At 57.2% G+C, this 103,917-nt stretch overlaps 6 protein-coding genes across 33 annotated transcripts; 3 read left to right on the top strand and 3 right to left on the bottom strand.

Annotated features, from left to right (window-relative positions):
* Window positions 1-4,454: 4,454 nt before the first annotated feature.
* On the top strand, window positions 4,455-26,375 carry ADGRE2 (adhesion G protein-coupled receptor E2). The gene is given in 20 exon segments (XM_051835707.3): window positions 4,455-4,561; window positions 5,161-5,211; window positions 5,355-5,474; window positions 11,886-12,041; window positions 12,611-12,757; window positions 13,068-13,214; window positions 13,330-13,376; window positions 13,479-13,556; window positions 13,834-14,011; window positions 17,775-17,882; window positions 18,049-18,272; window positions 18,452-18,622; window positions 20,199-20,396; window positions 21,270-21,508; window positions 23,200-23,266; window positions 24,202-24,299; window positions 25,305-25,473; window positions 25,568-25,650; window positions 25,652-25,872; window positions 26,203-26,375. Coding segments are annotated over 20 exon segments (2,706 nt in total). The 5' UTR covers window positions 4,455-4,530.
* Window positions 26,376-26,923: 548 nt separating this feature from the next.
* ZNF333 (zinc finger protein 333) lies at window positions 26,924-43,176 on the bottom strand. Of its 15 annotated transcripts, none has more exons than XM_051835700.3 (8): window positions 43,062-43,176; window positions 37,854-37,966; window positions 36,942-37,029; window positions 34,238-34,326; window positions 33,510-33,664; window positions 33,175-33,282; window positions 32,000-32,076; window positions 26,924-30,811 (listed from the first exon to the last, which is right to left on the bottom strand). In XM_051835700.3, exons 5-8 carry the CDS (start codon window positions 33,625-33,627, stop codon window positions 29,732-29,734), a joined length of 1,383 nt encoding a protein of 460 aa, XP_051691660.1. In that variant the 5' UTR covers window positions 33,628-33,664; window positions 34,238-34,326; window positions 36,942-37,029; window positions 37,854-37,966; window positions 43,062-43,176; the 3' UTR covers window positions 26,924-29,731. The 15 variants fall into 15 exon arrangements, with proteins under 15 accessions (XP_051691660.1, XP_089172657.1, XP_051691658.1 ...); XM_089316531.1 differs by having other exon boundaries at window positions 33,175-33,301; XM_051835698.3 differs by lacking the exon at window positions 36,942-37,029 and adding an exon at window positions 42,339-42,431.
* A 3,152-nt stretch (window positions 43,177-46,328) lies between these two features.
* Window positions 46,329-60,609, bottom strand: CLEC17A (C-type lectin domain containing 17A). Of its 4 annotated transcripts, XM_002723218.5 has the most exons (12): window positions 60,456-60,609; window positions 60,259-60,345; window positions 58,906-58,938; window positions 58,771-58,821; window positions 58,648-58,689; window positions 58,122-58,163; window positions 57,454-57,594; window positions 57,271-57,333; window positions 54,896-54,991; window positions 54,534-54,685; window positions 51,410-51,519; window positions 46,329-47,674 (listed from the first exon to the last, which is right to left on the bottom strand). In XM_002723218.5, exons 1-12 carry the CDS (start codon window positions 60,496-60,498, stop codon window positions 47,542-47,544), a joined length of 993 nt encoding a protein of 330 aa, XP_002723264.2. In that variant the 5' UTR covers window positions 60,499-60,609; the 3' UTR covers window positions 46,329-47,541. The 4 variants fall into 4 exon arrangements, with proteins under 4 accessions (XP_002723264.2, XP_089172664.1, XP_089172663.1 ...); XM_089316537.1 differs by lacking the exon at window positions 57,271-57,333 and having other exon boundaries at window positions 47,402-47,674; XM_089316539.1 differs by lacking the exon at window positions 51,410-51,519 and having other exon boundaries at window positions 47,516-47,674.
* A 5,181-nt stretch (window positions 60,610-65,790) lies between these two features.
* Window positions 65,791-67,948, top strand: NDUFB7 (NADH:ubiquinone oxidoreductase subunit B7). Of its 3 annotated transcripts, none has more exons than XM_089316543.1 (3): window positions 65,791-65,934; window positions 67,057-67,671; window positions 67,753-67,948. In XM_089316543.1, exons 2-3 carry the CDS (start codon window positions 67,505-67,507, stop codon window positions 67,883-67,885), a joined length of 300 nt encoding a protein of 99 aa, XP_089172669.1. In that variant the 5' UTR covers window positions 65,791-65,934; window positions 67,057-67,504; the 3' UTR covers window positions 67,886-67,948. The 3 variants fall into 3 exon arrangements, with proteins under 3 accessions (XP_089172669.1, XP_051691791.1, XP_089172668.1); XM_051835831.3 differs by having other exon boundaries at window positions 67,503-67,671; XM_089316542.1 differs by lacking the exon at window positions 67,753-67,948 and having other exon boundaries at window positions 67,057-67,351.
* A 101-nt stretch (window positions 67,949-68,049) lies between these two features.
* On the bottom strand, window positions 68,050-87,088 carry TECR (trans-2,3-enoyl-CoA reductase). 2 transcript variants are annotated; one of them, XM_051835826.3, is made up of 13 exons: window positions 86,964-87,088; window positions 70,220-70,270; window positions 69,821-69,872; window positions 69,635-69,679; window positions 69,445-69,548; window positions 69,248-69,363; window positions 69,058-69,163; window positions 68,908-68,980; window positions 68,782-68,825; window positions 68,643-68,700; window positions 68,470-68,558; window positions 68,317-68,362; window positions 68,050-68,235 (listed from the first exon to the last, which is right to left on the bottom strand). In XM_051835826.3, exons 1-13 carry the CDS (start codon window positions 86,976-86,978, stop codon window positions 68,108-68,110), a joined length of 927 nt encoding a protein of 308 aa, XP_051691786.1. In that variant the 5' UTR covers window positions 86,979-87,088; the 3' UTR covers window positions 68,050-68,107. The 2 variants fall into 2 exon arrangements, with proteins under 2 accessions (XP_051691786.1, XP_069914995.1); XM_070058894.2 differs by lacking the exon at window positions 86,964-87,088 and having other exon boundaries at window positions 70,220-71,026.
* DNAJB1 (DnaJ heat shock protein family (Hsp40) member B1) lies at window positions 71,517-99,050 on the top strand. 8 transcript variants are annotated; one of them, XM_070058895.2, is made up of 6 exons: window positions 71,718-71,777; window positions 72,319-72,528; window positions 75,346-75,446; window positions 89,519-89,596; window positions 97,221-97,801; window positions 97,907-99,050. In XM_070058895.2, the coding sequence occupies exons 5-6, from the start codon at window positions 97,310-97,312 to the stop codon at window positions 98,135-98,137; spliced, it is 723 nt and encodes a 240-aa protein (XP_069914996.1). In that variant the 5' UTR covers window positions 71,718-71,777; window positions 72,319-72,528; window positions 75,346-75,446; window positions 89,519-89,596; window positions 97,221-97,309; the 3' UTR covers window positions 98,138-99,050. The 8 variants fall into 8 exon arrangements, with proteins under 8 accessions (XP_069914999.1, XP_051691790.1, XP_069914997.1 ...); XM_070058896.2 differs by lacking the exon at window positions 72,319-72,528 and having other exon boundaries at window positions 71,547-71,777; XM_070058899.2 differs by lacking the exon at window positions 89,519-89,596.
* The last annotated feature ends 4,867 nt before the right edge of the window (window positions 99,051-103,917 follow it).

Genomic DNA, 103,917 nt, shown 5'->3' on the forward strand with positions numbered 1-103,917 from the left:
CTAATAGCCCTTGAGTCAAACAGAACATCAAAGCCGAACTTAAATTGATTAAAAATTAACCAAGCTCAGGACTGGCATTGTGGCATAGTGGGTTAAGCCACTGCCTGCAACACCAGCATCCAATATGGGCACTGGTTAGTGTCCTGGCTGCTCCACTTTGATCCAGTTCCCTGCTAATGGCCTGGAAAGCAGCGGAAGATGATACAAGTGCTTGGGCTCCTTCCACCTCCAGAGGAAACCTAGGTGGAACTCCTGGCTCCTGGTTCCAGGTTGGCCCTGCCTGGCCACTGAGGTCATCTGGGAAGTGACCCAGCAGATGGAAGATAGCTCTCTCTGTGTCTCTTCCTCTGTAACTCTGCCTTTCAAATAAACAAATAAATCCTTTTTAAAAAAATTTAAAAACTATATATTTGAAATGCATTAAATCTGGTTTATTTTATATAAATAAATAATAAACTTAAATTTTAAAAGAAGGGAAAAATGTTTTTAAAAGTTGTATTTATTTATTTGAAAGGCAAAACTACAGAGCCAAAGACAAAGAAATCTTCCATGTGCAGGTTCACACCCCAGACAGCTGGAACATAAGTGGAGCAATGGGGGCCAGGGTTGCGGTATAGTGGGTTAAGCTGCTGCCTGTGACACCAGCATCACATATGGCCACTGGTTCAAGTCCCAGCTGCTCCACTTCCAATCCATTTCCCCGATAACATGGCTGGGAAAATACCAGAGAATGGCCCAAGTGCTTGGGCCCTTCCACCCACATAAGAGACCTGGAAGAAGCTCCTGGCTCCTGGCTCCTGGCTCCAGATCAGATCAGCTCAGCTCAGCTCTGGCCATTGCAGCTATTTGGGGACTGAACCAGCAGATGGAAGAACTCTCTCTCTCTATCTGTCTCTTCCTCTCTCTGTCTGTAACTGTGCTTCTCAAATAAATAAATAAAATATTTAAAGAAAAAATAAATATTTCATGAAGGGAAAAATAATTTTTAAAAAACCACCTTTGAAACTAAAAGCATAAAACAACTATGTTTCAAAAAATAGAAATGATTCTTGAATTACGCTAAGGAAGTATTATGTGATGTCACATTGGACATCTAAAATTTTCCATAGAATTTATAATATAATGGTTATTTACCTTATACCCAGGTCCTAATTGACAAACTGCAAATCCCCATGCTGTGTTGAGTACTTTTCTGAACACACAACCATGATTGAGCCGATTTCAGAAGTCCTTATTTGCATCAGCAGTCTCTGAAGATCTAAGGTGTTTGCTCCCTGTTGGCACCAATTATCTTTACCCATCCTTTCACTTTCAGTCTGCATGCACCCTTGTTGGTGAGATGTCTCTCTTGTGGGCAGCAAATAGATGGGTCTTGCTTTATAATCCACTCAGCCAGTCTGTGTCTTTAAATTGGAGAATTTAGGCCATTTATATTCAAAGTGACTACTGGTAAGTGTATGCCCAGATCATTGAATCCCCAAAAAGTCACCAGAGACCCATTCTCACTGAAATGCAAAAACAAGGTTTATTCTGGAAGTACAAGCCGTGGCAGGGACCTCACCTAACCAACCGATGCAGCAGAGGTTAGAAGAAGGAGTTTTTGTTTGTTTGTTTGTTTGTTTTGTTTTGTTTTGTTTTTTTGACAGGCAGAGTGGACAGTGAGAGAGAGAGACAGAGAGAAAAGAGAGAAAGGTCTTCCTTTTGCCGTTGGTTCACCCTCCAATGGCCGTCATGGCCGGCACACTGTGGCCGGCGCACCACACTGATCCGAAGACAGGAGCCAGGTGCTTCTCCTGGTCTCCCATGGGGTGCAGGGCCCAAGGACTTGGGCAATCCTCCACTGCACTCCCTGGCCACAGCAGAGAGTTGGCCTGGAAGAGGGACAACCGGGACAGAATCCGGTGCCCCGACTGGGACTAGAACCCGGTGTGCCGGCGCCGCAAGGCAGAGGATTTGCCTACTGAGCCGCGGCGCCGGCCCGGGAGCGTTTTTAAAGGAAATAGCCACAGGGTTACTTCAGTGGGGGCTCACAGTAAGGGGACACTTGTGATTTGTTGGGGCTACTCATGGATGGCCTGGCTTCTTCTGGTTGACTCGGATCTAGAGAATTTCCTTATTTGGTCGTAATCTGTGAGCTGCCCTTTGGTAAGTTTTGGTTTCCCCAAAATGCTTGTTTTTACAGGAACTCAGACCTGCTCCAGAAAATGGAGGCTGCTTTTCAAAATGGAGGCACTTCTGCTCTTCAGTAAGTGACCAACTTGACTGTGTCATTTTTCCAGAAATATTCCTAATTTTTTTTAAAGATGTTATTTATTTATTTGAAAGTCAGAGTTACAGAGAGAGAGAGGTCTTCCATCTGCTGGTTCACTCCCCAAATGGCCACAACAGCCTGAGCTCTGCTGATCTGAAGCCAGGAGCCAGGAGCTTCTTCCAGGTCTCCCACATGGGTGCAGGAGCCCAAGGACTTGGGCCATCTTCCTCTGCTGTCCCAGGCCACAGCAGAGAGCTGGATTGGAAGTGGAGCAGTCAGGACTCAAACTGGCGCCCATATGGGATGCAGGCCAGGGCGTTAACCCACTGCGCCACAGCACCAGCCCCAAAATTCCTATTTTTAACTTTGAATTTCCTTTATAGTCTTACTAGAAGATTTTTTGCCTTCCCATTCTTTCCTGATGGTGAGTCCTGGAGCCTGTGGCATACTGAGAGGCTGAAGGAATCTCACAGTCTTCCATGGGAGCCCAGCCCCTGTCAATCCTTCCAGCCAGACTCAGAGTCAGTGAGAAACGCGAACTTTTCCCCTCTGATCAAATCCCTGGATCCCCACTCACTTCACAATCTCGCCTTCTACCAGGCACAAACAAGCGTCTCTGCAGCCGGCACTGAGATCAGAGCGGCTCCTGCTCCCTGCCTGCCGCCAGGTGCCCGTACCCCAGGGCCACTGCTGTGGCTCCTACCGCAGACAAGATGGCGTCGTCTCCCCTCCAACTGCAGACGCAGCTGCTTCTGGTTCATGTCCAAGATGGCGCCTGCCCTCTCTGGGCGCCATTGTGGCGGGGGCGGGAAGGGAGTGGACACCCTGTCGCCCTCAGGGCTCCAGGCCAGCCTCGGGCACAGCATAGCCCGCGAGGCTCCCCCTCCAGCTAGGTCACCAGTGGCAGCGGCCAGGGCAGTGTGAGTTCACCTCAGTCTGTGGAGCCAGTGCTTTCCCCAGCTCTGGGCTGCTGGGGCCGGGTGTGTCGTGCCCATACTGGTTGCTGCTCCTCTGCACCGTCCACTCAGATCCACAGCCTCCCGGCTCCTGCCTCCACGGGATCTCCATGGCAGCTCTTCCTCCGGCTCTCCCCTCAGCATGCACTTTCTCCACTTTTGGGTTTTGTTTTTTTTTTTTTACTATTTTTTTCCTAGCCTGGAGAAATCCACCCTTTCCTTAGTCCACCATCTTGGAATCCCCCTCTTTATATCTTTTTAATTTAAAATGTAAAAATCAAAAAGAGAGGTCCACTCAGATTTTCCCCCATGTCTTACCTGGATTAGTTTGCTCTTGTTGAATTCCTGGAGCTCCTTGTACACTCTGCTTATTAACCCCTCACAGATGCAGACTTTGCAAGTACTTGATCACATTCTGTTGGTTTCTCTCCACTCTGCTATTTCCTTTGCTGTGCAAAATCTTCATAGCTTGATAAAAATCCATTTCCTATTTTTGCTTTACTTCCTGTGTTTGGAGGATCTTACCCCCCAAAAAAGGTCATTGCCTATGTCAGGTATGGAGGGGTTCCCTGTGGTTTTCTCTCGTATTGTTATAGCTTCATGTTTTACATTTAGATCTTTGATCCATTTTGAGTTGATTTAGGTATAGGGTGTAAGGTAGGGATCTTGTTTCAAACTTCTGCATATGGAAACCCGATTCTCCCAACACCACTGATTGGAGAAACACATTCCTGAATTTAAAAGATTGAAGAGTCAGGGCCAGCGCCATGGCTCACTTGGTTAATCCTCCGCCTGCGGTGCTGGCATCCCATATGGGCACCGAGTTCTAGTCCCGGTTGCTCTTCTTCCAGTCCAGCTCTCTGCTGTGGCCCGGGAAGGCAGTAGAGGATGGCCCAAGTGCTTGGGCACCTTCACCCGCATGGGAGACCAGGAGGAAGCACCTGGCTCCTGGCTTCAGATCAGCGCAGCGAGCCGGCCGTAGAGGCCATTTGGGGGGTGAACCAGCGAATGGAAGACCTTTCTCTCTCTCTCTCTCTCTCTCACTGTCTAACTCTACCTGTCAAAAAATAAATAAAAATAAAAGATTGAAGAGTCCACTCCAGTTTCTCAGCACAGTTGCTAGAAATAGGAAGCAAACTCTTTCAAACGTGAGTTCCTGCAGAGTTAACCATGGGACACCTTAGGGGAAGTAGTCATCTAGACCTGCGGTTTCCCAGATCAGCTCATCTTAAACACGAGTCACATTTTAAAGAGGACGCATTTTTAACTCACACGGACCGAGACCTACAGTCCTCCTTGCCTGGGCTCCCTGACTTCCACACCATGAGAATCAGCTGTCAGAGGCTGCTGCCAGGTAAGTGAGATAGTAATAATGACAGACAAGTAAATACATCTGCAGCTGTCTCTCTAGCTGGAGAATCTTGTCAGTCCTTGGGTTTCTGGCTTAGGTCCCCGCTGTCTCTGTAAGGGAGGGAGGAAAGGTATTTTCAGAATGTTCGCTCAAAAATGAGGAAGGAAAAAGTAGTTCCTACCACTTATGCCTTCTGGGAGGACCAGAAGTTTGTCACAGAGCCCAGCACGCAGCTGGTCTTAGTGTCTTTCAGAATTATTAGGGAATACACCGTTTTTTCAGGAGTATCCCCGGTTTGACTGGAACTTGCCTTGGGGCCATAGCTCTGGGCTGTCACTCAACAAGAAAGCAACTTCTAGGCAGGCTGTACCTACCCTCTCTTTGGTCTTGCCTGACTTCCCAGGTGTCCCCGATAGGTTGGATTAGAGAGAGGGGCTTCAGTCATCCACAGGGCCAGCTAGCACCCCCTAGATTCAAAGTGATGGTCATAATTTTCCCTTGAACCAGGAAAGGACTCACCCCCCCCATGTCTCAGATGCATCCTCCTTTAGCCTCCTGTCCTTGCTCCGGGTCCCCACTGACCCCTCCCTGTCTCCCTGCAGTGCTGGGTGTCCTGCTGACTCTGTCGGGAGCTGGAACCCAGAAATCCAAGGGTGAGTCTGCTGGGAGCGGCCAGAGCCTGGGGAGGGGCTCAGGAACCCCCTCTCTGCCCCCCTCAGCCTAGGAGGGTACAGGAGAGACTCAGGGTTGTCCTGTGCTCAGCCCCTGGCTCAGCCCTGGGCTTTTTCCCCAACAGCCTGCGCCCCATGGTGCCCTGCAAGGTCCACGTGTGTCAACGGCACGGCCTGTCGCTGCGATGCAGGGTTCACGTCCACATCGGGGGAGATCTTCACGGAGCGCACGGACATGTGCGAGGGTACGGAGGCTTGGGGGCAGTGCAAAGCATGTGATACTGTGGGACATCTCCAGGTGCCAGTGGGGGACATGGTTTGGTGTCTTGTACCTGGCCTTCAGATGATCATCAAAGAGAAGAAAAGGTATGAACGTGGAGAGCTAAGAAGTGAATAAACACAGCTTCCGGGAGAGAGAGGACCTGGGTCCCTGGAAGTCTGGAATCTGGGCCTCAGTTTACCCTCAGAACTGGGGAGGGAGATGCTGAGCTTCCTGCCCATTCCCCGCCCCACCTCAGCACTGTCTGCTGTGTCCCAATCTGGGGGCTCAGCCAGAGGATCAGCTGGGCCAGAACCATCTCACATTCTCCATCTCCTGTCTGCCAGGTCTGAGGTCCCCAGAGCCATTCCTGCTCAGGACGATGGTTAAACAGGCGTACGTGTACCTGTCCCACCTGCACACAGAGGCAAGGTGATGTGACAGCCAAGGGCATACCCCAGGGCAAGCTGCCTGGGCCCCCAGTCAGCTTTGCCATTGTTAGCTGCATGATAGTTGTCGCTCCCCGTCTTCATGGGGGAACGACACAGGACCCTGCGCTGTTCTTTCGTCTGCTCGGTCCTCCCCGGGTTTGCTGCCGGTTCCTCCCGGGTTGGCTACTATCCCTTCCACCTCCGTGGAAGGGCAGTTCCCCCTGGCCACATTCCCCACTTCCGCAGGGGAGCGGCACACCGCCGGCCGGCTCTTCTCGGGGGCTGCACGGGTGTTCCCTCAGCTAGATGTTCCCCTTAGATGTTCCTGGTGTATGCCGTCTCTCTCCTCCTTTATAGTCCTCCTCCGCCAATCCCAACTTGGCTGCCCACACGCCGAGTACGCTGCTCTCCAATCAGGAGCAAGTCCTACAGTTTATTGGTTGAACTGGAGGCAGCTGTGCGGAAGCTGTTTACTTCTCTCCCAGCGCCATATTGTGGGAGAGCAGATGCATAGAATAAGTCTTAATTCCAGTAACTCAGTCTAGTCCGGTTTGCTCCCCACAGATCCCCCTTTCTTTTTATTTTTTTGGCGTTGATACGTGCCTGTCTTCGGTGTCCCGCGGCACACACTCTGCTCTACTTGCTAGAGTTGCCACAGGTTCTTAAAAGTCCTATCAATCAGGCAAACCGAATCCGGGTCCTCTCTTCGCCATGTTGTGAGGAGGTTTTTAGGCGCTGATGCGTGCCTGTGTTCGGTGACCTGCGGCTCATACTCTGGTCGAGCCGCCTGCTGGCGCTTACCGCCTTAATCAGGCAGACCGAATCCAAGCCTCCTAATTGTTGTATTGTGGGGAGGCCTTACTGATGTTAATTCGTGCCTGTCTTCGGTGACCTGCGGCGCATAAGCTGCTAGCCGCCGCAGGTGCTCATCGCCTCACTTAATCAGGCAGACCGAATCCAAGCTCTTACATTGCAGTGTTGTAGGGAGGCCTTTCTATTTCTCTATTTCTCTATCTCCGGGCATTCCCATTTCTCTCATTTTACTTCTAAACTTTTGTTTCTCTTATCCCTGCGGCTTTCCGGTGCCCGCCCCGAGGCTGCTTCTCGGCACCCGCCCCGAGGCTGCTTCCCGGCTCTGAGCCGCTTCAGCCCGTGCCTCTCTCATCTGCGCGGCTTCCCGGCTTTGCGCGGCTTGGCTTCGCGCGCTCCGCGGTCTCCACGCCCTTCGCGTCTGCACCACGGCCTCGCGCCAGCCCCGTTCCCTATCTACTTGTGCCCCGCACGCTCTCTCTGCGCACGGCAGCCTCCGCGAGTCACACAGCGTAGCTTACGTGTCCGCCACTAGCATTCAATCTAAGTTCCCCGGGCTAGCCTGGCGAATTCAACCCAGCTTACGTCTCCGCCCCACGATCTGGCTTCCCGTCCTTTGCTCCCCGGGCTAATCAGACAGATCCCAACCAGGCTTACGTTTCAGCTTCTGGTTTCAACTTTTCGCCCCCTATTCCCGGGCTAACTTGAGAATCCCAAAGTGGCTTTCGTTTCAGCCTCGGCCTGCCCCCCGCGGCTTCAATTTCCCTAACACTTTTCTCTACCCGGTATGTTTCCCTAAGTTTTCTTCCAACAATATTCCTCCCTCATTTCTCCTGGCCTCTCCCCACAGTCCGCGTCCAAGTCTGTTTGTTCTAGCTTTCACTTTCGCTTTCGACCTTAGAGATTTCTCCCAGCTTCCCCCCGTAGTCCGTATCCGAGTCTATGCCTAGGCTTTCAATAGCTTCTTCCGGCACCCTTTTCGTCCGGCTTTTCCCTAGGCTGTTTGCTAGTCTCTCTCTCCAGTATTTTCCCAGTTCTTCCCGTTTCTTCCCTCCTAAGTTTCATCTCCGTCCTAAGTTTCCTATCCGTCCTAGGTTTCCTATCCGAGTCACGGCACCATTATGTCGCTCCCCGTCTTCATGGGGGAACGACACAGGACCCTGTACTGTTCTTTTGTCTGCTCGGCCCTCCCCGGGTTTGCTGCCGGTTCCTCCCGGGTTGGCTACTATCCCTTCCACCTCCGTGGAAGGGCAGTTCCCCCTGGCCACATTCCCCACTTCCGCAGGGGAGTGGCACACCGCCGGCCGGCTCTTCTCGGGGCTGCACGGGTGTTCCCTCAGCTAGATGTTCCCCTTAGATGTTCCTGGTGTATGCCGTCTCTCTCCTCCTTTATAGTCCTCCTCCGCCAATCCCAACTCGGCTGCCCACACGCCGAGTACGCTGCTCTCCTCCAATCAGGAGCAAGTCCTACAGTTTATTGGTTGAACTGGAGGCAGCTGTGCGGAAGCTGTTTACTTCTCTCCCAGCGCCATATTGTGGGAGAGCAGATGCATAGAATAAGTCTTAATTCCAGTAACTCAGTCTAGTCCGGTTTGCTCCCCACAATAGTGGCCAAACCGCTTCCTCTTTTTGAGTCCTGTTGTCAGCTATCTTGATATCTTCTGCTCCCATACCAGCAGTACCCTAGATTTCCCTCCCTCAAAGTCTTGTGGCTGGCATGGCTGATTTCTCAGGGAATCCAGAGAGACAGAGGCAGAAAGCCCGAGCCCACAATTCCGTGTCACGTGTGGAATCTTGGTGAAGGCAGCTGCAGAGATGTAGCTCATCTCATACCCAACTGTCCCCATCAACCTTGAGGACAGATCTCCTGCCAGTGCCACCAGCTGAGAACAGAACAGGGAAGCCTGCCCAGGTTGGGGGCTGGACATGAAGCCAGCAGTGATGTGCCCCTCCCCCCTCGTGTCCTTTCATGTGCCCACACATAGAGTCCAGGTCAGGTGCAGAGAAAGGAGCTGATTTGGGGAGCGAGGACCAGGTGCCTCTCTGACTCACTGTGACCCCATGAGTCCTTTGGAGCTCAAAGAATCTTTGGTCCCCTGATGCAACTTACTGAGCCAAACATCCTGTTCTTGTGTTTTGATACATTCTTGTGTTTCTGGTTCTTACCACACTTATTTTTACTTTTTTTCCATTGGAACACAGATGATCCCATACATGCACACAATGTATCATGATTAGATCAAGGCATTCGGCATTTCCTTATCCTCAAAAATTCATCATATCTTTGTGTTGTGAATCCTTAAATTCCTTCTTTCTAGTTCTTTATACGACATATAATAAGCTGTGAACAACAGCCACCCCACTGGGATGTAGGGCACTAGAACGTTTTGGTAGCTGTTACCTAACTTCCCTCTATCTCTCCTCCTCCCTTCCTTTCCAAGCCCCCATGTCCACCATTCTACTCTCTTCTATGAAATCAACTCTTCACTTCCACAGTTGAGTGACAACCTGCCCGATTTGTCTTTCTGTGTTGCCCAGTTCCATCCCAGTGGCTGCAAGTGGCAGGGTTCTATTCCTCTTACAGTTAAATAATGTTCCATTGTGTGTCCACATCACACTTATCCATTTATCCAGTCATCTGTCGATGGACACCTTGGTAGATTCCACACCTTGGCTAATTGTGAACGGTGTGGCAATAGACACAGGAGTTCAGATAGCTCTTTGATAGACTGATATCATTTCCTTGGCTATATACCCAGCAGTCGGACTGATGGATCACAGACTATCTATTGTTAGCTTTTGGAGGAACCTCCATATTGGATGTACAGAAATGCTGTTGTTTTCGGCCCACAGTGCCCAGGCTCAGATCTGAGAGTTCCTTGGGTACCCAAAGGGGATCTTTCTTATGTGAGTCTTTGCTCTTGTATTCAGAGAACAAGGGACTCTAAGAAGCCAGGAAACACCCCCATGATTTGGCTGTGGGGCCCCTTCTCAGCACTTCCTCCTTACCTATCTTTGATCAGCCCTGGTAAGGGACAACTTCCTCCAGAGGTGGACACAACCGCCTTGAAAATGCCTGTCCATGTCCACCCCACAGTCTGGGTTTGACGTTGGGAGCGAGGAAGCCTAGCAATGGGTGTGGGTGTCCTTGAGCTACTTAAAGAAAAGGGAGGTGGGAGAGACCACAGGCAGGGGTCTGTGCACTTGACTTTTTTTTATAAAGATTTTTATTTATTTATTTATTTATTTAAGAGGTAGAGTTACAGACAGTGAGAGGTAGAGACAGAGAGAAAGGCCTTCCTTCCACTGGTTCACTCCCCCAGATGGCCGCAACAGCCGGAGCTGCACCGATCCTAAGCCAGGAGCCAGGCGCCTCCTCCTGGTCTCCCACACAGGTACAGGGGCTCAAGCACCCAGGCCATCCTCCACCACTTTCCCAGGCCACAGTAGACAGCTGGATCAGAAGAGGAGCAGCCGGGACCAGAACCAGTGCCCATACGCGATGCCGGTGCTGCAGGTGGAGGATTAACCTACTGTACCACAGCGCCAGCCCCACACCTGACTTTTGTTGTTGCTTAGTGGTAGAGGTTTTTTTCCCATGTTGCGTTGACAAAATATGCATATTACACTTTTTACCAGTTTTACGATGTTTCAGTATACTAGGCCCATAACACTAAAGACAGTCACATTTTTCCTTGTTTATTTTGGTTATGACCCCCTAATCAGATCAGTGGTTTGCAAATAGTTCTCCCATTCTGTCAGTTGTCTCTTTACTCTCTTAATTCTTATGATTTGTTAATTAGAAAGGTAGAGTGATGGGGGGCGGGGAGAGACAGAGAGAGAAATAGAAATCTTCCATCTGCTGGTTCACTCCCCAAAGCCTACCCCATAGTCTAGGATGGGCCAGGCCAAAGAAGCCCAGAGCCTGGAACTCCAGCCCAGTCTCCCCTCTGGGTGGCAAGGACCCAAGGACTTGGGCCACTGTTCACTGTCTCCCAGATGCATTAGCAGGAAGCAGAGGAGCCAGGACTCAGACCAGCACTCTGAGATGAGACATGGGTGCTGTAAGTGGTGACTTGACCTGCTGAGCCACAACGCCTACGCCCTCTTCTCTCTCTTGACAGCTGCCTTCATTATACGGAAGCTTTTGAATTTGAAGCGATCCTGTGGGTCTGTTTTTGCTTTTGTCGCCTGTGCTTTTTGGGGTCTGGTCCAAAAGGCTCCTTGTGCAGACCAGTGTCATGAGAGTTCTCCCCCTGTGGTTTCCTCTCCGTTTCACAACTTCCTGTCTTACGCATCAAGTGCATGATCCATCTCAAGTTCACCTTTGCAGATGATGACTGAGCTGTCTTGTGTCATTCTTTTGCATATGTTTATCCAGTTTCCCCACACTTGAATTTTGTATTCACTTACATATTATTTATCTGAAAGATGGGGGCGGGGAGAGGGAGGGGAGGGGAAGGGAGAGAGGGAGAGGGAGGAGAGAGAGAGGGAGAGGGAGAAAGACAGGGAGAGGGAGGAGAGAGAGAGAGAGGTCTTCCATCCACTGGTTCACTCCCCAGATGGCCGTAATGGCCAGAGATGTGCCAATCCGAAGCCAGGAGCCAGAAGCTTCTTCTGGGTCTCCCACGCAGGTGCAGGGGCCCAAGGGCTTGGGCCATCTTCTACTGCTTTCCCAGGCCATAGCTGGGAAAGAGAGCTAGATTGGAAGTGGAGCAGCTGGGACTTAAATCGGCACCCATATGGGATGCCGGCACTGCAGGCAGCAGCTTTACCTGCTACGGCACAGCTCAGGCCCCTAGCTTTGTTCTTTATCTGACCACCTAGCTTCATCACTGGGTGTTAATGACAAAGGTCACCCTGGAAAGATCCCAGCCACCACTGCTTTGGCATCAAGGGTGGTCTTCAACTCCTCTCTCTCTCCCTGAATGGAGTCCCCTCTAAAGTCCCCAACAGTGCAAAGAGCCTGGTTCTGTGCCTCCCTCGATCCCTCAAGGCCTCCGTCTTCTGGCACAGTGCTCAGTGTGGGTACTCCCAAGCCCCGTGCAGCAGCAGAGACACCAAGAGTTACCTGAGAGCCCACAATTAGGAGACAGGGAGCTCTACTTCGAGAACAACACAGTGTTGGGAACAGACCCTGCCCTGTTCTGTTGCAGACATCAACGAGTGTGCCCCGCCCCGGTCCCTGTCCTGTGGGAAATTTGCCGATTGTCAGAACATGGACGGCAGCTACTACTGCACCTGCAACCCGGGATACAGGCTCATCTCCGGGGAGAAGGTGTTCAAGGATGAGAGCCAGAACACGTGTCAAGGTAAGCCCCCATCTCCATGCCCGTGAGGTTTGGGATCACCAGATCTGTTCTTACTGCACCCAGGAGGCTGGGTCATGGTTACAGGAGTGGTGTCGAGGTCTCAGACAGAGCTTGTCTCGCCAGTGCAGAGAGGGATTGAAGGCCCCGGACAGACACAGGGACCAGCTGCCCCGGTGCAAACCTGGCTTTGTCACCACTTGGTTGCATGATACAAGCATAAATGAGCCTCGGTTTACCCATCTGTGAAATGAAGATGAGAAGAATGGTGCCAACCTCTGGGGGGCCTTCTGGGGGGACCAGGAAGTTACAAACGCTCTTAACAGAGCCTGGTGCAAGATGTGTTTTAGTATTTAAAAAAAAATAATTACTATGTGATGCACCATTTTCAGGGCTGTCTCAGAAGGGTCGGAGCCCCGAGAACCAGGGGAGGCTGCCCTATAACTCATCGCCCACCCAGGCCACAGCCACGGGCACTGCACGCCGCCACTAGGTGGCAGCACCTGCAGCCACAGGGGCTCTGATACCTGGAGGAAACAGGGTGGGGACTGAGCCCTCCTTTCTGTCCCCAGACGTGAACGAATGCACCTCGGGACAAAACCCCTGCCACAGCTCCACCCACTGCATGAACAAAGCCGGCGGCTACCAGTGCCTCTGCCGCCCCGGCTGGAGGCCGATTCCCGGAGCCCCCAATGGCCCAAACAGCACCGTCTGCGAAGGTTTCGCCTCAGGCGCGGGCAGGACTCGGGGTCCCTGAGTGCAGGGGGCGCCCTGCCGGGCCAGGCACCAAGGCCACTGAGTCTGGACCTGAAAAGACCTGGGTGGGGGTGGGGTGACAGGGTCGGAGCCGGGGGAACCAGCGGAGGCTGCCCTGTAACTCATCGCCCACCCAGGCCACAGCCACGGGCACTGCACGCCGCCACTAGGTGGCAGCACCTGCAGCCACAGGGGTTCTGATGAAGCAGGGCGGGGGCGCTGGGCAGGCGGCGGGGGCTGGGGCCCGGCCTGAGCCCTCCTTTCTGTCCCCAGACGTGGACGAGTGCAGCTCCGGGCAGCATCAGTGTCACAACTCCACCGTGTGCGTCAACACCCAGGGGTCATATAAGTGCCGCTGCCGCCAAGGCTGGAAACCGATTGCCGGATCCCTCAACGGCCGCATCAACACCATCTGCGAAGGTACCTGAGCCTAGAACCCCACCCGCGCCCCAAACACGCACACACACACACACACACAGATGCACACACACACAGCCGGACGCATGCCTGATGCCTCCTGTCCTGCTCCCTGCAGAGATCCACCTGCCCACCTGGACTCCGCCCCACGGCATCCACAGCCAGGTGAGTGTCCCCAGCCGGCACCACCAAGCAGGAAGTCCCCTGGCACTGGGGTCCCCACCCTCCACCACGGCGTGGGCTGACCCCTGCTCTCCCCTCCCCCAGACTCTCTCCGGATTCCTTGACAAAGTCCAGGCTCTGAGCAGAGACTTCAAGCCAGCCTTGGCCAATGTCACCATCCAGGTAGGGGCCAGGGCTAGGGGAGGGATCCCCAGGGTCTGAGGCCCTGCCTCACCTGGAGCTGGCACAAGAGGACACCAGGACACACCCATCAGCTATGTGTCCTCTTGCTACTGGACCACGAGTCTGTCATCGTTGCTATCTCTGGAAGGTGTAGATTTCCAGCCACGGGGACACCCAGGGAAAACCCCGCCCATACTGCATGCATCCCCCAAATAGACCAATCCCTGGGGCAGCCCCTCGGCCTATGGCCACTGGCTCAGCGCCCTTCCCCATCCAGAACCTCATGCAAAGAGTGGATGAGCTGCTGGAGTCGCCGGGGGACCTGCAGACCCTGCCTCACTCCCAGCAGCACTGTGTGGCCACTCACCTGCTGGCTGACCTGGAGCAGACCCTGCAAAGCCTGGGCAAGAATCTGCCCCAAGGGCCATTCACCTCCAGTTACCCTGCAGGCACAGGTAGGTGCCGGGTCTCTGTCCCGTCCCTGTCTCCCTCCTCCTCCTCACAGTCCCCCTGGAGCTGAGTGACCACACTTGCACCTGTGACCCTCACAGATACTACACGTGAAAAGGAAATGCCCAAGAAACTCTAATCCATGCACATTTTCATTGTCATATCAATTATCACCAGGACAATGATGGCGAACTGAAAACAACATAAACAGTTTCAAAAGAAAACTATAGAGTTTAGGAGAATGTGAATATTTAAGAGTATTGGGTTAGCCGGCGCCGGGGCTCACTAGGCTAATCCTCCGCCTTGCGGCGCTGGCACACCAGGTTCTAGTCCCGGTCGGGGCGCCGGATTCTGTCCCGGTTGCCCCTCTTCCAGGCCAGCTCTCTGCTGTGGCCCGGGAGTGCAGTGGAGGATGGCCCGAGTACTTGGGCCCTGCACCCCATGGGAGACCAGGAGAAGCAGCGCGCCGGCCGTGGCGGCCATTGGAGGGTGAACCAACAACAAAGGAAGACCTTTCTCTCTGTCTCTCTCTCACGGTCCACTCTGCCTGTAAAAAAAAAAAAAAAAGATTATTGGGTAGTTAAGTATGATTTGTTGTACGGAGGTAAAATCCACATCTCATAAAATCCGCCAGTGCAATCACAGAATTGGACAGCAATATTTCTTATATATATTTATTTATTTGTTTACTTGAAAGATGGCATTAGAGAGAGAGAGAGAGAGAGAGAGAGAGAGAGATCTCTTCCATCTGCTACTTCATCCCCAAATGCTTGCAATAGCCAGTCCTGGGCCTGGAGCCAGGAGCTCCCATTCAGGCCTCCCACATGGGTGTCAGGAGCCAAAGCCATCATCCAGTGCCTTCCCAGGCACATTAACAGGAAGCTGGATCTGCATTGGAGTAGCCAGGATTCAAACTAGCACCCCAAGATGGGATGCTGACATTGCAAATAGCCACTTAACCCACAATGCCAGCCCAGGACAATATTTCTAATATTTTCATACCCCAAAGTGAACACTTTCTCTGTGAAACAATCATGCCCTATTCCTCCCTTTCCCCAGGCTCCATACCTCAGTTTCATGCAAATGGAATCAATTAATATGTAACCACCTAAATCTAACTGCTTTCACCCCATGGCTGTCTTTAAGGTTCACCCATGTATCATTATGCTATTGCTGGATGATATTCCACTGTGTGGGCTACACTGTGTACATTTAGCCATTCATCCATTGATGGGCATTTGGGTCATTTCCACCTTTTGGCTATTGTGAACAGAGCTGCAAGGTATGCTGATGCACAAGTCTTTGAAAAGGTGCTTTCATTTATTAGGGTACAGACTTAGAAGAACTGCTGGGTAATACGGTAACTCTGTGTTCAACCACCAACTGGTTTTTCCAAAGCAGCTGCACCAACTTATGTCCCCACTGGAAATGGATAGCAGTTATAACTCCCAGGTGCTCAACAACAAAAATGTGTCACCTGCCTGTTAATGGGTTTTATGGTGGCCTTTCTAACGCATGCGAGGTGAAATCTCATTGTGGTGATGGTTTGCATTTCCCAGTACCTGATGATGTTTGACATCTTTCAATACGCTTGTCTGCTATTTGCATATATTTTTGGAGGAATGTCTATTCATGTCCTTTGCTTGTTTTGGGTGGGTTGGGCTGTCTTTTGATTGCTGAGTTGCAAGAGTATTTGTGTACAGACTGACAGATGCATCATTGAGACACAATCTCTGATTCGGGAGACTCACAGACTTTTCACTTCCATGAACAGACGTTTTGTCTTGATGAAGTCCATTTTACCTCATTTTTCTTTTGTTGCATCTGCGTTTGCTGTCCTATTAAAGAATCCACTTCCATATCCGAGGCCAGGAAGGTTGAACCCTATGTTTTCTCCTAAGTGTTCTTGTTTCACTTCTCAAGTTACGGACCAAGATCAATTTTGAGTGCATTTTGGATTCAGTGTGAGGTAAGGGTCTGACTTCCTCCTTTTGCATGTCCTGGGACCATGTGCAGAAGAAACATTAAATAATCGAGGCACCTCTCAGTGAAAACCAATGGACTGCAAGCCATATAAGTTCATTTCTGGTCTCTGAATTCTGTTCGCTTAAATGTCTGTCCTTACGCCAGTACCATAATACTTTCACTATTGCTGGTATAGAGCATGTTCTGAAGTCAGAAAGGGTGAGTCCTCCAACTTTGTTCTTATTCTCCAGGGCTGTTTGCTGTATAAATTCCAATTCTAGCTTTTCTATTTTGGCAAAATAGAGATATTGGGATACTGATAAGGACTGCACTGAATCTGTGCATCGCTGCCATCCTAACAATATACAAGTTTCCAATCCATGAACATGGGCTGTCATTCCACTTAGTTAGGTATCCAATTTCTTTCCTAATGTTCTGCAGTTTTCTCTGTACAAGTCATGGACATCCTTGAATGTATTCCTAATATTTGGTTGAAAATGTTTACATCTATGTTCATGAGATATTGATCTATAGTTTTCCTAGGATGCTTTTATCAGACACAATTTTTATCAGAGTGATGTTCGCCTTATAGAATTATTTAGGTAACCTTCTCTTCTCATACGTTTCTTGGAGGAGTTCCCAAAAGACACATATTTGTTATTCCTTCAGTGGTCGATGGACTTCATCAGTGAAGCTACCTGGACTGGGATTTGTATTCTTGGAGATTTTTATTGCTGATTCAATCTCTTTACATGTAATAGAGATGTTCACATTTTTCTGTTTATTACTTAGTCCATTATGGGAGCTTGTATCTCTAGAAATGTGTCCTTTTGTTGAGGTGATCTAAGTTGTTAGCATATAATTGCTCATACTACTCTTTTTTTAAAAGATTTATTTATTTGCTTGAAATTCAGAGTTACACAGAGAGAAGGAGAGGTGGGGGGGTCTTCTATCTGCTGGTTCACTCCCCACATGGCTGCAATGGCTGCAGCTGGTCTGATCTGAAGCCAGGAGTTTCTTCCAGGTCTCCCATGTGGGTGCAGGGGCTCAAGGACTTGGGCCATTTTCCACTGCTTTCCCAGGCCACTGCAGAGAGCGGGATCAGAAGTGGAGCAGCCGGGACTTGAATCAGTGCCCATATGGAATGCTGCCACTGCAGGCAGCGGCATTACCCGCTGTGCCACAGTGCCTCATACTACTCTTTTTTTTCCCTTTTTTTTTATTTTTTGACAGGTAGAATGGACAGTGAGAGAGAGAGAGAGAGAGAGAGAGAGAGAGAGAGAGAGAAAGGTCTTCCTTTGCCGTTGGTTCACCCTCCAATGGCCGCCGCGGCCGGCGCGCTGCGGCCGACGCACCGCACTGATCCGATGGCAGGAGCCAGGTACTTATCCTGGTCTCCCATAGGGTGCAGGGCCCAAGCACCTGGGCCATCCTCCACTGCACTCCCGGGCCACAGCAGAGAGCTGGCCTGGAAGAGGGGCAACCAGGACAGAATCCGGCGCCCCAACCAGAACTAGAACCCGGTGTGCTGGCGCTGCAGGCGGAGGATTAGCCTACTGAGCCGCGGCGCCAGCCCCCTCATACTACTCCTATAACGCTTTATAATACATATTTCAAAAGTCCATGAAAATGTCTGTTGTGCAAAAAAGTGCATGCATGTCTTTCAGGGTTTTTTTCCACAAAATAAACATCTTTCACTTCCATTTTCCATGAACTCACATGCAAGAAGTAATGATGTTTTATCCACCACAGCGGGGGCAGCTCCTAGCCTAACTGCCCTTGTGTGACTCTCACAACTCACAGAACTGTCCCTGGAGGTGCAGGAGCAAGGAGTCAGGAATGTCACCTTGAGTCAGAGCCAGGCAAAGATGCAGCTGGACTGGAAGCCTGCCTGGGAGTCTGGTGACACAGGTAATGGCTGAGATGGGGACAAAGCCACGAGGGCCTCGTGTGAGACGGGTGCCCAAGAACGCGAAGACGAAAGGGAGGTGTGGGGTCAGGGCCATGAGAGGAGGGGTTGTCCAGGGAGAAAGTACCCTTGTGTGACCCCGGGATCCAACCTGGGCTGGTCCTGCAGGCCCCTCTGTGGTGGGCCTGGTCTCCACTCCAGGGATGGCCAAGCTGATGGCTGAGGCCCCTCTGGACCTGGACCACGAGAAGGGAGCAGCTCCGTATGAGACGCACGAGGGCTTCCTGCAGGCGTGGCCCCCTGTGCTGCTCTCAGACGTCGTCTCGGCCTTTGTGAGCAGCAGAAACACCGAGAACCTTGGCTCCACCGTAGCCTTAACCTTCTCCCACCGTGTGAGTGCCAGTGGGGCGGGGCTGCGGCTGTGGATGGAGCCCGGGGGAGCCCTCCTGGCTGGAGGGACTCCCACTCACCCCACCCTCCCCCAGGAAAGTCAGCCCTTCCAAAGCCAGCTTTGGGTTAGCCTCTCTGGGCATCAGAACCAGCAGCTCACACCTGGGGCCTGTGCCTACAGCCGGTGATCCAGGAGCCACGGCTCTGTGTCTTCTGGGAGCAGAGTCACAGTGGATGCGGCCACTGGGCCAGCGCGGGCTGCCGGACAGAGAGCAGTAGAGGCGACAGCACCACCTGCCGCTGTTCCCACCTCAGCAGCTTTGCCGTCCTCATGGGATACGATGGTGCGCAGGTGAGAGCCCCGAGCCCTTTGACTTCCTTGGTGAAGTCGATCCGTATCCCAGGACAAACGGGCTGCTGTGATTCAGATCTGTTTGGGTGCTGATTTTCACCCCAGGGACTGTGTGTTAGAGGTTTTGTTCCCAGAGTCTTCTATTACTGGTACTAAGAGGGTGGGGATAAATCTGGCTGTAGTGTCTGGAGGCGGGGACTTTGAGAAGGATGGGATTGCATTGCACTGCATTGCATTGGGCCGCGAGCGTGGAGCCCCGTGGTTGGAGACAGAGACACAGATGCCTTGTGTCTTGCCTCTGTGCCACCTCAGGACATCACCAGCAAGAACACTCTCATCAGGGGCCCTGTAGGGTCACCTGATCTTGGGCTTCAACTTCCCCAACCTTGAGCTAAAAATAAGCCCTTTTCTCTTGATAAAGTTAGCTTTTCCTGGGTATCTTGCTGCAGGAACAAACACCTCACTGATACACTGCTCATCTTCCTTTTTTTAAAGATTTATTTATTTGAAAGTCAGAGATACACAGAGAGGACAGGCAGAGAGAGAAAGAGAGAGAGAGAGAGAGAGAGAGAGAGAGAGAGAGAGAGAGAGTTCTTCCATCCTCTGGTTCACTCCCCAGATGGTCGTAACGGCCAGAGCTGTGCCAATCCAAAGCCAGGAGCCAGGAGCTTCTTCCAGGTCTCCCACATGGGTGCAGGGACCCAAGAACTTGGACCATCATCCACTGCCTTCCCAGGCTCATTAGCAGGGAGCTGGATCAGAAGCGGAGCATCTAGGATTCAAACCAGCGCCCACACGGGAGATGCCCGCGAGGCAGGCAGCACCTTAGCTCACTGGGCCACAATACTGGCCCCTCTGTGTACCTCCTGGAGACCCTTCTCACAAGCATACAAGTTATGAATGACATAAAATAATAAAACTGGTCCCTAGGGAAACCAGGAAGGGGGAGGAAGCTAGAGTAATGAAGTTTAAAAATTAGAAAGTAAGAAATTTTGTTGGGACACATAGAGGACTTTCTCCCAACACAAACATAGCATTTTTCATCATCCAGTCAGTACAGTGGGAGCAGTAGTGCTCAGTGCTGGCTGGAGAATAGGTACCTGACTATGAGATTTTACATTAGAAATATCATATTGGCAGGGCCAGTGCTGTGATGTAGTGGGTAAAGCTGCCGCCTGAAGCGCCGGCATCCCATGTGGGTGCTGGTTCAAGTCCCGGCTGCTCCACTTCCAATCCAGCTCTTTGCTGTGGCCTGGGAAAGCAGTAGAAGATGGCCCAAGTCCTTGGCCCCTGCACCCACGTGGGAGACCTGGAATAAGCTCCTGGCTCCTGGCTTCGGATTGGTGCAACTCCGGCCATTGCAGCCATCTGGGGAGGAAACCAGCAGAGGGAAGAACTCTCTCTCCCTCTCTCTCTCAAATAAACATACATAAAATAACATTTGAGAATTATGAACCTAGAGCAACTTAAGCATCAACGTTGTGACTTTACCCAGCTCCTCCAATCCTGAATTTGCTAAGTAAAACAGGAAAGAAAAAAAGAAAATAACCATAAGTCTTCCCTCTCCGGGCTGCAGGCGCGGGACCCTGTGCTACGCAGCGTCACGCGTGTGGGGCTGGCCCTGTCCCTCCTCTGCCTCCTGCTGGCAGCCCTCACCTTCCTGCTGTGCAGAACCATCCAGAACACCAGCACCTCCCTGCACCTGCACCTGTCGCTCTGCCTCTTCCTGGCCCACCTCCTCTTCCTCACCGGGATCGATCAAACCCAGCCCAAGGTACTGACGGTGCCCCCACCCCCCAGGGACCCCCTGCCCTGCTTCCCAGGAGCAGTGCGGCCCCGAACACCTTGGCAAAAACGGCCTTGGCAGCAGGAGGAAGAAGCCTCCACCACACACGAGTGCAGTCCCCGGCCACCGAACACAGGGCCCGGGGTCTGAGACGTGGCTGTGAACATCAGGCCGTGCACTTCCACGGACCTAGGTGATACGGGAGCGTCGCTCTGTGTGGCCTCTTAACGCAGCCAAGACGCTAGGTAAGCATAAGACACGAGACGCTGGCGGCCGCTGCTGATGGAACATGGCAAACACTTTAGGAGTAGTACACGCCAACAGGAGGACAAAAAGTACCCTATACTGAATACATAACCAGTAGTTACCAACTGTCGTGCACTATACACGATTATACGCGCTATGCTTTCTAAAAGGGTGATTTATTATTTTATTTGAAAGAGTTATAGAGAGAGAGGAGGAGAGAGACACAGACAGTGATCTTCCACCCACTCGTTTACTCCTCAAATGGCCACCATGGCCAAGGCTGGTCTAGGTTGAACCCAGGAGCCAGGGACCTCCCCACCCAGCCCTGGGTCTCCTATGTGGGTGCAGGGGCCCAAGCTCTTGGGCCATCTTCTGCCGCTTGCCCAGTGCATTAGTGGGGAGCTGGATCAGAGCAGAGCTCCAAGACTTGAACCCCAATACGGATGCCAATGTCACAAGCCACAGCCTAACCCACTGCAATATTTTCTAACAAGTTATCTATTTTAAAAAAGGAAAAAGTCATTAGGTGGCACACACAGTGTATCAGAGTCCTCCCTGCGCCATGCCGCGCCCTGAGTGCTGAGTGGAGTGACTCCTCCCTCCTCCCCCACCCAGGTGCTGTGTGCCACCATCGCCGGGGCCCTCCACTATCTCTACCTGGCTTCGTTCACCTGGATGCTGCTGGAGGGCCTGCACCTGCTCCTCACTGCCCGGAACCTCACGGTGCTCAACTACTCCAGGGGCGGCAGCAGACTCACCAAGCAGCTCCTGCTCCCGGTGGGCTACGGAGTGCCGGCTGTCATGGTGGCCGTCTCGGCAGTGGCCAGGCCTCAGCTGTATGGAACACCTGCCCGGTACATGCAAACCCCCGCCCTCGTGGACTCCCCCAGCACAGACACGGCCATGGCCACGGCCAGAGCAGCATCGCGAGGACTGTGGCGTCCTGGGACACTGCGCTGAGCCGCTGCTTGCGGTTGCCCGCAGCTCCCAGCAGAGGGCCAGCCAAGCCCTGAGTGCTCCACTTCCAGCTGATAACGCAGCTCCCTGATAACGCGTCTGGGAGGCAGCAGGTGATGGCCCAGGCCCTTGGGCCCCTGCCACCCACGTGGGAGACCCGGATGGAGCTCCCGGCTCCTGGTTTTCACTTGGTCCAGCCCTGGTTATTGCAATCAGTTGGGGAGTGAACCAGCAGATGGAAGATCTCTCTCTCTCTGCCTCTGCCTTTCAAATTAATAAATAAATCTTTTTTTTTTTTTTTTTTTTTTTTTGGCCAGGAAGAGTTAGTGAGAGAGACAGAGAGAGAGAGTTCTAGACAGTGAGAGACAGAGGCAGAGAGAAAGGTCTTCTTCCCATTGGTTCACTCCCCTAATGGCCGCTACAACCCACGCTGTGCTGATCAGAAGCCAGGAGCCGGGTGCTTCTCATGGTCTCCCATGAGGGTGCAGGGACTCAAGCACTTGGCCCATCCTCCACTGCCTTCCCAGGCCACAGCAGAGAGCTGGACTGGAAGAGGAGCAGCCGGAACTAGTACCCGGCGCTCCAACCGAGACTAGAACCCAGGGTGCCGGCGCCACAGGCAGAGGATTAGCCTAGTGAGCCACGGGGCGCTGGCCAATAAATATTTAAAAAGAAAAAAACCCTTGGGGCATCTTTCTGGTGGAGAGTGCAGGGCAGTGCCTTCAAATCTTCACCCCGGAAGCCGCAAATGTGAAGTTAAAAGAGGGCTGCATTTTTTTAAAGATTCCTTTACTTGAAAGGGTGACAGAGAGAGAGGGAGAGACAGAGAGAAATCCCCCATCCCATCGCTGCTGCACTCCCCAGATGGCTGCAGCAGGAGGCCGCAGTCCCCTCTGGGTCCCCTCTGTGAGTGGCAAGGACCCAGCTGGTTGAGCCATCGCTGCAGCCTCCTGGAGTGTCAGCGGGCAGCACTCAGACCCAAGCACCCCCGATCCAGGCAGCGACTTAGCCCCGGCACCAACGCCCACCCCTGCTGGGCCTTTCTAACAACTCTGTGTGAAGTCAGAGAGTTCACTCCACTGAAGATGGCATTTTGACTGAAGGGTCCTGGGTGGGCAAATCCATGGAGAGAGAAAGCAAGCAGATTCCGAGGGAGTGGGGGCCAGAGCCGGGGGTGGGGAAGCGGGAAGGGGTTCAAAGCTTCTCTTGGGGGGGCGTTGGAAGGGGGGAGGGTTGCACACCTCTTTACACTGAAATGTACACCATGGCTGCGTTTCACGGGGTGTGAAATTACTCAACACAGCCCAGTAAATCCGTGGGGGGGGGGGGGATTTAATTCCAGGAGGTGAGAGTCAGAAAAAAAAAAAAAAAAGAGCGACATTGAGTGATGCAAGAGAAACCCTTCACGCCCCAGCAGAGCCCTGGGCGCTCTGGTTTCACCCCTGCTGCGGGCTGTGAACTTCAGTACCGGCCCCCTCCCCCTTCCCGTCATCTCGCGGGGAAATAGAAGGGACTTGTGGCGGCCGACTTGCACAGCTGCTCTCTATCTGCGAGAAACAGCGCCTCTCTTACCCCCCCTCTGTCTCAGCTGCTGGCTGAACTCAGAAAAGGGATTTCTGTGGGGCTTCCTTGGCCCTGTCTGTGCCTTGTTCTTGGTGAGTGACGTCGTCGGCCCAGCAGTCACTGGAGGTGCAAGATGGTGTTGGGGGTGGGGGTGCTCCCGGGTGGTCGTGGGCTGGGTTTTCTGCTCTCTCAGCTTGTATGTGTTTGCTTGTTTGTTTATTTCTATTTATTGGAAAGGCAAAGGGAGACAGAGTCAGAAAGAGAGCACCCATTCACTGGTTTGCTTCCCCAAATTCCCACAACATGTAGGTCTGGGCCAGGCCAAAGCCAGGAACCAGAAACTCCATCCGGGTCTCCCCCAAGGGCTTGGGCCACCACCAGCTACCTCCCAGGCGCATTGTCAGGAAGCTGGAGGCAGGAGCTGAGCTGGGACTCGAACCCAGGCCCTCCTATAAAGCTTGAAACTGCCTGGCTCCCAAGCGGCGCCTCAACCACGGCCCGCCTGCACCTTGTGGTGGGTTTTCTGAAAGCACTCCTAAATTCTCATATGCTAATGCTGTCAGCAATACTGAAACTACACTGTGGCACAGCGAGTAAAGCCTCCGCCTGCCGTGCCAGCCTCCCATACAGGCGCCAGTTCGAGTCCCGGCTGCTCCACTTCTGATCCAGCTCTCTGCTGTGGCCTGGGAAAACAGCGGAAGATGGCCCAAGTGCTTGGGTCCCCGCCCCCATGTGGGAGACCCGGATGGAGCTCCTGGCTCCTGGCTTCGGATTGGCCCAGCTCCTGCCGTTGCGTCCATCTGGGGAGTGAACCAGTGGATGGAAGACCTCTCTCTCTCTCTCTCTCTCTCTCTCTCTCTCTCTCTCTCTCTGCCTCTCCTTCTCTCTGTGTAACTCTGCCTTTCCAATAAATAAATAAATCTTTAAAAAAAAAAAACTACTGCAGTGGACAATGTCGGGCAGGCTGGGGAGGAACAGAGAACAGGTATAAGATTTCACTCAACAAACCTGCCGTGGTTTCTTGAAGATCAATTTAGCTTTTTTCCTGATGACCCTCTGGATTCTGCAAAGCAAGCTCTCCTCCCTCAGCAGAGACGTGTCTACCTTCCAGCACCAGAACACACGGTGAGATGGGCAAGAGGCCACAGTTCCAGGACATGGCCATGGGGGCTTCACGGAGCTGGTGGGGGCTGGCGCGGTGGCACGGGGGGGGGGGCAAGCCACCGCCGGCGACCCCAGCGTCCCGCCTGCAGCACTGTTGGAGTCCTGGCTGCTCTGTGTCTGAGCCAGCTCCCTGCTAATGCATCTGAGAAAGCAGCAGGTGATGGCTCAAGTGCTTGGGTCCCTGCACCTTCGTGGGAGACCCGGATGGAGCTCCTGGCTCCTGGCTTCAGCCTGGCCCAGCCCTAGCTGTTGTGGCCATGTGGGGAATGAACCAGCAGATGGAAGACCTCTCTCTCTGTACTCTGCCTTTCAAATAAAATAAAATAAAAACATAAGGTGATTTAGGTGAAAAAAAATTTAAATCCATGCCTAATATTTTCATAATATGTATTTTTCATGAGCTTTCTCCTGAAAAATGCAACCAAAACAAACTTATTTTAACCCCATTTTTTTAAGATTTTTATTTATTTATCTGAAAGAGTATGGAGACAGAGGGAGCAAGAGAAAAAGGGAGGGAGGGAAGAAGAGGGGGGAAGAGAGAGAGAGAGAGAAATCGTCCATCCGCTGGTTCACTCCTCAAATGGCCACAACAGTCAGGGCTGGACCAGGCCAAAAACAGGAGCTTGAACCTTCATCCAGGTCTCCCACATCGGTGCAGGGACCCAAGCCCTTGGACCATCTGCCGCTGCTCTCCCAGGCGCATTAGCAGGGATCTGGATGGGAAGTGGAGGAGCCGGGACCGGAACCAGCGCTCCTACGGGATGCTGGTGTCGCAGGTGGTAGCTTAGCCCGCTGTGCCACAGCACTGGCCCCCGGGTTGGCACACGCTCCACGCGTCCTCACTGACGGTGAACATCTAAGCGGGTCACAGCTGAGCCTGGCAATCCCCTCTGCAGGGCTACACACCACCCCCCCGGGGTGGAGATGAGAACGGTCTCGATTTTGTCACTTGCTCTGCCCACCCAGGACGCTGACATTCAAAGCCATGGCTCAGCTCGTCATCCTGGGCTGCACGTGGGGCCTGGGCTTCCTGCAGGTGGGGCCGGCGGCCCGTGTCATGGCCTATCTCTTCACCGGCATCAACACCCTGCAGGGCGTCTTCATCTTCCTGGTCTACTGCATCCTGAGCCAGCCAGTGAGCCCCACCCCGCCCCGCCCCTGCCCAGGACCCTCCACGGCCTCGCTGCCCTCAGGGAGCCCACTCGGGGCTTTGCGCTTCGCCTCTGCAGGTCCGGGAGCAGTACAGGACCTGGATGGAAAGGATGAGGGCATCCAGAGGCGAGTCTGAGACGTACGTGCTGTCCAGCCGGGGTGTCTGACACCTCCAGCCCCAGCACGGTGAGGTCACGCGTGGCTCCCGACACCTGCCATCCCACGCCCACCACACTGCACAGCCCGGGTACATGCGGAGCTTCCAAAGAGTTTGTGGGGAAAAAAATGGAATTTAATGTCATGGTGCAGTGGGTTAATCCTCCACCTGCAGTGCCGGCATCCCATGTGGGCACTGGTTCTAGTCCCGGCTGCTCCTCTTCCAGTCCAGCTCTCTGCTGTGGCCTGGGAAAGCAGTGGAGGATGGCCCAAATGTTTGGGTCCCTGCTACTCGTGGGAGACCAAAAGGAGGCACCTGGCCCCTGGCTTCGGATCAACACAGCTACAGCCATTGTGGCCATCTGGAGAGTGAACCAACAGAAAGAAGACCTGTCTCTCTCTCTCACTCTCTCTCTCTCTCTCTCTCTCACTGTGACTCTGCCTCTCAAATAAATAAATAAAATCTTAAAAAAAATGAGCTTTATTCTCAGTGCAAAAAACAGTTGTTTTTTGGAAATCCACAAGTCACTTTTCTCATAACATACATTTTCCACAGACTTTTTGCAGAAGGGCAAGTGGTGCCTTAAGAGGGTGCTCATCTGTGTCACTCTAGACTCATTAACCGTCAGCAAGGGGCTCCGTTCAACCCCCGCCCTTGCTCCGACATGGGGAGCCTTTTACCGGACGCTCACTGAGATGACCAGCGCGGTTAAGCAGGAGTCTATCTGAAGCAGGGGCGCACGGTCTACACAGAAACACCCATCCCGGGGTGGCTGCTGGGTGTGCACATGAGACACCGCATCCCATGTGCAAGTCGCTGGCTTTGACTTCAGTGCGGGCTCTGCTCCCAGCCCAGCTTCCTGCTGCTGTGCCCCCTGACCCCCATGGCTGCACACCTGCCGCCCACGGCGTGGCAAGGCCTGGACCGGGCTCCTGGCTCCTGGCTTTGGCCTCCTCCCTCTTCCTCTCCCTCTCCCCCTCTCCCCCCTCTCTCCCTCTCCCTCTCTCCCTCTCCCTCTCCCCCTCTCCCTTCCCCTCCCCCCTCTCCCTCTCTCTTCCTCTCCCTCTCCCTCTCCCTCCCTCTCGCCCCTCTTCCCCTCTCCTTCTCTCCCTCTCCCTCTCTCCCTCCCCCTCCCTCTCCCCTCTCCCGCCCCCCATCTCTCCCTCTCCCACCCCACTCTCCCCCTCCCTCTCTCTCTCCCTCTCTCTCCTTCTCTCTCCCTCCCTTTCCCTCTCTCTCCTTCTTTCTCTCCTCTCTCTCTCCCCCTCTCTCCCCATTCCTCTCTCTATTACCTCTGTCCCTATCTTGACTCGCCTCCTCCCCATTGCCCTCACAGAGACCACGCTGATCATACTGAGACCCACACAGGAGGGAGACTGCTAACAGAACCGTATCTGCGAAGCCTCCTCTTCTACGTAAGGTGGCACGGCCACAGGCTCCAGGTGACAGTCTGAACCTCTTCGGAGAGAAGCCGTTCTGTCCACCGTGCCTGCTGGGTATGGATTTGACTTCCCTATCGTAGAACTGCCAAAATCTGCCTTATATGGGCGATATTCAGGTAAATGCTGACCACCTCCCCTCCAGGCCGCCGCCACTGCCCTCCCCCCCCCCCCCAGTCTGCATTAGCAGGAAGCTGGAGTCAGGAGCCGGAGCTGGGTTCTGAACCCAAGCCCTCAGGTGCAGAAACGCCTGCTCCCAAGACACCTTTATTGCTGTAGGCTTAGCTGCTCTTGTCCTCTGTAACTTGGAGGTGAGCACACACAGGCAGATGGATCTCGGGAGAAATACACCATCTAGAGAAATGAAGTCTTGGGGCCAGCACTGTGGCACAGCGGGTAAAAGCCCTGGCCTGAAGCGCCAGCATCCCATATCAGCACCGGTTCCAGTCCGGCTGCTCCTCTTCCGATCCAGCTGCTTTGGCCTGGGAAAGCAATAGAAGATGGCCCGGAGTGTCTACAACAGCCAGGGCTGGGCTGGGGCCAGGCCCAGGATCCAAGAAGCCGATCCAGGACTCCTGGCTGAGTGGCAGGAACCCAGCCCCCCGAGCTATCATCACCGCTTTCCAGGAGCTGGAGCAAGCTGGGCGTCAAACGGCGGCACTCCAACGTGGGACGTGCACGTGTTAACCTCCAGTCCACTCATCCCCTACGCCCTTCTTTTCAGTGGAACTTGGAAGGAATCTTTCTACCGTCTAATATATCATTCGTTACAAAATTATCAGGGCAGGCATTGTGAACCATAGGCTAAGCGGCGCCTGCAATGCCTGCATCCCACAGCAGAGAGCTTGTTCAACCCCTGGTTACTCTGCTTCCAATCCAGCTGCCTGCCAATGAGCCTGAGAAGGCAGCAGGTGCTGGCCCAAGTCCTTGGGCCCCTGCACCCATGTGGGGGACCCGGATGGATCTCCAGGCTCCTGCCTTCGGCCTGGCCCAAACCCGGCTGCTATTGCAGCCACCTGGGCACTGAACCAGCAGATGAAGATGGTTCGTTCTCCCCCTCCCTCTCATCTCTCCCTCTCCCTCTCTCTCTCTCTCTCTCCCTAAATAAATAATTCTCATTCCAGGTGAATTAGACAAGTCTTATGACCTATCTTCTCTTTGCTCACGAGAATCCCACACAACGATTCTTTAAGCCTAGAATTGGGATTTAGAAAGAAATCCAATGTGTCAACACTGTGCAGGAAGACAGCAGGGGGCTTGCTTGTCACCCCATTCCCTGCAGGACCCGGGGTTTCCTTGCCCGCCCAGGGTACACAGCAAACTCGAAGCCTGTGGTCCAGCTAGCTCCCCACCCAGACCCCGTTCACCAGCCTCTCCTCCCAGTGAAGCCCCTTCCAGACGCTGAGACTCCTGGAGCAGGAAAACCCACGTCAAAGGACTTTCTTACCCACGCGGTCTGAAAGGCCTGGGATGTATGTACATTTACATGTATTGTTTCTATGTACATTTACATGTATTGTTTCTATACACTCACATATATTACACACACATGTGATACAAACAAGTGCAAGCTTCCATGGAAGTTTTGTGATCTGGACAAAGACAAGGCATGACGACTCCTGGTGCTGACATCGTGAGGCACCAGGTTACGCTGTAGCTTGCCACACAGGCTTCCCGTATTGGAGCTCTGGTTCGAGTCCCAGCTGCTCCACTTCCAATCCAGCTCCTAGCTAACATGTCTGGGAAGGTAGCAGAAGATGACCCACGTGGTTTTTTTGTTTTGTTTTGTTTTGTTTTTTGTTTGTTTGTTTTTTTGACAGGCAGAGTGGACAGTGAGAGAAAGAGAGACAGAGAGAAAGGTCTTCCTTTTGCCGTTGGTTCACCCTCCAATGGCCTCCGCGGCCGGCGCGCTGCGGCCGGCGCACCGCGCTGATCCGATGGCAGGAGCCAGGAGCCAGGTGCTTTTCCTGGTCTCCCATGGGGTGCAGGGCCCAAGCACCTGGGCCATCCTCCACTGCACTCCCTGGCCACAGCAGAGGGCTGGCCTGGAAGAGGAGCAACCGGGACAGAATCCGGCGCCCCGACCGGGACTAGAACCCGGTGTGCCGGCGCCGCTAGGCAGAGGATTAGCCTGGTGAGCCGCGGCGCCGGCCAGTAAGTATATTCTTACGAACACCTATCCATGTACTAGGATCGAAAGTCTAATCCCAATAACTCATGTGCCAAAAGTAAGTCATGATGGAAGACCATGGCTACAAATGAACCAAAATGCCGTACCTTGGTGTCCACAGGGATTGTGTTCCAAGACACACACATAAAATACCAAAATCTGCAGATGCCCCAGTCCTGGATATAAAATGGGACAGCATTTGCATGGAACTAGCACACATCTCCCTCCCACATACGGACCATCATCTCTGGGCTGCTTACCACACCTAGTACAGCAGGAATGTTCTGTGCATAGTTGCTAGGTGGCGTTTTTTTTAGGGAACAATGATAAAAAGCCTGTGCACATCCATGGAAAAGGCCGTGGTTGGCTAAACCTGCAGGTGGTGCAAGGACCAACTGCATAACGACACGCACGCAGCTAAGCAAGGACTGGGAGGATGAGCGACAGCCCCAGTGTCGCCTCTCACACCCAGAAGCTAACTAGCAAGGGGCCCGCTGCAGGGACCAGGCACAGGCAGAGGTGGCCTGCTGCTCCCCGCGCTCTCTCGCCCACCGTGGACCCTCTTGTGCACGGTGAGGGACGAGCTGTGCCGGAAGGCCTTCTCACACTGATCACACGGGTAGGGTCTCCCCGCGGCGTGGGTTCGCACGTGCACGAGCAGGTGTGAGGACTGACCGAAGGCCCGCCCGCACTCCCGGCATGCGTAGGGCTTCTTGCCGGTGTGAGTCCTGGCGTGCTTCCAGAGTGACGAGGGCTCGCGGAAGGCCCGCCCGCACTCCTGGCACGCGTAGGGCTTCTCTCCCGTGTGGGTCCGCATGTGGCTCTTCAGGGTCGAGAGGCGACTCAGGACCTGGCCGCAGGTGCCGCACGGGTACGGCTTCTCCCCGGTGTGGACCCGCCTGTGCACGCGCAGGTGCGTGCTCGTGCGGAAGGGCTTGCCGCACTGGTCGCACGCATAGGGCTTCTCCCTCGTGTGGGTCCGCAGGTGAGTCTTCAGCGAGGAGTGTTCCCGGAAGGCCTTCCCGCACTGGCCGCACGCGAAGGGCCTCTCCCCGGTGTGCGTCCTCGCGTGGCTCCGGAGGGACGAGGGCTGCTGGAAGGCCTTCCCGCACTCCTGGCACGCGTAGGGCTTCTCGCCCGTGTGGTTCCGCCGGTGCAGGGCCAGGTTGAAGTTCCTCGTGAAGGTCTTGCCGCACTGGCCGCACGCGAAGGGCTTCTGGCCGCCGTGCGTCCTCAGGTGCCGCCGCAGGTTGGAGGAGTACTTGAAGGCCTGGCGGCACTGGCGGCACTCGAAGCACTTCTCGGCCGTGTGGGTCTTCTCGTGCCTCGTGAGGTCGGAGCTGTACCGGAAGCACTTCCCGCACGTGCCGCACGCGAAGGGCTTCTCCCCACGGGGGCGCTTCTCGGGCTCGAGCAGGCGGGCGCGCGGGAAGAAGGACTTCCCGCCCCTGGGACGCGCGCAGGGGGCTTCTCCAGGACAAGGCTGCCGATGCTGGAGGAGTGGCTTCCCGAGCGCGGCATAGCCACAGAGCCCTCCTCCGGGCTGAGGGGGTTCCTGTGGACGAGGGAGGACGTGGGCACTGCACACCACAGCCACGGGGTGTGGCTCAGCGGCAGAGCATCCGACTGCACAGGACCACAGACACTGCCCCCGTGGGAGCGGAACTGCGAGAGCAAGACTCCCCTTCCTGAAGGTTTTCCCACCTCATTCCCACCCACAATGCCCTGCAGTGCAGCAGGACGGGACGCTCCGGCACCAGGAGCCAGGTTTCCATCGCGGTCAGGGGCTTCTTCGATGCGGCGTTTTTCTGAACTGTTTAAGGCTAAATGGGGTTTGAAATGCTCGCTATATCTGTCCTGTTGATTAGAAATGGCCATGGCGGGCTTAGGGATTAGCTTGGATGAGTGGCCCCAGAGGCTCATCCACGTGTTAGCCCCAAACCCCTCTGCTAACGGTGCTAGGAAGGAGGCAGTGTAATCCAGTTCAGGGTGTCCGGAGGCAAGGCCTCTAAGACACGACTGGACTGGACGCGTCCACGAGGGCAGAACCCCCGACTAAATCCCGAGGGCTTCAGAGAGGGACACGGGGCCGCGTGCTGCCTACCTCTCACCCTGAGATGCCCCGAGCGGCCTCGGCCCTCTGCCAGCGAGAACCCCACCACCCAGGCAGAACCAGCAGGACCTGCCCGACTCCGACTGGGATCCAGGACCACACGGGACAAGACAAACCCCTTCTCTTCAGACACTTGGTTGTCCCGGGTAGTTCCTTAGAGCAGTGAGCAGCTCACGCACACGGCTGTGAGGACACGTCTGGACCTCTGTACGCGTCCTCTGTGCATCCCTGCAACCCCAGCCTCCACAGTCCCTCCTCCCCAGGATGAGCACCACCCCAGCCTCCACAGTCCCTCCTCCCCAGGATGAGCACCACCCCAGCCTCCACAGTCCCTCCTCCCAGGGATGAGCACCACCCCAGCCTCCACAGTCCCTCCTCCCCGGGATGAGCACCCTCCTCCCCGGGATGAGCACCACCCCAGCCTCCACAGTCCCTCCTCCCCGGGATGAGCACCACCCCAGCCTCCACAGTCCCTCCTCCCCGGGATGAGCACCACCCCAGCCTCCAGTCCCTCCTCCCCGGGATGAGCACCACCCCAGCCTCTTGCTGCTTTGGGGCTGCGTTCCAACCCACGGCCACCAGACTCCTCCCCCTACAAAGGACGGACAAAGTGTCCCCGGGGAACCTCACCTTTTTCATGCCAATGCAGGGAATCCCCCCAAAAGTATCTTGGCTAGGAATGGACCCTTGGGGTTGACGTTGAGGTTCTGAAACACATTGGGAGGAGGACAGAAATCATTAAGGGGACAAAGGAAGAAATTGTGTGTTCAAACCAAAAAAGTAAGCAAGAAAGTTGTGATATTTTTTTTCTAAACAGGGATCCCAAACATGGGATGAAATCATCAAGAGGAGGAAAAGCACCAAAGAGTAGAGGGGAATTCTAAGGCGTGCGGCTGCGTGAGAAGTAGGGAATGGCAGGACGAGGGACACAGCAGCAGACACTCGACACCTGCGGGAGAGGCGCCGAGGCCTGTGCAGCAAGCAAGGACGGCGGGGACACAGCAGATGACACCCACACGGCAGTATCAAACATGAAGAGAAGGCAGGACACGTCTTGCTGTGGAATCAGAGTCAACATGAAGCCAGGGCAGCCAGACAGCACTCCCTCTCGAGGGCACCACAGTTGATTTACTTCTCGGTATTCCCAAGGCCAACGCGCCCCTTAGTGCCCAGAGCTGACCTGCCTGAGCCCACCTGCAGAGGCTCCTGGGCAGACAGTCGGGGTGGTCCACAGCCCCTCCTGCCCCAAGTGGGACACCGCCCTGGGTTTTCACAGCTGCTCTCCTGCTCGTGGGAAAAATGCCCAGTGTGGGAAGACGGGGCCCTCCCGTGGGACCCTGATAGTCTGAAGCCCCCTCTCTGGGGGCTCAGGCGGGGGGGCGTGGCAAATACACATGGCTGAATTCCAACGCACAGCAAGGCTCTCACTAAGGCAGTGAACATGTGCGCAGTGTAAGAGGCTCCAGGAAACACGGAGTTGAGAGATAAGTCTTAATTTGGCATTAAAAAAAAAAAAAAAAAAAAAAAAAAAAAAAAAAAACACCTGCAAAATCGTGCATGGCTTTTCAGAATATGCATTCTCTGGGAGCCACTGAAGAACCCCACGCGAGTCTCATCCTGTCCCAGAGGAGGCGGGGCTCTCCAGTCCCCAGGATCCACAGCCTGCGTCCGAGACAGCCCCGAGTGTCTCCGAGTCAGGGAGCAGGGCGAGGGGACCACCAGGCCGAAAGCGCCGTGCAGGCTGGACCTGCCTGTTTGCGCGCTGTTTGACCTCCCAGAGCCCCGGCCGCAGTTCCTGGCCTTACCCACGGCGGACAGGTTCCTGTAGTTCTCCAGCATCACGTCCCGGTACAGGCGCCTCTGAGCAGAGTCCAGGAACAGCCACTCCTCGGGGGTGAACACCACGGCCACATCTGCAAAGGTGACTGCTTCCTAAAACACACAGCGCCCTGGGCTGCGTCCCAGCTGAGACACGACCACCCTGCTTCAGCCGGGGCCGCCCCCGCTGCTGGGGCCCAGTGGGGGTGGGGAAGTGAGACCCCACGCAAGGACTTTTTTTTTTTTTTTTTTTTTTTTGACAGGCAGAGTTAGTGAGAGAGAGAGAGACAGAGAGAAAGGTCTTCCTTTGCCGTTGGCTCACCCTCCAATGGCCGCCGCAACCGGTGCACTGCGGCCGGCGCACCGCGCTGATCCGAAGGCAGGAGCCAGGTACTTCTCCTGGTCTCCCATGGGGTGCAGGGTCCAGGCACTTGGGCCATCCTCCACTGCACTCCCGGGCCACAGCAGAGAGCTGGACTGCAAGAGGGGCAACCGGGACAGAATCCAGCACCCCGACTAGGACTAGAACCCGGTGTACTGGCGCCACAGGCAGAGGATTAGCCTAGTGAGCTGCGGCGCCGGCCGCAAGGACTTTCAGACAGGGTTCTGAGGGCTCCCCGAGCCTCCTCTCCAGTCTCTTGGCAGCCAGAAGTGTGCCATCAGAAGACCTCCACATCAAGGAAGGCTTTCACCTGTAGACAGCAAACCACCGGACCCATACGGATTTACACCCCCTCCTGCCCCAGCGCAAAGCAGGCCTGAGCACACTGTGGCCAAGAGAGAACATTCGAGTAAATGTCTGCCCTCTTTGCTCAGCAGGACAGGACGACCACGGGACAGGACGGCTCACGCTCTTGCTCTGTGCCCAGCAGTCTTGGGAGGGTCTAAATGATGGGCTGGGACCCATGGGCTGTGCCCCCCTCACTCCACTGCAAGAGGCCCAGCTCCCGCAGCCTGGAGACCAGCTCTGTGGGGTCGTGATGGTCCAGGAAGCTCAGAGGACGGGGGCCAGTGTGGGGCACAGCCAGGCTGTTAGAACATCTTACTTACCTGGGAACAGGTAGACGGCCACCCTGGAGCCAGGGCTTCCTCCTCTCTGCTGCCCTCCTGCCCCCAGGGTGGGTCCTGAGCAGGCAGAGCTGGGGAGGAGAGAGCAGGCGTAAGGGGCACAGCCTGGCCCAGCAGGCACACTCGCTGGCCCTGGGCCACTCGCCCTAACCACGATGACACATGTGTGTGCATACACACACACAGGCACGCCCCCACAGGAACATACGTGCAAAGGCTCCTCCAGCCTCCCGGGTCCATCTGAAATCACCCCCACACTTCCCTGCTGTGCAGGGGGAGCCAATACACACGCCTGGCCACTGTCCCCAGCAGGGCCCGCTCAGCACGCTGGCCACTGGCTGGTGTCTGGGGACCTGGGTTGCAGGGGTGCCCGCGGCCCTTACGGACAAGAGGTGAGGGTGTGGGTGAGGCTCCGGGGGTCTGGAACTGCCCACGTGGCCAGCTCCTGGAGACAACTGTGGGTGCCAAGAGTCCATGGAGTTTGCCCACACGCTCTCACAGCTGGGTGCGGCTGCCCTGGGAGAGGATGCTGGGAGCTTGAGTCTGGCTTCCTCAGCCTTCCCCACGAGCCTTTTCAAAGCCACGCTGAGTCTGCTCCCTCCGCTTCAGTGCACCAGAACCACGAGGGCAGCCAAGACCCAAGATGTTCGGTCCTGCCAGCAAAGCACCAGCCTGAGAGGAACGCAGTGCACCTGCCCCCCACGCCTCTGCCTCCAGACTCCGCCCGGCCTGAGGACACCGCCTTCTCTCCGCATTGTCACGCGGAGCATAGCACTGGAGCCTCGTGCACGGCACAGGCCCACGGGCCCGGGGCCCCACCCTGAGAGCCACACCAAGCCTGTGTCAGCTGCCCAAAGGCCCCACCTCCAGCATGGGGAGCTGGGGCTCCGGCATGGGAATCTTGGGGGACAGAATTCAGAACGGCACACCCCGAGCTCAGCAGCGAAGGGCCCAGACCCGGCATGACTGCTGTCCTTCTAGGAAGACGAGGTGGAGAAGGAGTGAGAAGATGGACGTCCCTAGGCCCCGGAGGAGCCCTGGGAGGAACCAGCCCTGTGCACGCCCTGGGCTCGGGCTCTGTTGTTCATGCTGACAGCCCGTGGTAATGGTGGCAGCAGGCCTAGCAGACCTACCCAGGGAAGACGGCCCAGTGCCTGGCGAGCTCAGCGCACGGCACAGCCCCCTCTTGGCTGTGCTTAGCTCTACTGGTGCCGGTGCTGCGAGAAGCCCCCTTTCCCAAGACCCTTCCCCAGCCGCCCCCCAGCACCCCATCCCACTGCATTCTAGACTTCACGGAAAACTCTGACCCCCAGCCACACTGGGAGCCCCGGGAGAAAGGGGGTCGGCATTTTCCAGGCAGCTGTTTAACAGCCCCGTTCCCACCGCAGGCCGGCACGCATCCCCGCCTGAAGAGCAGACACGAGCATCCCGCACAGCGGTCACGACACCACTTCAGGTGCCCACAGCCCATATCCGAGAGCCTGGGTTCAAGTCCCGGCTGCGCTTCCAACTCCAGCTCCCTGCTCATGCACACCCTGGGAAGACAGCAGGCAATGGCCCAAGTCCTTGGGCCCTGCCACCCACCTGGGAGACCAGGATGGAGCTCCTGGCTCCTGGTCCTGGCCTGGTCCAGCCCCTGATGTTGCAGGCATGCGGGGAGTGAGCCAGCAGACGGAAGACCTCTATCTATCTCTATCTACCTGTCTCTCTGCCTTTCAAATAAGTAAATAAACTTTGTAAAACCAAACAAGATACAGCCTGGCCCAGAAGGCTGACCAGAAATGCACTAAAGAGCAACCCATAACCTCAACCTGAGAATCAGACCCTTCCAGTAATACAACACAGACTCCAAGTTCAAGAGCGGACGGTAAGCTTAGGAAACAAGCTTTTCTTACTGGAAGGCAGAATGAAAGGAAACAGAAACCTTGCCATTAGAACAAAAATGCTGTGTGTCCTCCAGAATTAATTTTTTCCTAGCTTCTCAGGAGACTTTTAACTCGTTTAAAAAAAAAAAAAAAACAACTCAGTTAAAACACAGGCCATGTCTAGTCAATTCTAACGGTCAAGACGGACATCACTGTGGACTCGGGAGTGAGACCCTGGGCAGACGCTGGGCCGGGCAGTGGAGATGCTGGCCGGGCGGCCCACATCCCCATCCCAGGCACTCGGTTTGAGTCCTGGCTCCGGCACCCTGCCAATCCCCACCTTGCGACACAGAGCTCATGGGTCAGCAGTTGGACCTGTGTCACCCACGCTGGAGACCCAGACTGAGTTTCGGGTTCCCAGGCATTTGGGGAGAAAACCAACTGGGTGGGAGCTGTCTCTCTCCTTCTCATTCTCTCTCTCTTTGCCTCAAATAAACTTAAATCAATAAAAGAACGCGACATTGCCCAGAGAGAGCTAGCCAGTGGACATGTCTCAGCTACAGGTGCATACGCTGGTGTCGCAGTGCGGGTGTCACAGTACGCACAGGGCGGCAGGGACAATCACACAGGCCTGGCCTCACCCCCTTGTGTTCTTAACAGAAAGGCCTGCACCCAGGACCGCAGTTCCGTGTGCTTGGGGGGAGCCGTGGCAGTCAGAGGGAAGGAAGGCAGGATGGGATGGGATGGGCACTCGGGGGCAAGACGCAGGGCGGCAGGGCGGCAGGGCGCACTGGCCGCGTGGCCCACGGGACCGCACTCACCACAAACCCCGGCCAGCTGCGGGTCAGGGAGGTCCAGCGTGGGCACCGGCGTCCCTGCCCTCTCAGGCTGCATGGTCACCTTCAGTCCCTGGACAGTGACGGGGGTCGCGGGTTAGAGCGCACGGCCCCGGGACCCACTCACAACACCCACTCAGTCTAACTGAATGCGCAAGACTGGCCCTGCTCCAGGCAGTGTACAGAGGAGCCCCCCGCCGGGACAGGGGCCCAAGAGCGAGCTCATGTGACCGCGCTGACACTGGCATCCCACACTGCGGTGTCCAGATCTGAGTGCCAGCTCTGCTTCCGATCCAGCTCCCTGGCAACCACCCCCGGGAGGAGTGGGTGACGGCTGAGGAGTTAGGTCCCCGCCGCCCCCAGGAGACACTCAGACTGAGACCCCAGGCCCAGGCACCTGGGGAATAAACCAGTGGGTGGGAGGTCTCTCTGTCCCTCCCTCTCCCTCTCTCCCCCTCTTTCTCTCACCTAAAAATAATCATTAGAATGTTTTAAAACATCTACAACGAAGCCGGCGCCGTGGCTCAATAGGCTAATCCTCCACCTTGCGGCGCCGGCACACCGGGTTCTAGTCCCGGTCGGGGCGCCGGATTCTGTCCCGGTTGCCCCTCTTCCAGGCCAGCTCTCTGCTATGGCCAGGGAGTGCAGTGGAGGATGGCCCAGGTGCTTGGGCCCTGCACCCCATGGGAGACCAGGAAAAGCACCTGGATCCTGGCTCCTGCCATCGGATCAGCACGGTGCGCCGGCTGCAGCGGCGGCCATTGGAGGGTGAACCAACGGCAAAGGAAGACCTTTCTCTCTCTGTCTCTCTCTCTCACTGTCCACTCTGCCTGTCAAAAATAAAAAAAAAAATAAAATAAAATAAAAAAAAAACATCTACAACGAAAGCAGTCTTACCATTTGCCTGTCACTGGACTGATGTGTCTTCCAAAATATCCCACGCACACGTCAGGCCTGCGGGGTCAAGTCTCGATTCCCAGGCCAAAATGAATTGAAAGAAGAGTCACCTCCTGTCAGAAAGGACGGTGGGATTTAACTGAAAATACAAATATTCACACACTCGTGGAGGGGAGGGAGCCTTCGTAACCAGGACTTTAAACTTGGGGACGCGGCGGCAGCAAAGCCGGCGTCCCTGTGACAGCAGTGGCAGGGCAGAGGCGGGAGGAGAGGTGACTTCCTAGAGAGGAGCGACCGGCCCGTGCAGAGAGTGCAGAGCGAGGAGGAGGTGGGCCACGAACACACGCGGAAACGCAGCCAGCAGAGCCCCCAGAGGGTGATCTCCAGACCTGGAACTGACCCTTTGAGATGTGGCGACTTTGAAAAGTCCTGTCTTGACTGTTGAGGAACAGCTGGGTTTTTGTTTTTTTTTTTTTTCACACTATCTGTTCAACTCTTTACTCAGTGTAAGGTTAATCGTATGTGTATGAAGTTCACTGCAAATAGATCTTAGTGAAAAATTAGAATGGGAATAAGAGAGGGAGGAGGAAGAGGGGTGGGAGTGTGGGTGGGAGAGAGGGGAGGGGAGGAAGAATCACTGTGTTCCTAACGTTGTATTTATGAAATGCATGAAGTTTGTATACCTTAAATAAAGGTTTCTGGGTTTTTAAAAAATAAATAAATAAAGATAAAAATTGTTAAAAACCACAAAAAAAAGGCAGAACTGGACCAAAAGAACCATCATCTCCTGCTGGAAGGAACGCCAAACAGGGCCCCGGTATTGTCCAACAGTCCCAGGGCACCCCAGAGTTACACACACCCACATTACCACACACCAGAGTTACACACACCCACGACAATAAAAAAAAAAAAAAAAAACCCACGATGTGCACGGGAAATCCCACACCAGGGCTCAGAGCAGCGTGACAACATCCAGGAGGGAAAACAAGCCGAGCGCCCGTCGGCTGGTGAACGGTGAGCTGAAGCTTCCCAGCCGCACAGGAAAGGTGACTTGGCTGCCCCTGGGCCCGGACTGTGGGACGGAGCCACACAGTGGGTGGCAGAGTCGCTCGCACACCCAGAGGGGCCCTTCCAGAAGACCCTGCTAGGCTCACACACGCTGCGCTGTGGCCCCCAAAACTCCACGTGCTGGAGGCCTGGCGTTGCGAGGTGGGGGGACATTTAAGAGGTGGGGCCTGATGGAAGGCATTTAGCGCACCAGGGGCCCTGCCCACATATAGCTCTTAAGGGACCTCTGCAGTGCTGGCATCCCATGGGGGCAGTGGTTCGAGTCCCGGTTGCTCCATTTCCAATCCAGCTCCCAGATAAAGCGCCTGAGGAAGCAGCAAAAGATGGGCCCAAGTCCATGGGCTCCTGCCACCCACGTGGGAGACCTGGAAGAAGCTCCTGGCTCCCAGCTTTGGCCTGGCCCGGTCAGGCCATTGCAGCCATGTGCAGAACAACCAAAAGATGGAGGTAGTCTCCATCTCTCCTTCTCTCCTTCTCTCGCCCTCTCGCTCCCTAACGCTGCCTTTCAAATAGATAAATAAATCTTTACCAAAAATAAAGAGGACAGGCAAGGCCCCGGAACCTCTCTGCGTCCTGCCTAGTCACGTGATCTCTCCCTCCGGCACAAGGCCCACCCCTGAAAGCTACACGGCCTTGAAGTTTCAGCCTCCAGATCAACCCTGAGCTACACGCACCTGTCTGGCTAATGACCAACAGAAAATGGGCTCCCATCAACCCACAGCGCGAACGCTCTGGGAGGAGGCTCCAGGAGACCCACTCAGGCCGTCACGGGGCAGACGACAGACCCAATCATGGGATGGACAGGAGTAATGCGGTGGAGGCCGGCAGGTGCCCGGGCAGGCCACGATGACGCCAGCCTTACCCCTGGAGGCCGGGGTCCTGCACTTGCCAGGATCGCGCACCTGCGCCCACCACGCCGACACAATGACTCCCTCCCTCTGGCTGACTCTGCTGACCCCTGACTGTACAGCCCGGCAGCTCAGAGCCACGTATCCAGCTCGGGCCCTGGGATTTTTGTGAAGTCCCTAGGGTCCCTCCGAGTCTTAGAGGCAGGAGTCATCCCGATCCACAGGGAGTAAGTTCCCAGGTGGGGCTGGGGTTGCAGCGTGAGTTAAGCGGTGGCCTACGCCGCCGGCATCCTACAGGAGAGCTCCAGTTTGAGTCCCGGCTGCCCCACTTCCGGTCCAGCTCCCTGGTCATGCACCTGGGAAAGCGGCAGAAGGTGGCCCAAGTGCTTGGGCCCCTGCCACCCGTGTGGGAGACCTGGAGGAAGCTCCTGATGCCTGGCTTTGGCCTGGCCCAGCCCTGGCCGTTTGTGGAGTGAACCAGTGGATGGAAGACCCCTATCTCTCTCTATATATATAACTCCGTCTGCACTTCAAATAAATCAATAAATCTTAAATAGAAAAAAAAAAAAAAAAAAAAGGATTTCCATCCACCTAAGAAACTCGATGGCCTTCTAGTTTCCGAATTCCGTCCCCAGCAGTGCAGTCCGTGAGAGCCCTCTGAGGATGGAACAGCCCGCACCTGCCGGCCGCCCAGCCCGGGAGAAAGGCGGCGGGGTAGCTTCTATGTAAGTGGACCCAGCCTGTGTGTGTTTCCAGGTGGTCTCGCGGGGAGGGGACAGCAGGGGTGGCGCTGAGGGAAGCCCCACAGCACAGGAGACTCAGGTCTCGAACACAGAGCCCTTGTGATGTCTCGGGGCAGGAAGAATGCTCCCCATCCCTGCGCCCCACCCCACCCCACCCGCCAACTGCTTCCTCAGCTGAGGCGGGAGAGGGAGAAAGGACAGGGCCCAGGGCACGTCCTTCTCCACCGCCACCCATCCACGTCCCCCCAGGCTCCTCGCCATGACGCCAGCACCAGGGCTCCAGGCCTCAGCCACCGTCTTCCTGCGATGAAAGGGAGACGCAGGTAAGGGCCGGCAGGAGGGAAGCAGCAGGTGCCGGCTCAAGGACTCGAGTTCCGACCACTGGTGCTGGAGCTCCTGGTTCCTGGCCTCCAACTGGCCCAGCCCGGAGTGGTGCAGACATCTGCAAAGTGAACCAGCAGATGGAAGACATCTCACTCACTCCCTCCCTCCCTCTCTCTAATAAATGTATCTTAAAAAAAAAATCCAATTTTTCTGATCCCGAGCCTCAACTACCATCACCCAAGTCCTAAACTTATCCGAGCTCCCACACGAACTCTAAATTCCTTCTTGCCCTGCTGACTCCACACTCAACCCAGGCGCTAGAGTTTTGTTCAGATCACAATCACAGGCCTGCTACCCCCTGCTCAACACTCTGACCCAATGGCTTCCCAGTGGCCTCGGAACACAACAGCGGCCCAACTTTCCCCAAGCTTTCCCCACAGCCTGCCTTCCACGCCACCCTGGCGAATCCGCTCCGTATCTTGCTGACTTTTCTTGGCTCCAGGAACACACCAGGTTTCTGCACTGCCTGAGGGACTGTGCCTCTGGAATGTTCTCTGAAGTCTCCTCCCCCAAACCTCCTCCACAGCCAGACTTCTTGTTCATCCCCATACCACTCATCTGGTGGGTTCCAACACTGGTCGCTTGTGAGATGTTCGGCCCCACCTCCTCCCTAAGTTAGACTGCTCTGTAGGCCCGTGTCACCCTTGTCACTATTATTATTTTTTTAAGGTTTATTTACTTATTTGAAAGTCAGAGTTATGGGGGGGGGGGGGGTCTTCCATCTGCTGGTTCACGGCCCAGATGGGAGTGAACCAGCAGATTGAAGATCTATTTCCCTATGTCCCTTTCTCCCTCTCTGTGTCACTATGCCTTTCAAATAAATAATTTTTTTAAATTCTTGGCCGGCGCCGTGGCTCAATAGGCTAATCCTCCACCTTGCGGCGCCGGCACACCGGGTTCTAGTCCCGGTCGGGGCGCCGGACTCTGTCCCGGTTGCCCCTCTTCCAGGCCAGCTCTCTGCTATGGCCAGGGAGTGCAGTGGAGGATGGCCCAGGTGCTTGGGCCCTGCACCCCATGGGAGACCAGGAAAAGCACCTGGATCCTGGCTCCTGCCATCGGATCAGCGCGGTGCGCCGGCTGCAGCAGCGGCCATTGGAGGGTGAACCAACGGCAAAGGAAGACCTTTCTCTCTCTGTCTCTCTCTCTCACTGTCCACTCTGCCTGTCAAAAAAATAAATAAATAAAAATAAATAAATAAATAAAAAATTCTTTAAATAAATTTTTAAAAGAATGACATCAAAGCAGCCCAAGAAGCCACCTGCACACATGAACTCGCACACAAACAAGACACCACAAAAATCAAACACAGTCATGACGTAAATTGTCTTTCATCATACAACACAAATCTCAACACCAGATTCCAGGTGTCTCTGAAAAAACAATGCTAATTCATTCTTTAAAAAAAAAAAAAAAAAAAGGTGGTGGCCAGCACCATGGCATACCAGGTTAAGCCACTGCCTGGGACGCTGGTTTGCCACATGAGTGCTGGTTCGAGTCCCGGCTGCTCCACTTTTGCTCCAGCTCTCTGCTGTGGCCTGGGAAAGCAGTGGAAGATGGCCCAAGTCCTTGAGCCCCTGCACCTGCATGGGAGACCCGGATGGAGCTCCTGGCTCCTGGCTTCAGCCTGGCCCAGTCCTAACCATTACAGCCATCTGGGGAGTGAATGCAAGATCTCTCTCTCTCTCTCTCTCTCTCCCCACACCCCTCTTGTCACCTAATTCTTTTCTCGATTTTTCAAATACACTCGACAGATCGTCAAGCCGATCTGCGCACGGGCACCCAACCCTAACACTCCAGTTGCAAAGCTAAAAAGCTTCACGGTGTCGGGCCTCCACTATGAACCGGGGAGAACCAGGCAGGGCATCCCCGGCCCGCGAGACCCGGATTTACAACGTGATCGCCCTGTCGCCACAATGACAGTCCTGAGGCCCGGCCCCGGCCCGGAGCGGGGGTCCCTGAAGACCCCGACGGGGACTCCCCCCGAGCGCAAAGGCGTGAACGTGAGGCTCCAGATACGACGCCACCGGCAAGCGGGCCTCACCACGGCCGGGCCACAGCTGCAGGGAAGCAGCTCCGCCCCGGCCTCCGACCCCGGCCCCTCGGCCCCTCCCCGGCCAGCCGAGCCCTGCCCGCCCTCCCCGCCCCACCGAGGGGCCGGGAGGCACCTGCAGATCCGCCGGAGACACTCCCACCTCGGCGCGCCGCGCGCGGCCGCAAGACCGCCATCCGCGCCTGCGCGGACTTCCGCTTCCGGTCGCGTGGGGCGTCGGGAGCGGAAGTGGCTGGAATGGGGCCTGCCGGCGCTGAGTGGTGATAGGCGCTGGCGGGAGGGGTGATTCTTTCATCCGGCATTGGCAAAAAAAAAAGCATTCTAGTGTCTAACTCGGGTGGTGAGGTTAGGCTCTAGCGTGGTCACACACGGGCGCCCACGGAGGGTGGGGTTGGGGCGGGGCTCCGGTCCCCCGGGCCCGTGGGGGCGTGGCTTAAGAGCGATGGGCCTGCGGGGCGGGGCCTGAGATGAGGGGTGGGGCTTCGTTGGGGGGCGGGTATAGGGGCGGGGGTCTCTGCTTTGCCTCGATTTTTTTCCCAGGTTGACTTAATCCAGTGCCCTGCAAAAGCATACATACACCATTGGGGGTTTTTGGGGGGGAGGGGCTTCCCCAATTGATACTAAAAATAGGAGAGTGTATTTTTAAAAGGTTTATTTATTTATTTGAAAAGCAGAGCTACTGAGAGGCACGGGGGGTGGGGGGGGTTGTCTTCCATCTGCTGGTTAACTCCCAAATTGGCTGCAACGGCCAGGGCTGGGCCAGGCAGAGGCCAGCAGAAGTCAGGAGCCAGGAGCTTCTTCCGGGTCTCCCACGCGGGTGCAGGGGCCCACAGACTTGGGCCGTCTTCCACTGCCTTCCCAAGCCATAGCAAAGCGCTAGATTGAAAGAGGAGCAGCCGGGACTCGAACCGACGCCCAAATGGGATGCAGGCACTCAGGTGATGGCTGTACCCACTAGGCCACTTAGTATAAATCTATTCCATTTAGTATAGGTACACTTACTATTTCCAGATTTTGAAGTAAAAGAAAAAAACAATGAGCTGGATTTAATCATTATACTTCCTACAGGGGCACTTCAGAAAGTCTGTGGGAAGATAGAATTAAAAGACAAGTTTATTTTCAGTGAAAAAAAAAAAAATTCTGAAATCAGGGTCCGGCTCTGTGGCGCAGTGGATTAAAGCCCAGGCCTGCAGTGCTGGCATCCCATAGGGGCGCCGGTTCGAGTCCCAGCTGCTCCACTTCCAACCCAGCTCCCTGCTAATGCACCTGGAAAACGCAGCGGAAGACGGCACCCAAGTCCTCTGGCCCCTGCACCTGCAAGGGAGACCCGGATGGAGCTCCTGGCTCCCAACTTCAACCTGGCCCAGCCCCGACTGTTGCAATTTGGGGAGTGAATCAGCAATGGAAGATGGATGGATGGATGGAGAGATCTTTCTCTCTTCTCTCCCCCTTTCAAATAAATATATCTTAAGAAGTTCCTCAGACTTCAGTAGCTCTCGTCTGCATCAACACGACAGCTCTAAGGGAGCCACACATATTATTAACAACAGACCCCTGAACTCAATCCCCGGTCTCCACTCAGCCTGAGATGTCCGTTCCGACCACAGCAGCCGCAAGGTCAGAGGATCCTCGGGGATGATTCAAGTTCATAGACCATGAGAGCCAGACCAACCAGTGGAGGCTCAGACAGACTGCCAACCCCAGCTGTGCCACTGACCGACCCACTCACTCACGAGACCCCTCCCCCTCCGCACAATAGGGCCCGGGAACCATTCCAACCATCGAGATCAGCCACCGCATGTGTTTCGCACCCAATACACGCCCGATGAACCATGGCGGCTGCTACGCTCATCCACACAGAGTAGAGCCCGGGACCTTTGCCCCCGCCCCGAACCCAAAGGGCTAAAAGAGAAGTCTCCTTCACATCCCCCCTCCTTCCCGTCTGCTATTAGACAACTGTGAGAGGAAACCGGACGTGGGCAGCTCCACCGGGGGCATCCCTGGGGTGACCCGCAGACGCGGCCACATGCCCTGCTTCCGCTTTTCTCGAGGCTCAGGCGTTGGAAGAGGCTCAAGTTTCCTCTTCTGTGGCCAGAGAACTTCCTCCTGCTGCAGACAGACAGTCTCTCGGGTCGATGAGCGCCTGGTGTGGACACTGGGAGGGGACGCTGGTTTGGGCCGTGATGGGCAGGTGCAGGGGCAGAGGTGGGAGGAGGGGAGGATGGGGGATAAAGGTAGGTGACAGCAACTCACCGCACATTTCAACATAGTTGGTGGGGGGAGCAGACATTTGCTGGAGCAGTGAAGGCACCACTTGGGAAACCCAACACTGCATCACCCGGGTTCAAGTCATGGCTCCGCTCCCAATGCCAGCTCCCTGCGCATGCGCACACCCTGGGAGGCAGCAGGTGTTGGCTCAAGGGCTCTGATCCCTGCCACCCATGTGAGTGACCTGGATTGAAGTTCAGGCTCCTGGTTTCCACAGTAACTCAGCCTTGGTCGTTGTAGGTATTTGAGGAGTGAACCAGTGGATGGGAATGTTTCCATCTCTCTCTCTCTCTCTCTCTCTCTCTCTCTCTCTCTCTCTTTTTCTCTCTCTCTCCCCTTCCCTCACTCCCTCTCTCTCTCGAACAAATAAATGTTGAAGGCTTAAGACACATCCCCCCCCCAGGGCCAGCACCGTGGCATAGCAGGTAAAGCTGCCACCTGCAGTGCTGGCATCCCATATGGGCGCCAGTTCAAGTCCCAGCTGCTCCACTTCTGATCCAGCTCTCCGCTATGGCCTGGGAAAACAGTGGAAGATGGCCCAAGCGCTTGGATCCCTGCCACCCACGTGGGAGAACCAGATGGAGTGTTCCTGGTGCCTGGCTTCCGCCTCAACTAGTCCTGGCTTTTGCAGGCATTTGGAGAGTGAACCAGAGGATGGAAGACCTCTTTCTCTTTCTCTTTCTCTTTTTCTTTCTCTCTCTCTCCCCTCCCACCGTAACTCTTTCAAATAAATCAATCCATCTTGAAAAAAGAAGAGAGGCTGGCATATTTCACTAAGCCTAATGGTTTCCAGCTGTATCTATTTTGTTGCAAAAGAAAGGATGTCATTTTTTGATGGCTGAGTAATATTCCATAGTGTATTTATTCCAGCGTATATATTCCTGTGAAACTGCGGGCTTCCTATTTCTCACTTGCTGAATCAGATGGTTAGTGCTGAATTCAGCCTGGGATTAGCGAGTGGATTGAAATGTGGTCTTTGCAAAAATGAAAGAAAGGAGGGAAGGAGGCAGACTGAGGAAGGGGGGGAGGGATGGTTATCTTAGAACTGTGCCTATGAAATACATGAAATCTGTTCTCTTTATATTAATAAAAAAAGTTACAGAGGAACTGTGCCTATGAAACATGAAATCTGTTCTCTTTATATTAATAAAAAAAAGTTACAGAGGAACACAGGACACACACATGCACAGAGGGACAACCACATGAGGACACAGAGAGGGGCAGGTGCTCAGCCACCAGCCAGGGAGCAGGGCTGTGGAAACAAATCCACCAGAGCTGACATCCTGGTCTCCAACTTCCAGCCTCCAGAATGTGGAGAAAACCTACCTCTGTGGCTTAAGCCGCCCAATCAACGAGGCTCGATTAGGGGAGCCCCAGAAACTGGCGTTCAGGGAGGTGCTGACATTTGCAGGAGCTCACGGCCCCGGGGGAAACACACACAGAGAAAAGGCGACCTCTGTCCATCACCTGGGGCCCCGCAGGTCTCACCAGGCTTGGCCTCCTGGGCTGGGCTTCAGGGGCTCTCGTCTCCCAGCGGGTCTGCCTTCCCAGATGTGCCACAGACTGGGTCTTGGCAGGCACCCGCCTCCCCCGCCTGACCTGGACACAGCTCACCCCACACAGGGAGAAAATGGCTTGGCAAGGATCACTCGGCCACGTGCACTTCTCAGGTGGACGGTCCCATCTCAACGTGGTTCTGAGGATACAGTGTCAGACCTGGACACACACCCCCGCCAGGGCCAACATCACTTCTTCTTGAGAGCCCACAGGCAGGGAACGGTATCATGGCACCAGCATCCCATAATGGAGCGCTGGTTCGAGTCTCGGCTGCTCCACTTCCAACTCAGCTCTCTGCTATGGGCTGGGACAGCAGTGGAAGATGGCCCAGGTCCTTGGGCCCCTGCACCCATGTGGGAGACCTGGAAGAAGCTCCTGGCTTCTAGCTTTGGCTTGGCCCAGCCTCAGCCATTGTGGCTATTTGGGGAGTGAACCAGTGGATGGAAGACCTCTACCTCTCCCTCTGTGGCTCTGCCTTTCAAATAAATAAATCTTTTTTATATATTAAAAAAAGAGGCTGTGATCAGGACTCAGGTGCATTTTGCCCACACTCCACACAGGGAGACCACCCACAACCACGCCCTGGCATTTCCCTCCCACTGGAGGTGGATAACCTGATTGCACCCCCAAAAAACTTGCTACATCCAGGATGCCTGATGCCTTTGGGGGCCACCTCTGGGTCTGCCCATGAAGAGGCAGGACCTCCCAGGAAGGCAGCAGGAGGTTCCGGGGCTCCAGGAGTTGGGGGGGGGGGCCACCTGCTGTCAGGTTCAACAACAATGTTTCCGCTCACAAATCCAGTACGAGGTTTTGTAGCAAGGGAGGTCGTTCCAGGTACCATCCTTGTTCATGCTGGCACAGTCCTCCTCAAAGCTATTGTTGGGCTCATCCACATCCCAGAAGCTGCAGGAAGGGGAACAGGAAAGGCATGAACAGGTGCACCTGACACGGACCACAGACACCAAGCCCAGGGAAGTGTGAACTCTACCGCAAGACTGCAGATCAGCGCCTCCATCAAAACAAGAGGAAACCCCACCATCGGCCACAGCGCAGCTGAACCCGGAGGGTGTTGTACCAAGAGAAAGAAGCCAGGCGTAGAAAGGCAAATGCCCTCTGTCCTGCCTCGTGAGTGGAATCCAGAGAAAGGTTGCGGGGGGGGGGGGGGGGAGGCGGGCAGTGGCATTTGGCCCGGGGAGCTGAGATGTCCCCATCCCACATCAGAGAGGCTGGGTCTGGGTTTCTCCTCTCTGCTTCTGATGCCAGCTCCCTGCACATGCGCACCCTGGGAGGCAGCAGAGGATGGCTCAAGGACTTGGTCCCTGCCACCCACGTGGGAGATGCAGATGGAGCTCCAGGTTCCTGCCTTTAACCTGGTCCAGCTCTGACTGTTATGGGCATTGGGGAAGGGACCAGAAGATGGAAGATATCTCTATGTGTGTGTCTGTCTGAATGTCTCACAACTAAATAGCTTTCTTAATTTAAAAAGTTTTTTTTAATTTATTCCCATAGAAATTGAAAGGAGAACTGTGGTTATGAGGAGCAGGTGGTGTGGCAGAGCAGGTTAAACCGCCTCTTGGGATGCCAGCATCCCATATGGGAGCACCGGTTCAAGTCCCGGATGCCCCACTGCCAAACGAGCACCCTGCAAATGTGCGTGGGAAAGCAGTGGAAGATGGCCCAAGTACTTGGGCCCCTGCACCCACATGGGAGGCCCAGATGAAGGTCCTGGCTCTTGGCTTCAGCCTGGCCCAGCACCATCCCAGGCATTTGGGGAGAGAACCAGGGGGAGGAAGATCTATAACCTCTGTCTGTATCTATCCATCTCTCTGTCTCAGGGTCCCCAGGTCACTTCTGTGCCAGGCACAAACCTTTCTGTTGCTGAGAGCTAGGCAGGACCACAGAGGATCAGTAGGACCATCAGGGGGCAAAGGGAAGAGAAATGTGCCAACCATGACAGAAGAAGATTCTCTCTTTAATGCCAGTATCATTGGGGCCGGCGCTGTGGCATAGAAGGTTAAGCTACTGCCTGCAGTGCCAGCATCCCATATGGGCACCAGTTCAAGTCCCAGCTTCTTCTCCACTTCAATCCAGCTCCCTGCTAATGCACCTGGGAAAGCAGCGGGAGATGGCCCAAGTGCTTGGGGCCCTGCATCTACGTGAGAGACCCAGATGGAGCTCCTGGCTCCTGGCTTCCGATGGGCTCAGCTCCAGCCATTGTGGCCATTTGGGAGTGAACCAGCGAATGGAAGACCTCTCTCTCTCTCTCTCTCTCTCTCTCTCTCTCACCTCCCACCTCCTCCTCCTCTCTCTGTATCTCTGCCTTTAAAATAAATAAATCATTTTTTTTAATCAGTACTGTTGTACCAGGAAAGGCAGCGCTTGACATTACACAACCATAAAAACATGAATGAAATCCTTTAACTTGCAGTGTGCTCCATGCTTGGAGCTGGAACACACTGTGATACACAAAAGAAGCCAGATGCAGAAATACAGGGACCTTGCATTCCCCCTTACATGGGGAAGCTACAAAAACACTGATCTCAAAGAAGCAGAGAGGCACTGGTGCTGTGGCATAGTGGGCTAAGCCCCCATCTGCAGCACCAGCATCCCATAGGGGCACTGGTTCAAGTCCCAGCTGCTCCACTTCCAATCCAGCTCTCTGCTATGACCTGGGAAAGCAGTAGAAGATGGCTCTAATGCTTGGGCCCTGCATCTGTGTGGGAGACCTGGAAGAAGCTCCTGGCTCCTGGCTTCAGATTGGCCCAGCTCCAGCCATTGCAGCCATTTGGGGACTGAACCAGCAGATGGAAGACACCTCTCTCTCTATCTCTCTCTCTCTCTCTCTCTCTCTCTCTCTAACTCTGCCCCTCAAATAAGTAAATAAATCTAAAAAAAAAAAAAAAGCAGAGAGCAGATGATGGGGACCAGGCCCTGCGAAGGGAGGGGCAGAGGGGATGGAAGGGATGGTTAGCAGGTGCAGGGGTGTGGGTGGATGGGCAGAATCACTTCTGATGCTCTGTAGCACACTACAAGCACAAATTCACTGTGTATTTCAAAACAGCTACAGATAGGATTTTGAAAGTCCCCAGCACAAACAAATGATAAACATTTGAAGTGATGGGTTTGCCAGTTACCCTGCCCTGGTCCCCATGTTAGACAGAGAGATGATAGAATAGATGAGTAGATGAATAGAGAGATAGATTCACAGTTGAGTGGGTAGATACATAGATATCAATGATATTAGATATGGATGAAAAAGTGGATAGAAAGATAAAAAGAGGCTATAAAAGAACAGAAAGATGTAGATGGGGAGGTGGGTGAGTGGGTGGATGGATGGATTGACAAACAGGTAGAGACAGACAGACTGGCTCATTGACAGGTGGGTGGACAGACAGATAAAGATAATAATAGGTGGAAAGGGATGAGAGATTGATACATAGTATAATAGATGGATAGATAGATATGGACTGAGGGGCCGGCGCTGTGGCATAGTGGGTAAAGCCGCCGCCTGCAGTGCTGGCATCCCATATGGGCACTGGTTCGAGTCCTGGCTGCTCCACTTCCAATCCAGCTCTCTGCTGTGGCCTGGGAAAGCAGTAGAAGATGTCCCAAGTTCTTGGGCCCCTGCATCCATGTGGGAAACCCAGAAGAAGCTCCTGGCTCTTGGCTTTGGATTGGTGCAGCTCCGGCCATTGCGGCCATCTGGGGAGTGAACCAGCAGATAGAAGACCGACCGACCTCTCTCTCTATCTGTCTCTCTCTCTATCTCTCTGCCTCTGCCTCTCTGTAACTCTGCCTTTCAAATAAATAAATAAATCTTTTTTAAAAAAAAGAAGATAGAAGGCTGGCGCCGTGGCTCAATAGGCTAATCCTCCACCTTGCGGCGCCGGCACACCGGGTTCTAGTCCCGGTTGGGGCGCCGGATTCTGTCCCGGTTGCCCCTCTTCCAGGCCAGCTCTCTGCTATGGCCAGGGAGTGCAGTGGAGGATGACCCAGGTGCTTGGGCCCTGCACCCCATGGGAGACCAGGAAAAGCACCTGGATCCTGGCTCCTGCCATCGGATCAGCGCGGTGCGCCGGCTGCAGCGGCGGCCATTGGAGGGTGAACCAACGGCAAAGGAAGACCTTTCTCTCTCTGTCTCTCTCTCTCACTGTCCACTCTGCCTGTCAAAAAAACAAAAAAAAACAAACAAAAAAAAAAAGAAGAAGATAGATGTGGACTGTTTTATTGACAGATAGGTGGGTGGATACATAGTTATAGATGGATAAACGGATAGACAAGTAGGTGGTGAGTGGGTAGGTGAGTGGGTGGATGGATGGACAGATAGAATTGGATTTATTAGCTAGTTGATTGATAGGCATATGGTTAGATGTTGATGATCTATGGATGGATAGATGATAGATATGGATTGATTGATTGATAGGTGGGTTGATGGATAGAACAATAGAGAAAGATACATAGACTGACTGATCAGTGGGTTGATAGGTAGATGTATTGAATTATCTTGCTGCCCATTTGCATCGTTATTTTTTTTAAGTTAAAGAAGCAACAGCTCCCAGCTGGTTCACCCAGACCCCCCCTTGCTGTCTCCTCTGCCCACAGAGGAGGCAGAGAGACCCGGTGCACCTGGACACTTGCCTTAACGAGACGGCAGAGCCATCCAGCCACCTCCAGTCCCCTTCCTGTTTCCTGTCACTCAGCCCCAGCCAGTACACCCGCGGAGAGCCGTGAGCCTTGGACACAAAATCCTGCAAGACAAACTCCATTCAACCCTCAGGTCCTCTTTTTGCACGGTGCTCCCCCTTACTCTGCCCTATACATTCAGGACTTGTGAACGCTGTCCCCTCATGGCCACCGCCCCCTTGAGTCCCCATAGGATGCACAGCACGGTCGGCACCTCCCCACCCACTGCAGCACGTGAAGCAAGCAGATTCATGTAACTTCATGTAACCTGTGCACCCTCTGTATGCGGTTGGCCACTCCCACACACGCACGCACACACACACACACACACACACAAGCCCATGTGCTCATCCCCAGTGTGAGACGATGGTGGGAACTTCCAGGGACATGACCTAACGGGAAGGGGGCTCAGCCATTTGGGGGCATCCGCTGGTGTCTTGGAGGGAGTCGCTTCCCATGCAAACAGATTGGTATAAAAGCCAAAGCAAAGCTTGGGGCAGACATGGTGGGGTTAAGCATCCACTTGCAATACCAGCACCCCATATCAGAGTGCTAGTTGAGTCCCAGCTTCTGATCCAGCTCCCTGCTAATGCATCTGAGAAAGCAGTGGAGGATAGCCCAAGGGCTTGGGCTCCTGCACCTGTGTGGGGGACCTGGTGGAGCTCCTGGCTCCTAGATTCAGCCTGGTCCAGCCCTGGCTTGTTACAGATATTTGGGGAGTGAACCAGCAGACGGAAAGATGGAAGATTCCCTCTCTCTCTCTCTCTCTCATCCTGTCTTTCGAATAAATGAAACTGTAAAAAAAAAATGAGTGAAGTGGGGAGAAACACGGAGAGAAAGAGGCTTCCTGGCTTGGGTCTTTTGAAAGCAGAGGCTTTTGAGAGAAGAGAAAGGACTTAGATGACAAACAAATGATGGGGAGGAAAATGTGGTCGAAGCATGAAAACCAAACCCCTGTGCGAGACAAATTAACCTGTGGGGAGGGAAATGCGGTCATGGGGACAGGTGGAGAAGAGAAAGCGGATGTGAGAGAGCATTCAGCAGCCGTGGAAATGCGACAAATCGCGGTTGGGTTGGCGCTGATACAGGTGCGTGGGTCCGTCAGCGCTCACAGAACATTCACACTCCACCCACGCAACTCAGCACCGGCCCAAGTTTTATGAACAGGTGGAGAGGAGAGGGTCTCCATAGCAATGGAAGCCAGGCCCACGAAGACCAGGTGAGAGGCTGGGAGACAGAGAGAGAGAGAGAGAGAGAGAGAGAGAGAGAGGAACTTGTAGCTCATCCATGGGATTCCCCAGGTGATGGCAAAAACCCCAGATGGGCTGGGGGACTGCCTTTATTTATTTTTCATTGTTTTTAAGATTTATTTTATTTGAAAAGCAGAGTTACAGAGACAGAGATCTTCCATCTGCTGATTCACACCCCACACGAACGCACTGACCAGGGCTGGGCCAGGTCCATTCCAAGAGACAGGAGCTCCATCCAGGTCTCCCACACGGGTGCAGAAACCCAAGCTCTTGGGCCATCCTCCACTGCTTTCCCAGGCCACAGCAGTGGAGCAGCCGGAATTCAAACTGGTGCCCATAGGATCCCATAGGATGCTGGTGTTACAGGCAGGGGCTTAACCCGTATACCACACACCAGCCCCTATATTTTAATTTTTTCTTACAAATTTATTTACTTAATTGAAAGACAGAGTTAGAGAGAGAGAGAGAGAGAGAGAGAGATCTTTCATCTGCTGGTTCACTCCCCAAATGCCCACAACAACCAGGGCTGGGCCAAGCTAAAGCCAGGAGCCAGGAGCTTCTTCCAGGTCTCCCATGTGGGTGGCAGGGACCCAAGAACTTGGGCCATCTTCCACTGCTTTCCCAGGTGCATTAGCAGAGAGCTGGATTGGAAGTGGAATAGCCGGTACTTGAACCAGTGTTCTGATACAATGCCAACATCACAAGCAACAGCTTAACCCACTGTACCACAATGTCCATATCTATATTTCTATCACCTATCCATGATCTCTGTATCATCTAATTATCTACCTACCATCCAATTCTCTGTCATCTATCCATTCACCCATCTACTCATCTGCCTGTCTCATCATCTCTCTATTCCTATCTCTCTTAGCCTTGTGTCAATTACATGGAGCCACAGAGGGCCTCAGGGTCACTTATTCCCCAGAGTAGGACAGAGTGGGGAGAAATAGCCTTGTGTACATGAAGAGCAGGGAAGAGGCACAGAGACCACCAGACCCCTCCCACAATCCAGCTCTTGCTCACTGGAACGTGGAACTCAGGATGACTGACAGCTCCAGAAAACCAGAAGGAACATCCCTTGCTACCTGCCACACCACCACTGGATCCGAGTCCAAGACAGTAGACCTACCTCCAAGCCAATTGGGAATTATATTAAACATAAATGGTCTAAAAACACTAATTAAAAGACAAAGACCTAATTAAATACTGTCTACTATAAATGTGCTTTTAAAATAAGGGCATAGAAAGGTTAAAAATATAAGGGGCACTGGTGTCTAGGTGAGTGGTTAAAATGCTGCTGGGGTAGCGGGTTGAGCCAATGCTTCTGACACTGCAGAGCACCAGTTCAAGTCCTAGCTGTTCCACTTCCAACCCAACTTCCTGCTAATGTGCCTGGGAAGGCAACCAGAGATGGTCCAGGTGCTCAGGGCCCTGCCACCCACACAGGAGACCCAGATGAAGTTCTCAGCTCCTGGCTTGGCCTGGCCCAGCCCCCAGTGACATCAGCATGCAGGGAATAAACCAGCAAATGAGACCTCTTGCTCTCTCTCCCCCCACCCCGCCATCTTACTTCCCTTTAAAATAATTTTTTAATTATTTTTAAAAACTGAGACTGGTAGCAGCTAAATCAACACAATCAGGATCTGAACTCATAGCATCCTCTTAACCTCTGCCTGAGCCTCTCTCAGTATGAGCTTGCTTTTAAGCTTGAGTAGCTCAAAATTAATCCCAATTTCTCTCCATCCAAGGATGGGAAGGGTGTGTGAACCCCAGAGATTGGCAGCCTGGCCCTGCTGGCTCTCAAAGACTCCCTGGGGACTACTCACCTGCTCAGCAAAGCTATTGATGATGACCAAGTGGGAGAAATTCTCCTGGCAGAAAACCAGGGCTCCATCCCACGACTTGGTGCTCTGGGAGAAGTAGTAACATTTGCCCTCAAAGGGGACCCAGCCTTCTGGGCAGATGCCTCTGGTGCAGTCTGGGGACAGAACACAGCACTGTCAGAGCAGTTCCAGAGCCAGAGCGACATGCATGGTGCACCATGTGCAGTGGTACATGCTGTGCACTGCTCAACTCCAGGGCAGCATCATTCACACAGACTGCACTGACAATCACTCTCGCGGGGTTGTGCACTGTGCCACCCCTGCCACAATCTCCATTTCTGGGCAGCTCCCCAAGTTCCACTCACCTAATAAACCCCGAAGTTCCACCAAGGACTGGTTGGTGTCCAATCTTATTTTGTCCAGGTCTTTCTTCAGGCCTGCCAGCCCTGCCATGCCAGTCACTGTCAGAGGGGGCGGACTTGAGTGCTGGAGACCCAGAACCCCAGCTGTCTGCCCGCCCACCCACCCACTGCCGACAGAAGGTGCACCCAAGAGAAGCAGGAGCTGTATCCGTGTTCCAGCAGGTCATGGTGAACGCCAAGTGAAAGGTTTCGCACTGGGCTCCGGACGATGGGTTTTTAAGCAGAAGAGGAGCTTGGTATGAGGCTTGTGGTGGGCATGGGGAGACCAGCCCAGTCCAGAGGTTCTTCTACAGCTAATGTGTCCATCCTCACTACCCAGCCCCCTCAGACTCTGACTTCATCCAACAATCCCTCGCTCATGGGATGCCCCATACATCATAGGAAACAGAAATATAAGGTAGACATGGATATAGAGATAGCTGAGGGTGATAGAGAGATATAGATTGTGTGCAATATATAGATACAGAGTGGATACAGCTAACACACACAGAGAGACACAGGTGACACACAGATGGAAATGATACAGATAGAGTAGACACAGGTAAAGATAATATAGAGATAGAGAGAAATCAGATATGGATAATTCTCTATACATATAAATACAGTTATAGATTCTTTGTAGATATAAAGATGTAAATATAGATACGATATAGATACAAGAACAGATGGATAGAGATTACATAGATAGCGACATAACAGTGGATATAGATTCTATATAACATAGATACCGATTCTGTGTAGACATCAGTGTAGCTCTACGGTAGCTGATGATGTATCAACACAGCCATACAGAGACAGACGTATAGATGTAGATACATTCCTTCATGCCCCTCCCCCAAGCTCACTATTCCCAATCCAGCCCCAAGACCGCTAAATTTGTTTTGAAAGGCAGAGAGGTAGAGAGAGAGAGACAGGCAGAAGTGACAGAGAGCTTCCATCCCCCAGTTCCCACCCACCTACCCACATGCCTGCACCAGCCAGGGCTGGACCAGGCTGAAGCCAGGAGCCAGGAGCTCCATCCCTAGCTCCCCTATGGGTGGTAGGGACCTATGCATTAGCAGGAAATTGGAATAGGGAATCCAGCCAGAACTTGAACCCAGGCTTTCCAGTGTGGGGTGCAGGTGTCTCAGTGTCTAAGCCACTACACCAAATGCCCACCCTTGTCCTGCCCATTTTGCACCCTAAATCTCTCTATGCCACAACCATAATCTGCCTGTCCACCCCATTCTCCTCCCTTGTATTCAGACTGTTGTCTGCCACCACAGGGCCTTTGCACATGTTTGAAACACTCAGCCCCTCACCTGGTTAACCCTTCTTTCCCTTCAATCAGTGACTGCACCATTCCCCTAGGCAAGCCCTGTACGACTCCCACCCACAAGACACAGGTCAAGGCCCCTGTTGACATTTCCATGGAAACACCTCCCTCTTCATCTGCCCTATGCGGCAGAATTTAGAATTTCATACTCAGGTGGTCCATTTGATGGGCAGCTGTCTACACCTGTGCCATCCAATAAGAATATACTGTGGGGGCTGGTGTTGTGGTACAGCAGGTGGTGTCACCCCCTGTGATGCCCACATCCCATATGGATGCCAGTTTGAGTCCTGGTTGCTCCACTTCCAATCCAGCTCCCTGCTCATGCACCTGAGAAAGCAGCAGAAGATGGCCGAAGTCCCTGGGCCCCTGCCCCCACGTGGAAGATTCAGAAGTTCTTGGCTCTTGGCTTCAGCCTGGCCCAGCCCTGGCTGTTGAGGACAACTGGGGAGTGAACCAGTGGATGGAAGACCTCTCTCTCATTCTCTCGCTGACTCTCTCTCTCTCTCTCTCTCTCTGTAACTCTGCCTTTCAAATAAGCAAAATAAATGTTTCTTAAAAAAGAAATATAATGCAAACCAATAGCACACTTTTAGAGTTTCTAATAGCCAGAGTTAAAAAAAAAAAACAAGTAGCATGCATTAGATTGACATTCTGAATGTGTTCCCATACATCCCCAATACCATCCTCTCGATAGCTGATCAATACTGCACAATGATTAGCGAGCAATGTCTCAGTCTTGTCTTGGAGGACGGCTTTGAGATGGGTGTGTATTTTACAGTGAGGGCGCATGTCAGTTCAGACCCACCACGTCCAAAGGGGCTCAGCAGCCACCCCATAGGTCTTGGCCGCCATATTGGATTGCAGACACAACACACAGGGACACGGGTTGTGTCTGTGTTTGACGCGTCCCTCACTCTACGACTTCCTGTCACCCAGCTGGCAGGGATGGTGATGGCTGGTCTTGGAGTTGGGCGTGAGCACCTGTGGGCTCACAACCACTCACCATTCGCTTGCCACGCCACCTGCTGCAGGGTCAATTTTCTCAATTTGTCCGCCATCTCCTGGTCTGTGAGCAAGAGGCCAGTTTCAGCTCAGGTCTCTTCCCAGACACACACACACACACACACACACACACACACGTACCCCACCCCCAGTTTCCCACTGTGCCCCACCCAGCCCTACTCACACTTAATCAGAGTCACGGCCAGGCCAACACAGCTCAGCAGCAAAGACGTGGCCACCAGCACACACACATGCACCAACAGTCTCTTTTCCTGGCAGCACCCGGGGCTCCCAGACCGCAGATTCAGCCAGGGCACCGGCGTTGCTGGGGAGGGAGGGAGAGAGGGGGTCGCAGAGGCAGACAGGGACAGACAGACAGACACTGGTGCTCCAGAAAGCAAGGAAGGGACCAACAGCAGAGCAAGACAGAGCTTTGTGGGTCCTGACAATACCCCCACCTTCCAGCTGACGGCACCAGGGAGAAGGAACCCAGATGAGGCTCCGAGTGTTTATGCAGCACCTACTGCATGCTTAAGCATCATGTTCTAGCCTCCTTGTCTTACAGGATCTGCAGCTTGTGACGTTGGCACCCATCGCCTTTGGCAAATAAATCAGCAGAGACTCGGGGAGGTCACACATGACCTGAACCCGGGTCTGTCCTTCCTGGCTACGAGCCTTGGTTTTCTACTCCCTCAGAACTTCCCGCCAGGGATCCTTGGAGACAGCCTGGTCTCCTCTGAAAGCAGAGGTCTCACTGCTCAGGGTCTCGCCAAAGAGTTGTAGGTCAGAGTCAGGTGCCCCAGCCACCATGAAGCGGGAGACAGAGGGTGTGCAGAGGCCATGAGAACTTACTGGCGACAGATGGTTGGGATGGAGATGGCTCCCGATGCATGTCTGGGATAAAGGGGGACAGAGAGTTATTCGGGGGCTGCTGATCTGTCTTCCCACATCAAAGACTCCTGCGTTGTTCTCTGCTCAGAGCTGAGCTGCTGCCTAGAATGCCTGCATCCCATATTGGAGTTCTGGTTCAAGTCCTGGCTGCTCCACTTCCGATCCAGCTCCCTACTAATGCGCCTGGGAAAAGCAGCAGAAGGTGGCCCAAGTGCTTGGGCTCTGCTGCCCAGGTGAGAGACCCGGATGGAGTTTTTTGCTCCTGGCTTTCAGCCTGGATCAGCCCCAGCCATTGTGGCCATCTGGGGAGTGAGCCAGTGGATGGAAGATTCTCTCTCTCTCTCTCTCTCTCTCTCTCTCTCTCTCTCCCCCTGCCTTTCAAATAAATAAATCTTAAAAATAATTGGGGGGGCTGGATAGAAACTCCCAGGTGTTCCCCCCAACACCTTGCAGGCTTCATAAAAGGGTCCCCACGCCCACAGCTCACCCAGCTGGAGAGATGAGCAGGTGGCAGGGCTGATGCCAAGGCCTGGAAAGAATCAGAAAGACAAATGGTGACACGGAGCTGGGCAGAAACCAGCAGGAGGATGGGGGGGGGGGCGACGCTCACCTGTCATCTGAGAGGATTTGTGCGGGAGGAACAGGATCTCTGTGTTGTTTCCTGGGGAGGGAGGGAGGGTTGCTCAGCCCCAGGCAGAACAGGGCAAAGCCGGCCCTGGGTCTCCTCACCCGAGCCCCAGCTCACCTGCTCGGGGAGGCCTCGGCGGAGCAAACGAACCTGGAGGAGAGAAGCGCAGTTGGGAAATTCTGAGGATGGGAACGAGATGGAGGGAAGAGGGAAGAGGGGCCAGCACTGTGGCAGAGAAGGTTAAGCCTCCACCTGTGACCCCAGCATCCCACAAGGGCACAGGTTCAAGTCCCGGTTGTTCCACTTCCGATCCAGCTCTCTGCTAATGCGCCTGGGGAAGCAGCAGAAGATGGCCCAAGTGCTTGGGTACCTACTCACTTGGGAGACATAGAAGAAGCTCCTGGCTTCAGCCTGGCCCAGCCCTGACCATTGAGGCCATCTGGGGAACGAACCAACAGATTGAAGATGTGTGTGTGTGTGTGTGTCTCCCTCTCTGTAACTCTTCCTTTCAAATAAATCAATACATCTTAAACACACACACACACACACACACACACAGTAAAAACTCCACAACCCAGAGGCCACTTTGGGCCTGAGCAAATGGGGACAACTGGTCAACCAAAGTGGGCCACAATGGGGGGACCAGATGGAGTTGAGGATGGGCCTGGGATTCAGGTTGAACTAGGTGTGTAGGTGGGGTGGTGATGGGTAGGGGGGAAGGGTTGTCACCCAGTAGGCTGGGGGGGTGAGGATGATGTTGAGACTGAGTTGTGGTTGGGGTCAGGTGCTATTGGTGCTAGATTTCGAGACAAAGAAAGATCTTTGTTGGGGAGAAGGGACAGCCTTGGGAAAGAGAATGGGATTGGGTTAGGCTGGTGTTGGCCTTGGAGGTGGGACTGTCAATCAAACAGCACACAGCCCAGCCCCCACCCCTGCATCTATGGGCCTCCCAGGAGGGCCTCATTCTGAGATGAGGGGTGTAGAGCCCCAGCCCCCCATGGAATGGCCCCATCCCAGACACCAGGGCCACCCATTACTGTAAGATCTGTCACAGCTAGGCCTGGGCTCTTGGGGCCTAAAGAAAACCCCTGGGGCCTTTGGAGGTATAAATGTGGGGAGCGTGGGGAGCCGGTAGCTACTCCCAGTTCCTCAAACACCCACTTCACACCCCTTGTACCTGCACCAGCTTTCTCCCGGGCTTGGCTTCCCAACACAGCCGCACTCATCCCCCAATGCCCCCCGCCTCTCCCTCTCCCACCATGGTAGGCACCACATCTCGCCATTGTCCTCAAGATCCCTCCCCACTGCCCCCCACCCCCAGCCAAGGCCCTGGCCCAGAACTGCCTTCCCCATAAGACTGGCAGAGCTGGGTCCCAGGGGCTCCTGTCCGCGGGGCACAGCAGGCACTGACTGTGTCCCCAGGAGCCAATGTTCTCTCCCATTCCCACATCACCCATCCCGGCCTCTTACTTGGCTTGGGGGGCAGGTCCTTGTAGGGTGGCGCTTCATTCTCGTAGTCATCTTCCTCATCCTCCTCCTCTTCCTCCTGCCTGGTCCCTTTCAGAGGTGACTCAAGTCAGAGACCAGCCCCCTCCCCAGAGACCCTGTATGCAGCCCAGGTCCAGATCACACCTGGCCGCCCAACCCCAGCCTCGCTAGGGGCCTACCTGTGTGGTACATGCTCCCAGCATTGGTGTACAGGCTGTGCATGGCCCCACGGCACACCAGGACTCTGACAACCAAGAGCAACAGCTGGCCAGCTCCCACCCCTTGTCCTCTCCGCAGGTTCTGATGCCTATCTCAGTTCCTTTTTTCCTTAAATTCAACCACATGCAAATCCACCTTGAGGGGCAAGGCCACAGACGAGACCCCACCCATGCTCTGGGTGCAGGCGCCGCAGGAACCTATGACGGCGGTGGAGCTGCCGCAGAGCAAAGCGAGATGTCCTTCCCGCGTAGCATCCCTCCCCCCGACACAGATGCTGCTCCCTGCAGAGGAACATATCCGAACGCCAAGGGCAGGGGCTCTGCATTTTATTTCTGATAGCAACTGAAGATTCCTCTAAAACGTAGGGGACCCGGAGACACAGCACAGAGGGTTGAGCCACTGCCTGTGATGCAGACATCACAAATGGGCACCGGTTCGAGTCCCAGCTGCTCCACTTCCCATCCAGCTCTCTGCTATGGCCTGGGAAAGCAGTGGAAGATGGCCCAAGTGCTTGGGCCTCTGCTCCTGCATGGGAGACCTGCAAGAAGCTCCTGGCTCCTGGCTTTCTGCCTGGCCCAGCCCCAGCTGCTATGTCCATTTGGGGACTGAACCCACAAATGGAAGACCTCTCTATCTCAAATAAATAAATACATAAATAAATGTTTTTGAAATAAGAAGTTGGGCTACCATAACAGCTTCAGAACAAGAGCGGATTAAACAAAACAGAATTGATTTCTACCTAGCAGTTTCACTACCAGCCACCTGGAGTGCCCACCAATGGAAAATCTTTCTCAGCAGGTGGGGAGGGGGCAGCCCCACCTCTGGTGGTGGCGGTGCGGGGGGAGGGTGGGGAGAGCAGCAGCTCAGCCTGATTTTCTGCACCAAAAGCTCAGGCCTAGGTGGGGGCTGGGGGCGGACTTCCCCCTTGTGATGCCATGGAAGTTCCCCTGAGCCGCATTGGGGCAGGTGATGGCACAGGGGTTGTAGGATGGCGCTTGTTCTAGAAGTGGGGAAATGGAGACGAGTCTGGAAAGAGTGCCAGATCGGGTCCTGGCTGCTCCCCTTCTGGTCCAGCTTCCTGCTAATGCAACTGGGAAGGTGAGAGCGTAATAACTCGGATCCCTGCCACACACATGGGAGACCTGGATGGAGTTCTGGGCTCCTGGCTTCAGCCTAGCCCAGCCCTGGCTGTTGTAACCATTTAGGGAGTGACCAAGCAGATGGAAGGTCTCTCTCTCTCTCTCTCTCCCCATCACTCTGCATTTCTAATAAATATGATACATTTTTTTTCTTTTTATTTATTTGAAAGATGGAATTACAGAGAGAGGTATATACAGAAAAAGAGAGAGGTCTTCCATCCACTGGTTCACTCCCCAAATGGAAGTTCACTTCATGATGGAAGGAGAAGAGCTGATCTGAAACCAGGAGCCAGAGCTTTTTCTGGGTCTCCCACGCAGGTGCAGGGACCCAAGGACTTGGGCCATCTTCTACTGCTTTCCCAGGCTATAGCAGAGAGCTGGATTGGAAGAGGAGCAGCTGGGACTCGAACCAGTGCCCATATGGAATGCTGGTGCTTCACGCCATGGCATGGACCTGCTGCACCATAGCGTCAGCCCCTGATAAATATTTTTTTACAAAAGAAAGAAAGCAAGCATTCCCACAGCATGAACAACAGAGGAAGCCAGCCGCTGAGCCTTGAAGCATAGTGTATCACAGAGCGTTAAACAGTGTCCAGAAAACACCCTTTGGCTACAATCAGTGAGGGCAACATGGCATCCTGCAGTCTGCTGCCTTGCTTTTAAATCACAGGAAGAAGCACCTGCTGGGATTCCACGTCACCCGGTCCCAGGGTCCCAGGGTGCAGATGCACATGGCATGCTCCCCTCATGACCCTGACACCTACCTGGGCTGCCTGTGGAAAGTTTGTGCGTCCCATGAGCCAAAGCAGGGTCTCCCCCAGGGCTTTCTGATGAGGCCTCACTGACATAGTTTTTTCTTTGTTTCCTAGCCCATAATGATCCAGAACCTCTGATCTCCAACCCAGCAGATCATGACAGGGTGAAGGCAGCCCCTGCCTGGGCAGGAGGAGAGGGCCAGGGAGGGAGGAAGGAGGCACCTGGAGGTGATGGGTGGGGCCACAGGGAGGAATCCACGTGTGATGATCAGCGACCAGCAAACAGGAAAAGCGTGGATCAGGAATGACTAGGGCCTGGCCACCTCCTGCCCCGCTGCACCTGCTACCTAAAATAACCCATGAAGAGAATCTCCACTTGGAAAACATGTTTGCTCCATTGAGGCACTACACTAGGACTGTGACATCACCCAGCCCTGCTCCCCGCCTCCCAGTGAGGACAGAACAGGCTGCAGCATCTGAGTCCTAGAGCGTCAGAGTGGAAGGAGGTGTGTGCCCCTCCTCCACCCCATTCCCAGGGAGGTGGGATCTGCCCTGGCCAGGCCTCCTTCCAACCCTGACTGAATGAATGAATGAGCATTTACCTGCTACAGTATGACCCAGATACAAGGGCATCAGCCCCGCCCTTTTTGTAGTTTTGCTTTCTGGGGTTCCAGTCATCTGCCAAGTCATTGGAAAGTTCCAGAAATAGTCAACTGCTACATTTTAAAATGCATGCTTGGGTGGGGATGGGGGGACAGTGTTGTGGTACAGTGAGTTAAGCCGCTGCTTGCGACGCCAGCATCTCATACTGCAACAAGAGTTCGAGACCCAGCTGCTCCATTTCCCATCCAGCTTCCTGCCAAAGCACCTGGGAGGCAGCAGGTGGTGACGGCTCAAGGACTTGGGGTCCTGCCACTCATGTAGGAGACCCAAATGGCACTGTTGGCTCTCCGGGCTTTGGCCTGGCCCAGCCCTGGCTGCTGTGAGCATTTTGGGGAGTGACCCAGCAGATGGAAGACCTCTCTCTGTCTCTGTCTCTCTCTCTCTCTCTCTCTCTCATGCTCTGCCTTCCAGATAAATAAATCTTTTTAAACATTGTTAATCAAAATTCAGTGGTCCATTGTGTCTTCTCTGTCAGTGTCAAATCTTCTAGAAGAAGGAAGCCTGTCTGGGAATTTAGGATCCAGCCAAGCCGCCTGGGAGGAAATCAAGATCCTTAATTTAATGAATCTGCAAAGAGATTTTTCCCAAATAAGTGCATAATTACAGGTTCCAGAAGTCAGGACTCAGCCACACTGCTCTTGGGATTTGGGGTGGGGGGAGGGGATTTAAAACAAGTGGGATTTAAAACCCCATGTTGGGGGTGGGCGTTTGACCAAGAAGTTAAGACACCACTGGGGACACCTGCATCTCACACCACAGTGCCTGGGTTCGACTCCCAGCTGGGGCTCCTGACCCCAACTTCCTGTTAATGCACCATGGGAGGCAGCAGGTGGTGGCCCAGGTGCTTGGGTCCCTGCCACTGACCTGGGAGACCAGGATGGAGCTCCTGGCTCCTGGGTAACACAGGAGCACAGCATTGGAGTTGCCCCCGCTTTGAAACAATGTGTCACACTCTTTTTTTTTTTTTTTTTTTTTTGACAGGCAGAGTGGATAGTGAGAGAGAGAGACAGAGAGAAAGGTCTTCCTTTTGCAGTTGGTTCACCCTCCAATGGCCGCCACGGCTGGCGCGCTGCGGCCCGCGCACCATGCTGATCCGAAGGCAGGAGCCAGGTGCTTCTCCTGGTCTCCCATGGGGTGCAGGGCCCAAGCACTTGGGCCATCCTCTACTGCACTCCCGGGCCACAGCAGAGAGCTGGCCTGGAAGAGGAGCAACCGGGACAGAATCCAGCACCCCAACCGGGACTAGAACCCGGGGTGCTGGCGCTGCAAGGCAGAGGATTAGCCTATTGAGCCACAGCGCCGGCCAACAATGTGTCACACTCTTAAATTCGCATATAAGGGAGCTTTAACCTCAACAGCTTGTGAAAGGCAAGGCAAATTCTTTCTTTTTTAGAAATATTTTAAAAGATTTATTTATATATTGAAAGGCAGAATTAGAGAGAGAGAGAGAGAGAATCTTCCACCTGCTGATTCACTCCCCAAATGGCCGCCACAGCCAGGACTTGAATCATTGTCTGCTGCATTCCCAGGCTGTCTGCGGGGAGCTGGATCGAAAGTGGAGCAAACCGGGACTCCAGCTGGGGCCCATAGTGGATGCCAGCGTCACAGGTCACACTGCCAGCCCCAGTGCCACTCTTTACAATAGCAATCAACAGAATTGCAACTTATCTTATTTTTGCAAAAAACTTTCAATAGGATTTATTTAAAATTCCAGCTATATAGAGCTTTTCTTATAAATATTTGCATAAATTTCATTGATTAAAAGACTTTAATTTTATTTATTATTTTGATACTTTATGTACAAGAGTATTTCAGCATGTGAGGGGCAAAATGGAATTAAAAGAGGAATTTACTTTGGTGCAAACATTTTTCCTTTTTTAAGATTTATTTATTTAGAGGAAGAGAGAGAGAGAGTGATCGGCCATCGCTGGTTCTTTCCCCAGCAGCCAGGGCTGGGCCAGGCTGAAGCCAGGAGCCAGGAGCTGCATCCGGGTCTCCCATGTGGAGTGGCAGGGGCCCAGGAACCTGAGCCATCACCTGCTGCCTCCCAGGTGCACATTGGCAGGGAGCGGGAAGTGTGGAGTTGCCAGGACTGGAAATTGCACTCAGGTAAGGGATACTAACGTGTCCAAGTGTGGCTTACCCGGCTGTGGCACTTCCGGTGCAAAAAAAAAAAAAAAAAAAGTCCATCCATACTGGAAGTCTTCAAAAAGTTCACAGGAAATGACTGTTGAATTCCCCGCGGCTTTTCCACGACACTCATTCAAATTCGGCGTGGATTTCTGTCCTCATTTCCATGAACTTTTTTGAAGATACTTCCAAATATTTTGCACCAAAACAAAGCTATCTAATTTTATTTTTCCCCGAAACCTTTGGAAATATCCTCATAACATGATACTGTGATTTTGTTGTTGTTGTTGAAAAATGATATAGAAAATAATTTTCATTTGTGCTCTGGCCTCGGGATACCAGCGGCGCCCCAGAAAGGGTGGGGCTGGGGAGGCGCTAGGCCCACACGACCCCACTTCCGGCGCAGATGGATTTTCAGACTAAAACCCCACATCCCACACTAGCTCCGGGGAGGAAACAATGTCTGTCGTTCCCCCATCCGACCGCCAGATGGCGCCCAAAACGGGAGGCCCGATGGCTCATCTCTATGATCCCCCACTGCAGCCTGAGCGACCCGGAAGTCGCGGCTGACAAGAGGCAGTACTTCCGGGCAGGAGCGAGGTGACCCCGGCTGCTGCGGGGACCTGCGGCGACAGCAGCCATGGGGGCTCACCTGGCCCGGCGCTACGTGGGGGACTCGTCCTCGGAGCCCGACCCCCTGCGGATGCCCACCTTCTCGCCGGACTACGGCTTCCCCGAGCGCAAGGAGCGCGGTGAGGCCCAGTGCGCAGGCGCGGGCGGCGGGTGCCCCACCACCACCAGACCCGCGGCCCCGGGGTGGGCGGGAGTTTCTGCGTCTCTGTCCGGCTCCCCTCTGGTGGGTTCCGAGGACGCGCGGCGCCCCGTCCTCCATGCGTGCGGCTGGGGCCGGAGCTTGGGGGCGTTCGCCGCGGAAGGGACGCGGCCGCCGTGCCCGCGTTTGGAGATGCAGGAGAGAGTACAAGGGGGCTGCCCGGTGCGCCCAGTGGGGAGCGCCCTGGACCCAGGCGCGTCCTGGGATGGGGGGTGGGGGGGATATCAAGGCAGGCTTCCTGGAGGTAGCGGCTGGACGGGAGGGAGGCGGAGTCGGCGTTGTTCAGACCGGAGAGGGCAAAGCCTGAGCTTCCGAGCCAGGGAGGGAAAGAGCACCGCGGGGCCTCCCGCCTGCCGGCCCCTCGCCTCACCTGGCCAAGGGCGGCTCCCTTCTACAGCCCAACCGCGTGCCAGTACGCCGCTGTTTCTGCCCTGGTTGAAGCCCCTGTGGGCCCGCCCCCGTCGCATCGCTGACCCCCGTGGCCTGTCCTCCGCGCTCACGCAGCGCAGCCTGGGGCAGCCGGCATGGCCGTCAGTCTATTTATTTGTTTATTTTATTTTTAAAGATTTATTTATTTGAAAGGCAGAGTTAGAGAGATCGATCCTTCACCCATTGGCTCACTCCCCAGATGGCTGCAATGGCCAGAGCTGGGCCGATCCGAAGCCAGGAGCCAGGAGCTCCATCCGGGTCTCCCACACGGGTGCAGGGGCACAAGCACTTGGGCCATCTTCCACTGCTTTCCCAGGCCACAGCAGAGAGCTGGATCGGAAGTGGAGCAATCGGGACTCGAACTGGCGAGGGCGGCAGCTTTATCCGCTGTGCCACAGCGCCGGCCCAAGCCCACCAGTTATAACTCGCCTCCCCTTCTGGGTTCCCAAAGCTCGAATCTTCCCTCTTGTGCGCACCACTGCCCGGCCAGGGGTTGTTTTGTGTGTGTGTTTGTAGGGGAGGTGGGATCTCCTGGCTTCAGGTGCCTTCTGCACGCGGGTGCACCTGAACTTGTGCCTCATGTCCTGGCCTTGACCCTGAACTTGACTTCCAGATCCCCGACCACTGGGCACCTCCACACCGGCATTAATGGACCTCTCAGAGACGGCCAGCAGCCCTAGGACACTCTCACTCCTGTCCCCACCCCTCACCTGTCGCTGTGTGGCAGCGCGCATGCGCGTGCTCTTCCTGGGCACCTGCCACAGCTCCGCATCCCCCGCCCGCCCCCCGGGCCCTGCGGCTGGCCGGCGCTGAGTTAGGGACCAGAGCGGGCGGGCGGAGGAGAACGAGGAAGAGGCCTGATGTCCCGGTGCTGCGCGGGGCTGGGGTCTCCCAGCACCCCCCGCCCCCCATCCTTCAGAGGGTTGCTTTGGTCCGGGCTCGGGTTTTGCCTGGCAGCGCTGGGCCGGGCACGGGGCAGGGGCTGGGCTGGGGCGTGGCGGGCGGCGGATGGGGGGTGGGGAGTGTGGCCTTGCCCCCGCTGAGCCCCCTGCCCCGCAGAGATGGTGGCCACGCAGCAGCAGATGAACGAGGCGCAGCTGACGCTGCAGCAGCGGGACTACTGCGCGCACCACCTCATCCGGCTGCTCAAGTGCAAGCGCGACCACTTCCCCAACTTCCTGGCCTGCGAGCACGAGCGGCACGCCTGGGACCACTGCGAGCACCTCGAGTGAGCGCCGCCCCGCGGGGAGGCCGGGCGGGCTGGCCGCGACCCCCCACCCCTGACCCTCCGCCTCTGTCCCCTCCCCAGCTACGTGAAGCGCATGAAGGAGTTCGAACGCGAGCGGCGGCTGCTCCAGCGGAGGAAGCGGCGCGCGCAGCGGGAGGCGGCGGCGGCCTCCGGCCAGGGCTCAGGGGAGCTGGGCCCCGAGGTGGCCCTGTAGCTGGGCGCCCGCAGCCCGCAGCCCCGCGGGCCGGCACAGGAATAAAGGCGTGCAGGCCCCGTCGCCCGAGCCCTCTTACTGCGCCGGGGGTGGTGGGGAGGGCTGGCGGTCCCCAGGCCCCTGCGGGAGGACGGACGGACGGAGGGACACACACAGAGCACGAGTCCCGTGGCGGCCAGCAGATTTTATTGCGGGGGCGCGCCGCGGCGGGCGGGGGCGCGCTCAGAGCAGGAAGGGAATGATGGGCATGCGCAGAGGCGGGTAGTCGCGGAACTCCTTCAGGTAGCTGCGGTGCTTGCCCTTGGCCCAGATGGTCATCTGGGTGAAGCCCACCAGGGAGAAGAGGGCCACTGTGGGGCAGAGCGGGCTGTCAGGGGCCGCCCGGCCGTGGGGGGGGGGGGCTCCCCGCCGGGCGCCGGCCGAGGCCTCACCTGGGAGACACTGGGTCATGATGGCGAAGCCGATCCAGGAGCCGACCTGCGCAGAGATGGCGGCTGAGGGCGGGCCGCGGTCCCCGTCCCCAGATCCCGCCAAGCCCCCGCCCGCTGCGCTGCGCTGCGTGGGAGCCGGGGCGGGGGGCTCACCTCGTAGGTGTAGTTGGGACAGGACACCAGCAGGAAGAGCCACGTGAAGGGGTTCTTGGTGGGGTACGGGATCTTCCTGGTCTTGGACCCTGGCGGCAGGATGGAAGGGCGACTCGGACCCCGCCCCCGGGCTCAGGGGAGCGGGCCCGGCCCCGCCCCCGCCCGCCACTCACCGGCCGGCCGCAGGTCCCGCAGGGCCATGTGGATGGAGAAGTTGCCGAGCTGGCACATCTGTCAGGAGCAGCAGGGTCGGCCGAGCGCCCCAGCCCCCGCCGCCACCCACCACCCACCACCCGCCCCCAGCCTCCTTACCACGAAGATGGCGAGCGCCAGCTTGATCTGCTGAGCTCCGTAGGCTGCAGGGAAGCAGGGTGGGGTGGTCGTGAGGGGAGCCCAGGGGGAGGGGCTGGGGCGCGGGGACGGGCCCGGGGCACTTACTGGGTGGCGTGTAGAGGGGGTGGTTGATGTAGTAGGCCATCCACGCAGCGAAGCCCCAGTAGTAGGTGCAGTTCTGCAAGGCAGCGCGCAGGGTTGGGCCAGGGGCGGGGCCGGGGGGCGCGGGCGGGCGGACGCGGGCGGGGCTCCCACCTTGAAGATGTTGCGCAGCGGCATGGTGCCGTGCGAGAAGCGGTGCACGAAGAGCGTCTCCAGCAGGCGCTTGATGTAGTGGAATGAGTGGCAGATGCAGGCGAGGCTGCGGGGGGAGCCGGCTCAGCGCGGCTGGCGCCCCCGCCGTGCCCCGCCCCACCCCGCCGCGCCCCGCCCCGCCCCCACTCACTGCACCACCGTGTGCCGGCTGGACGTGAAGTCGTATTTGTGGCCATAGATGAAGGGCACGCGGAAGTAGAAGAGCAGGTAGATGAAGAGCGGCCCCGCGTACTCCGTCAGGAAGACCTGCGGGCATCGGCGCGTGAGTGGCCCCGCCCCGCACACCCCCCCCCCCCGGCGGAGGGCGGGGCCGCGGCGCACACTCACCGTCACCCAGCTGATCTGCGCGCCCAGGTCGCGGAAGTACAGCGTGGCCGTGGTGCCCACGGGCAGCTTCTGCAGCACGTCCTCGTCCTTCAGGGACTTGCCCTCTGCGGGGAGGGGGAGGGCGGCCGGGGCTCAGGGGCGGCCCAGGCCGGCTCCCCCCGCCCCCCAAGCCCGCGACAGCTGTACTCACTGGGGTCCAGGCGGAGGGACTGGCGGGCGGGGTACCACTGCGGGTCTGCGGGAGGGAGGGGGACAGCCAGCTCAGACGCGGCCTGCGGGGCCTGGCCTCAGGCCAAGGAGTGCCCAGCGCAGGAGCTTGGCGTCGGAGCCCGGCCTCCCTGGGCCGCCGGGGGAGCACCGCGGGGCCCTGACTCACGGGTCTTGGTGAAGAGGTTCTTGATTTCTGCGATGGTAGCCTGGGGCTCCACCTGCGGAGGCACCGCACCGAGTCAGCTTTGGGGGAGCAGAGCCTGGAGACCAGGCGGGGCTGGGCTGGGGGCCTGCCAGGGCGGGGACAGCTGTGGGTCCTCGCTGGGAAGCCAGGGGGCGGCTCTGTCTCCTCTCCACCCCCCCCGGCTCCCAGCCCCTTCCCCCCAGGCTCCACCTCCTTCCCAGGCCCGAAGCCACAGCTGCCCACCGTACCCCAGGTGGGGACAGCGCCACTCGTGGGCCCTCGGGAGGGCAGGGGGTGGGGCACGAGCAGGAGGGCTGGACAGCGCCCCCGGAGCAGGTCCCAGGCCTTGTGCCCTTGGCCGGCGCAGCTGGTGCGGCCTACCTTGTCCAGGAAACACAGCTTCTCCCTGGTCTTGGCGTCCAGGATCTCCACCTCAAAGAAGAGAACGGCCTTTTTAGGTTTCTTGGCCGTCTTGGGGGGCGCAGGCCTGGGGAAGCCGTTGAGGCTGGGGCCCAGGCTCGGGCTGGGCTCCCGGGTCACCAGGCTCAGGCTGAGGTCCATGCCACCCACCACACACGGCCCTGCTGTCCTGCTCTGCACGCCCAGGCCAGTGGCCCCAGCTGCCGGCCGTCAGCCCCCACCACCGCCCTCCCCACGCTCAGCCGCTCTGGGCCGGGCCTGGCCAGGCGTGATCAAATTCTGCCGCGGTGCTGGAAGGGAGCCCGCGCCAGGCCCCGGCCCCGGCCTCTGTGCCAGATGTAATCCGAGTGGTACCAGAGTGTGGCCCAGCTAAATATAAAACCGCCCCAGGGAGCCCCCCAGGAGCCAAGCCCCAGACCCCGGGGTCGCTGCGAGCCCCAGACAGGCTTCCAAGTGCACAAGGAGACCCAGGGCTGGGGGGTCTGGGGCTCGCCAGAGGCCAGAGGAGGAGGGTGAAGCCGGCTCAGGCCCCCGCACCCCGCACCCCACTCCCAGCTCCCAGCTCCCAGCTTGGGCCCAGAGCAGTCACTGGGCCTGGAGACTCTCCAGCTATTTTGAGAATCCATGAGACGGCTCATGCATTTCCCCTTCTGAGTTGCAAAGGGACATTCGGGATTATTCTCCTTGTGCATCCGTGTTCCCAAGGAGGTGACAGATTCCGGGGTCACTGTGCACAGGAGCAGGGCCGCTCAGGCAAGCGCCCCCCCCCCCAGGCTGGCACAGCCTCAGCCTTCGGCTCTGCTCCCCAGCTCTCTCTTCCTCTGCCCACCCTCCCACCTCCCCCACACTGCTCCCCAGGGACCTCATTCAAGGCCACCTTCAATCCAGGGCACACGTCCCACTGAACCCAGCCCAACGTCCAACACCACGCCCTCACCCAGGTTCTATTCTCCCCAGACCCCGAGCCGGAAGGGAGGGAGCCCCAGGGACTAGGCCCACCACCCCAGTTGTCAGAAAGGGGCAGTCTCGGGGCCCCAAGAGAGACTGATTTGTGCACTCCACGTGTGGGTGCGCCGCTCCCAGGCCTGCTGAGCCCCTGTGGCCCACCCTGGGTCCTGCCCTGCCCTGGTGGCCATGTTGGAGCATGAGGCCCACACCAGGGTGTGGGGAAGGGCGGGGGCACGCAGAGCGGGCACAGTGGTATTAATAGCTGCCCGGCCCCGGGGCGGGCAGTGCCCACACATACCTTCAGAGCCCTGGCCGCCCCGCCGCGGGAAGGCAGCACACGTCCACGGAGCCGGGAGGCTCCGAGTTCCTGCTGAACCACTCAATAGCTTAAAATACAACCAGCCCCTCTGGCTGCCCTGGCCAGCTGCTGCAGGGCGGGCTGAAACCTAAGCCTCTCGCCCTGGCTCCGGGCGCAGAACCAGGGCCCGGCCGTCGGGGCAGGACTCAGGGCAGCTGGGAGAGGGGCCGCGCACACCGCCGCGGCAGCAGGAGCGTCCAGGCCAGCCGAGGGGTAAGCACCCCAGGGGCCAGAGGGATGGGAGGTGCCCCCCGGGCCAGGGCCCCAGCAGGAGAAGGGGCGGGGGGCACCTAGGACCCCGTGTGGCCCTGTTTCTGGTGCTTCTGTCCTTTCAAACTAGAGCAGGAAAGTCAAGTCTGCGCTGGGCCACGTGGGAGGCGGCAGAGGCATAGGGGGCGCCTGGGGTGGGCACTGGCAGGTGCCGGCCACGCACGCGCCGCCGGCCGGGGCTCTGCCAGGGCAGCAGCAGTGCCCCAGGCCCCAGGAAGCCATCACAGAGAATGCCAAGGTCCCAGGGCCTCCTAGGAGAGACCCCCGGCCCGGGCCTTCCCGACCCTGGGGCCCCCCACTGCTGCACACGCAGGCCCCAGACCTGTGGGGGGAGGGGCTGTGGCCGGCAGGTGAAGGGGGGCCACAGGCAGGGGTGTGGCCCCACAGGCGCGGGACAAGGGCGAGGGCAGGGGCCTGGCGCGGCTCTGCGGTGACAGCGCCACCAGCCTGCAAGGAATTCTCACCCAAAGGCCCGAAATTCCAGGGCCCAGCCAGCAGCCACTGGTGGGGGCACAGGGTCAGGGCGTGGCCTGGCGGGGCTGAAGCCCACCCCATATGAGGGGCCCAGAGCCCCCGCTGAGGAGCAGGGCCCACTCCGCCCACTGTGCCGTGAAGACACTGCTGGCCGCGGCAGGAAAGACACACAGACAGACAGACAGGACCTGCTGCTCTCCAAGCCCTGGCTCGGGCAGAGGTGAGCAAATGAGCGAGCCCCAGGGCCTTTGCACAGGCTGTACTCTGCCCGGAACCCTGCCCAGCCAGACCCTTCCTGACACCTGCGGCGTGGGCCTTTCCCCACACCAGCAGAGCCCCAGCTCCGCTGTGGGGCAGGCGCTCTGGCCATCAGGCCCTGGCTCCCTGGCCCAGGGCACTGCCCCACAGAGGGAAAGCAACAGCTGACCAGACCACGGGGGCAGCGGCCTGGGGACAGCCCAGCTGTCCCACACCGTAACCCAACATGGCAATGGGCTCGCCGCCACCTGGGTTCTTGGAGCACACTGGGGGGCTCCAGAGCCAGCGGTGGCCCTGCCCCCAGCCACACTCACCTTGCCCCAGGCTCGAGGGCAGGCAGGCTCCTGTGAGGCCCTGGACGCGGTACCCAGCCTCTCTGAACAACAACCAGAGTGGTGACCCCAGAACCCCACCCCGGCATGCCGGTCCTAGCACAACACACAGCGCCCGGCTGACTCCAGCGAAGCAGCGGGGCTGCGCACCCCGGGCCTCCTGGAATCCGGGCCGTGGCCGTGGAGGGCCCGCGCTCAGGACACGTACAGGCTGAGGGCCGGTAACAGGGAGCCCGGCATGCAGGGACAGCGTCTGCGGAGGCTGCGGCGCTCGCCACTGCCCCCTTGTGGCCCGCTGGGGAAGCACCCGCCGCGTGGCCCGGATCCGGCCTCACACAGCGGGGACCAAGAGGAGGCGGGCGGACCCTGCCAGGAGGGGCCTGGGAGCCACCGCCCTGCCTCCCCCACCTCCGGCTCCCAGGACCAAGCCCCTTGTCTGTGCGCGCCACGCCGTGGGAGCAGGTGGCCTTGTCAGCAGGAGCTGTGCAGAGAACCAGGGAGGGCTGTGGCAGGAGCGGTCAGGATGCCGGGAGGAAGGGCCTGTGTGCAAAGGCCGTGGGGCCTGAGGCTGCGCTGGGCGAGCCTGGTCCGGGTGAGGCCAATGTGGCCAGGGCGGGGTGAGTGAAGCAGGTCGGGGGGGGGGGTCCCTGGCTCCGAGGGAGGGAGCCCTGCAGGGTTCTTGAGCAGAGGGCACACATGGTGCACCCCCGGCTGGCGGGCTTCATCGCCAACCAAGCAGGTGCAGGCCAGGAGCCCCAGCAATAGTCTGGATGGGAGGGGGCGAGGGCAGGGGGAGCCTGAGGTTTCCGACCCAAGCCCCGGAGGGGCTCGAACCACTGCTCACCGCCCAGGGCAGCACGGGGCCGAGGTAGGAAGTGTGCACGCCCTGCACCTGCGACAAGCTACGGGGAGCCCAGGCAAGCGTTAGGGCCTGACAAGGTCCATGGGCCCCAGCCCCGCGCCCGGGAGTGCCGCCGCCTGGACTCGCGCTGGGCGGCCCAGCCCTTGCGGCAGCCTTCCCCTTCCACTCTCCAGAAATACCGACTCACACCGCCGATGCCAGGGCCGCCGAGGAGCCTTCGGCTCTGGCTGCCAGGAAGCCAGCACAGGCCACTCTGCTCAGCCAGAAATATTTCCTTCCCGGCCGCCACGCCTGGGCCCTGTCGCCTTGTGACCTCCTTCCCCGCGGCGGGGGGGGGGGGGGGGGTGCGCCTGGGAACTGCGGGGGGCGGGTACCGCTTCTGTCTTCCCTGGCTGGCAAAAGGCGACGAACCAGGGTCTCCTATCCCAAAGACCTCGGTACACACACAGGCGGCAGCAACCCAAGGCCGAGACGCTGAGGTCGCTGTCCCCGCCTGGCAGGGCCCCGAGCACCCAGGAAGTAGCCCAAGGACCGCATCGGAGGCTTGCGCGCAGCTTCGGGAGACGGAAGGGCAGGGGGGCCCCCGGACCAACAGCGGGCTCAGGCCAGGCAGGGGCTGGCCAGCGCTCTGCAGAGCGCACCACGCAGGGCACGTCCCGGCCGCGAGGGGGCGCTGCGCAGGCCCGCTTCATTCACAAGTGCCATCATCAAGGGTGACCCCTGCCTCTTCCTTGCGGCTGTGCGGAGACCCTTCCCCTGGGTCAGCTCGCCCCAGCCTCCACCCCCACCCCCGCACCCCGACCCTGTAGCCGAGGACCTTGACCCAATTAGGGCTGGGGCTTAGAAACCCGGCCCAAGGCAAGGAGCCAGGAAGGGCCCGGGCCGGGGGCCAAGCCCCAGCCTCCTTGGCCCAAAGCCCCCTGCCGGCCACAGGATGCGGGCGGCACAGACCATACAGCATGCATCTGGTCTGTGTGGGCGCAGCACCTCCGTGGGCTGAGGACCCCACGTGCCAGCCTCTGCCCACCTAGGACACGATGACGGCCACACGGAGGGGCCTGGACAGGGCCAGCAGCTTCCTGCACACCTCCGTCACAGGCTACGGCCACCAGTGGGGCTGAAAGAGCAGGGTGGGGAGGGGGGTTCTATCCGGGCAATGGGCTTCTTTGTGGGAGCACAGGGCTGCCGGCTCAGGCTCTGGCTTTGGCCCTGGCCCTGGCCAGGACCACCAAGTCAGAAACTGACAGCGGGACTCCTGCCCCCACAGCACCAGAAGCTCCAGCACGACACGCCGGCGGCAGCCACCCCTCCTCCTGGGCCGCCCCAACCTCTGCCAGGAGCCCCAAACCTTTCCCACCGCCCGTGGGTGCTGGCTGTCCCTGGTTCCATACCCATCGCCCCTTTACAGATGAGAAGGCCAAGGCCCGGAGACACGGCCTGTCCCAGAGACACACGGGGTGCACGCTCCAGGGGTCAGGGGAACGGTAGCAGGGACCACCCCCACACACAGCTGTCCCTGACACCTGCCGATCCCCGGGGCGTGCCCAGACCCACAGTCTGGCGCTCGCTCTCTCTCCGTCTCTAGCACTGGAGCCGGAAGGAGGCCCGGGCCTCTCAGCCCTGGGGGACGCAAGCTGCCCAGCGGAGAGGAGCCGCCCATCCAGGCCCACCCCCACCCGGAAGCAGGTAAGTTCAGCCCTGCGCGCCTGCGCACACATCGCGGCCGCCAAGAATGCCAGTAGCCTCTGGCACCTCCCGCCACGTGCCAGGCATGGCTCGGGGCTCTGGGGGAGTCAGCCACAGAAGGGCAGCCCAGAGTCCTGGCCCACGTGGGGAGCACACCCCAGCCGGGAGTGGGGGTGGGGGAATTAGAGACCAATGAAATAGATAGTTCTGGTTAACGCACGGGGTACTTGAAAACGGCCATGAAAATGGAATTAAAAGTGCATCCGAGGATGGGCACAGGGTCTCGCACCCACCCTCACCCCCAGCCCCGCCAGAGCGCCTGGGTTCAAACTCGGCTCCCTGCTCACGCAGATCCCGCGTGGGAGACGAGGGAGACTCCGCCCGCCGAGTGCCCAGCCCAGCCCCAGCCCTCCTTGGCTTTGGGGAGTGAACCCAGCAGCCAGGAGTTCTCTCTCTGGCTCTCAGAGTTGAAAAGTAGAAATATCCTTACTTGACAAGTTTATTTCAGTGCCCCTCCCCCGACTGTGAAATCCGTGCAGTTTTTGCCTAATGCACATTTTCCGTGCACTTTTTGAAGACCCTCCCCTCAGTGCATGGATTCAAAAAACAAAAAAAAAAATGGCACCAAAATAAAACTTTCACTCCGATCCCATTTCCTATGAACGTTTTGCAGTCTCCTCCATGTTAGAAGGCGACATGGAGAGAAACAAAGCATGCACGGGGCAGGCAGGGGCGGGGGACTGTGGCAGGCCCCCTGCCCTCACAGGGGATTTTGATCTGGGTGATGGAGAGCATTCCTTGGGCACAGCAAAGGCTGTGCAAAGGCCCTGGGGCGAGCAGACTGCACAGTGAGGAGGCCCACCTGGCTGGAGGCCTGGAGCATGGAAGGCGGGGAGCACCACGCAGGGCCTGGGGGCCGGGCCAGGGGCTTTGCTTCCTTCTCTGGGAGCGCTGGGGGCCCTGGGAGGTTCTGGGCAGAGACTCAGGGCCTGGCTTCCGCTCATAAAGGACCCGCTCTGCATGGGGACTGAAGCCGGCAGCAGGGAGGCCAGCTCAGCAGCTTGGGCAAGCAAATCCGCAATCCCTCCCGGCTTGGGGTTGAGAGGGTTTGGCAAATCACAGCTCCCGGTCCACCTGGTGGTCTGGACCCTTAGCTAAAAACGGCTGGGGCATTTTTTTCAGTGGTAAAAAAAAAAAAAAAAAAGGCGAAAGCAGCCCGTTTCAGGACGCGTGAAAATGACAGCAAACTCCTTAGTATCTGTAAATGAGACGGTGCTGGCGCGCGGCCAGGCGTGCTGGTCAGCACCCAGGCCGTGGGGCCCCGCAAAGCCTCAGCGATTTACTGCCTGGCGCTCGGCGGGCGGCGGCTGCCAGCCCCTGGCTTGGGCAGGGAGGCCGGCGCGAAGGGGTCCCGGTGCGCGCGGCGGGGGCTTCAGAAAGCCCGCGGGAAATGCGTGGGAAAGCCGAAACTACACGCCAACTTACCTGCAGCCTCTCTCCTATGGAGCTGGGGGGAGGTCCCCTCGCATTCCACACGTGGGTCAAAGGTTGCGCTAAAGAGACGTGCCACCGCCAAGGCTGCAAGTGCCATCGGCCGGGGTGGGGGCCGTGGGTCTGGGGGGTAGACACCCAGAGGGCCAGCTCTGCCCGCGTGCCCACCCACACTGACACAGGCGGAGACATCCCCAAGGGGACTGCAATGGTCAGGATGCCCGCACCCCAGTCCCAGGAATCCTCCCGCTAATGCGCGCCCTGGGAGGTGGCTCCAAGGCTTGGGTCCCGCCCCCCACGAGGGAGACCGGGATGGTTCCACTGTGGGTGCTTGCAGAGTGGGCCAGAAGATGGGAGGTTTTTTATTTTTTCTCTCTCTCTGTAGCTCTCTGCCTTTCAAATTAAAAAAAAAAAAAAAAGAGTTAAGTTTATTTTGGTGCAAAACATTCTGAAATCTCCAAGCTCGGTCTCTTGACAATACAGATTTTTCTGGAAACTTTCTGAACACCGCTCATGCATGATTTCAGATTATCTCGGCACCCAAATAACCTTACGTTTTCACTCGGTTTCGGTAGGAACATTCTGAAGCGCCCTGGTCGCCGGGAGCTCACTCTGCTTTCCAGGCGTCTTGCTCCTAAAGCAATTCCACAGACCCGGGGTACCCCCACCACACACACACACACTGAAGCTAACATGCAACACTGTGTCGCCCAAGCTCGCACTCGGGTAGGTGTACATGATGTCATCTCCAGCCTACTGCAGATGTTGCAATTTCCATATAAACATTTACGAGGCTCTATGAAACCTAACTAGCGTCTCAGACTTCTCAGACTTCTCAGACTGCCACCATGCCTGGAACAGGAAGCTAAGAACAAGCTTTTTTTTTTTTTTTAAGATTTATTTATTTATTTATTTGAAAGGCAGAGTTACACAGAGAGACAGAGCGACAGAGGTTTTCTATCTGCTGGTTCGCTCCCCGACGGATGCAATGGCCAGGGCTGGGCCAGGCCAAAGCCAGGAGCCTGGAAGTCCAGCCGGGTCTCCCCACTCGGGCCGTCTGCCGCTGCCTTCTGAGGCGTATTAGCAGGGAGCAGGCTCGGAAGTGGAGAAGCCGGGACTCGATCCCCGCCATTCATATAGGACGCGGGCGCTGCAGGCGGTGGCTTTGCCCGCTGCGCCACAGCGCCGGCCCCATGAACAAGCTCTTCTACCTGTTTTGGCCTTGAAGCTGAATTCTGCTCCTCCACTCGCCGGGGGTCTTCCCGTACCCCAGGCTGATGACCGACAGTTGTTATTGGTCATGCGATCAGATGGGTAAGACTCTTCCAGGGTGAGCTGCCACCGCGGTGCTGGAGTACCCAGCCTGGGGAGGCAGCAAGTTTGGGACCCCTGCCACCCACGGGGGAGGCCCGGATGGAGCTCCTGGCTCCCGGCTTCCGCCTGGCCCAGCCCTGCTGCGGCAGGCATTTGGGGGAGTGAACCAGTAACGGGAGCCCTCTCTGGCCTCTGTCTCTCCCTATCCAATTAATAAATCTTAAATAAATAAATAGAAAACATTCCGGGCCCCTCGGCTGTGCCCAGGGTGGCTGCTGCCGGCTCCAGCACCCGCAGCCCGAGTGCAGCGCTCAAGATTCCAGGAGGCGGCGGCAAGGGCCCCGTGCGAGGCCACGCCCCTCCACTGCGAGGCCACGCCCCCCTCCGCCCGTTCGCAGCCAAGCAGTCGTTGCGCAAACCCCTGGCCACGCCGGGCCCTGTGCCGCGAAGGAAGTGAGGCTGGGCACGGGGCCCAGAGCCCTTCCCTGGACAGGGGACGCGAGCCTCGGGGGACGCCCGGAGGCTTCCTGGAGACAGCCCCGAGCTCGGCAGGCCTGGGGAGGTCTGAGCCCGGCCCCGGGTTCTCCAGGGAGAGGGGCTGGGGGAGGAAGCGGGCAGCGGCCAGGATGAGCACGCTGGGCTTCCTCTCCGCATCCGGGAAGGCACTAGGGTGCCACCCGCTGCTTTGGGGGTCCTTTAAATGTTTCTTTTCATCTACTTGAAAGGCAGAGCCAGGGAGAGACCCCTTCCATGGGCTGGAAATGCCCACGACAGCCAGGCCTGGGCCAGGCTGAAGCCAGGAGGCAGGAGCTCCATCCGGGCCTCCCACGTGGGTGCAGGGGCCCAGACACTTGGGCCTTCTGCTGCTGCTCTCCCAGATGCATTAGCAGAGAGCTGGATCGAAAGTGGAGCAGCCAGGACTCGAACCAGTGTTCCAATATGGGATGCGGGTGTCACAGGCGGCGGCTTAACCCGCTGTGCCGCAAGGCCGCCCAGCCCTGCTGCGGTTTTCAGAAAGGGTCCCTGCCATGGCAGGGGCAGATGGACAGTAGGCGAGCAGACTGCGGAGACGTGGACCAGACAGGGCGGGGAGGCGGGCACGGTCCAAAGGGCGCCCTGGTTCCTGGATCCGGAGGCGCCAGGGGCCGACACAAGCAGCTGCCCGTGTTGCCGGAGCGCCATGGCACCCAGCAGCGGGGAGAATGTGCAGCCTTGGGAGGAGAGGACGGAGCCGCAAGAAGGGAGGAGACAGGCAGCCTGAGCAGGGGAGGGCGGGGCTTCCGGGCTGCGGAGCAGCCGCATTTCACCTGGGGGGGGGGTCTGGGAGGGGCCCTGAGCTGTCATCAGGGCACCTGCGCCTGTCATCTGCCATCTGTGAGCGGCTCCAAAGGCCCCCAAGTCTCGGCCTGCTGCTCAGCCCTGCCAGCTCACAGGACGGGCTGAAGGAACAGTGGAGTGAGGGCCGGCAACCCAAATCCCGGGCGGACCTGGACAGTGCCTGGTGCCGGCATGGCGGGGAATGGGGAATGGTGTCACCGCCGCGTGTGGAGCCAGGACTGGCTGTGAGCTCAGTCACGGGACGTCCTCCTGGGATCCGCGGACTGTGGCTTAATGCCCCCCACCCCTGCGGACCCCCACCTTATCTTGGCTTGAAAAGCCCAGAGCGTGGGGTACCTCTGGATGGACAAGGTGGGGAAGATGGCCGAGCTCCAGGAGGGGGGTGGCTCTGCTGCAGTAAGAGTAGTGTCCACCTCCCCCAGCGGACGCCCCATGTGCAGACCATCGTTCAGCACCAACGCCACCGCCCCGAAGACTCAGCCCACGAGCAAGCAGGCCAGGCCTCCTCCTCAGGTCGCAGCACCTGAGGGGGGTGGGGGGGGACAATGAATTACCTGCCGGATGCCTGGGCCTGCATGGAGGGGGGGGTGTCAAGGCAGAGCCAGGGCCACACACACCCCCTCCTGGAAGGTGCTAAATGCAACACAAAGAACAGGTGAGGGGTATGGCCTGGGCTGCCCAGGAGGAGCTGGCGTTCAGGTGCGGCGTGAATGACAGGCCTTTCCCAAAGCCCGCCCCCCTCTCCTTCCAGGGACTCCCAGGGTCGGGGGGGAGCCTGGGCCCCAGCTCTGCCGCCCCTCCCTCCCTTAAGCTTCTGCCCACCTCTGGGAGGCCCGGAGGCCCAGGGCCCCAGGGAACAGGGAATTCATCAAGGCCCAGGAGCCGGCGCCAGGCCCTGCAGCCTCACGTAACAGCCTGCGCCAGCGAGGACTGGGGATAGATAGCACAAGGCCACGTGCCACTCTGCACAGCTACGGAGCTGCTGTGGTCCCTGGGGACAGGGAGCCCCTCTCCTCCCACCAAGCACCCTGCAGATAAGCAACAAACACAAACCCCCACACACACACTTAAAGGGAACGTGCACCCTCTGAAAGTCCAGCTTTCGGGTAAAATCCTACAGGAAGGGGGCTTTTATCGTGCTCAGGATAAAGTCCCCAGCCTCACAGGGTGGCTACAAGACCCCGGCAGTTAGAGAAGCCAGCATCCCCTCCACTGGCACCCCCACAAAGCCCCGCCTCCAGGCCACTGCACATGACACACGGTTCCCTCTGCATGGGACACTGTTCCCTCCCCTGCCCCAAAGACCTCGTCCTTGGGGCCTTGGCTTGGATAAAAAGACCACGAGGTGGGGCCAGTGCTGTGGCACAGCAGGTTAATCCTCTGCCTGCAGTGCCGGCATCCCATATGAGCACCGGTTCAAGTCCCAGCTGCTCTACTTCCGATCCAGCTCCCTGCTGGTGGCCTGGGAAAGCAGTGGAAAATGGCTCTGTGGGGGACCTGAAGGAAGCTCCTGGCTCCTGGCTTTGGATTGGCTCAGCTCCAGCCGTTGCGGCCATCTGGGGAGTGAACCAGCAGATGGAACACACCTCTCTCTCTGACTATGCCTCTCTGTGACTCTGCCTTTCAAATAAATAAATCACATTTAAAAAAAAAAAAAAATGACCAGGAGGGCAGAGGCCGTGGCTCCCTCCAGGGTCCCCGGTACACGACAGTTACAGAGGCAGAACGAAGTGACGAATAAGTGACAGGCTGCAAAGCAGGCAGCGCCCTGAGATGGAGGAGGGCGCCCAGCCCAGAGGCAGGAAGACGGCCAGGGGCAGGGTCCACTGGGGGCCCCAAGGAGCTGGCTTCCATCAGGACCGCGAGAGACTGGCCACAGTGTCCCTGCCTGAGCCGCTGCAGCCACATGCCTGTCCCGTGCTCCCCGCGACACAGCCCCTGCCCCCGCGGAGGACCTCCAGGCTCCCACGTAAACAGACAGTGGTGGCTGGATGGGGCCAGGAGGGGATGCAGGGGGACAGGGGTGGGGGAGATGGGCAGGGGCGGGGGATCCAGGCAGGGAAGCGGGGTGGGGGGAGTTAGACGGCACTGGGATGGAAGAGACTTGTGAAGACCACAGGGAGGAGCATGGGGCTGTCCCCCAGCACACAGCCGCTGAGGCCCTCCCCCCACCCACCCAGTCTGGGCCTAGGACAACGCCTCATGGCTTCGCTGCTGTGTGCCCCGGCTTCCCCACCTGCAGGGCGAGAGTGAGAACAGGACCCCAGGCACACGTGGTTACTTGAGGAAGCTCCTGGGGAAACGGAACTAAAAACACGAGCCGGGCAGGTGTCGTGGCTCGGGACGCCCACGTTGTCACACTGCAGCCCGAGTCCTAGTGCCTCCAGCTTCCTACTTCTTCACAATACGTGGAAAATACATATTATGGACAAGCTACACATGGATTTCAACATATTTTTACATCAAATAAACCCATGCTTTTATTTTTCTAGTGCGTATTTATTTCCATCTATTTAAGAGGCAAACAGAGAGAGGGCGAAAGTGAGCGAGCTCATCCCCTGGTTCACTTCCCAAAAGACCACCACAGCCAGGGCTGGGCCAGGCCGAAGCCAGGAGCCAGGCGCTCCATCCGGGTCTCCCACATGGGTGCAGGGGCCCAGCACTCGGGCCGTCACCTGCCATCTCCCAGGTGCCTGGGCAGGGAGCCGGTGTGAGGAGCCACACTCCGCCGCTCAGGTACACGCTTACTTTGTGGGTTGCCCACCGTAGGGAAAAGGCCTGGAGCAAGCGCTCTGTCCTCCTGGCTGCTGGGGAAGGCGTCCCTGGTGTCAACGAGTTCTCAGCTGCTGCTGTCAGTGTCAGCTAAGACCCTGCCCGAACCTGGCCAGCCAGTGAAAGATTCCCGAGCAAACTCCGCCAGCAGAGCTGGGAGCGGGGTCCCAGCAGGCCTCCAGCCTCCGCCCTTCCCACGCCTAGGCAACTACGCAGGCAGGAGACACAGCTGCGTCTCCAGACTCACACCACAACCCTCGGCTCCTCCCACTCTCCGCCTCCTCCCCCTCCTCCAGCACCCCGGACCCGCCTCCTCCCCAGGGCCCGCCCCCTCCTCCTCGGCTCCGCCTTCTCTACAGGACCCGCCTCCTCTTCCTCGGCTCCACCTCCTCCTCCAGCACCCCGGGACCCGCCTCCTCCCCAGGGCCCGCCCCCTCCTCCTCGGCTCCACCTTCTCTACAGGACCCGCCTCCTCTTCCTCGGCTCCGCCTCCTCCTCCAGCACCCCGGGACCCACCTCCTCCCCAGGACCCATCTCCTCCTCCTTGGCTCCGCCTTCTCTACAGGACCCGCCTCCTCCCCCACAGGACCCGCCTCCTCCTCCTCGGCTCTGCCTCCTCCTCCAGCACCCCGGGACCCACCGCCTCCCCAGGACCCATCTCCTCCTCCTTGGCTCCGCCTTCTCTACAGGACCCGCCTCCTCCCCCACAGGACCCGCCTCATCCTCCACCTCGGCTCCGCCTTCTCTACAGGACCCGCCTCCTCCCCCACAGGACCCGCCTCCTCCTCCTCCTCGGCTCTGCCTCCTCCTCCAGCACCCCAGGACCCACCTCCTCCCCAGGGCCCATCTCCTCCTCCTCGGCTCCGCCTCCTCCCCAGGGCCCACCTCTTCCTTGGCTCCGCCTCCTCCCCAGGGCCCGCCCCCTCCTCCTCAGCTCCGCCTTCTCTACAGGACCCACCTCCTCCTCGGCCCCGCCTCTTCCCCAGGGCCCACCTCCTGCACCTCGGCCTGGCCTCCTCCCCAGGGCTCTCCTCCTCCTCCTCTCTGGCCCCACCTCCTCCACAGGCCCCACAGAGTCCAGAGGTGAGCAGGGCGCTGGCACCTGGCTCCCAGCTCAGCTCTGCTTAGCAGAGCCACACACCTGGGAGGTGGGACCTGACGCCAGCACCGCTGGTCAGCGTGCACAAGGGGCCAGAGAGGAGGCAGGGTCTGCGCTGCAAACCAGCTCGGACGGCTGAGCCCACCCCAGCCACAGCGGGGCTGGCTGTGCGGCCTGGGAAAGCCCCCACTCGGGGCGGGGGGTCTTGGGCCCCTAATCCACAGAAGGCCGAAGAGTGGCCAGGACAGCCGGGGAGCTCCCTGACCCCAGGGACTCTGAGATCAACTCCCCAAGCCCCAGCACGGCTGGGCACAGAGCTACAAGCACACGCCCCAAGAAGGGTGAGAGGCCACCATGGGCGGCAGGGGCAGGGGCAAGACCACGGGCCGACCGTGCCAACACCACAAAGTCTCTGCCGCTGCGGGTCCCGATTCTGCTCTCACCTCCAGATCCGGGAGAGGCAACGCGTCCCGTTCTAGGGCAGGAGGAGGCTGGCTGCCAGCGGCTGCGCTGAGCCCCTGCCCCTCCCACACGCAGCTCGGCCATCAGCTGCCGCAGGCCGCCAGCGGCCAGGACAAGACTGCAGGCAGCCGAACCCAAGCTGAGGCTGAGCCACAGCTCCCTGGCCCTGTGTCTTCAGGCCTTGGGTCCGGCTGTCCCAGCGACCACACATCCACAGGCCTGGGTCTGGATCCCTCACCTTCCTGAGGCCCCCGGGGTTCCTCATCCACCAAATGGGGGAACACAGAAAACCCGCCTCTCGGGGGTCTCCGGAAGGGAGACTACACACACGGTCAGCGCCGAGCCAGGAAACCGGGGTCCTGCCCGTGTGCCTTTCCCTAAGCTCTGCCCCTTCTACAGGAAGGAGAGACAGAAGCCAACTGCAGGCCGCAAACGTCACAGAGACCACAGGGGTGCCCCAGCCAGAAAAACCCGTTACCCTCCCCCCACCCCACCCCACCCTCCCGCCTTCCCTTCCCATTTCTCGCCATCACGGCCAGCACCTGCTGTTACACCGGGGAGCAGTTCAGCAGGGGCACAGAGCCTGCACAGAGGTCTCCTTCGGTCTGATTTTACAAGGTGCAGGATCTTCTGCAGCTGGCTCATCCCCCTCCCTCAGCCCAACCTCTGCAGAGCTGAGAGAGGGCTGGGGGGGAAGCACACTGCAGCCTGGATTGCCTGCAGGCGTGCGGGACGGGGAAAGCGCGCGCCCCGGTGGTGCTCCGTGTGCACCACCTCCTGTAATCCTGCAGAACCGCCGCTGGCCCGTCTCCCCCAGCTTCCTGGGAGACCAGCCACTGCTTGCACCACTGAGGTGCAAGGGCTCAGACCGGTTGGTTGCCCTGCCCACCACCCCACTGCCGGTGGGGGAATCAACCGAGCATGTAACAAATGCCAGCCCTGGGCCCCCACGACTGTGGCCCCCGAGAGACACACACGGACTTCCTCCTTAACCATCGTCCATGTCTGTGGAAACAGCTGCCTCGGGACCAGAACTCTGTTTCCAGAACTTTCAGACTGGCCCACGCACACAGCCCTTCTCTCCCGTCTTGACCTTGCTCTGACCTCACGACGATTCCAAGGCCTGTGCCAGTCTTCCGAGGAGCCAGCTGCAGCCAGCGACCGAAGGTGACCTGCCCTAGAAGTTTCCACTCACTCAGGCCACCGCAGGACAGCTTCTCCCTCTTGGGTAAGAGGTGAGATGGGCGGCGACCCGGAAGCTGCTGTTGATAAGAGCAGGGACCATCCCCCCCCCCCCGCCGTGGGAGTCCCTGCTGCTGGGAGGGTCGGGGGGCCCAGGCTTAGTCTTCAAGGCATCGCCCCTTTTCTCCCGGCCCCGCGGCAGACACCTGGGGTAGGCCGTGTGGGCTTGCTCTGCAGGCCGGGCTGGGAGACAGCCCCGAGTCACGCAGCAGATGACCAGAGAATGGTGACAAAGAAGAAAGGGATAGCACAGGGCCTGGCTTGTTCCTCCGGGGTCACTCTGGGCTGGGGGTTGGGAGCTCCTCCTTCCTTGTGTAGAACAAAGAATTAAATGGGGCGCACGCGTTCGGCAGTTCACCCCCATGGGCCCCAGGGCTGGGCCCCGGGTTTCCCCCTGACAAGGGTCTCCAGGGGGCTCCTCTGACTGACTTCTAATCGCTGTGCGTCTTTGCAAACTGGATCTTCCATCCCGTCCGCCGGCATTAGGGGGTTTGCTGGGGGGGTGGGGGGGCACATTACAAGAACTTTATTCTAGAACCTCGTGCTCAGGACCGGGTCAAAAAAAAAAAAAAAAAAAAAAGAGGATTTTTCTCCGTGAATGGCCTCACAGGATTCTGGGTAAAATCACCAAGAATTAACGCTCAAGACAGCAGGTGGAGGCAATGGGCTCGCATCCCTGACACAAACAACTCCCAGGATCTCCCTGCTTCCAGTAGACCTGGTAGTCCAGTTTACCAGGACCGGAAAGTAGGACGGGGACCGCCAGAGGCTGGGGAGCCGGGGGCCGCGGGGGAGCTGGCCTTTCACAGGCACTGAGGTCCGGTTTTGCAAGATGCAAAGAATCGTGGAGATGGGACGGCGCCGACGGTTGCACAAGGGCGTTTGTGAGGTTCGCACCGCTGAACCTGGCGGTGGTCCAGAGGGGACTTCTGAGGTGTGTTTGATCTTTTTATGATGCGGGGGAGGGGTGAGGGAGCAATACCAAATCTCTTATCTGACAACTGGCAGTGACAACAGTGCCAGGTCCTTGAAGTCCTGATTTCGTTTCTGTTCTGCATCTACTGGCTGGGGGGTGGGGGAGGGTGCCTTTGGAACGTGAGTCTTTAGCTACCAAAAAGATTTTAAAAAGGCAATAATAACAGTTTCCTACCGCACAGAGCTGCGGGGGAGAGGACAAGACCAGAAATTTTACTAGCAAGGCCAGCTGGTTCTAACCAGGAATTTGTAGCAAGCAAGCAGAGTTACTTTGTGGCAGGCCCAAGGCAGGAGTGAAACACTTGGGCTTCAAGAGCGCGCTGGGGACGCCGGAGTGCTGCCCCGGTGACCCGCAGAGGTGGACAGGGGGATGACCAAGATGAGCGTCCCCGCTCCTCCCTCCCCGGGCTCCAAAGGCCGTCCCAGCCAGGCCCGACGGCAAAGCCCCGGGCGCTGGCGCAAAGCGAGGTTTGTGCAAGACTGCTTCGGATCGAGAGCAAGGGTTCCACACCCCGGCTCCTCGGCTCGCTGCCAGGAACCTGCGAATGTCCCGGGTCCAGCAGAGACCCCCCAAAAAAAATCCCCCCAAAACAGAACAGCCTGAGTTGCATATTTATAAATACCCAGCCTGCGCATGCGCACTGCGGCGGGCGCGTGGTCCTTCCCCCACCACGCTCCCGGCATAGCGCAAACCCACTGCGCCTGCGCCGACGTGCTCTGCGCTCGGGGCGCAGGACGAGTCGGGGGGTCCCGTGGTCCGGCGGCGGAGAGAACTAGGATGAGTAGGCGCGGGCCTTTTCGGGCCCTGTTGCCCGGTTTCTTACCTCATAGTGCTTCATGGCTTCCTCACACGGCGGCGACTGCACCTACGCGACTGCTGCAGCTGCTGCCCACCAGCGCGCGACACGGCACGGGGATCCTCGCGCGCTCGCGACCGTCGCGCCGGACTAACTGCAGCTCCCCCTCGCCCCGCCCCACCCCGCCTCGGGCGCGCCACCGGCCAATGAGCGCGAGGGGCGCCCGCCCCGCGGAGCCAATCTGAGAGAGGACGAGCCGCTCGCCCCACGGTGCTGGCCAATCGGCTGGAAGGGCCCGCCGCCGAGGGGCGGACCGAAGGGGGCGTGGCTTTGAAAAGGGGCTGGGCCCGCCACCAATCAAACAGGGACCTGGGCGCCGCGCGCCCCTTCGCTCCGCCCTTTGGTGGCGTCGCTGTGGAAACCGAGGGAAGCGACGGTTACGCCGAGGCGTGGCGGGGCGGGAACAAGAAGATGAGTGACAGGGTGGGCGGCGCCCACATGGCCTGTGACTGGACTCGGTGAATTCCTACGTGGGGAGGCCGCTGGCGGGTCGGGGAGCAGCCGGAGGGGTTTAGGCGGAGGCGGTGCGGGCCGGAAAGCAAGGCGCCACGGGGCGAAGGGCCTCCATCTGTCGGGAGCGAGAAGGAAGCGGAGCCTGAGCCCCAGCTGCGTTCAGGACGCGTGTTCCCCGCCCTTGTCAACGAAAGCCCCCCTACACACACACACACACACACCTGGGCCCTAGGGGGTCGCCCTGTGCGGCCACCTGCGGCCTTGGAGCCCAGAGTGGGGTGTGTTTGCGTGTAGGACGCACCGATGGCCAAGGCTTAGTACCGAAAGGTGGGATGAAAAAAAGGTCTCAATTTTTCATGTTTATTCTGCACTGTCTCCAATGGGATTCAAATGCATTATTAGCATGAAGTTCCCCTGGTTCTCTGCTACGTTTTAAAAGCTTTTGTATTATGTATTTGGATAGCTTTTGTATTATGTATTTGGAAGGCAAATGGGAGAGAGAGGGAGAGGGAGAGGGAGAGGGAGAGGGAGAGAGAGAGGGAGAGAGAAAGGGGATCTTCCATCTGCTGGGTCACTCCCCAAATGGCTGCAGCTGGGCCAGGCCAGAGCTAGGAGCCTGGAACTCCCATCCGGGTCTCCCACATAGGAGGCAGGGGCCCAAGCACCTGGGCCGTCTTCCACTGCCTTCCCAGGCCTTCCACAGGGAGCTGGATCAGAAGTGGAGCAGCCAGGACTTGAACCGGCGCCCCTATGGGATATTGGCACCACAGGTGGAGCCTTAGCCCACTAGACCACAGAGCTGGTCTGGGTTTTTGTCCTGCTTTCTTAACCTTCAGTGTTCTGCCATGAGCCCATGGAGGAGAGTGATACACACACACACACACACACACACACACACACACTTAGGCACACCCGCACTGGAGGCATCAGGACAGGCAGAGGCACACACAGGCCCTGGCTCATGCCTTCAAAGTATCTTCTTGGCCGGCGCCGCGGGTCACTAGCCGCAGCTCACTAGGCTAATCTTCCGCCTTGCGGCACCGGCACCCCGGGTTCTAGTCCCGGTTGGGGCGCCGGATTCTGTCCTGGTTGCCCCTCTTCTAGGCCAGCTCTCTGCTGTGGCCAGGGAGTGCAGTGGAGGATGGCCCAAGTCCTTGGGCCCTGCACCCCATGGGAGACCAGGATAAGTACCTGGCTCCTACCATAGAATCAGCGCAGTGCACCGGCCGCAGTGCACCGGCCGCGGCGGCCATTGGAGGGTGAACCAATGGCAAAGGAAGACCTTTCTCTCTGTCTCTCTCTCTCACTGTCCACTCTGCCTGTCAAAAAAAAAAAAAAAAAGTCTCTTCTTTTGGGGCCGGCGCAGTGGCGTAGTGGGTAAAGCCACCTCATGCAGCACCGGCATCCCATGCAGGCACCAGTTAGAGTCACAGCTGCTCCACTTCCAATCCAGCTCTCTGCTATGGCCTGGGAAAGCAGTGGAGGATGCTCCAAGTCTTTGGGCCCCTGCACCTGCGTGGGAGACCAGGAAGAAGCTCCTGGCTCCTGGCTTCGGATTGGTGCAGCTCCAGCCATTGCGGACATCTGGGGAGTAAACCAGCAGATGGAAGACCTCTCTCTCTCTCTCTCTCTCTCTCTCTCTCTCTCTCTCTGCCTCTCCTTCTCTCTCTGTGTGACTCTGACTTTCAAATAAATAAACCTTAAAAAAAAAAATCAGCGTGGCTGGCACCACAGCTCAATAGGCTAATCCTCCACCTGCGGCGCTGGCACACCGGGTTCTAGTCCCGGTTGGGGAGCCAGATTCTGTCCCGGTTGCCCCTCTTCCAGGCCAGCTCTCTGCTGTGGCCCGGGAGTGCAGTGGAGGATGGCCCATGTGCTTGGGCCCTGCACCCCATGGGAGACCAGGAGAAGCACCTGGCTCCTGGCTTGGGATTAGCATGGTGTGCCGGCCGCAGTGGCCATTGGGGGGTGAACCAACGGCAAAGGAAGACCTTTCTTTCTGTTTCTCTCTCACTGTCCACTCTGCCTGTCAAAAAAAAAATCAGCGAAAGTCTCTTCTTTGGTTTCAGCTCACACTGCCTGGACTGTTAAGCCCTGCGGAACTCAGGAGCCTGGTGTTCGGGGCACAGGACGAGCCATCCTAGGAGGTAGACATGCCGATGAACAGGGTGGGGGCAAGGGTGAGTCAGTGATTGGGAACTTAGTCATCCACGTTCTGCTCTGGAAACTTCTACAGCTTTCGCCCTGGGGGATCCTTGTCTCTAAGCAAAAGAAATCAAGTCCGGGATCTTCCAAACCATTACCTGTCTCTGCTGGGGGCTAGCTGGGGCAAAACAGCCAGCGAAACATATCAGGGGTATTAGAACTTAGATGTTTATTTATTTGACAGAGTTATAGAGAGGGAGGGAGAAACACAGAGAGAGAAATCTTCTATCCACGGGCGAGTTCCAAATGCCCACAATGGCCAAGGCCAAGAACTCCATCCAGGCTTCCTACATGGGTATCGGGGACCCAGGCACTTGGACCATCACCTGCTGCTTTCCCCAGGCACATTAGCAGGGAGCTGGATGGGAAGAGGAGTAGCCCAGACTCCTAACTGGCTCTCTGATATGGGACACCCGAGTGGCAAGAAACAGCTTAATCTCAAGTGGACCTGTCTTCTGTGTCATAGGTGCCAGCTACATAAAGCAGTATTCTGTCCACATATTTTTTAAAGATTGTTTATTTATTTATTTGAAAGTCAGAGTTACACAGAGAGGAGAGGGAGAGAGAGGTCTTTCATCTGCTGGTTCACTCCCCAGTTGGCCACAATGGCCAGAGCTGCACCGATCCGAAGCCAGGAGCCAGGATCCAAGAGCTTCTTCTGGGTCTCCCACATGGGTGCAAGGGCCCAAGCACTTGGGGCATGTTCTACTGCTTTCCCAGGCCATAGCAAAGAGCTGGATTGGAAGTGGAGCAGCCGGGACTTGAACCAGTGCCCATATGGGATGCCGGTGCTTCAGGCCAGGTCGTCCACCTGCTGCGCCACGACCCCTGCTGTCCACATTTTAATTAATTTTTTTTGACAGGCAGAGTGGACAGTGAGAGAGAGAGAGACAGAGAGAAAGGTCTTCCTTTGCCGTTGGTTCACCCTCCAATGGCTGCCGCTGCCGGCGCGCTGCAGCCCGCACACCGCGCTGATCCAATGGCAGGAGCCAGGTGCTTATCCTGGTCTCCCATGGGGTGCAGGGCCCAAGGACTTGGGCCATCCTCCACTGCACTCCCGTGCCACAGCAGAGAGCTGGCCTGGAAGAGGGGCAACCGGGACAGAATCCGGGGCCCTGACCGGGACTAGAACCCGGTTTGCCGGTGCCGCAAGGCAGAGGATTAGCCTAGTGAGCCGCAGCGCCGGTCTGCTGTCCACATTTTAAAAGAGATTCCTCCCATCTTCCCATGAGCTCACAGCATTCTGGAAACTCCCTTGCAAGCCGGCTTTTCTGAACCTCGCACTCACTCAACAGGCTGGGGACAGCCAACCCGCGCTTGCTGTGCGATGAGCCAGTCGGGATGTGAATAATATCTATGGCCTACTCAGCCATGGGCAGCTCTTAACATGACAAGGCAGGCTCCAGCCTGGAGAGTAGAATTCCCCTTTGTTGTCCCTCATCTCCCCACCCCCGCCCCCGGAGTTGTGCAGAAGTGAGCAACCCCTGGCCTGCTGCCTCTGGCTTCCAGCAAGTACGCTGTCAGCAGAAATCAAAATCCACCCCCTGCACGGAGACCGGCCCACCTTTGTGGGAGCCGCTGATTGACTGCACCACAGCCTGGACGCGGTGCCTGGCCGTAGGGTCAGCTCCAGCCTGCTGGCAAACCCGGCCCAGCTGACTGATGCATTCAGACACGGGAGGCGAGTAGATGTATTTGGCATCTGCTGAGCCGAGCTCTAGAAAAGCCTTTGCAAGAGGTGGCCTGCAGAGAGAATATGACCCCTATGATGCTTTTGTTTTGTTTTGTTTTTTTGACAGGCAGAGTGGACAGTGAGAGAGAGAGACAGAGAGAGAAAGGTCTTCCTTTTGCCGTTGGATCACCCTCCAATGGCCGCTGCTGCAGCCAGCGCACCGCGCTGATCCGATGGCAGGAGCCAGGTGCTTTTCCTGGTCTCCCATGGGGTGCAGGGCCCAAGCACCTGGGCCATCCTCCACTGCACTCCCTGGCCACAGCAGAGAGCTGGCCTGGAAGAGGGGCAACCGGGACAGAATCCGGCGCCCCAACCGGGACTAGAACCCGGTGTGCCGGCGCCGCAAGGTGGAGGATTAGCCTATTGAGCCACGGCGCCGGCTTCCCTATGATGCTTTTGTAAGGTGGACGGGGGTCTGCTGCAGCCTGGGACCCAGAGAAACCCGAGGTGGTTGGGGATGGCCAAGGTGTGCAATGCGGCCAGTATCTGCCTCCCAGGAGCCCTCTGTCTTGCCTAGGTGCAGCTAAGGCAGGATCATGATTCTTTGTGGAACCTGCTCTAGCTCCTTGTCTGGGAGCCAGAAGAGGGAAGGTGAGACCCAGTCCGGAAAGGCCAGGGCTGGTGAGAGACTCCCTGCTGTGTCAGAAGCTCCATAGAGAGAGATTTCTCAAGCTGTCTTCCAGCCGGGGTGCGGGTGAGAAGCCTGTTTTATTCTGCCTAGGACTGCAACAGCCGGTGTCAGGCCAGGCCAAAGCCAGAAGCCCAGAGCTTCATCCAGCTCGCGCCCACGGATGGCAGGGGGCCAAGCACTTGGGTCATTTTCTGCTGCTTTCCCAGGTGCATTAGCAGGGAGCTGGATCAGAAGTGGAGCAGCTGGGACTCGAACCAGTGCTCCAATATGAGAGACCAGCCTCACAATTAGAGGCTTAGCCTACTGCACCACGAACATAGGATTTTATTCCCCACGGATGCCCCCAGGGGGAGTGGCAATGCTTACGGCTGTCCTGCTTTTGAAAGATGTCCTGAAGAAGTGAAGAGTTGAAGATAGTGATCATGCAAAAAAAAAAAAAAAATTTTTTTTTGAGAGAGAGAAAGAGAAAAAGAGAAAGAGAAAGCTCTCTTCTGCTGGTTCCCTCCTCAAATGGCCTCAAAATCTACGGCCAGGCCAGGCTAATGCTGGAATGCAGGAATTCAGTGCAGGTGTCCCACTGAAGACCCCAACTCCTGGAGCCAACACCACTGATGAAGGTGCACCTGAGCAGGTGGCTACAGTCGGGAGCCACTGTGGGCATGGAGCAGACACCTCCAGATCAGAGGCGGGACTCAACACGAGGCCAGACACCTGCAATTCTACTTTTTATACGATTTTATTTATTTATTTGAGAGGTAGAGTTACAGACAGTGAGAGGGAGAGCTGGTTCAGTCCCCAAATAGCCACATCAGCTGGAGCTGCGCCGATTCGAAGCCAGGAGCCAGGAGCTTCTTCCAGTCTCCCATGTGCGTGCAGGGGCCCAAGCACATTGGCCATCTTCTGCTTTCCCAGGCCATAGCAGAGAGCTGGATCAGAAGAGGGGCAGCCAGGACTCGAACTGGCACCCCTTTGGGATGCCAGCACCACCGGTGGAGGATTAACCTAATGCGCCATGGTTCCAGCCCTTGAACACCTGCAGTTCTTACAATTCAGGCTTAGGCTCTGGGCACAGCAGTCAACGTGCCACTTGGAACACCTGTGTCCCAGAGTGGAGTGCCTGGGTTCAAGTCCCAGCTTCATTCAGCTTCCTAACGATGTGCACCTTGGGAGGCAGCAGGTGGACGGCAGGTCTTTGCCCTCCACGTGGGACACCCAGTTTGAGATCCGGGCACCTGGCTTCAGCCTGACCCAGCCCCAGGCTACTGCAGGCATCTGGGGAGGGACCCAGCAGATGGACCCAGGAACTTGCCATCTGGATCAATCCCACATGGGTAGCAGGGGCCCAAGTACTGGAGCTGTCGTGGTGTGCTGCCTCCCCTGGAGTGCAGGATACAGGCATCCCATGAAGAATTGTAACTGCTGTGGCAAACAGCCACCCCTCGCTGTCTGCTTTTAAAGATTTATTCATTTATTTGAAAGGCAGAGTTACAGAGTGGAGAGGCAAAAAGAGAGAGAGAGAGGGAGGGAGGGAGGAAAGGGGAGAGAGAGAGAGAGAGAGAGGTCATTTGTCCTCACCGTGAGCTGATGGCGACATCCCCCTAACCTTGTCTACCCTACGCCTTCAGTGCCACACTAAGGCTCGTGTTTCACTGGACAGCCTGGGTTCTGGAGCATAGCCAAGCTGACACGCAGAACTAATCATCGCGGCCCCTTCCCGAGTCATGAGCCCTTGGGGGGCTGAGGTCTCCACACAACGGCCGGAGCTGCACTGATCTGAAGCCAGGAACCAGGAGCTTCTTCCAGGTCTCCCACATGGGTTCAGGGGCCCAAGGACTTGGGCCATCTTCTACCACTTTCCCAGGCCACAGCAAAGAGCTGGATCGGAAGTGGAGCAGCCGCGGACTAGAACGGGCGCCCCTATGCGATGCCAGCACTGCAGGCCAGGGCATTGATCCTCTGCGCCACAGCGCTGGCCCCAAGACCCCTATTTCTTTGCTGGGCTAGGGGGCGCCCCCACCCCACTCCTGTCCTCCTAAGTTGGCCAGTGCCTGTCATGGTCAGGACTGGGTGCCCTGGGGGTCAGTGAGTGAGCAGGGAGAGCCATCCAATGGGGAAGGGGAAGGCCACGCCCCCTTTCCCAGTAGCCACAGCCTGTGCCAGGGCAGCCCTGCCAGGAGCCCGGGGGTGCCTCATAGCAGCACACCGTGGATCAGCACGGGTCTGTCAGTCATCACTCTGACGTCACTTCCTCAGTGCCAGGCCTGCCCCGGGCATTTCACCAATGTGACTCAGGTAAGCTGCCGAGCCCCGTGATGTGGATGCACCTGCTCCCCGCACTGTGCAGTAAAGACCAGACACAGAAAGCGCCCGTACCGCGGACTCCATGCACCTCTACCCATAGGCACACAGGAGCCACGGCTGCCGACCCCACACCCCAGGCAGCCTTGGTCCTCCCTCTGAGCCTCCTTCTCCCCATCAGCCACAGCCAGAGAGATCGCGAGGCCCACATGTGAATCCTGCTCCGCTGAGAGAGGCACCCACGTGAAAGCAGCGGGGACTGGGGTGCCGCCGTTAAGATGCCGCCAGGTCTTGGCCGCTGTGCCGGCATCCCGTGTGAGCACCCGTTCGAGTCTTGGCTGCTCCACTCCCCATCCAGCTCTCTGCTGTGGCCTGGGAAAAGCAGTAGAAGATGGCCCAAGTGTTTGGGCCCCTGCACCCTTGTGGGAGGGAGACCCAGAAGAAGCTCTTGGATCCTGGCTTCAGCCTGGCCTGGTGCTAGCTGTTGCGGCCAACTGGGGAGTGAACCAGCAGATGGAAAACCTCTCTCTCTCTCTTTCTCTCTCTCAGACTCTCCCCCTCTCTCTATGATTCGTGACTTTGAAATAGATAGGTGAATCTTTTTTAAAAATTTATTTATTTATTTGAAAGACAGTTACAGAGAGGTAGAAATGGAGAGATATTCCATCTGCTGATTCACTCCCCAAATGGCTGCAATGGCCAGAGCTGCACTGATCCAAAGCCAGGAGCCAAGAGCTTCTTCCAGGTCTCCCACATGAGTGCAGGAGCCCAAGGACTTGGGCCATCTTCCACTGCTTTCCCAGGCCATAGCAGAGAGAGGGATCAGAAGAGGAGCATTCAGGACTAGAACCGGTGCCCATATGGGGTGCTGGTGCCACAGGCCAGGGCTTCAACCCGCTGCACCACAACGCTGGCCCCCAGATACATAAATCTTAAAAAAAAAAAAAAAAGATGCCAACCAGAGCTCCTGCATCCCACATGGGAGCGTCTGGGCTCACTCGTGGTTCCTCTGCTGCCCTTCCAGTTCCGTGCTAATGAGCATCCTGGGACACAACAGGTGATGCTTGGGTCCCTGCCAACCACGTGGGAGACCTGGATGGAGTCCCTGGCTCCAGGCTTTGGCTTGGCCCAACCTTGGCTATCGCAGGCATTTAAGGAGTGAACCATTGAATGAAAGTTCTCTCTCTCTCTCTCTCTCTCTCTCTCTCTCTGTGCTTTTCAAATAAAATGAAATCAATAAAAAAAAATTTTTAAAGCCAGAAACCAGGTCTGTTGAGGAGCCAAATACCGGGACTGTTTAGGAACAGGCAGAACCCGGTTCTGGTCCTGGTCGCCAGCCCAGGCTGGGAGGGAGGGAAGCCAAGGAAAAGGGAATTTCAAGTTTATCGGCAAGTTCAGCGGCAAGGGTGACACCAGGGGCAGGAAGGGCAGGACCCTCTCCAGGGGAGTGGACGTGGCTCGCACTGTCCCCTCCCCGCTGGCTGAGGAGGGCGTGCCACTCTTGCACTTGTGCTAAACAGCACCAAGCCTGCCGAACTTTGCACGACCCAGCCTGCGAGACGGGAGGCCAGGTTTATATCTGCTGGGAACAGGGGCGGGGCCACCTCGAGGGGCGGGGCTTTGTCTCGCCCCGCCCCTTCCCGGAGCTCCGCGTTCCGCTGCGGTAACCTGTGGACCCGGCAACGGACAGGGCTCGCAGCCTGCCAGATCCTAGAAGACAGTGAGCGGGAAGTCGTGATTGGTTCTCCCCGAGGGGGCGGGCGGGCCCTCCGCCTGCCCAGTGCCCTCGCCGCGGGGAGGCGTTGCCGGGAGAGGCGGGGGGGGGGGGTCTGAGAGGGAAGGGGCGTGGCCGCACGCGGGCGGCCGTTGGCAGCCCGGCCCCGCCCCGGATGGGGGCGTCACGGGGCCGAGGCCGCGGCGATTGGCCGGCGCGGCGCGGGGGGCGGGGCGGAAGGTTCTGGAGGGGGCTGGCGGGCTCTGGAAGCTTCCGCCGGACGGGTATATAGAGTCGGGCCGGGCGGCGGCGGCGGAGCCGGGTACGGCGGGGCCGCGGGCGGGCGCCATGGGCAAGGATTACTACCAGACGCTGGGCCTGGCCCGCGGCGCGTCGGACGAGGAGGTGAAGCGGGCCTACCGCCGCCAGGCGCTGCGGTACCACCCGGACAAGAACAAGGAGCCCGGCGCCGAGGAGCGGTTCAAGGAGATCGCCGAGGCCTACGACGTGCTGAGCGACCCGCGCAAGCGCGAGATCTTCGACCGCTACGGGGAGGAGGGTGCGTGCGCGCGGCCGCGGCGCGCGGGGAAACCGAGGCACGCGCGCCGCCGGCCGGGGGTGGGGGGCTGCTGAGAGGGCCCCCGGCGGGCGGAGGAGGAGCCCCGGCTCGCCGCTCGCGCAGAAGCTTCCAGCACGTCCGGGCGGCCCCTCCCTGGGTCTGCACCCGGTGCGGGCCGGGGCGGGGGGCGCGGCGGGGGGCGGCCGGGTCTCGGCCTGCCCAGCTGCCCGTCGGTGACTCACCGGCTTCCGGGCTCGGTCCTGAGCCAGTAGAGTGTGTTTTTTTTTTTTCCGATCATCAGGGCAGCGGCGATTGGTGCTGGGACGGGAGAGCTTCAGAAAGCTTCCGGGGTGTCTTTGGTTGGCCTGCATTTGCCCACGTTCTCTCTGGGCTCAGGGGACGTGGCCGCCGCTCTTCCCCCCTCTCCCCCACCCCGGGTCATGTCTGGGTCTCTTGGTGGATTCTTGGGAGGATCAGCCGGGAGCAGGCAGGGGCCGGGCCTTGGTGGCTGTCACCTGCGGGCCGAGGCCCCCAGTGTCTGCAGCGGCAGGTGCAAGCTTGGGGTCCGGCCCTCGGCGGGCTGAGAGCAATCCCGCCCCGCCCCCTCACGTCCCTGCGTTTTTGCTTCGCAGGCCTGAAGGGCGGCGGCCCCTGCGGGGGCAGCGGCGGCGGGGCCAACGGGACGTCCTTCAGCTACACGTTCCATGGCGACCCGCACGCCATGTTTGCCGAGTTCTTCGGAGGCCGGAACCCCTTTGACACGTTCTTTGGGCAGCGGAACGGGGAAGAGGGCATGGACATCGACGACCCGTTCGCCGGCTTCCCCATGGGCGTGGGCGGCTTCACCAACATGAACTTCGGCCGCTCGCGCCCGGCCCAGGAGCCCACCCGCAAGAAGCAAGACCCGCCCGTCACGCACGACCTCAGGGTCTCCCTGGAAGAGATCTACAGCGGCTGCACCAAGAAGATGAAGATCTCCCACAAGCGGCTGAACCCCGACGGCAAGAGCATCCGGAACGAAGACAAGATCCTGACGATCGAGGTGAAGCGGGGCTGGAAAGAGGGCACCAAGATCACCTTCCCCAAGGAGGGGGACCAGACCTCCAGCAACATCCCCGCCGACATCGTGTTCGTGCTCAAGGACAAGCCACACAACATCTTCAAGAGAGACGGCTCGGACGTCATCTACCCGGCCCGCGTCAGCCTGCGGGAGGTGAGGCCGCGGGGGTGGGGAGCCGTGGGGGTGCGCTGGGGGCGGGCGGGGCTCCCCAGGCTCTCGCGGCTGACCGCTGTCCTACCCCCCCCCACCCCCGCCCAGGCCCTGTGCGGCTGCACGGTGAACGTGCCGACTCTGGACGGCCGCAGCATCCCCGTTGTCTTCAAAGACGTCATCAGGCCCGGCATGCGGCGGAAGGTGCCGGGCGAAGGCCTGCCCCTCCCCAAGACGCCGGAGAAGCGCGGGGACCTCATCATCGAATTTGAGGTGGTCTTCCCCGAAAGGATCCCCCAGACGTCGAGAACCGTCCTGGAGCAGGTTCTGCCCATCTAGCGCCCCCACACACCCACCCACCCACCGCCCCCGCATCATCCGGGCGCCGCCGGCCCCAGGGACCTCGCCAGAGCTCAGCGTCTCCGGCTACCCCGGCACTCGTGGACCGTGAGAGGGCGGGAGGGCCCGGGAGCCTGATCCTGCTCGATGTTTTCCAGAGAATATATTACAATCTTTGAAAGTCGTGCACTCGACTGTGCTGGTTTTTCGGGCGGCGGAGCGGCAGGTGGTGGGCAGAGCAGGACGAGGCCCGCCCCGCCCCACGCTCCTCCAGACACCTCCCCCCCCCCGCACCTGCAGCTGGGTCCTGTGCTTTGTCTCCCCTGCTCCATGCCTCCCCCCACCCCCACCCCCCGGCTCATCCTGGCCATCTCAGGTGGAGAAAGCTAGACTCTGCAGAACTGCCCGGCCGGCGCCCACAAGCAATACCTTCCTCTTTCCAGCGGGACCACGGGAGCCCGGGAGCTCACGGAGACGGGGCCCAGCCGTGCTTTGCCGAGAGCGAGCTCTGGGCAGCTCCGGGTGCCCTTTCTGTTCCATGGACTCTGGACTTTGTTTTGTTTCGTTTCGTTTTGTTTCTCTCTCAAAGGGATCTGATCCTTCGGAATTTTGCACAACCCTGGAGAGATGTATAGAGACATAGCTATAATCCCTTTTGATAAAAGGGTCTTTGCTCCCGATTGCAGGAGCCTGTAAATGTTTTTATAACTCCCCGTCAGGCCGGGGTGCCCCCAGACGGGCCCTGCCCTGCCCCCATGGCCCCGGGCGGAGGCGGGGTCTATTCCCGGGACACCCGTCTGGTGCTCAGCCCCTTGAGACTCATTGTACGTTGCCACTGCCGACATGAGACCAAAGTGTGTGTGACTTGTCGCTGTGCAGGGTGATGGCATTAAAGACTGTATGAGAAACCTCCCGGGAGCGGCCCTCGGCTCGTGTTTGGTTCTGGGCACCGGGTGGGGGGGTGCGGGGGGTGGGAGGTTCCAGCGGGAGGGGGGAGGGTGCCTGCAGGGGCGAGATAAAGCCCTGCCTGAGTGCACACAGCCAGAGCCTCCCAGGGGCGCTGGGTTCACACTGGGGTTGTGAAGTCTGAGGCCAAGGGCAGGCAAGGGCAGGGCTGGTCACTGCCGCCCAAGGGAGCTGTGGGGCTGCCCTTGACCCTTCCCCACAGTGCCTCTCCTCAGACCTGGCCGAAACGCACAAGGAAATTTGCAGCTGGCCGGCCCCGCCCTGGGAAAGACTGGTTTCTGGTCCTGGCTAGGGACGCTGCTGTGACTTTGTAACTTTTTTAAGGAACTGGTTTTTCTAAGGCAAGTAATTACCACGGGCTTAAAAGGATGTGTTGCTACTTTGCTACAGAAGTGTAGCCACTGCTTGGAAGTGAACTTGACACACGTAAAACAATGTAGTCACTTAGTCCGGGAACCTGTAGCTCTGGAGAACCTCCCATGTATCTTATTTAAGCATTACTTTTCAAAATGTGTCTGTGCGGTGTTGTTTTTATCTGAAAGGCAGAGAGCGCTTCCATCTGCTGGTTCATTCCCAAGGGTCTGCAGCAGCCAGGGCTGGGCCAGGCTGGGCCAGAACCAGGCGCTCTGTCAGGGTCTCCCACATGTCCAGGCACCTCCTAGGGTGCAGGTGCGCAGAAGGCTGTAAGCACTCTGCCAAGGGGTGTCCCAAGCAGCTGTCTTCAGTTTAAATGTCTTTAAAGGGAACATCTCAGGGCCACAGTCGCTAGCGGCTCCCACTGGTCGGCGCAGGTCTGGGGTCCCTATCCCCAAGAGCAGCCAGGTTGAGCCATGAGACCACTGCAGGCCCCTGGAAAGTCACCCACGAGGGGCTGTTATCAAGGGAGCCAGTTACTGAGCTATCTTGGGCACCAAGGTCGCGTTGGCCCCAGGCGGGATCCCGGGTCACCCAGGCCACCAGCCCCATCCCAGAGGCTGCTCTGCTGGGCAGAGGGTCCCCGTGAACTTGACCTGAGCTGCAGGAAGCCTCAGGGTAGACAGGGCTCTGAGAACCTGCAGAGACAAGGGGAGTGGGCTGGGCTGCTTTGAAAGGGGAGATCTGTGTGGTTCTAAAAAGACAAAAGGGGCTGCAGTGGAGCGAGAAAGCCTGGCCTGGCCTGGCCTGGCGCTCAGAAGCACTTTAATTAGCTTGCCCAGAGGCCAAAGCTGGGGCTCATTGTGTGCACACACACACACAGAGGTGTCTGTTGCACGTGCCATCATGCCCGTCCTCCCCAGCTTCTGGGCAGTCCCTTTGATGGATTCATTTTTTTCCCACACCACCTCTCTCAGCACAGCTGGGAGCTGCTTCCACTTTGACACAGCCAGAGCTGCTCCACCTGCCACCGAAGGCGTGATACCAACCACATTCCACATTTCTACAACTCACCTGAACACAGGACAACCTTCAGACATCCCCTCGGCCTGCGCTGGAGGCCGGGGGCCCACACCCTTCCCTGGCATGAAGCTCTTGTCCTGCTGTGCCCATGCACACATGCAAAACAGCCTTCCTGTGTGTGTGTGTGTGTGTGCATGTGCAGCCAGACCGATCGACATTATTTGTGGACGTGTGGTGGTGTAGCAGGTTAAGCCACCACCTGCGGATCCCGACATCCCATGGGGTGCCAGTTTGATTCCCAGCTGCTCCACTTCTGATCCAGCTCCCTGCTAATGCACCTGGGAAAAGCAGCGGAAAAGTGTTCATGAACTTCACTATTCTCACATTAAAACCCATGTCTTCCAATGCCTTTCTCTACTAAGTTTTTTGGAGCAGCCTCCTTTGCATCCAAGATGCACGCACACCAGGGAGGGACTACCACATCACCCCCTACTGCGTGCCTATGATGGCAACCATTGCATCTTTATGCAAAGCTCACTGAGCCCAGCTTGCAGCCCCCAAGACTGAAGAGAGTCCTGGGTCTTTGGGGTCAGTGCTGTTTGGCCAAGCTCCGGGAACCAGATTCCCAGGTGAGCCACTGCGATCCTGCAAGGAAGCCCCCAAAAGGGAGGTGTCCCCGGGGCTGGCAGTGTGGTGCTGCTGGGTAAGCTGTGCCTGTGATGTGGACGTCCCTACAGTAGCCTCACTCCCAGGACAACTGTTCTTTGGTTCATGAGAGAGAAAGAGATTTTGTGTCTGCTGGTTCACTCCCCCAAATGCCTACAACAGCCATGACAAGGCCAGGCTGAAGCCAGGAGCCTGGAACTCCATCCACGTGGGTGGCAAGAACCCCAGGGAACTTGGGCTACCCACTGCTGCTTTCCTTGGCACATTAACAGGGAGATGGATTGGACACAGAGCAGCTGGGGATGCCAGCCACTGCTCTGACATGGGATGCTGGTGCTGCAAAGCGGTGGCTTAGCCTGCTGCACTTGCCTGTTAAAGACAGTGGTCCCTGGGCCCCAGACTGGGCAACCCATGGGGCAGGTGTTTGTCACCGGCTCAGGACACCCACATTCTTCATGAGAATGCTGAGGTTCGATCCTGGCTCTCCTTGAGTCTCTGCCGCCCATGCGGGAGTCCTGGATGGAGTCACGTGCTCCTGGCTTCAGCCTGGCTGGTGCAAGTGTTTAGGGAGTGAATCAGTGGTGGGAGATTGTTGACTTCTCTCTCTCTCTCTCTCTCTCTCTCTCTCTCTCTCTCTTTCTGCCTTTCAAATAAATAAGTGATTTCTTTTTTTTTTAGAAGTGGGCAGTCCTGAGTTTGAATCCTGGCTGCAGCTCTCTGCTGCTGTGTCCCGGGCAAGTGACTTCTGGAAAACGTGACAAATGATGGTGCAGATGCTGGGGCCTGTGCTGTGGCGTATCTGGTAAAGCCACCACCTGCAGCACCGTCATCCCATATGGGCGCTGGTTCAAGTCCCGGCTGCTTCCAATCCAGCTCCCTGCTGATGCACCTCGGAAAAGCAGCAGAAGATGGCCCAAGTCCTTGGGCCCTTGAACCCACGTGGGAGACCCAGATGGAGCTCTTGGCTCCTGGTTTCAGATTGGTGCAGCTCAGGCCATTGCAGCCATCTGGGGAGTGAACCAGCAGATGGAAGACCTCTCTCTCTCTCTCTCTCTCTCTCTCTCTCTCTCTCAGGCTCTACATCTCTCTGTAACTCTGTCTTTCAATTAAATAAAATAAATCTTAACAAAAAAAGTACAAGGGCACTTCAGACATTCTCCAGGAAGTGGAATGAAATGATATCATCCTGGCCCTCTCTGTGTGATTCTGAAGCTCCAAGGCTCCTGAAATATTAGCTGCCCCCCCCCAACTAATAACGAGAACAGTCAGTGCCTGTCACTTAATTAGCATCTACTTAGTAAGCATTTATTGAGTGCCAACTGTATACCAGCCCTGTTGTGGGTGCTGGGAACACATCAGTGAATCACTGGGGAGGGGGGGTGGGAATCCCTGTCCCTGTGGAGCTGAGGGTCAAGTCAGGATGGAAAGAAAACAGGCCTAGATAAATTCAATGTCTACTAGGCCAGCTAGCGCTGAGAATAATGGTGGAGAATAAAATACAAATAGTGGGTAGAGGGTTTGCAACTTTCTGAAAAGATTTATTTGTTTGAAAAGCAGAGTGGGGGGCGGTGCTGTGGCACAGTGAGTTAAAGCCCTGGCACTTTATGGGTGTCAGTTTGAGTCCTGGCTGCTCTACTTCTGATCCAGCTCTCTGCTATACCTGGGAAAACAGTAGAGGATGGCCCAAGGAGGGCCCCTGCACCCACATGGGAGACCTGGAAGAAGCTCCCGGCTCCTGGCTTCGGATTGGCACAGCTCCACCCATTGCAGCCATCTTGGGAGTGAACCAGCGGATTGAAGACCTCTCCCTGTCTCTACCTTTCTCTGCAACTCTGTCTTTCAAATAGATAAAAAAAAAATATTTAAAAACAAAACTTATAAAAAGAAAAGCAAGATGACAGCACAGCAGAGGCAGACAGAGATCATCCATCTGCCAGTTCACTTCCCAAATGGACACAACAAATGGTGAGGGGGATGGGGCCAGGCTGAAGCCAGGAGCCAGGAGCTTCTTCCGGGTCTCCCATGCAGGTGCAGGGGACCAAGCACCTGGGCCATCTTCCACTGCTTTCCCAGGCCACAGCAGAGAGCTGGATCAGAAGTGGAGCAGTGAGGACTTGAAGCAGGAGTCCCGATATGCAGCTGGGGCATCCCGACCCAGCAGGCCACACCTGTCCCCGGTGTCTCCTTGTTGTACCAAAGGCGAGCCCCTCACACTCACAGCCTTGGCTCCCATAGAGCTGAGAACGCTTTCCCAGTCCATGGATCCCGTGGACGCCCGAGGTTTGGGTGGACTCTGATGGCTTCTGAGCCCTCAGCCTCTGTGGTTCCTTCCCCCTTGGTGGTGTGGGGGAGGAGGAGAGACAATGGCAGGGCCATATTCCAGGGCTCCCCCAGCCCAGGCAAACCCCAAGTCCCCTGGAGGTCACCAACTACAACCTGAATCAGCATTGCAACCCTGATGGCCGCAGGGACACCCGACTCAGAACTCTCTCTCTCTCTCTGTCTCTCTCTCCCCCTCTGAGTGTTTGTTGAATGAATAATTAACATGGCCAAGTGATTCACCTGCGTCATTTGCCCATCCCCTTCACCCACCCCACACCCGTGACTCTGCAGGGCAAGATGTGTGCAGAGACAGGCCCATCAACTACTGCTGGTGCCCCCTGGGGCAGATCCCCCACCCCACCCCCACCCCCAGCCCCAGCTTGTCCCACCAAGGAGAAATCAGCATTGGTGGGGACTCCAGCCACAGCCCCTGCTTTGTGGGGACCTCC

The sequence above is a fragment of the Oryctolagus cuniculus genome, chromosome 16, assembly GCF_051225735.1.
Source record: "Oryctolagus cuniculus isolate XC-2025 breed Fujian yellow rabbit chromosome 16, ASM5122573v1, whole genome shotgun sequence".
In the NCBI taxonomy this organism is placed as follows: Eukaryota; Metazoa; Chordata; class Mammalia; order Lagomorpha; family Leporidae; genus Oryctolagus; species Oryctolagus cuniculus.

Excerpts from the sequence above, each read along its gene's own strand:
- ZNF333 (XM_051835696.3), bottom strand. Across the intron at positions 33,665-34,237 it reads GGCCGTCTACCTGTTCCCAG|TCCAGCTCTCTGCTGTGGCC; the intron begins GTAAGTAAGATG and ends CCCCTCTTGCAG. Across the intron at positions 33,283-33,509 it reads GTTGCGGCGGCCATTGGAGG|ATGTGGCCGTGGTGTTCACC; the intron begins GTGAGCCAACGG and ends TCACCTTTGCAG.
- CLEC17A (XM_002723218.5), bottom strand. The coding sequence starts at position 60,498 with ATGCACAGCCTGTACACCAATGCTGGGAGCATGTACCACACAG. Across the intron at positions 60,346-60,455 it reads TGGGAGCATGTACCACACAG|GGACCAGGCAGGAGGAAGAG; the intron begins GTAGGCCCCTAG and ends CACCTCTGAAAG. Across the intron at positions 58,822-58,905 it reads GCCGAGGCCTCCCCGAGCAG|GAAACAACACAGAGATCCTG; the intron begins GTGAGCTGGGGC and ends CTCCCTCCCCAG.
- NDUFB7 (XM_051835831.3), top strand. The coding sequence starts at position 65,823 with ATGGGGGCTCACCTGGCCCGGCGCTACGTGGGGGACTCGTCCTCGGAG. Across the intron at positions 65,935-67,502 it reads CCCCGAGCGCAAGGAGCGCG|AGATGGTGGCCACGCAGCAG; the intron begins GTGAGGCCCAGT and ends CCTGCCCCGCAG. Across the intron at positions 67,672-67,752 it reads GACCACTGCGAGCACCTCGA|CTACGTGAAGCGCATGAAGG; the intron begins GTGAGCGCCGCC and ends TCCCCTCCCCAG.
- TECR (XM_070058894.2), bottom strand. The coding sequence starts at position 70,399 with ATGGACCTCAGCCTGAGCCTGGTGACCCGGGAGCCCAGCCCGAGCCTG. Across the intron at positions 68,826-68,907 it reads CCCCCTCTACACGCCACCCA|CCTACGGAGCTCAGCAGATC; the intron begins GTAAGTGCCCCG and ends GCTTCCCTGCAG. Across the intron at positions 68,236-68,316 it reads CATGACCCAGTGTCTCCCAG|TGGCCCTCTTCTCCCTGGTG; the intron begins GTGAGGCCTCGG and ends TCTGCCCCACAG.
- DNAJB1 (XM_051835828.3), top strand. The coding sequence starts at position 96,378 with ATGGGCAAGGATTACTACCAGACGCTGGGCCTGGCCCGCGGCGCGTCG. Across the intron at positions 96,589-97,220 it reads CGACCGCTACGGGGAGGAGG|GCCTGAAGGGCGGCGGCCCC; the intron begins GTGCGTGCGCGC and ends TTTGCTTCGCAG. Across the intron at positions 97,802-97,906 it reads CCCGCGTCAGCCTGCGGGAG|GCCCTGTGCGGCTGCACGGT; the intron begins GTGAGGCCGCGG and ends ACCCCCGCCCAG.